The sequence below is a fragment of the Diplotaxodon limnothrissa genome, linkage group LG18 (genome assembly GCF_057381915.1).
Source record: "Diplotaxodon limnothrissa isolate DT_005_m linkage group LG18, D_limnothrissa_male_GT1.1, whole genome shotgun sequence".
NCBI lineage: Eukaryota > Metazoa > Chordata > Actinopteri > Cichliformes > Cichlidae > Diplotaxodon > Diplotaxodon limnothrissa.
Window position 1 is genome coordinate 28,461,585 of NC_140613.1, and position 139,167 is coordinate 28,600,751.

The 139,167-nt window shown below is 41.1% G+C and overlaps 13 protein-coding genes across 14 annotated transcripts; 6 read left to right on the top strand and 7 right to left on the bottom strand.

Moving 5' to 3' along the window:
• Positions 1–5,141: 5,141 nt before the first annotated feature.
• Positions 5,142–26,393, bottom strand: acin1a (apoptotic chromatin condensation inducer 1a). Its single transcript, XM_085377003.1, has 18 exons — positions 26,237–26,393; positions 24,766–24,831; positions 24,473–24,584; positions 24,327–24,382; positions 21,521–24,217; positions 17,182–17,328; positions 16,946–17,031; positions 11,762–11,819; positions 9,199–9,238; positions 8,759–8,901; positions 8,495–8,638; positions 8,165–8,360; positions 7,669–7,814; positions 7,173–7,280; positions 6,957–7,064; positions 6,572–6,866; positions 6,386–6,486; positions 5,142–6,300 (listed from the first exon to the last, which is right to left on the bottom strand). Exons 1-18 carry the CDS (start codon positions 26,372–26,374, stop codon positions 5,983–5,985), a joined length of 4,959 nt encoding a protein of 1,652 aa, XP_085233129.1. The 5' UTR covers positions 26,375–26,393; the 3' UTR covers positions 5,142–5,982.
• A 282-nt stretch (positions 26,394–26,675) lies between these two features.
• On the top strand, positions 26,676–27,590 carry lg18h14orf119 (linkage group 18 C14orf119 homolog). Its single transcript, XM_085378865.1, has 2 exons — positions 26,676–27,282; positions 27,367–27,590. The coding sequence occupies exons 1-2, from the start codon at positions 26,893–26,895 to the stop codon at positions 27,538–27,540; spliced, it is 564 nt and encodes a 187-aa protein (XP_085234991.1). The 5' UTR covers positions 26,676–26,892; the 3' UTR covers positions 27,541–27,590.
• A 141-nt stretch (positions 27,591–27,731) lies between these two features.
• Positions 27,732–55,517, bottom strand: LOC146613931 (uncharacterized). The gene is made up of 75 exons (XM_085378866.1): positions 55,372–55,517; positions 55,198–55,259; positions 55,061–55,099; positions 54,685–54,709; positions 52,607–52,675; positions 52,439–52,528; positions 52,287–52,355; positions 52,066–52,161; positions 51,835–51,921; positions 51,607–51,708; positions 50,159–50,224; positions 49,964–50,053; positions 49,789–49,875; positions 49,617–49,706; positions 49,394–49,483; positions 49,222–49,284; positions 49,033–49,086; positions 48,865–48,927; positions 48,716–48,784; positions 48,520–48,603; positions 48,238–48,324; positions 47,444–47,527; positions 47,305–47,373; positions 47,148–47,222; positions 46,949–47,065; positions 46,767–46,856; positions 46,537–46,599; positions 46,380–46,442; positions 46,236–46,304; positions 46,042–46,125; positions 45,856–45,942; positions 45,348–45,431; positions 45,189–45,257; positions 44,959–45,048; positions 44,617–44,706; positions 44,444–44,533; positions 44,298–44,360; positions 43,856–43,915; positions 43,700–43,768; positions 40,396–40,479; positions 40,149–40,235; positions 39,984–40,067; positions 39,812–39,880; positions 39,651–39,740; positions 39,520–39,570; positions 39,337–39,426; positions 39,158–39,247; positions 38,995–39,066; positions 38,799–38,861; positions 37,593–37,655; positions 37,436–37,504; positions 37,242–37,325; positions 37,056–37,142; positions 35,892–35,975; positions 35,733–35,801; positions 35,503–35,592; positions 35,161–35,250; positions 34,988–35,077; positions 34,842–34,904; positions 34,400–34,459; positions 34,244–34,312; positions 33,138–33,221; positions 32,903–32,989; positions 32,738–32,821; positions 32,559–32,627; positions 32,223–32,312; positions 32,042–32,131; positions 31,867–31,956; positions 31,685–31,774; positions 31,525–31,593; positions 31,341–31,403; positions 29,535–29,597; positions 29,296–29,442; positions 29,019–29,066; positions 27,732–28,765 (listed from the first exon to the last, which is right to left on the bottom strand). The coding sequence occupies exons 1-75, from the start codon at positions 55,445–55,447 to the stop codon at positions 28,209–28,211; spliced, it is 6,303 nt and encodes a 2,100-aa protein (XP_085234992.1). The 5' UTR covers positions 55,448–55,517; the 3' UTR covers positions 27,732–28,208.
• An 8,162-nt stretch (positions 55,518–63,679) lies between these two features.
• Positions 63,680–67,878, top strand: dhrs1 (dehydrogenase/reductase (SDR family) member 1). The gene is made up of 9 exons (XM_085378110.1): positions 63,680–63,804; positions 64,373–64,525; positions 64,728–64,871; positions 64,998–65,077; positions 66,051–66,183; positions 66,276–66,407; positions 66,498–66,567; positions 66,778–66,858; positions 67,413–67,878. The coding sequence occupies exons 2-9, from the start codon at positions 64,382–64,384 to the stop codon at positions 67,547–67,549; spliced, it is 921 nt and encodes a 306-aa protein (XP_085234236.1). The 5' UTR covers positions 63,680–63,804; positions 64,373–64,381; the 3' UTR covers positions 67,550–67,878.
• A 1,446-nt stretch (positions 67,879–69,324) lies between these two features.
• Positions 69,325–74,194, top strand: homeza (homeobox and leucine zipper encoding a). The gene is made up of 2 exons (XM_085377911.1): positions 69,325–69,719; positions 70,919–74,194. The coding sequence occupies exon 2, from the start codon at positions 70,946–70,948 to the stop codon at positions 72,896–72,898; it is 1,953 nt and encodes a 650-aa protein (XP_085234037.1). The 5' UTR covers positions 69,325–69,719; positions 70,919–70,945; the 3' UTR covers positions 72,899–74,194.
• Positions 74,195–74,552: 358 nt separating this feature from the next.
• LOC146613934 (uncharacterized) lies at positions 74,553–80,080 on the bottom strand. The gene is made up of 12 exons (XM_085378786.1): positions 79,981–80,080; positions 79,813–79,862; positions 79,645–79,719; positions 78,868–78,974; positions 78,674–78,776; positions 78,567–78,595; positions 78,446–78,486; positions 78,309–78,333; positions 78,165–78,228; positions 74,900–74,951; positions 74,736–74,766; positions 74,553–74,616 (listed from the first exon to the last, which is right to left on the bottom strand). Exons 1-12 carry the CDS (start codon positions 80,078–80,080, stop codon positions 74,553–74,555), a joined length of 741 nt encoding a protein of 246 aa, XP_085234912.1.
• Positions 80,081–82,843: 2,763 nt separating this feature from the next.
• On the bottom strand, positions 82,844–84,506 carry LOC146613935 (zona pellucida sperm-binding protein 3-like). The gene is made up of 9 exons (XM_085377944.1): positions 84,443–84,506; positions 84,180–84,346; positions 84,000–84,103; positions 83,805–83,893; positions 83,547–83,727; positions 83,358–83,463; positions 83,190–83,275; positions 82,968–83,059; positions 82,844–82,899 (listed from the first exon to the last, which is right to left on the bottom strand). Exons 1-9 carry the CDS (start codon positions 84,504–84,506, stop codon positions 82,844–82,846), a joined length of 945 nt encoding a protein of 314 aa, XP_085234070.1.
• Positions 84,507–87,421: 2,915 nt separating this feature from the next.
• On the bottom strand, positions 87,422–89,465 carry zp3f.2 (zona pellucida glycoprotein 3f, tandem duplicate 2). 2 transcript variants are annotated; one of them, XM_085378113.1, is made up of 9 exons: positions 89,330–89,465; positions 89,033–89,217; positions 88,841–88,944; positions 88,665–88,756; positions 88,413–88,593; positions 88,226–88,328; positions 88,066–88,154; positions 87,670–87,761; positions 87,422–87,543 (listed from the first exon to the last, which is right to left on the bottom strand). In XM_085378113.1, the coding sequence occupies exons 1-9, from the start codon at positions 89,463–89,465 to the stop codon at positions 87,422–87,424; spliced, it is 1,104 nt and encodes a 367-aa protein (XP_085234239.1). The 2 variants fall into 2 exon arrangements, with proteins under 2 accessions (XP_085234239.1, XP_085234240.1); XM_085378114.1 differs by having other exon boundaries at positions 87,422–87,585; positions 89,330–89,396.
• Positions 89,466–91,137: 1,672 nt separating this feature from the next.
• On the top strand, positions 91,138–92,774 carry nedd8l (NEDD8 ubiquitin like modifier, like). The gene is made up of 4 exons (XM_085379134.1): positions 91,138–91,272; positions 92,050–92,097; positions 92,180–92,262; positions 92,356–92,774. Exons 1-4 carry the CDS (start codon positions 91,255–91,257, stop codon positions 92,477–92,479), a joined length of 273 nt encoding a protein of 90 aa, XP_085235260.1. The 5' UTR covers positions 91,138–91,254; the 3' UTR covers positions 92,480–92,774.
• Positions 92,775–94,051: 1,277 nt separating this feature from the next.
• ap1g2 (adaptor related protein complex 1 subunit gamma 2) lies at positions 94,052–107,373 on the bottom strand. Its single transcript, XM_085377000.1, has 22 exons — positions 107,263–107,373; positions 106,465–106,667; positions 105,875–105,999; positions 105,579–105,717; positions 105,097–105,193; positions 104,923–104,999; positions 104,730–104,825; positions 104,426–104,506; positions 103,534–103,632; positions 103,379–103,434; positions 102,519–102,632; positions 101,631–101,771; positions 100,160–100,214; positions 99,644–99,766; positions 98,976–99,065; positions 97,652–97,779; positions 97,455–97,559; positions 97,172–97,298; positions 96,417–96,579; positions 96,022–96,173; positions 95,557–95,655; positions 94,052–94,150 (listed from the first exon to the last, which is right to left on the bottom strand). Exons 2-22 carry the CDS (start codon positions 106,663–106,665, stop codon positions 94,052–94,054), a joined length of 2,367 nt encoding a protein of 788 aa, XP_085233126.1. The 5' UTR covers positions 106,666–106,667; positions 107,263–107,373.
• A 7,165-nt stretch (positions 107,374–114,538) lies between these two features.
• prmt5 (protein arginine methyltransferase 5) lies at positions 114,539–121,844 on the bottom strand. The gene is made up of 16 exons (XM_085377734.1): positions 121,735–121,844; positions 121,304–121,422; positions 120,261–120,346; positions 120,009–120,143; positions 119,782–119,894; positions 119,609–119,658; positions 119,338–119,501; positions 119,035–119,196; positions 118,606–118,683; positions 117,883–117,941; positions 117,535–117,657; positions 117,146–117,321; positions 116,780–116,983; positions 116,592–116,702; positions 115,305–115,369; positions 114,539–115,216 (listed from the first exon to the last, which is right to left on the bottom strand). The coding sequence occupies exons 1-16, from the start codon at positions 121,830–121,832 to the stop codon at positions 115,064–115,066; spliced, it is 1,896 nt and encodes a 631-aa protein (XP_085233860.1). The 5' UTR covers positions 121,833–121,844; the 3' UTR covers positions 114,539–115,063.
• Positions 121,845–123,431: 1,587 nt separating this feature from the next.
• Positions 123,432–124,466, top strand: psmb11a (proteasome 20S subunit beta 11a). Its single transcript, XM_085378595.1, has one exon. It carries the CDS (start codon positions 123,432–123,434, stop codon positions 124,464–124,466), a length of 1,035 nt encoding a protein of 344 aa, XP_085234721.1.
• A 789-nt stretch (positions 124,467–125,255) lies between these two features.
• Positions 125,256–132,900, top strand: psmb5 (proteasome 20S subunit beta 5). The gene is made up of 3 exons (XM_085379124.1): positions 125,256–125,510; positions 127,992–128,298; positions 132,234–132,900. The coding sequence occupies exons 1-3, from the start codon at positions 125,256–125,258 to the stop codon at positions 132,515–132,517; spliced, it is 846 nt and encodes a 281-aa protein (XP_085235250.1). The 3' UTR covers positions 132,518–132,900.
• Positions 132,901–139,167: the final 6,267 nt, after the last annotated feature.

A 139,167-nucleotide genomic window follows, 5' to 3' on the forward strand; every position in this document is an offset into this window, starting at 1 on the left:
GAGAGACCCGAAGCGGCCGCTGGTCCGAGAGTGTCAGGTGAACTGAACTTCAGGTAAGAAGTTATGACCTGCAGTCCATCTGGGTCAGATATGAACCAAGTTTAGGCGGAGTTTATTTTCATTATGCTGACTTTTTCGTACTGCGTGCTAGCTCGCATGACGGACTTTCTATACAGCTGGGTGGGTGCTATGAAGTTAATGATGTTGAACTTTATTTTGTTCATACGGTTAATTATTAGAGTTGCCAACCGTCCCGTAAAAAACGGAATCGTCTGGTATTCAGAGAAAATATCATGCGTTTCGTATTTAGGTGAAAAGGAACACAGTTTGTCCCGGACTTCAGCTACAATGAAAAAGACACAAAGCTGGAGTTATTCTGTGTTTACGCTGCACAGCTGCCTCTTCTTCTCTCATCCTCCCCCCTCCCTCTCCCTCTCCCGTTTCTACTTCAATCATGAAACTGATCAGTGATCAGCTGATTGGCTTTTCTCTCTTGTTTGTTTATCGCCCACTTTGCGCCAGAAAGAGGAAACCAGCGGATGTCGCGGTAAACAACAGCAGCACGTTTAAGCTTGATCAGCTGTTGTTAGAATTTATTTAATATTAATTTCTAGTATCAGCTGATGTTTGCTGGAGCCACAGCTGTAAAAGCTGCTGGTCATGATATCAGTTTGGTTATGTGGTGAGAGGGAAACATGAAGATGAAACCAGGAGATGTCCTTACTGGATCATCAGAGCTGAACAGGTGATGGAGAAACAGGTTTACCTTTTAGTTAACATGAATGAGTTGAAGGGAAGTTATGAACTGTTTCTGGGAGACAAATAACCCCAGGATCCTTTTCTAAGTAGCTGACAGCTGGTAACTGTGCAGGGGTGGGTCTAGCAAAGTGTTGCCAGGGGTCCATGTAGGGCATTAAAAGGGAAAGGGGGGCACAAGGAAATACTTTCTTATTCTCATTTAAAATGTCTCACTTTTAAAAAAAATAATTATCTGAGTCTTACAACAAACAATTGATAGATTAATACATATATACCATCAGAACAGTGTACATCACTGTCACAACAGTGTTTATTTTCATTCAAAGGCTTTATGATTTTTCCTATAATGGCGAGCCGGTCTCTAGTCAAAATGCCCGGGACTATTTTTTTGTCCCAGTCCAGCTCTGTATGCAGCTCATCTCGTCTGGTGTTACCTACATCTTCCTATTCAGAAGGCAGAATTTCCGAGTTCTGAGTACAATCGAAAGCACCACAACTGCAGTTTTTGTGTTGGATGTAAAAAGCAGGCTAGGATAGAATCAGGTGTGGGATTTCTCTCGTGGAAATGTGCACATTATTTTTTCCTTTCTATTGGTAGGTGGCACAGTGCACTTGTGGCAAGTAAGCAAGCTAGAAGACTGGCAATCTTGCTGGGTATCCAGTTACGGAAGCAACACATTAACAAGAGAATTCTGAGTAAAACCAAAGTTACTTTCCCTAGTAACTAGTTACTCTGAAAGTAACGAGTAACTTGAAGTAACTGAGTTACTTTTGATAGAAGTAACTAGTAATGTAACTAAGTTACTAATTTAAAGTAACTTACCCAACACTGCGTACCACTGATTCATTAATGCTGAACTCTCTGGCAGCGACTCTATTCCCATGTTGTTGCAGTATATTGATGACTAGCGTTGTATTGTGAATGGATTATCTCAGTTGTTCTCCTGACTGACCTTTAATCCGTTTACAGCATCCTGCCATGCGATTGTATTTGTCCCTGACCATCGGGAACCCTCACATTAACTTTTATCGAGTGGAAAAAAGTTAACATTCATCCTCCAGTTGCACTGTTTATGTTATGCTAACATAGCTGTGTTGCTAGCGATCACGTAGCACATCATTATATACCAGCTAGTCCAACTTCAGTAACCCCAGAAAAGTAACTGCTGTTTAGTTTTCTGTCTTCATTTATGTTGGAAGTGATAGCAGAGCTGTAGGTTTTAATTTTTTCAGAAATCTCTCGGTCAGAACATGGTATATCATGTTTAGGTGTAAACTAGCGAGCTAACTTCCTGCTAACTTCTAACTCCGTTAAATTTAATAGATTCTGTTTTCATAGATGCCTGGATGTTAAACTTAATTGTTACACCTGGTAAAGGAGCAACGCTAATCATTTTATTAAAGATGACAGAATTTAGACAGTTTCTAACGCTCAGTGACACCGCAGTGCTCATTTGACTTTGGGACCTGAATCAGACAGAGTTTTGGACCCAGATCCAGTGTTGCCAACGCCTCAGTAAGGAAAATCGCTATTGGTTGTCCTAAAAGTTGCTAAATGACATCATCGCCTAATTTGCATAATTTGTCACCAGTGGTTCCCAAACTTTTTTTGCTAGGCCCCCCTTTGTTTTACAGGAAAAATGTTCGCACACGCACACATTCTCCAACCACACAAATCCATATTTTGCTCGTTTGCGGTTTATTTCACACCTCAAACATTTAGTAAACAATTAAGCAAATACAAGTAATCTGCAATAAATGACAGGTAGTAATAAAATAAACTACTAACTCTTTTATGCTACGTCTGCACGGGTATTTTTGAAAACCCAGCTGTTTGTCCACACATAAACGGCGTTTCGAATCACCGAAAACTGAGATTTCTTTAAAACTCTTTTTTTGCGTATACGTTTGGACGAGAAATACAGAGTTCGTCATGCAACGTCAAAGGTATGCCTTTTTTAACAGGCAGTGCGCCACGTTATTGCTTACATGAGAGGAATTGCAGAATGACAGATAGAGACGAAATACTGTTACTGTTAATCTGACTATCTTCAGTTTTTACACGCTTACATATACACACGCAGTTACTGTCCCTCTTTAGAAAGGCAGAGGCTATTTACGTGTAGTTGTTTGTTTTTTTTCCTGTGTAATAATATTCAACATTGCTATCAATAAATTTTTCAAAAAAATGCCTCTCTTTGCAAAATGGGTTTAAAAACATAAACAACTATGGGACAATGTTTGCACGTGATTTGAGGGAACAAATCGTGGCAGGATCAGCCTGATATTATTTGTATCCCACTGTAACTTTACTGTATAAAGAGCTAACTTCTCCAAAATGTCAGTAGTTAGTCATTACAACAAGTGTTTGTGAACTAAAAATCAAGAATCTGGGATACTGTTTGCCCGTGATTTGAAAAGTCCAGCACGTGCTCCTGACGAAGGAAAGACCAATTCTGCAGGGGAGACCTACACCATATTTTCTAGTCTTTGGCTTAGAATGAAGTTGGTTTGGAAACATATTCAGTTATGCTTCAGCTCCTGCTTTGCGTTTCTGTGGCCGCCCGTGCTAGCAGTGTCCAAGCGTTTTGTTAGCGTTTAAACCTTGTGATCCACAAAACAGCATAAGAGTAAAAGAAGAACTGACTGCGTTACAGTCAGTGCGGAAGCAGCGGCTTCGCTCATGCGCGATTCATTTGCTGTTTGGACGCATAGGTGTGAACATCTTCTGCCCTGATAGCGCTCTGCCCGTGAGCGCTTTGGAACGGGCGAAGTGCCCATGGCAGCACCCGTTGCTTGTTGAGAGTAAAAGCGATATGCGCTTTCACGTCAAAAAGTCGTCATAAATAAGTCTCCAATAACACCAGAAAAAGTCGCCAGATTTGTTGCTGGTAGCTGAGGGGGTCTGAAAACTCGCTAAATATAGCGACAAAGTCGCTAAGTTGGCAACACTGCCCAGATCACTCCGCGAGGCTCCTGACTACGGTAGCCGTAATGCTCCGACAATCAACTCCAAAGCCCTATCAAACTATAATTGCTTACCAAAGTCGTACTAAAACATTTTTTGACAGATTTTTGAGTGTACCACCACATAAAATTGGTTCGAGGTCAGTAAGCACAACCAGAATTCATACATATGGCCACCGGATTAAAAAAGCACTGTCGATTATTTTTTTTCAGAAAATTAAAGGATTTTAAGTTCACCTTATGGTGCGAAAAATACAGTATATTATTTAATCCAGGGTTCAAAAGGCTGACATGATTTTTTTTATATTTTGGCCAGTACTGCAGACCCACCCCTGAGCTGGTATGGTGATGTGAAGCTCCTAGTTTGAAGCCCAGCTGAGGCCATTCTGTGTGGAGTTTGCATGTTCACCCTGTGTCTGTGTGGGGGTTCTCCCACAATCCAAACACATGCATGTTAGATTAAGTGGAGATTCCAAATTGGACAAGGATGATCTGTAAATGATTTAGAAGTTGCTGTGTGAATGGATGGTTAAATATCCAACCTGCAGTCATAAGTGCTTTGAGTGATCAGTAAGACTATGCAAGTGCCACGTAAATAAAATGTCATTATACTTAAATATAAACTACTATATACTGAACTGTTTGATGTTTATGAGCTGTCTTGTGTGAGAGAGGGGTGGAATTTGAAAAGTGAAATGTCATCATTACAGATGAAACTCTTTGTCAATCCAGCTTTGCTGCCCCAGTTAGAACTTTGCTCTTGGTCTGCCAGAGATGCCAGCTCAAGCGATTTGCTGGTCCTCGCAGAGTCCAGCCACACTGAGTTGTATCAGGGCAAAAAAATGTTATGCTCAGCGACCATAAGGCTGTAATTACATAGGAGCAGTGCTGAGCTCTGCAGGATAAACGTCAAGACCCAGAGAGATGGCACAAAGCAACTGAAGAGGGGAAATGTGGACACATTTACAATAAAGACAAAGAAAGTCAGGGCGACACAAAGACAGCTAGTAAATTGAGTAAACTGTAACAACTAAGAAAGCAGGTAAAAGTTAATAATCTGAGTCACCCAATAGCATTAGATCATTCTCATTCCAAAGTGATACATGAGTTGAGCCACAGCATGGTGTGACTGACACCTTGTGGATTCCAAGGATAACTGCTGAAGTCACATATTCCTAGTATTGCATCTCTACAGTACTTTTAACTGTTATCACAGAGAAACAAAATTGACTTCAAACTCAATCAGCATGGAGAGCGGAAAGAAACGTCACAGTCGTTTCAAACTTCAATTTTTATTATTTGTACATTCACCACTGATAGGCGTACTCAAGAAGAAATTAAAAAAACAAAAACAAAAAACAAATCTTTGTAAATGATAAAGATACAAAAAAAAAAAAAAAAAATTAAAACCATTGGTGAGAAAACTCATAATGCAACCTCCCCTCTCAGGCCTGTACTGACTACAGGGTCAGAGTACTGGAGGAAGAGGAGGAAAGGGAGAAGAGGAGAATCAATAAGGACATAAACATAATCTGTGTCAGCTGTGACAGACAGATTCTCTCCCACAGAGAATAAACTCATCTCTTAACAGAGACAGAGGAACACTGCATTGCCTTAGTAGTTATTCCACGCTTGTTTAAAAATACCCCAGAGCTGCCTCATTTAAAGACTTGATTTGAAGTAATCTTAAGTCTGTACAAAAAGCCAAACACACCTATTTCAGTATTGTCTGATTTATGCAGTCCTCTCTGCAGAGGACCGAGTCTTCTCTTTAGGCAGGACTGGCAGGAGGAGCCTTGTACTACATGCAGCAACAAAAGGATTCCTCATCCAAATTGTTAAACACAGAGGCGACAACAAGTGACTGCAAATCATAATTGGCACCCACACTATGAGGCAAATGGGGCACGTTGGGCTAAATAATCAAAATTACCCAGTGAGTCAAACAGCTATGCTGTCAAGACAAAAACTGAAGAAAAAGAGGCAAATGTAGAAAGAAAAATATCAAACCTTGACAGTAACGCCACGGACAGCGCTCTGAAAAACAACACTGCAAAAAAAAGATCATGGTCCCCTTAAAGCATAAATGTGTGTAGGTGTAAATGTGCTTTAAAATAAAAAAAGAAGATGACAATTTGAGAGATGGTAGCGACATCGGTTGGTCCTCTGTTGGGTCTTAGTTGTAACAAAGTACATGTAGTGAAAGGCAAATGGAGGAGGGCGGTCTCTAGGACAGTTCCATCAGTTGATTGGCCATTAGCGCCGCCTTTCTCGTGGTTCGCTGCGGCTGCGTGAGCGTCGGCCTCCGCCCGCCCCGCTGCCCCCGGGCCTACGGTAGCCATCCCTGCGTTTGTCGTTCTCCCTTTCCCTCTCTCTCTCCCTGTCTCTATCTCGACCTCTGTCTCTCTCTCTGTCCTTGTCTTTCTCACCCTCACTGCGTTCTGTTGTGCCTCCTCCAGTTTTCACCCTCTCCTTGCGCTCCTCTTCCCTTTTTTTCTCCTCCTCTTCTTGCTCCTTTCGCCGTTTCTCACGTTCTTTTGCCCGTTCTGCTCTGGCAGCTTCCCGCTGGGCAAACTACAATGAAAATGTAAAAAAAAAAAATGCTTTTAAAAAAAAAACCCAAAACCCCCAAAAGGTATGAAGTGGTTTGTTTCATCACCTGTTCATCTGTAAGTGGAAGCCAGTATATGCAAGGGGCAGCTTTAGTCTTGCGGAACAAGTCATCAAGCAGCTTTGCAGGGGGATCCTCGGCTATTTTCTCTGACAGAGAATACACACAACATTAGACAAGAGAACAGGCCTCTGGCAGTGGACCCGGTACACTGAGTCTAAATCCACGTCTTACCTTTCTTCTCCTTGCTCTTTCCCCTCTCCTTGCGTCGCCTCTCTCTTGATCGCGACCTTCGAGGACCTCCCTCCTTCTCTTCTCCGTGTTTTCCAAACTCTCTAACCTTGTCGCGATCCCACTCCCGCTCTGCTCGAGCTCGCTCCCTGCGTTCCATTTCGCGTTCCCGTTCAGCCCACTGATCTCGCTCAGGAAGGAGAGAGGGCAAGCCCGATGTTCGACCACGGCCGGAGCCAGGACCATGTTCCTCTGCTCCAGGTTTGTCACCTGCACCCAAACCTTTGTGGAAGTCCAACTACAGGGCAGAGACATGTTCAGATTACAGATAGCCAAACATTTAACACTTATGGAGGGGAAAAAAAACTCAAAACAAAAATATTCTTACTTCATCCTGCTGGCAGAAGTCAACAGTGAGAACTTTTGGGTTGCTCTGTGGCCATTTCACGCCATGAAGAGCTGCTCGTGTGGCGACTGCCTCCTCTACACTTGAATACTAGACACGGAAAGTATAGTGGAGGACCCGTGAGAGAGAGAAAATACTTCCAATGTCTAAAAGCAGTCTGAGCTGCAGATATATAACTCAATGCTTTTAATAACTTACAGTGACATAGCAGTGGGACTTGATTTTGTCAATCCAGAAGCCCTCCTCCATCAGACTGCCAGTTCTGCTGAGCAGTTCCTTAAGCTGTCCCAGAGTGAATGGCCTCACCTGAACAGTGTCACAGACTCCATTACAATATGAATAAAGTGCGACTACTAACAATTTACACACTGCAAACAAGATAAACACAGTGGAACAATTAAATAAAAACACATGCAATAAGAAGTCAGCAAGATTACAAGAGGAAAAACTGAAACCTTTCCATACAATTATTCTTTTAACTTAATTGTTTTGATTTATTATAAATTAACTGGGTCTATGACAGTAGAAGACAATATATTGTGGAAGTTTTATACCTCAACAAAAAAAATGAAATAAAAAAAATAAAAATCTAAAATCAACCCCAAAAGAAAGAAAACAAAAATCCATGTCCTATAGCTCATATTTTAGAAATTTGAGCCCAACATGGGTTTGTTCATGGGTCCTATTCTCTCACCAGGTTGCAGATGTGAACAATAGTGGAGACTTTTCCGCGAGGTGGTGAGGGCTGCTTGGCCGTGCGAACAGGGTCATCAATTGTGATGGAAACACTTGTTTTCTGCTGGCTGATGGAGCGACGGATGAGGGTGTCGCTGGGGGTCACTAGAATGAAAAACAGTGAGCAAAGTGTCTCCATTACATCACTGTCTTTGTAGTTCTTATAATAGAACATATTTTCCTTTACCGAGACAAGAGATCTGTATCAAGTGTCAAATAATTAAACTATTTGAATTGCTACACCCAAGATGGCATGCCAGAAATCAGCACCGACTGAAAATAGTTGTTTGAATCCATATAAAGAATCATTCAAGTCTTTCTGTCAGCCTTTCTGTTATGCACCCATTTGACTTTCTTAAACATAAGGTAATATGAAAATTAGATTTCAGGAATACATTAATTAATTCTGATGAATTTATTTCTGCAGAGAAGCCATCTTACGGTGGATATCTTACCAGTGTTGATTTCTACATCATGGCTGGTATGTGTTGGTGAATGAGTTTCAACAGCTACAGGAATAGAGGTATCCATCTGCTCTTCATGAGCCTTTGTCCTTTCTTGGTCTACCTGTAGATCATCTTCCTCTGCCTCCTCTTGCCTGCTCCTCTTTGCTTCTCTTTGCCCATTCTCCTGGCTTTCTGAATGCACCACCTTAAATACAAGATATCACACCAAGCAATCAACTGAGAGATAACCTCGAACAATCTTAAAGAGCACTTTACACTTAATGAAAGTGAAGATACTAGCGTCAGGTTAATCAGTAGTTAAACACTAACAACAGTAACCTGTGTAACTGTGCGTCTAATCTGAAGGTCCTGATCAGAGCGCTCCCTGTCTTCATCATCAGCCCCAGAGAGGACAGCTTCCTCTGGATGCAAGTCAACTACTGCTTCCTGTCCTAGACATGGCCTGATGTCTGGGATCAGAGACTACAGGCAAAGCGTGAGGAAACAACATGGTTAAGCTTTCTACGAGACAGTGTTTACAATGCATCTGTGAGAATTACTGTTAACTACAATGTAAAACAAATTATGCTTTGCTGCAAATACCTTGAGTGAGTCAGTGGTGATGCTGATGGAAGGTTTCTTGGCAGTGACAGCTGTGCTGGAGCCCCACCTCCTCTTGCGACCAGCCACTGTCCCAGACTCCTGTTCACCCTCTGCACTGCTGGTGCCCGGGGATGATTTACTGCCTGGGAAGTAATGGAATCAATACAATGCTCGACGTTTATGCAACACATCAACTGGAAATATATACAGACAATGGTCTTTTGAATGATTACTGAATTATATATTCTGTTGAATAACCAAATTTAAGAATTTTTTTAACGCTGCTGTGTTCTCAAACCTTAGCGTATCAATGCTGCACCTCCCCTATCAAAAATATTTGTAAACTAGATTAATACAAATATGAGGAGAAAAAGCCACAATATCAACATGAATAATCAAATGTTAGTAAAGAATGGAACAAGGTGAAAGGTTGTACTCACTGCTAAGAGAGATCTTACGAGCTGAGAAGGCCTTTGATTTCTGAAACACAAGAAGATAGAAACAACCCGATATACATGGGAGAGGTGAGACGCCGACACCATGGAATGAGACAAATGGTCAAGTTGAAGAAAATGTGGAATAAAAACAAGAAGTGGGTAAAGAGAACTGAAAACAACACCTCGCCTTAAAACTCGTTGTTTATTGATGGCAAGCTATGTTGCGTTTGTTTATGTTTATGATGTGTTCTCCTAACTTTTGAAGCTCTACACCTGTAGATTTTTGAAAATATTTCTTACTTTTAAAGATTGAACTTCTCAAACTTGAACTTTCTAAAAAAACAAAACAAAAAAACAAACAAACAAAAAAAACAAAACCCAAAACAAGCCCCCCCCCCCCCCCAAAAAAACCCAAAAAACAAAAAACAAGGACCTAGTGGAAACTGTAATGTTTCAATTTAAGCACTAAAATGTTTTGTTTTTTTAAATGTTTGTAGACAAACTCCAACTAGTTCAACAAAACTAATATTTAACTACTTTAGTCAGCTAAAAGTAAACTAATATATAAATATATATACAGTGAATATATATATAAAATATTTTTGTTAAACTGCAGGAGGCACAATTAAAAATCCAAAGCTCATTCTCCATCAGTGATTAAAAAGAATATAAATTAATATTAAACACATTCAAAATAAGCTATGAAATACAGCACTGAGTAAACATCTACTTATTCCCTGACACCTGATCCTTACTGTTTTGGATATGGCCCAATCACGACTGCATGTACTGTATTTAGGGAACAAAAGGTCCAATCAATGGTGGCTGGATGAAAATCTGAAATCTTGCTGGCTGGTAGGTTGGGCTCAATAGTTCATTTGGGTTTGGGCTTTCAAATGTTCTTGGCCAAAGCAGTCGTCTTCAGATGTTAGTCCTTTTAAAGATGTGGCAGACTTTTATACTGGCAGAAGAGAGTGATCAGTCCACTTAAATTGAGACCAGATAATGAATGCTGTCAACAGTCACTGTGGAACAACTCCATAAGTTTGACTTAAAAGTTCTGCTGTATTTAAGAAGCAGTCACATAGTAGCAAAACTCTGGCAACAAATGGCAAGTCCTTTTTCAGGAGAAAACATTCCCAGCCTCTTGCAGTCCAGATATTTGCTTTAAGCTATCTGAAAAAGTGTCCAAGCAGCAGATCTCTCTTCCAACAGATACACAAAAACTCGAAATGTCCTTCATACCATTCTCCAGGTCATAATCCACAATGCCCACTTTCTTTGATCGTTATGAGATTTAAAAAAATGTCTTTGATAATAATAATTTAAAAAAAAAAAACTTCTTTAAACTTGTTCACAGCAGCCTTGAACTTGGCTTAAGTGAGCAAGCTTCTTTCCTCATGCTCTCGATGTAGACTTTAAGGGTGTGGGGCTAGATTGGTAAAAATCAGGCTGCAAGATGTGGGCAACATTGACTAGCCAACCCCCTTTTTAAAACTTCTGGTCCAATTAATAGTTTCTGTCAGCCATATCGGTGAAAATGAGGCAGACTTTGTTGCCAGGGGTGTCCCTCTGTAGTGCAGACTTTGGGGCTTATCTGTGGTCAACTCTGGATTCTTGGGGACAGTGGAACAGGTGCAGCAGTAGCAGTAGTGCCAGAGGTAGTACGCAGGTACCAATAGGGGCAATGGAAGAAGCATGAGCACCTTTATAACAAAGGAATCATTTGGGGTTTAAACATCAGCCACAGTGAGAAAACACCCTTGCTGTTTGTTCCTATGACAGTACCCAAGGTTAACATACTACCAAGTTTGAAAATGGCCCATTAAACCTTCTAATGACCCTTTCTTGTTGTTTAAAAACAAAACAAAAATCTAAATACTTACAGTAAAATGTAACATGTTTAAAAACTAGGAATAATTCAAAAAGTGCACTAAAAAAAATCTAACTATTATGGATGCCTGTGACTAATTGACTAGACGTTTAAACACGGCTGCCAGTTAAATGTATTATTATGTTATTACTATACAACAGCAGTTGCCATTTCAAAGATGCTGCTGGCCACTCATGTTGCCTGCAGCGCTAACACCAGCTATGCCTCCGTCTCTCTACCTATCTCTGTGGAGGAAAGTAACGAGCGAGAGGGGGGAAAGTAAACCGATGACAGCCGAGACAGCGAACCATCGCTGTTCTTCAGCACTGTTTAAAAATAAATAAATATCGTTTGTGTCAGAATAAACTGGAACTAAACCCCCGAGTAATCACACTGCACTGTGGTGCAGGACATTGTTACAGTTCATACTATAGTTCATATAGTTCCACAAACACACATGCAATACTTTTTGGGCCAATGTTGAAATTTGTCGATCAACTTGTGTCCAGTTTTTAATATAGTCAGAGTTTTCTGTCTTTTCAAGTAGATGAATAGCTAAGCTTTCTCTCTTGTTTAAACAACTAGTAAATTAGTCACGAGGAACATCCCTAAAAACTGCATCTCCCCTGCAAAGTACTTAATTAATGAAAGCCTTCAGAACTGAAATTATTTGGGATTCTCCAGGTGCCTTACCTCCTCACTGGTTTCTTGAAATTTCTCTGGATCTGCCATGGTAGTCTCCTTCATCTGCCTGCATATTGTTAAAAATAAATACACATCAAAGAAAAGAGGTAAAAAAGGAAAAAAGATCATCAGTATGAAGAAAGAAAACTCACTCATAAGATGTTAAAATATTAAATTAATAGCTTAACACAAGCAATCAAAACACTATGTAAATGTTTAACAAAAACAAAACATGTCAAATCTAAAGTATTAAAAATATTCCTAGCAATAGGAACAAAAGGATTAAAATCAGAAACTTAATTGATTCCTAAATTAAAACTGATTTAAAATGGATATGCCTTTGTAAATATTGCCAGTAGCTGGGCAGTGCATGCAAAATTAATACTTTGGTCCTTTAAATGTCATTACACTGCAATCATAATTCAAAAATTCACGTTTTCTCAAACACGTGTCAAGGAACCACAACACAGCATAAAAACGCGTTAAAATCTCAGCAAGTGGACCCACTCCAATGTAATGCACAAACAGCAACCAGCAGATGCTAAAATTACTGCGCCTTCACCGCATCACACGTTGGTGACCACATCAAATGCGCTGCTATCGTCCCCCTCAGGGTTAAAGAACTGAGCCGAGGCGAGAAAAATAAAACAGAAATTAAACGCAGTTACCACACTCCTTATTTAGCCAAGCTGCGCCCGTCCAGATCCGACACGCACCACAGCTACACGGTACCTGACGAATGAGCGTACGCCTCACGTCGTCACACCATCCTCGTGAAAGCACACGCGAACAAGTCCACTCATTGCGACTGAAATCAACTTGGGGAACTTCACACCACTGAGACCACGCCGTGCTCGCTCCACACGCAGCACACAGACTGCGACTGCCGTTAAAACGACTGCGTCGCAACGAACCGCTTCTCTTCCCTCCCTGCTGTCTTCCTCTCTCCGAACACTACTCCTCTGTGAATACGTCCATGACCGCAGCGGCTGTCAACCGGAACCTGCAGCGGACAAAGTGTCGCCTGCTGTCTAGCTGAGCCGCGGTGTGGAGAGCCAAAGGCCGGCATAGGCTGCTAAACCTGCCGACTGAGCACAGCCATGTTGCAACGAATAAAGAAAAAAAAGATCTTGTATTAAAAAAAAAGAAAAAGGACCCACATCTTTTCTAGCACGCCGGATTTAAGGTAGTCTCATCAATCGCCTGATGGGAAATTCAATGCCCAGCCTTTTTTCTTACACCGTTTTTATCAGGTCTTCATTATAATGACATCATGGAAGCGTTAAAGTGAACACATCAGTATGTCATTTCATAAAACAATGTCCACGGAACTGGCTTTTTTTCACGTGCTTTTTCCACAATATGTAAATAGCGATGTGCAAAATAATTACTCCACTCTTACCGTTGAGGAGTTGTTGTTTTTTTAAGTAGAAATATTTATGAAATAATGAGATTTAAAAAAAGAAGAAAAAAAAAAAAGAAGCTTTCGGTCATTTCACTAGCTTTGCGCCTAAAGGACAGTTTAAGCACAATAAAGCTACATTATATTTTGTAGGAGAAACAACCTGAAATCTTACTATGATGATCGTAGGCCTCTCTTTTACACTGATCATCCATCTTGATGAAACTTACAATAAAAACTGCCTAGAGTACTAGCATTAACATCTTACTTACTTCTTACTTAATTTAGTAATTACATTATAGTTACAATTATGTCGTTGTTATGTTAAAAAATATTCTTTAGTTATCTGCATGCTGCAATAGAAAGAAAAATGCATATCTGTAAATAAGAGTTAATCAAAGACTGATGCTAATAAGTGATTATGCATAATCTGTAAATGGAAAAAGTTTGGAACCACCAGGTCTCTTCCTAGAGCTGGCCACCCAGCCGATCTGAGCAATTAGGGTAAAAGGGTCTTAGTCAGGAAGGTGACCAAGAACCCGATGGTCACTCTGACAGAGCTCCAGTGTTGCTCTGTTGAGAGAGGAGAACTTTCCAGGAGGACACCCATTTCAGCACCACTCCAGCAATTAGACAGAAGCCACTCCTCAGTAAAAGGCACAAACGGCCCACCTAGAGTTTGTCAAAAGGCACCCGAAGGACTCTCAGACCATGAGAAACAAAATTCTCTGGTCTGATGAAAAAAAAAAGCCAAGCCTCTTGTGTGTGGAGGAAACCAAGCATGACTCATCAACTGGCCACTACCATCCCTACAGTGAAGCATGGTGGTGGCAACATCATGCTGTTGGGATGTTTTTTGACACCTGGGACCTTGTCAGGGTCAAGGAATGATGAACGCAGCAATGCACAAAGACATCCTTCATAACCTGCTCCAGAGCATTCTGTACATCTGATTAATCTTCAGATTCATCACATTCATCTTTCAACTGGACAACAACTCCAAGCACACAGCCAAGATAACCACACAGTGGCTTTGTGACCGCTCTAAATGTCCTTGAATGGCCCACCCAGACCCAGACTTGAACCTGCTTGTACATCTCAGGAAAGATCTGAAAAACGTCTGTGCACTGACACGCCCCACCTAATCTGATGGCGCTTTAGAGGATCTGCAAAGAAGAATGAGAGAAACTGCCCAAAAATAGGTGCGGCAAGCTTACTTTAAAAAACAAAAAACAAAACTTGACGCTATAATTGCTACCAAACGTGCTTAAACAAAATATTGAGCAAAGGCTGTGAATACTTATCTACATGTTAAAAAATGTTATTATTAAATTTGCAAGATTTACAAGCAACCTTTTTTTTTTCCACTTTGTCATAATGGGGTATTGTGTGAAAATGAATTTATTCCATGTTGGAATAAGGCTGCGTTCTGACAACTTGAGGGTGCATGGGAGTTTGCCCAACCAGTCTACATGTGTTTTGTGGACTTGGAGAAGGCATTCGACCGTGTCCCTCGGGGCGTCCTGTGGGAGGTGTTGCGGGAATATGGGGTGTCTGGCCCATTGCTACGGGCCATTCGATCCCTATATAACCGTTGCAAGAGCTTGGTTCGCATTGCCGGCAATAAGTCGGACTCGTTCCCGGTGGGTGATGGGCTCCGCCAGGGCTGCCCTTTGTCTCCGGTTCTGTTCATAATTTTTATGGACAGGATTTCTAGGCGCAGCCAAGTGGCGGAGGGCTTTCGCTTTGGTGGCCTCAGAATCTCATCTCTGATTTTTGCAGACGATGTGGTTCTGTTGGCTTCATCGGGTGAGGGCCTCCAGCTCGCACTGGAACGGTTCGCAGCCGAGTGTGAAGCAGCGGGAATGAGGATCAGCACCTCCAAATCTGAGGCCATGGTTCTCAGCCGGAAAAGGGTGGAGTGCCCACTCCGGGTCGGGGATGAGTTCCTGCCCCAAGTGGAGGAGTTCAAGTATCTCGGGGTCTTGTTCTCGAGTGATGGGAGAAGGGAGCCGGAGATCGACAGACGGATTGGGGCTGCAGCTGCAGTAATGTGGACGCTGCACCGGTCCGTCGTGGTGAAGAGGGAGCTGAGTGTAAAAGCGAAGCTCTCAATTTACCGGTCGATCTACGTCCCTATCCTCACCTATGGCCACGAGCTGTGGGTAGTGACCGAAAGAACGAGATCGCGGATACAAGCGGCAGAAATGAGCTTCCTCCGAAGGGTGGCTGGCCTCTCCCTTAGAGATAGGGTGAGAAGTTCGGCCATCCGGGAGGGGCTCAGAGTAGAGCAGCTGCTGCTCCACATCGAAAGGAGCCAGCTGAGGTGGTTCGGGCATCTGACAAGGATGCCCCCTGGGCACCTCCTGGGTGAGGTGTTCCAGGCATGTCCCACCGGGAGGAGGCCCCGGGGCAGTAATTTTATTAGTAGCTTTGTATGTTTGGAGTGGTGAATGTGTTGACCTATGTGGAGTTAATCCAGTGTTTTATTACAATTTGTTTTGTTTTTTAAATTTTTTAAACTTTTTTTTTATTTTTAAATCTGCCAAAAACATGTTTCTATCATTTTGTTTTTGTATTTTTTTTGTAATAAGAAGAGACATCTTAAAAGGTCCTTAAGAAGAAGGTAAAACAAAAGGGTAAAGCAAGCACTGGAATGTGAAAAAGGTTTCCTACCCAATGTTGCTCATCTATCATATTGTTTTTCTATGATGCTTTTCATTTGTATTTGTGGATTTTGGGACAAACTGTGTTACTTGACACTTTTGACATACAAAATCAGGCAGCAATTTCCTCTACAGACTCAAGTCTGATTTTACTCCAGTGCCACCGGAGGGGCTGAAGATCAAGGCTATTCACAAATTTGGTCTTGTCCCTAGTTTAGATTTAAGAACCTTAACTGACATAATATATCATAGGAGATGAAACTTCTTTGCCATTGTTATCCATTGTTTGTTTTTTCAGAAAGTGGAAAACCTCTACACAGCAATGTAATCAATTCATGTTTCAAGAAATGTTTATTTTGACTGTATTGACAATTAAGGAACTATCAGTCCAAATTTTTCCAGTTCTGAGAGTTATAATGCCATCACTTCAGGTACAGAGAACATCATACATGAAATAAATACAACTCCTATATTTATTTGTAAATAAAATGATAAATGGCTTCAGGACCAAAATACATTTTTTAAATTTTATATTTGTTATTCACCTAATTAGCTGCACTAGTCTCATTTCAGCTTACTGTGGGCATCAGCCTGACGCCTACGGCTGTCATTTACTGTCCCACTAGCTTCTTCTTTCCAGCTCTTTACTCCAAGTGCATCTACTGTCACACGGGCACATGTGGAATGGAGCTGAAGAGACTGGTGAAATGAAAACTATAAATCTAGCTGACAACAACACTTTCTAAAGTAAAAATAAAATATATCTTTCCAACCAGTTTTAAACTGAATATAAAGAGGGGGAGGGGAGGGAGAGAGACCCCCTAAACAACTGAGCCTTTGCTGTAGCTCTTCAATTAGCAGCGAGTGCATTAGTGTTTGGTGTGTTGTGTGGTATACAGAGCAACAAAGCTAATTTGAACAGACTGGCCCACCGTCCACCTAACAGGGCCAAACTGGCAAATCCCCACTCATGATGCAGAAGAGGTCAAATAGTTACTGAGCATTGTTAACAGCCTCTATACTTGCATGTTAATAAGAGCACAAATACACTGATCCCAGTGAGTAAATCTGACACACAAACAAACTATAAGATATGTTTCAGAAAACTGGGACTGAAAACCAGACCTTTGTTTGTCCTTTTCCTCCTCTTCCTCACTGTCTGTTCTCTTCCCATGTTTTTCTTCTCCAGTCGGTGCTTTGGAAAACTGTGCCTGGGAATTTTAAAGGGCAGGGAATAAGATGAAGAGCAGACAGTGTGGTTCATTTATGGCAAATCTGTTTTATTATCAAAGACCTGCCCATTCTGACACAGATATTGTGACAAGGTGAATCTTCTGGGGAACTTATTCTAAGCAACTTACCACGTTGTGACTGTCTCCATCTGCAGTTGTGTTAGCCTTCTCTGCAGACGTCTCTCTTTTGCAGGTAGAGGTTTTTGAGGATTTCCTTACATCCTCATGCTGAGCCGCCATGTGCTGTGTTGAGGAATCTCTTTTAGATGTCTCCTCCTTGAAGGAAAAAAAGAGAGCAGTTCAATATTTTATTTTATTTTTTTTGCATTGGAGCAAAAATATATAAAGTCTACTTTGAATTTATTTTTACAAAATAGGCATGGTAAGTTTTTTTAAAAAAATAAACATTTTCAGTTTAAATAATATGATTTATAATAATATGATTATTCAGAAATGGTAAATGGCAATTAATCTTTTTATTCTATTCATTAAAAATCAATGGAAACAATAAATGACAACCTTTATTGCTAGCTGCTTTTGTCTGCTCCTTTATTCAGCATGGGTCACAGGATATAGCTCTGTATATATTTGATTTAGCAAAATCTCCTTGGAAGCCCCTTTCCAAGGGTTCTGCACCTACTTATGCTAACCACTATGCTAAGGGCTAGTCATGCAAGTACTCACAGTTACATATACAGTTTTAATAATACGTGGCAGTATAAAGAGATGGACACCATTCCACCTGCTTTCCTCAGTGGTTGTTAATCCTTTTCATGTATTAATAATTAATTATCAGGAAAAAAAATATTTCACCATGTGTGCACAACTAAAATCTTTTTGATTTATTGTTTCATTTTTTTTAAAGAAGCAAAAATTTTGGCTTTATCAGAGTTAGCAGAATTGAGGACTATATAGCAAAACAGCAAAGGAAATAGCTTGATTCTAAAACTCTGTCCTTGATAAAGGCTGTTATCCCCCCTAAAAACACAGGAAAAAACTGTCGACTTCATGAAAGAATGTTTATGATATTTTCACAATCTACAGACACAAACTGAAAAAAAAAAAAAGAAAAAAAAAAAAAGAAAAAGAAACGAGGGGCCCCAGTGATGTACAGAACAGGGCATCTGAGTCACTGGTTTGTTAAACAAAATTAGCAGCACCTCTAAAAAGAGCCGCCCGCAGAACCACCCCCACCCACAGTCTCAACATCAATGAAATCCAAGATGCTGATCATTACTAGAGTTGGTAAGTAAAGCTATATCTGAGAGCGGCCAATAAAAGGAAAAGATTAAGATGGCAAGGCAAGCACAGCTATTGAAGAATTACAAAATAAGAAAAGCTTTTGAACATAAAGTTCCAAGTTTGAGGTGACTGGGTAGAAAAAACACAGAAGAACATCTGTAAAAGAACCTGAAGGGGTGTTTGATGCCACCTGTCATGACGGATAAAACGGATGAATTTGGGTGCTCTGGCATTGGTAAAATAAGAGTTTTGCACAGGATGAAATAGTTGTAGAACAAGGACAGCCATCACTCCATTTTTGCAAAACTGCGTGAGCCATTGCCTTTGACTGGAGCCAATTGCCTTACAGGACAATGACCCAAGACACAGCTCCAAACTATAGAAAACTATTAGAGAAGAAGCAGTAAGCTACTATTCACAACGGAGTGGTTAGCATTCTCCAGGTATCTTAACTGTACTGAGCAGGTGAGAGAGTAGTTTAACTGTTAAGACACTGATCCACATTAATGGTGATGTTTCAGGCAACACAGAGTGAAATGTTACCCCAGCAAATAAACAAATAGACTACTAAATGGGTGTGAGGCTGTGACTGATGCAAATGGAAGTTCTCTTTTTTCTTTTTGCAAAAACAAAGTTTGACGAGGAAAAAAAACAATACTATACCAAATAAAAATTGGTTACTAGCCTAGTCAACAGAGTCTTGAGTTACCTTTTATTCTTATTTACCTTGCAACTCACATGATGATTAAACATTGATAAAATTAGTACAGGGATACAAATGTTGTCATCTGACTTGTGCTATTTATGCATCAAGCACAACTTTGGATTTAGCCCCACAAGTATTAAACTACCGTATTTTCACAACCATAAGGCGCACTTAAAAGTCTTAGATTTTCTTCAAAAAGTACGGCACGCCCTATAGCGCAGTGCGCCCTGTGTGTTGTAAGGAGGACGTAGTAGAGAACACCATGAGAGCGCTAAAGGGTGAAGTGTGGGCGTTGATTGTATATACCGGGACAATCGCACATACCTGTTCTTTTATACAGGTATGTGCATTATGCAGGACATCGTTGTTTTAACAACCCTGAAAATGGCAAAGAGACACGCTTACGAAGCACAGTTTAAACTGAAGGCCATCAGCTACGCGGAGGAACATGGAAATCGAGCAGCGGCGAGAGAATTTAAGATTAACGAATCGATGGTTCGCAAATGGAGGAAGCTAGAAAACAAGCTCCGGCAGGTCAAGAAAACGCAGCTGAGTTTCCACGGACATAAGGCGAGGTGGCCTGAGTTGGAGGAAAGACTCGAGCGGTGGATCATCGAGCAAAGAACGAGCGGGAGAAGCGTTTCGACGGTCACCATTCGGCTAAAAGCAGTTTCACTAGCTGAAGAGATGAACATTGAACATTTCCAAGGAGGTCCGTCTGGTGCTTTCGTTTTATGAAACGGTGCCATTTTTCCATCCAGACCAGGACTACGGTAGCGCAGCAACTTCCAGCGGATTATAATGAAAAGCTGGCCATTCTTCCGCTCCTACTGCAGCAAACACATCGCCGACAAACACATCCAGCCCAGCCACATCACAAACATGGATGAGGTCCCACTCACTTTTGACATCCCGGTGAGTCACACTGTGGAGAAGAAGGGGACCAGCACGGTAGCGATACGCACAACGGGGCACGAAAAGTCTTCTTTTACTGTTGTGCTTGGCTGCCATGCTAATGGACAGAAACTGCCGCCTATGGTGATTTTTAAGCGAAAGACTTTGCCTAAAGAGAAGTTTCCAGCAGGAATCATCATTAAGGCAAATGAAAAGGGCTGGATGGATGAGGAAATGATGAAAGACTGGCTGAGGGAGGTGTATGTAAGGAGACCAGGTGGTTTTTTTCCACGCATCACCATCCATCGCTCTTAATCTGTGACTCTATGCGTGCCCATCTCACAGCTGATGTGAAAAAACTAGTGAAACAAATGAACTGTGAGCTTGCTGTCATTCCGGGAGGCCTGACAAAGGAACTCCAACCGCTGGACATCGGTGTGAACCGCCCGTTCAAAGTAAGGCTGCGAGCGGCCTGGGAGCGATGGATGACCGATGGAGACCACAGTTTCACCAAGAGTGGAAGGCAGCGCCGGGCGAGTTACGCCACAATTTGCCAATGGATTGTAGATGCTTGGGCTAACATGTCTGCTGGCACTGTTGTTCGAGCTTTCGCAAACGCCGGCATCATTTCCGAGGAGCCGCACGGCACGGAAAGTGACTCTGACAGTGAAGAAAGTGAACCTGGAATGTTTGATGGAGATTTAGCAGACACAGAGGATGAGGACTTCCATGGGTTTGATTGATGATAAAAATGTGAGTACCAAACTTTGTTTTGCTCCTGCTTTATTTTTAAATACGCACACTTGTATGCTTGTGTGTTGTTGATGATGATGATTACCGGTAATAGAAATGCGAGTAAGGTACCGAACTCAGGTTTGCTCCCGCTTTATTTTTAAATACGCATACGGTACTTGTATGCGCCCTATAATCCAGTGCGCCTTATGTGTGTGTTAAATACAGTAATGGCACACATAACTGAGACTGCGCCTTTTAGTACAGTGCGTCTTATGGTCGTGAAAATACGGTAAGGAACTATAGCCAACAGCGTCTTAAACGCAAACCAGACAGTTTTAACAGATAAAAAAAAATTAAATTGAAAAATTGTACCCACTCGCTTGTATTCAGAGATACTGCCAGAAAACACCTGCTGTGATCAGAGACTAATACCACTCTGCTGAGAGCCCACTACACCCAATGAATACAGATCCCTTTAAAAGTAAAGTAGCCTTCTTTTTAAATGATTAAAAAATAATAATTTTAGCATAAAGAATTCAGCAGACTGTGGAGAAATGCAATCTGAGCAACAATATGATTTAAGATAAATAAATTGGTATATTATACAACTTTATAGTCACAAGTGTGACACAAATAAATAGTCAAGCATCTATACCATTGCCAAATCATGATTAATGACTGCAAATGTGTATGGTGCCATTGTTCAAGCTCTATGTAAATTCAGAATATGTCCAACTGCTGGAAACAACACAGGTGGATTTTATACCTTGATTATTAAGGTGATGGATATTTATCCAAATATGTTCATTTTGGAACTAATTTAGTTTGGTTTATATAGATTTAATACAACTTTGCATTAATGCCAAAGACAGACAGATCATTTATTCTTACCTTTGTAACTCTGGAGGTGGAGTTCTTTTTCTCTTGAGAGGACGAGGATGAACCGGATGATTGAGAAGATGAGGACCCAGAGTCCGATTCTGAGGAAGAGGAATCGGATGATGATCTTTGTCTTGTTCGTATCCTTTCCTTCTTTGAATCTCTTCCTCTCTGCTCCGCTCCACTCACTGAGCTTGACAAACCCTTGCTTTCATCAGCTTCTTTTACTTTTTTGATGGACTCCTTGGCAGCCTGTTCAGTCTTTCCTGAAGCTGCCTGTTCTTTATCCTCCAACACTAGCCTTGTGGCTCTTTCTTCTTTGGGACCCATTTCAGTAATAACAGCAGTGTCCTCCTCAGACTGGATCCTCACAGATCCCGGTGGTGCAGCAGCAACCTGCTGATTTGTCCGTAGCTCTGAATCTTCCTGTTTAACTGAGGGCCTATGTCCTTCAGACTGTCCTTTCCCAACAGTGGTGGGATAAGTGACAGGTGAGGTGCGAGGCTGTGGGCTATCAGAAAATGTACGGGGCCGCTTAATAACCATAGACGTGGATGAGGGTTGTGCTCGGTCCATTACGAACCGGAATTTTTTAAATGACGAGTGTGGTGAAAGAGATGTTGTTGAAATGGTTGCACTACACTCTGCTGCTTGGCCTTCGCTCTGGGGTTCTGGAGCACGGATTTGTTCCCGGTCTCCTGCCTCTGCTGACGAGTTTATAGCGGGTCCTGTGGAGAGGGGGTGAGGAGTTGGCAGGGGTGTGAGACCAGCCTCAAGGCCACATTTGGATGGAGAAAGGTGACTCTCACTCTCCTTTTCAGCCACCCCAGTTTTATCTTTCTCCAGCTCCAGCTTCCTCTCCCGCTCCTCCTTTTCTTTCTGCACTGCTTTCTCATTCTCCAGCCTTTCATGTTCAAGAGCTTTTTCCCTTTCTTGCTCCAGAGCTCTCTCCATCTCTTTTCTTGCCCTTTCTAGTTCTTCTTGCTGTAGGGCTCTCTCTAGCTTTTCCTTTCTCTCTTTCTCAATTCTCTCCTGTTCAAGAGCCGCCCGTCTCTCTGCCCTCTCTTTTTCCACCCTCTCTCGTTCCAAGGCCTTTTCCCTCTCTATCCTCTCTCGCTCTAAAGCTTTCTCTCTTTCAACTCGTTCTCTTTCTCTTCGCTCTAACTCCAAGGCCTTCTCCCTCTCCAGCCTTTCTAGCTCTAAAGCTTTTTCTCTTTCTCTTCTCTCCAACTCCAAGGCCTTCTCCCTCTCCAACCTTTCTAGCTCTAGAGCCTTTTCTCTCTCGATCCTCTCTTGCTCTAAGGCTTTTTCACGTTCTATCCTCTCCTGCTCCAAAGCCTTTTCCTTCTCTAACCTTTCCCGTTCCAGAGCCTCTTCTCTCTCAATCCTCTCAGCCTCCAGAGCTCTTTCTCTTTCTAGCCTTTCTCGCTCACGCTCCAAAGCTGCTCTCTCCATTTCTTCTCTCTCGCGCTTTTCCCTCTCCTCCCTTTCTCTCTGCAGCCGTTCTTGCTCCAGAAGTTTAAGTCTTTGAAGCTCAGCCTGCCTTTCAAGCTCCAAGGCCCTCATTTGCTCTTCCCTCTCTTTAGCCAAAGCTTGCTCCCTCTCCTGTCTCTCTTTTTCTAGAGCAAGTTCCTTCTCCTTCTGCAAAGCCTTCTCTCTCTCTTCCTTTTCTAAGGCCTGCTGTTGCTCAAACCTCTCTCTCTCCAAAGCTTGCTCTCTTTCTCGCTCCAGTGCTAGGGCTCTCTCTCGCTCTTCCGCCGCGGTACGTTCTTGCCGACGTTTTCTCAGCTTCTCTTGTCTTTCTAGGTCAGACTCCATCTCTCTGACCCTCTCGTCAGGCACAGTGGGCTCAAGTGTACTCACAGGTACTTTAATATGGGCTGAATGTGCTCCTGTAACACCCTGATTGGTGCCTGGCATTATTGGAAATGGTACATGCTCTGCAGTGTTAGAGGTGTGAGTGGTGGCAGATACCAGGCTCTCTGGTGGTCCTCTGCCAGGAAATGATGTAGCTGAGGATGAATTGCTTTCTTGCCTATCAGCTTCGCCATCAGTGCCATGCCATCCTCCTCCGGAGAAAGCACCTTCTGACTCCATTTTACGTGCCAGAAGGGTTAGTGGGCCAGGCCTGCGTTCAGCATGTCCACTCCTTTGTGGCTCAGGGCTGCTACTACGGCTACCACCGCTGGAGGAACCAGAGCTGGAAGAACTGGGGGAACGCCTGGCTTGGGGAACATCTGGACTAGGTGGACTCTGTTTAGGGGTGTCAGGCAAAGGGAATGATAATTCTGGTGGAGGGGAAGGAGGCGGTGTTGGCTGGCGGAGTTGAGGTGACAAAAGAGAAGGGATGTGTTGCTGCTGCGGTTGACGGGACGCTGCAGACCTCTCCCTTGTTGTGGGTCCCCTGGCTGGCTCTCTGAAGTTTCTCCTTCGAGCGCTGCTGTCCCAGTCGTCATCGTCACCGTCCTCGTCACCATCCTCGCTGTCGTCATCGTCGCTGTCACCTGGGACTTCACTTGATGCAGAGCCTCTCTCTGGCCTTTGCTCAGCGGCAGGAACACGCATGGGCACAGAGCCAGAAGCAGGTGGACTGGACATGTCAGCCTCCTGGTTTCTGTTTGCTTGGCCCTCATTTACCGCACCCAACAATCCCTCTTCACCAGAGGTGCCAGCTGGCTTGTGCTGCTCAGGTAATGCTGGTGTGACATCCTGACAAGAACAGAAAGGGAGCGCAGATTTATTTATTATCCCCTCCCACAAGTTTAATCAGAAAGTTACTTTTACACCTAACACTTAAGAAGAGAAAGTACAATCTAACCTGGGCTGGAGGAGGACACGGTGTACTATTGTTGACTTCTGCGTGCTCCTCTTGCTCTGTTCACAAAAGAGAAATAAACATAAAAATCACAAGATTTTACAATAACCATCCATAATGTGTACAGTATTTTATTCAACACAACTTGCCATTTGTATCATATGCTTCACGAGCCTCTCTCTCCAGACGCTGCCTCAGTAGCTCCTGTTGCTTAGCCAGATACTGCTTTATAAAGCTGTTCTGGCTCATTTCCTCACCAATCTAAACACACAGAGAAATTTTGAAATACAATGCAAGATCTCAAGGCTAATAACGCATACTTTTTGCAGACATTTATGAGGTTGTGTAAATGCACGGTTTGCCATATATACATAAAAGGCCATCACTTATCAAGACACTTCAGCCTTTTATATGAAACTAAAACTATCTTTGAGATTCACACCTGAGAGTTTGGCTGTAGTCCAATATGAGCTGTGGAGGTCCTCTGCAAGTTCTCCAGCATGAGAGCCTGTTAGTGAGATAAGAGATGTTTTTAGAAAAAAGGAGAACACTCTTTCATGGGCAACCTTGTAGCTGCACTCTATTCAGTAGTATGTTTTATCACATCCGCTGATATTTCCGCCCTTGACAAAATATAATGAGTTTCTATGTACTAAATGTAACAAATATCCTTAAGCATCGCTGCTCCTCTTTTATAATAATGTTAGACTTGGAGAATTTTGTCTTTGATACTTTTTTTAGAAAGCCTGCGGTTGTGAGAAACTACAAAACTTGTTGACAAACGAAGGAGGATGATATGCAACAATGTTCCCATGTAAGATGGTAAAGGACATGGGAGTCTGTCAAACAATAATTGACAAGGTTACTCTAAAGCTGTGGTCAAACACCAACCAGTGATCAACTTATCTTAAATTTCATTGATCACCAATGAAACACCTTGTATAAATCTATGCACTATTACTACTACTTTATTCATGATCTATTACTTTGCACGTAGACATAGTTGATCTTTTACATTGCTATTATGTCCATTATAATGTCACTGTCATTATCAGATGCTGGTAGGACGAAACTGTTAATAACCCAATGGCTTTATATGAGCTTTGCAAGTACGTTAGCTGGTAACTACGACTAAAATAATCAACATATTCTGGGTTTTGTGAGAAAAGAACCACTGTCTGGCGTAATATAGGTTATATAAACGCAACGCAAACAAACAGTAAAGCGTTGATGGCTCAGTGAAATAATGCAATCGGGACTGCCCAGTAACAAAAAGAAAAGAACGCCTTAGCTATCTTAATAAGGTTTGACGATCTGTCGCAATGAAAAACAAACAAGCTCAAGACCAACGGCAGCTCACGGGCCTGCTGCAGATTTTGAGGGAAACTACTCCTAAAACTAGCCAATGCGTTTACCAACAAAAACGGCAAGAACGTTAATTAAAAATTGCGGGTTAGCCGCTAAAAGTTGTCGATTTTCTCATTAACTCTAAGTGGTGAAATGTTAATCTGCTGGACAAACTCACAAGAGCAGTGTACACATCGTTAAAAGCAGCATACACAGCAGCAAGCGAGTCGCTAAGGCCACTGATCAACTCATAGCGTTAGCCAGGAGAGCTAACGAGCTAACGGGACAACATCAACCCGAGACACAGTTTAGGATTAGCCGATAAGTTGAGTGAAGTGCCAGTCTTTCCGTAGCTGGAACATTTCTACAGGGCCACAGCACTGCATAACCACAGCGCTGACAAAATAAAGACATTTACAGCTGGTGAATGAGCTTTAACCTCGATAACTCTACTACGCTCAGCAGTAACGATACTCAGTTGTCGGCCCTCGAGAGAGCATCAGCCCGTCTCTTCGTTAACGTTAGCTTGCAGCGACCGTGGCACCATATATCGCAGTAAAACTCACCCCCTTGAGTCTTTTGATGAGAGTATTCTTCTGGCCGCTCTTCGACAGCCCCCTCTCCTCGAGAGCGGCCTTTAAGTCCGCTACTCGAAGGGACTGGAGCGGTCTCCCGTCCAGCGTAACGTCTTCAAGGTCCGCCATTTTCCGTTCCTCTTGTCAGTTCCCAGCGAGAGCGACGATCAACGCCTTCATCGACGTCACGTCATCGCCGACGACTTCCCCCCGAAATCAAATATCAAATAAAATAAAACGTTTATAAATATTTTAAATCCCAGACTAAACCAAAATTACTTTCATAAGCCAAATGTATTACTTGAAATGGCATCGTTAAAAAATTATGGTATTTATATTTAGATGTTGTATGCGCCACATCTTGCGCAACATCTGCGCAAACCTGACTTCCTACACAGCACAACTAGTTAACTGCACCCCGCTTCCTGTTAGCAGCTCTGGATTTACGTGACTGTCGTTCGGCTTCTCTGCACCTCGACTATGTCGGTAGTGAGTTGATATACGTTTTAAAATAATGGGGAGTCACAACTCCATATCTTAAAGGTAGTTATTAGCTAGCAATAGCGACTTTAAAGTCAGAGCCCGCCCGTTTGTGCTCCTTAAACAAAACGTTAAGCTAAGCTAAATGGATTATTGAGCTGTTTAAGATGTCGTGGTTTAATTATGTCAGTCAAAGCTCAAGTCAACACCAGCCCACTGACAATCAAGGAATTGCAGGCATCCTGTGCAGTTCTCCCAACCCAGTGTTCACGTGCCCTGCAAGTTTCCCTTCTCCCAGCTTGGGTGAATTTCCCCCAGCTCCTCAAGGTGTAGTCAGCCCTCCCAGCCTCGAGAAGCTGTCCTGCGCTTCTCCGAGTGCAGGTCAAGTTAGAGAGCCCGAACCCATCTCCTACGTAACCTTCCAGGAGCAGCGGTGTGTCCTGAGCTGGTTCCAGAGCTGGACTCCCGTTCAGAGGGAGCGGTTTCTCCAGGACCTTCTGGGGAAAGCTGTGCCGGGGAAAGTGTGCACCCTCCTAGACTCACTCAGCACTCTCCAGGTACTTTATGCAAACTTGCAAACACATGGTCTGGAGAGGAGTGCCATTTCTAGTAAATAACTGGCGCTTTCTTCCTCTGTGTAGGTTAAAGACAAACTTCCAAACATCTTTGAATGCCAGCTCCGCCTGTGGACGCAGTGGTTTGAGTCTTGGGGAGAAGAGGAGAGGAATCATTTCCTACACATGCTGGAAGAGCGGGACCCGGATTTTGTTACCCACTTTTACAGGAGTGTAGCGGGTACAGCAGGAAGAGACTGAGCAATGTTTGCATTGTGATAGAAAAGCAAGTAATAAAGGGGTGATGTGTGGTGTGGAAAACACATTATCTGAGTCTCTTTGTAGAAAATTTAGCCTTCTTGTAGATCGTAGTGTTCGTATACGTTTTGTAAATAAAATTCTGCATGCCTGCTCCGCCGGGTTTTTTTTTAAGTTTTTAATTGATTGACACGAATTTGTAAATAAACAGGTTTAACATCTAGCTGTGGGTTAATATCTAAACAGGCTTAGCTCTTCTGTGAGGCAATTAACACATCTGGAATAACATGGACAAGAAACACTTTTTTTTGATAACGAGAATAAACAAAATATTTTAGTAATGAATTTTATTAATAGGCACCTGCTGAGACACTCAGGGACACCTTACATAGAATCAAATATCAAAATCACAGTATTGATAAAAATAACAGCTGGTAAAAACCATAGAGTTAACAGCATGATTCAAATCAAAGAGAGTAGGCAGATTTAAGGTTGGCTTTAAAGACAGGGAGAGAATGTTGCAAGCATGGTATATTTGTTTTACTGTCTGAAGCATTTAATAGCAACAGTAGCAGAAATATGTGCACTTATTCTTCAGTTATTATTTTATTTCCCATACTCGTAAATGTCACACATTTTGACATGGGTGCGGACAGAACTTCTCGTGACCCTTATTTTATCCAGTCAGTTGCTCCAGGAGTAATTAAAACTACTGGATTTGGAGCGCTGCCATCTTCTACACAGAAATTGACAAATGGATAAATTTTTCCTGTGAAGTGCTGACCTACAAAAGAATACATATGAGTTCTGGACCCTGAATCATAAAACGAGATGGTTCCCTTTTTGTAATCTAGCAGGATACCCAGGGTAACTGGTTGTATCTCAGTAGGAATGGGAACCGTTCTCCTCTGCTCTATAGCTCTGTACTGACCCTGTTTGTCCAGGACTATAGTCCAGTAATCATTGTTTGGATTGAAGGGTATTGATCCCTTTCTTCGAGAAGATTCACTGGTCATCCCAAGGTGGTAACAGGTCTTTCCAGCTACTGAAACCTCCCAGTAATGCTTGCCAGATGAGAAGCCAGTGGCACCTAGGGCCCCCAGAATCACATCAAACCGTCTTGGATTGTTGGGGACGTCTTGTATAAAATCTGCAGTGGACATCTCGGTTTCATCATCAGATAAAACTATTCTTGGGTGCGCTGTGTCTGGATTGAAGGTCATCTTTGCTGTTAAAAGAAACACCATCTGAAATCAGCATGCAGTGAAACAACCCTGATAACACAGATGGCATAATTTAACCTTAATGTGAAAAATGTAAGGGTGTGCTTTAAAGTTATATAGACGTTTTCACACAACAGGCTGTTGTATGCAGCGTGAGTAGTCGTGTATTTTTTTTCATGGCATCTGTGCAGCTTTATTAGCTTTAAACAAAAGTGCAAAGAAAAAGAAAAAAGAAACAAACTTTCGTGTGTGACTCACAGGTATGGATGGTATTTTCTTCTATATGACCTAGTTCCCTTTGAAGCCCTGAGGGCAGAGTAAGAAGAGAATGTCTGTCAGAGGATTTTGTGTCATAACAGTTTACTCTTTGTATGTTTCTGGGCTAAACTAGAAGTTCTACAATTTCCTGAGGTTTGTTTTTCTCAGCTTGCAGGTCTAACAAGAAGATTAAATTATCCAATTAAGAATCTCACATTCACTACTACCCACTTTCCCATATTATACTGAATCTGCTCATTCTGTGGCTTGAACATACTGTCAATATTATTCTGCAGTTTGTTAATCTCCCTGTTCTGTCTTTGTAACTCCTGCTCCAACTGGTTGAGCTTGGCATCCTTCTGATGTAGCTCCTGCAGCTGGCGGTCTGCATCATCATGGCACTGCTGCAAATCTCTTCGCAAGTCTGTTTGATGAAATACATACTTCAGAACCTCAAGGAGTGCATCTGTACAATATATCCACACAATAATAATGTGGTCACATTGGGAATCTTACCTTCACACTCCTCTGGCGGTTGAGAGCAGCACATCTTCAGCTCTGTGACTTCCTGCTTTAGGTCTGACAGAGGGAGAGAGATTAAACATGAACCAGCTAAATGAGAGTCACATTTGGATAGTTTTGGATGTTTTGAGAAATGCATTTATTTGTCCTTGTTTAATTTTAGATGAAAAGATGTCAGAAAGTAAAGTCTATTTATTAAGCACTTTTCATAGACAGACAGTCGCAACATGCTCCAAAGAAAGTACACTCTCTGTCAGTTCCAAGGTTTGATGTTTCCAGACATAAAGAAAATCTGGTTCTTATCATACCAGACAGAAATTAAGTAAATACAACCTCAGATGGACAAAAAGTAGTTCAAAAACAAGAAGCAGTGTGTGGAAAATGAACTACACCATTAGTGAACTACACCACTCTTTCAATGATGAGGATGTAACATCCTGGACATGGAGGAACGGTGATTTGAGCGTGGAGTCAAGGAGGCCATTTAAGTGAAAAGGGAAAATCATCTCTGAATCGAGAAGGGGGCCTAAGGGTACATCTTTTGCCATCTTACAATGCTGTGATTGCAGCCATTCCCCAACTCTCTGTGAATGGGACTCATGGCCATTGGTCAGTGGTCTTTGATCAGTGGTGGTTGATCAATGGTCATGAGAATTTGCATAATTAAGATTAAGGAACTGACCTCCCAGCCCATTGTTCCTCAGTGGGCTGGTTTCAGTCATTATGCAAATGTACTGTTTATAAGATTGGGGAAACCTGCAGTCAGCTGAGACTGAAGAAGTCACTTGGATGAGTGACGAAACGTTTCTCCCACTAAAAAAAAAACAAACAAAAAACGCCACATCCAGATGAACAGAATCAACTTTGGGAGAACTACACCCTTATTGCTTCCATAGGAATTAGGAGGGTAAGTGGCAGGGTTGAAAGGCCATTTCCAAAAAAAAAAAAAAGTCCCTAATTCTACAGTGAGAGAATCGCGAAAGTGGAAAATATTCAAGACAGTGGCTAGGATATTGCAGCAAATTTACCATGCTATACTCAGAGAAACTGGGGCAAAAAGTGCTACATCTGAGACTCTATAAGCCTCAGTTCACATGTTAAATGTTAAAGTTCATGACAGTAAAACTAGAAAAAGACCGAAAAAGTTGTTTGGAGAAGACTCAAGTGAGAGAGTTTTATTGTGAAATACGGGACAGCCTGATAATCTGTCTAAGGGCCGAGAACAGAGTATCGTTACTGCCGAGCGTAGTAAGAGTTATCAAGGTTAACGTTCATTCACCAGCTATAAAAGCCCCTATTTGTTTACTGCAGCCACAGGACCCGGGCACCTCACAGTCACTGAGTCACTCATAAATGCATCTGTTTTTCCATACAGTGCTTCTGCCTTTTGGTTTAGGTTTTGTTAGGTAAACAATGACGGTGTAATATATCATGTTTTGCAGTTCATCTGTGCTTGTATTTAAGACCCAATACTTTCTTTTTACACTGACTGATTGTATTGCCACTAGCTAGTTAGCTTAACATAAAGACTGCAAAAAAAGGGAAAACAGCTTGCCCGCCTCTATTTCTGCTCAGCAATTTGTCTAATCCATACATGACAAACATCGAGTTAGAAAATAGTCGAGTACATAACAAGTAGAGAAAGCCAGGTTAGCTGTTGCCCATAATTTTCAGTTCCTGTTAGCTAAATGAATGCATTATACTATAAGAGTTAAACAGATGTTTAAATCCAACCCTGATACATGTTTGCGACAAAATATCAAATTAATTTTGTGACTACCTGCAATATAAAATACAAACCTTTGTTTGCAGCTTCAAGTTTTTTATTCTTTGTTTCTTGTGTTTTTAGTTTCTTCTCCACGTCTGACAAAGAAAGTAAAAAAGTACTTTTAAACAGGATTTAAGATCAAGCAGAAATGTGTTGCAGGTCTTCAAAATATTAATGAGATTGACTCTACATGCACTAAATTGTTAAATGACTGACCTTTGATTTTGTCAGATGTCTGCGTTTCAGCCTCTTTCAGTTTCGCCCTCAGATCAGCAATCTCCATCACTAGTGGAAATACAAAAAACTGGAATATTATATCGTACTAAAAGGACATGAACAGCATGACACCAAAAAGCAAATTCAACAATATTCATACCATATTTAAAATTCTCTGCATCTATATGCTCAAGTTGACTTTCAGTGTCATCCAGCTGCCTCTCTTTCAACTTTAGTTTCCTTTGAAGGTCTGAAAAATGCGTCGAGATTAATAAACACAACCATTAGCTTAAAATACAGGTTACTTCATGCAAAATATAGATTTCAAAGTTTGTTCTGTACCTGCAAGGCTCTTAGTATGAGCCTCTTTGAGGGCTGCTATGTTATTTTCCAGTGGTTTAATTTGCTCGTGAAGCTCCATAATCTGAGCAGCTAAAACAAAACACAAACATTATGGACTCTGATGCTGTTTGATATTTCATCCTTGTTGCTGACTGAACCAGAGCAAAATACTTACACAGATTAGCAATATTTATATCTTTTCTATCCAGCAGGTCTGTCTTTTGTTGTATCTCATTCCTGATGGCCTCCAGTTGATCTTCCAGATCTACAAAAACAGGCAAAAGTGATGTTTTACATCCTTAAAATATCTGTAGTATTACTATGATCACATCTGAGGAAAGCCCACTGCATCCCACCTTTAATTTGTGCTTCTTGTGTCTCATTCTTCCTGTTTTGTTGCTTCTTCAGTCTTGCTATTTCATCTTGCTGATTCAAGATCTGAAATGCTATTAAAAAAGAAAATCATCTTCATGCATGATCAGTGCATCCAGGTAAGGAAATCCCCGAAAAATTAAGTCTGTTCATCCGGACGTAGCGTTTTCAGTGGGAGAAATGTTCCGTCACTTGAAAACACTCACTGAAAGCACTACATTCAGATAAACAGACTTTTTGTGATAAACATACATGTGCATACATATTAAAGACAAAGAAGAAGAGAGCGAGGGAAGTATTTTATTCTGACTGTTACTCACTCAGCTTAATATTTTCATTCTGTTCATCTTTAATTCCCTCTATCAAAGAATTGAGCTCTTCTTGACGTGCTGGAGAAAAAAAGATGAGGAATGACTTTTTTTTTCCCACCGAATGCATGTATTTTATTTTTTAAGAAGTCATTGCTTTACACTATGTGCAGGTAAGATATGTCACTCACCTTTAATCTTCTCGTCATCTCTATCATTTTCAGCCACAGTGACCAGTTTCTCGATTTCTGTTTGTAGTGCAATAATCTGCAGAACTGAAAGAAGGTTGGAACACTGATAAGTATTTGTACCTCAGTTAGTAATCTGGATTCTTTCAGCAGGTTGTTTGTACTCACGTCGTTGTGGTTGAGTACTTCTCTCTTTCAGCTCTTTTGTTAGTTTGTCCAGCTCCTCGTTCTTTTCATCTATGGCTTTTTGGAGCTCTGCAGAACAGACAAAACTTTGTTATGAGTAAATGTAAATATTTATTTAGCTAATATTAAAGCTGTACAACAACCCTTTAATGTACACCATGTGAATACTGGACCCCAGTAGCGCTGCTTACTTGACTTGACAATGAAACACACTCACCATCAACCTTGGATTTGGACACAGAGTTGTTCATTTGTGCTTTCAGTTGCTCCACTTGCTGAGTTAATGTAGAAATTTGTAGAGCTGAAAGAATCAGTCAGAATAAACATCAGCGTTCACTGTTCTCATCTAAGACACATGAAAATGTGCACAACATCTGCGAATAGTAAAACATTGAGAATGTGGAGAAAGAAATCATGGCAATATATTTTTTTTGACATATTAAGATATATTCAGATATTTTAAGTCAAGTCAAGTCAACTTTATTTGTCAATTCTGCCACATGTACAGGACATACACAGAATAGAAATTGCGTTACTCTCAAACCCTAGTGATTAGAAAAATGCAAATAAAATAATTAAAAAGTAAAAATTTAAATAAATACAATACAATTTTACGTATAACAAAAAAAAAAAAAATTTAATATTCAGATAGTATGATGTCATCATATCACATAGCAACCACCCAGTAAAGGGCTAAAAAGTTCCTTTTCTTATCAATTATGCTCCTATAAAAACATAAATGTATTTTTATTGCACAACATTAACATCTAGTTTAAATTCAAAAAGTCTGATTGACACCATCCTATTGCAAAAACCTAGCAAGTGGCTAAAAATGACATTTTTTGCCTTTATGCACCTACATGCACCTCCTTTTATTTGGATATCTTATTATGAGGCAGCTAGTTTTATTTATATTCACAAAGTTGAATTACACATGCCTACCAACCACCTAGGACCTTGTGAGATTACCCCAACCCCCAATGTGATTAAGTATATCAATCAGCCAGCTGCACAAATAGGCCAAACACTACAGTGGCACTACTGTAGCGTGGGCATGCCATGTAGTAGTAATCATAATAAATAATGCAGTACATTTGCAGCTCTTGCTTGACCATGAGTGACTCAGGCGTTCCCCTAATAACTACAAAATTGCATCATCATGAATTAAACCTTTTTTGTTGAAGGTGATAAAAAGTTAAGTAAAATATGATTTACAGCTTCTAAAATCTTCACTTTTAAATCAATATCATAGGAAAAAAAATGAATATATTATGATGAATTTGACAGCTTAGAAAGTTTTTTATTCAGAGATTCAACACTCACCAAGTGAAGTAACAGAGCTCGATTTGGACTGCAGCTCCTTGATTTTGTCATTCAGGTTTTGCTGCAGATCTGCACAGAGACATTTATTATGGGTGCTGATCACAGACAACAGTTTTCTGTATTTAGCAAGAACAGCAAGTCAAAGATTACACTCACCTGTAATTTTCTGCTTATCATCTGAACATCTTTCTGTCTCGTTCAGTTTTTCCTGCAAGTCTAAGAGAAAGGTTACATTACTAAGCAATAGTCTAGGCATTATTTTTTGATACAGGTCAGCATGAAAGCTCATATTGTTATATTTTGTTGGCTTTCAGTGGGTTTTGACTATGAGTTTGTAAAACTATTAATTCCAGGTTTCTCCAATAATTCAGTTCAGTTCACTTTTATTTATACAGTGTCAAATCACAACAACAGTTGCCTCAAGGCGCTGTGCTTTGGTGACAGAGGGAAGGAAAAACTCCCTTTTAACAGGAACAAATCTCTGGCAGAACCAGGGAGGGGCAGCAATCTGCGGAGACCGGCCGAAACTTGCAAGCATCTTAAAATCAACTTAATCCTTCTTGTTGCAGAAACTTAAACATGCCACGGATGAACTTACCGAGGATCACTTCCTGATCACGAGAATGCTCCAACTCTTTAACCTTCAGTTGTTTTCTGAGATCTAACAAAATGTAAAGTTAGCTTCAGGTGAAGAAGGTATCAGAGGTGATACTTGCTTTTAGAGATCAAAAGAAAAATACTTACTAGAAATTGTAGCAGCACTTTCTTTATCCTCAGCTGTCTTAACTTTTTCAAGGTTTTCAAGTTGGCTTTGCAGATCAGTGATGTTCAAAACTGAGGAACAGAGGAAGAAAGAATCAAAGCAGAACTTTTTTCCTTCATCGTTTCTGCAGACACTGCAGTCTTTCTTGACTTACTCAGGTTGGCATTTTCCTGGTTCTTCTGTTTCAGCTCATTGACATGTTTCTCCAGCTCTCCCTTCTTGGCTGCAAGCTCATTTGTGATCTCTGAGGTCATTTTAAAGAAGTTAAAACAGGTTTATTGGTCAGACACGAGAGATCATCGTTCACGTTTTGTACTGTGAATTACAAAAGCTACCAAGTTTCTTTATCTCTCACACTTATTTTGTTTTTTCTACAAGGATGGGGAAAACTAAAACTCTCACTTGCCCCACATCTGACTCCTCTGTGCTTCTGCCTGCTCACTTGTATTTGTCACACTCTTATCACTAGAGGAAAAGCACAATGGGAGATACTTACCAGTTAGCTTACTGGTTTGTAGAGTCTCGCGGTTTGACAGCAGATTCTGCAGGTGCTTCACCTGACTCTGCAGATTCAGGATTTTCAGTGCTAAAGCACAAAGAAACAAAAAGAGTAGTTTGCTATAAGACATGCTGTGAGAGAATTACTTCATGAGAGGGAAAAAGGCAAAAAGAAAGAAAATTCAACTTGTCAGTGAACCTTTGTGCTCACAGTTACTTCATACTCACTCAGTTTGGTGTTATCTCGATCACTGCTGCCTATTTGAGCCATGAGTGTGTCTATTCTGTTTTGTAGCGCTGCAAAAAACAGTGAATTGTATTAATAACATTTAGTCATCTACTATGACTTTGTGTCACCCTCAATCAGCACCTTAAACCTTAAAGTACCTTTTATCCGGTCACCAGCTGTCCCATTCACATCCTTGTTCTGCAGGTCCCATATCTCATTCTGGAGCTCAATGATTTGTAAAACTGAAACAAACAAACATCTGATGAATGACAGGTAAGGTTTGGTTGTGAAATGTTCCTTTTTGACAAAGTTTATAGTTAGGGCTGGATCAAATGACTCTGAGCAGTTACACTGCAACATGCTGAAGCTGCTAGTGTTTCATCTTCACTAACCCGAATCACCTTTTTGCTCTCTGTGCTTATATCCCACTTTGCATTTAATGATTAGTTATTGTTCTGTCTCCCTCTCCTTATCCTCATCCGGTAATGGCAGATGATTTCCCCTCTGCCTGATTCAGCCAGGGGTTTCTTCCTGTTAAAAGGAAGTTTTTCCTTTCCACCATCACCAAGTGCTGTTTTCTGATTGTTCATATACTGTGCTTACACAGTATTTTGAGACAGATGCGACAGGTGAGCAAATTCTTTATGAAACCATTAAAAAGTATCCCAGTTTTTCAACTGTGATGCTTCTTAAGACACAGCAGTTAACATGTCCAAACCAAGGGACTACATGTATTTTCAGTCAGGATGGGTAAATAATGGCATCGTGTGGGAGCTGAAGAACAATAAATTTATTTTTAAAGCAAAGGTAAGTGCTATATAGCTAGCTTAAACAAAGTACCATGCGTAAATCTTATGTTTTGTTGACCTGGACATTTACAGTGTAGAGCCAGAAAAGTTCTAGTAGTATTAATATGTCATATTATTGTCATAATATAACATTAAAGTTAACAAAGTAGTTTTCCAGTGTCAGGTAAATCATTCCTCTTAAATGACTGCCAATGACAGTCCGGATTTCAGTGGAGAAGCAGGGATTTGTGTGATTTGGACTGTGAGGTGTGGTTAGGAGAGGTGTGCTCACGTTTTGCTGCATTTTGGCTAAGTTAAATTTGAAGATAATCAAAGGATGGCTGGAGGGCAAAGGGCCACTGTACTGTTTTGTCCACCAGGTGGGCATGTCCCAGTAGCTCTGACATCACATGGAAACTATGGTTTGGACCAAATGTTGTCAATTGCCCCCAGAGGCTTAGTGTTGCAATAATAGGCAGCGGGTTGTCAGACTGTTTAAACAGTGTTGATCACAGAGTACAGCAGTGCACTCACCCACTCTCGGGTTGGCAAGCAATTCCTCCATTTCTGCAGTCTTAGTAATCAGTTCATCTTGCTTCTTCTCCAGTTGCATCTGCAGCTCTGTGGGGAATCAGAGAGAAACAGATATATGACTTGAGGTCATATTTGTTTCACATTTTTCCTCCAGGAAGTGTGCTGACTATGACAGCTGATACTCACGTGAGATGATTTCTGGATCTTTTGAGTTTGAGATCTGCTCCTTCAAAGCCCTCACTTCAGCCTTCATGTTGATCACATTCAGGACTAACAGAGACAAACGTGAGCAGATATGACGGCACAGATTAGTTCTGAAATATAATGTGAGGATGTGAGCAAAAAAAAAAAAAGAGAGACTTTAACTGCACCGCACTCACGCAGAGCAGTTTTGAAGTCTTTCGTTTTGTTCAGTTCTGCAATCTTATCTTCAACTTCAGTCTTCAGCTCTGATTAAAAAAAGAAAAAAAGAAAAAACAGTCATATCAAAAACTCAGGCTCAGAAACTTTCAGGTTGAAGTCAGATTTACAACTTACGGTTTCGTTGTTGCTCGAGTCCAGAGCATTCTTGAGTCTTTAATTGCAGTTTTTTCTCCAACTCTGAATCAAAAGAAACAAACAACTAAAATTGGATCTCTGCACAAAACTCTTTAATATGATGGATATATTCAGAAAAAACCCCCTGATTTGTGTCTTTGTCTTTTTAAAAAAGAGATCTGGAGGACTTACTCAAAACAAATTAAAAGGACTGAAAGCGCCTTTTCCATTAGTCTCTACTGGGATGGGCTCGCCATGACTGCAGGTAATTAAGCTAATGGAAAACTCTGAAAACCGTGGCAAGTTGATCCGAGTAGATACCGGTACTATAAGGGGCTAAAGATTATGTTGTAAATTTTTATCTCAAGATATAAAATGCTATATAATGTGAATGTTAGCTTACCATAAAGATTGGAAAGAAGGGGAAACAGCTAGCCTCCCTAAAGCTAACTACATGATTCCTAAAGACAAATTAACATGTTTTACTTTATTTGTTTAATCTACAGCAAAAGCCTTGCAAAGGAATTACATGTCACACTTATTCTGCTCATGTTCAACAATTACTGTAATCCATATGTGCCAAACAGAGTTGGAAAATAGAAGTAAGCAGATAAATCCAGGCGAGCTGTTGCTCATTAAGAGGATGTGTATTGTTAGCTTAGCCACTGAAGCTAATTTAAGGAAGTCAGACTTGAATTTTGAAATGAAATTATACCAAACTTTTTTTTAGAGAATTTGGCTATATTCCATTCAACACAGTGCAAATGGCTTGTAACTGAAAAACTAAAATGTACAAAAATGGTCCCAGGGCCTCAGAAGGGTTTTAATTGTAGTCTGTGTGCTAAGCTAAGCTAATGAGCTGTTGCATTATACTATAAGAGTTAAATAATAATAATGGATTGGATTTATATAGCGCTTTTCAAGTCACCCAAAGCGCTTTACAATGCCACTATTCATTCACTCACTGGTAGAGGCAAGCTACAGTTGTAGCCACAGCTGCCCTGGGGCAGACTGACAGAAGCGAGGCTGCCATATCGTGCCATCTGCCCCTCTGGCCAACACTAGTAGGCGGTAGGGTAAAGTGTCTTGCCCAAGGACACAACGACCAGGACAGAGAACCCGGAGATTGAACCGGCGACCTTCCGGTTATAGATACGCTTCCCAACCCCATGAGCCACGGTCGCCCAACAAAAATAAAATACAAACCTTTGTTTGCAGCTTCAAGTTTTTTATTCTCAGCTTCTTGTGTTTTTAGTTTCTTCTCCACGTCTGACAAAGAAAGTAAAAAAGTACTTTTAAACAGGATTTAAGATCAAGCAGAAATGTGTTGCAGGTCTTCAAAATATTTATGAGACTGACTCTACATGCACTAAATTGTTAAATGACTGCAAAAATCTCAAACCTTTGATTTTTTTGTCAGATGTCTGCGTCACCGCCTTTTTCAGTTTCACCCTCAGATCAGCAATCTCCATCACTAGTGGAAATACAAAAAACTGGAATATTATATCGTACTAAAAGGACATGAACAGCATGACACCAAAAAGCAAATTCAACAATATTCATACCATATTTAAAATTCTCTGCATCTATATGCTCAAGTTGACTTTCAGTGTCATCCAGCTGCCTCTCTTTCAACTTTAGTCTCCTTTGAAGGTCTGAAAGTGAGTTGAGATTAATAAACACAACCATTAGCTTAAAATACAGGTTACTTCATGCAATATACATTTCAAAGTTTCTTCTGTACCTGCAAGGCTCTCAGTATGAGCCTCTTTGAGGGCTGCTATGTTATCTTCCAGTTCTTTAATTTGCACTTCAAGCTCCATAATCTGAGCAGCTAAAACAAAACACAAACGTTATGGACTCGGATGCTGTTTGATATTTCACTCCTTGTTGCTGACTGAACCAGAACTCATGACTGAACTCATACCACTTCTTGTGTTTCTCTGATTTCTCATGGCCTCCAGTTGATTCTCCAGATCTACAAAAATAGGCAAAAGTGATGTTTTATGTCCTTAAATATTTGTAGTATTACTATGATCGCATTTGAGGAGAGCCCACCTTTAATTTTTGCTTCTTGTGCCTGATTCTTCTTTTCTTCTTCCTTCTTCAGTCTTGCTATTTCAGCTTGCTGATTCAAGATCTGAAATGCTACAAAAAAGGTTTATGCATATATAACAAGAAGAGAGTGAGGGAAGTATTTTACTCTGACTGTTACTCACTCAGCTTAATGTTTTCACCCTGTTCATCTTTAACTCCATCAATCAAATAAGTGAGCTTTCCTTGAAGTACTGGGAAAAAAAGATGATTTTTTCAAGAAGAAAAAACAAAACAGAAATGATCCTATTTTTGCTTTACACTTGTTACTTTACGCAGGTAAGATATGTCACTCACCTTTAATCTTCTCCTCATCTCTATCATTTTCCGCCACAGTGTCAAGTTTCTCGATTTCTGTTTGCAGTGCAATAATCTGCAGAACTGAAAGAAGGTTGGAACACTTATAAGTATTTGTACTTGAGTAAGTAATCTGGATTCTTTCAGCAGGTTGTTTGTACTCACGTCTACGTGGTTGAGTGCTTCTCTCTTTCAGCTCTTTTGTTAGTTTGTCCAGCTCCTCGTTCTTTTCATCTATGACTTTTTGGAGCTCTGCAGATCAGACAAAACTTTGTTTGGGGGGGATTTATGCGTAAATGTAAATATTTATTTAGCTAATATTAAAGCTGTACAACAACCCTTTAATGTACACCATGTGAATACTGGACCCCAGTAGCGCTGCTTACTTGACTTGACAATGAAACACACTCACCATCAACCTTGGATTTGGACACAGAGTTGTTCATTTGTGCTTTCAGTTGCTCCACTTGCTGAGTTAATGTAGAAATTTGTAGAGCTGAAAGAATCAGTCAGAATAAACATCAGCGTTCACTGTTCTCATCTAAGACACATGAAAATGTGCACAACATCTGTGCATGTGCCCAATGTAAGTTGTGTTTTTAGCAAAGGCTCTGATTTTAACAACTATGATCCATATAAGAAATTTTGTGAATACCAGCTAGGACACTTTCTATTTGGACAGGCTGAGCATGGGGCAAATTAGCTGGATCACCTGCTGAGGCATGTGTGTGTCCAGAGGTGGCCTATCAGCTGTCTAAACACCTATTAAAAGGAAGCTAGCTGGATACTGGAGGAGAGAGGCCCCAGATATAAGGAGGAACGCGCGAAGGCCAGGAGAAAAAGAGGGACCCGCTGGTTGATCGTGGGGGTGCGGTGCCTCATCTGGAGACGGACCAGTCAGCATGACATGGCAACCCAGTCCCGACAGCAGGAACGGCGACAGTAGGAGACAACGTGTGTGATTAGTAGCAGGGGAGAGGTATACCTCTGCCTACATTTGTGAGTAGTGTCTCCACTGTCATTCACTGGGTGCAGCCGTGTTGGCAGAGGGTTGCCATGGCTATAAGCCAGGGCCGCTTCCGGGACGATGGTTCTAGCACCTATTTGTTTATTTACAGGGCGATGACGCAAGTGGAGCCGCGGTGGTATCGAGCGACGGACGCCAGTGTGTGATGGGCCCAGTGAGAGGACGAGAGGGGGATAGACCCATATGGAAAAGATATGTATAAATCTTATAAAGTTTGCATCTGTCTTGTGTGAAACTTGTATGAAAAGCATACAAGAGTAAAAACAGATGTAAGATCCCTTGAAAAATTATATAAATGAAACTTGTATGTTTTGGATACTTACTAAAACAATATATGAAAGTGGCCACTTTCATGAGTAAATCTTATAAGCCTTATATGATTCACTATATGAAGTAGGCCACATCTTATGCAAGTCTTTTATAAGTTTTTACTATTTCTTTTCCATATGGGGAGGCTCCTCCCCGTCAGCCTGGGACGAGGCTGGCGTGGACCCCCCTCCGCAAAGGGAATTTCTGTCCAGCTCATGAACACCTAACAAACATTCATCCTAGACTGTGGACAGTTACATCAGGGAACCGGATGGGATTTTAGTGCATGCAGAGAATTATATTTTTAGCAGTTTTTGAAGTGGGTTTTTTTTTATTCCTGGGGGATTTTAGTATATTAATAACATTTTATTGTATACTTTTTTCTTATTAGTATTTGGGTTGTTTTATTCCTACTGTCCGTCTCGGGAATAAACTGTTTCTGATCAGGCCTGCTTCATCATTGTGCCCGGGGTTTCTGATTCGCTCCCCCCCCCCCGTATTTAAAAGAACCATCCTCTTTAGTATGACATTCTTGCTCACCGGCTTTAGTGTCTACATTACATCTCTCTCAGGTTGGCTTCACCACAAACTCATTAACTGTGAGGAAGTATAATAAAACACTGAGAGTGTGATGAAACAAGTCAGGGAGACAGTTTATATTAGTGACACATTATTAAAACCTTTTTTTTTTAAAATATATTAAAATGCTCTGTCTGTCTGTGTGTTTGTTTCTTTGACTGCAAACTAGACCATCTGGAACTAAGCATTAAAAATTAGCATACAAATACATCTCAAGCTCCTGAAGGTTCTAACTTATCAGATATTTTGGCCTCATCATATTGCCAATCAACCACCTAGCAAAGGACTTATGTGTCCCTTTCTTTGCAATTATGCACCTGTAAGACCACATAAAAGCATTTTTATTACACAACATTAAAATCTGCAAACAACCCTGCAATGGGCTAAAATGACCTGTTTTTAGGTTTTATGCAGCTTTAACACCTTGTGAAAACATCCTTATTTCCATTCCAGAATAATAGCATGTCTCTATAATAATTGCACAAATGCCGTCATATCAATCATTAACATCTATATATGTTTTTAAAGAAAACATTCAAATTATTTGGATTTCCATATGTATTATATTTCTTCCATTTCCCACCCCAATATCACGTTTTCCATTTGCATTTGTTTCACCTGCCTCTTTCTGTGTATGTCACCCGCACGTCACTCAGAGGTCATGAAAATTTGTTCAAGTCACCACTACACGAGGAATGAATAATTAGAAATAAAATCCTTAAAAATCAGCATGAGCAGACAATGGTAATGCTGAAGACATTTGACCATGAGGACTGCAGGAACCATAGCACCATTACTGCTAAATATTATGAAAAACTACATTTTTAGTTTAAAATGTTTTGTGGCTGTTGTTAATCATTCCTGCTGTAGTGTACATTGTATATTACAATTTGGATCTTACATTTTTTTGACCAAAGATATCAATACATTTGCTATACTCCTTAAGTCTCTCTTTTAAAGCTACAGTTTTCACGTGTACGTTTTTGTGATAGTCAGGGGCCATGCCAATATTACAGTAGTCCACGTAAATGTCAAACCCAAGCTTTACAGGTCAGGTTTTGTTTGTTTTTAAAACTGAACGTACTATGTACACCGAATAATCATCCAACTCATCATCTCAAAACAATGTAAGAGCTTACTTTTTTACTTCATAATTTAGGGCAACTTATTCATTGACTATGTTGTCTCCAAAGAATACAAATATCATTTTTAATGGTATATTATGTTTATATTTTTTTTGCTCTTTGTAAGAATTTTTTAGAAACCAAATATGACTATATAGTCACATAACAAAAATGTTAAGAATGATGAGAAACTAACCACACATCTCTGTGCCATACATGAGCAAAGCAAAAAGCACGTTAGCATTATTTAGCCACAGAGCTGAATTAGGCATGCCTGCCAACCACCAAGCATTAAAAGAGAAAACTTTGCTCAATATGATTATATCTGTTGGCCAAGTGCACAAACATGGCAAACATTAATATAGCACTATCATTGTGTACTATTAGGCATGCACCACTAATGATGATACACAATGCAGTAAATATCTTGGTGTTATTCTTATGGTCTTTCAGGGTTTTTAATCAGTAAATATACCTACATGTATCATGATGTATTATTTATTATTGTCCTGTAATGTATCAAGTGTTGCAACACTGTGAGCTTCTTAACGGCTTCTAATATCTTCCCTTTTAAAATAATTTCACCGAGATCAGAAATAAATTGGTTAAATATGATCAACTGGATGGTGGAAGATGGAGCATATTAATACAGTACAGCTAACAGATTCAACACTCACCAAGTGAAGTAACAGAGCTCGATTTGGACTGCAGCTCCTTGATTTTGTCATTCAGGTTTTGCTGCAGATCTGCACAGAGACATTTACTATGGGTGCTGATCACAGACAACAGTTTTCTATATTGAGAAAGAACAGCAAGTCAAAGATTACACTCACCTGTAATTGTCTGCTCATAATCTGAACAGCTTTCTGTCTCGTTCAGTTTTTCCTGCAAGTCTAAGAGAAAGGTTACATTACTAAGCAATAGTCTAGGCATTATTTTTTGATACAGGTCAGCATGAAAGCTCATATTGTTATATTTTGTTGGCTTTCAGTGGGTTTTGACTATGAGTTTGTAAAACTATTAATTCCAGGTTTCTCCAATAATTCAGTTCAGTTCACTTTTATTTATACAGTGCCAAATCACAACAACAGTTGCCTCAAGGCGCTGTGCTTTGGTGACAGAGGGAAGGAAAAACTCCCTTTTAACAGGAACAAATCTCTGGCAGAACCAGGGAGGGGCAGCAATCTGCGGAGACCGGCCGAAACTTGCAAGCATCTTAAAATCAACTTAATCCTTCTTGTTGCAGAAACTTAAACATGCCACGGATGAACTTACCGAGGATCACTTCCTGATCACGAGAATGCTCCAACTCTTTAACCTTCAGTTGTTTTCTGAGATCTAACAAAATGTAAAGTTAGCTTCAGGTGAAGAAGGTATCAGAGGTGATACTTGCTTTTAGAGATCAAAAGAAAAATACTTACTAGAAATTGTAGCAGCACTTTCTTTATCCTCAGCTGTCTTAACTTTTTCAAGGTTTTCAAGTTGGCTTTGCAGATCAGTGATGTTCAAAACTGAGGAACAGAGGAAGAAAGAATCAAAGCAGAACTTTTTTCCTTCATCATTTCTGCAGACACTGCAGTCTTTCTTGACTTACTCAGGTTGGCATTTTCCTGGTTCTTCTGTTTCAGCTCATTGACATGTTTCTCCAGCTCTCCCTTCTTGGCTGCAAGCTCATTTGTGATCTCTGAGGTCATTTTAAAGAAGTTAAAACAGGTTTATTGGTCAGACACGAGAGATCATCGTACACGTTTTGTACTGTGAATTACAAAAGCTACCAAGTTTCTTTATCTCTCACACTTATTTTGTTTTTTCTACAAGGATGGGGAAAACTAAAACTCTCACTTGCCCCACATCTGACTCCTCTGTGCTTCTGCCTGCTCACTTGTATTTGTCACACTCTTATCACTAGAGGAAAAGCACAATGGGAGATACTTACCAGTTAGCTTACTGGTTTGTAGAGTCTCGCGGTTTGACAGCAGATTCTGCAGGTGCTTCACCTGACTCTGCAGATTCAGGATTTTCAGTGCTAAAGCACAAAGAAACAAAAAGAGTAGTTTGCTATAAGACATGCTGTGAGAGAATTACTTCATGAGAGGGAAAAAGGTAAAAAGAAAGAAAATTCAACTTGTCAGTGAACCTTTGTGCTCACAGTTACTTCATACTCACTCAGTTTGGTGTTATCTCGATCACTGCTGCCTATTTGAGCCATGAGTGTGTCTATTCTGTTTTGTAGCGCTGCAAAAAACAGTGAATTGTATTAATAACATTTAGTCATCTACTATGACTTTGTGTCACCCTCAATCAGCACCTTAAACCTTAAAGTACCTTTTATCCGGTCACCAGCTGTCCCATTCACATCCTTGTTCTGCAGGTCCCATATCTCATTCTGGAGCTCAATGATTTGTAAAACTGAAACAAACAAACATCTGATGAATGACAGGTAAGGTTTGGTTGTGTCATTTAGAGGGATATTTTAAATGGAAATGTGTGTCAGTGCAACCAAATTGCAAAAACATGACAGAAACACATTCTTTTCCCAGTATGATGGTGATTTTACAAATCTTAGCTTCTTCTAAAATTATGCAAAGTTACACCCATCAAGATCATTTGTTCTTTAACACCATGCAGACATTAAGCTAACTGATTTATAGGCCTTTTCCAAGTAGAGAAGGTCCCCATGTGAAAAGTATCCACTGCACAGAACGCACAGAGCAGGAAATCCTGGCCCCCAAATGTTGTCAATTGCCCCCAGAGGCTTAGTATTGCAATAATAGGCAGCGGGTTGTCAGACTGTTTAAACAGTGTTGATCACAGAGTACAGCAGTGCACTCACCCACTCTCGGGTTGGCAAGCAATTCCTCCATTTCTGCAGTCTTAGTAATCAGTTCATCTTGCTTCTTCTCCAGTTGCATCTGCAGCTCTGTGGGGAATCAGAGAGAAACAGATATATGACTTGAGGTCATATTTGTTTCACATTTTTCCTCCAGGAAGTGTGCTGACTATGACAGCTGATACTCACGTGAGATGATTTCTGGATCTTTTGAGTTTGAGATCTGCTCCTTCAAAGCCCTCACTTCAGCCTTCATGTTGATCACATTCAGGACTAACAGAGACAAACGTGAGCAGATATGACGGCACAGATTAGTTCTGAAATATAATGTGAGGATGTGAGCAAAAAAAAAAAAGGAGAGACTTTAACTGCACCGCACTCACGCAGAGCAGTTTTGAAGTCTTTCGTTTTGTTCAGTTCTGCAATCTTATCTTCAACTTCAGTCTTCAGCTCTGACAAAAAATAAATCAGTCACATCAAAACTCAGTCTCAGACACTCTGAGGTCAAAGTCAGATTCGCAACTTACGGTTTCGTTGTTGCTCGAGTCCAGAGCACTCATGTGTCTTTAACAGCAGTTGCCTCTCCAACTCTGCTCAGTGAAAAAGGAAATCCAAGTTAACAAAAACTGTCTCTGACACAAACTGTTAGTTATGGATCTATTCAGAAAAACAAAATCAACTCACCTGCGAATTTATCCTTCATAAGAGCATATTCCCTGTTTTTGTTTTGAAGAAACATCTGAAGGACTTTAAAAGAAAAGAAATGGACTGAAACACTATGGTGCAAATTAGCAACATGAACATCCTGCAGCAAACAGCTTTCGATCTCAGGCATGTGGCATGAATGTTGTTCCGTTCGCTCTATGAAAGCCCATTTCGCTTGAAGTGATACAGTGATTGTAGGACATACTTACGAGTTAATGTTAAAGAGGATTCTGCGTTATCGTCACGATTTTCTCTTTCAATTCTTTTGAGATGTTTGTAGAGTTCAGCGATAACCAGAACTACAGAAAATACAAAAGTCAGGGTGTACAGAATTATGTTTTAGGCTACTTCACAACAATCAAGATTGATCCAAGTGTTTTTCTGGACTTACTTAATCTGGCATTAGCCGGATTCTTGTTATTCAGCTCATTGATATATTTCTGTAGCTCGGCTCTCTTCAGTGTAAGCTTATATGTTAGAGTGTTCCTTATGATCACCATGCTTGGAGCTGAAAGTGACACACATGTCAAGTTGCTACAGTAACATTATGACACTCTATGCTAACATGAGGTCTTGGGTGAGATACTTACAGTTTGAATTGTAGGTTTGTGACAGCAGCGTCTCCAGGTGCTCCAGCTGACTTTGCAGACTGATGATTTTCAGAACTGAAAAAAAGGTTAAAAAAAAATGTAGCTGACTGCAAAAGATACGACTGCAGAGAGTTTTAGAGTTTCTCACAAGACTCACTCAGTTTTGTGTTTTCACCGGCTCTGTTGTTGATTTCATCGATGAAGCCGTCAAGTCTGTCCTGTAAGTCTGAGGAAAAGGAAAGTATGTATTTAGATTATATTTTGCATGTTCTATCTTGACTTTAAACAACACTAACCCTCTTCTCGATCGCTTGTGGTTCCATTGGTGGCTTTGTTCCGAAGGGTCCATAACTCATGTTGCAGTTCAAGGATCTTTAAAACTAAAGCAAAGCAACGTGCAGTCTTTAAGTTAGAAAATGAATCTTACTGCAACAATGTCTACCAATTTTTTGCTTTTTGTAAGCAACTCAGAATCTCATTGGTTCCCTTCTTTCCCTGTGCCACTCCAACAAGTCTCTACTTTACACTCTTTTGAACTAATGATTGATAAAACATAAACCCCCAAAACATCCAGCATATCAAGCAAAGCCTCTCACAACATTATTCTTTCACTCTGCTGTTAATTCATTTTCTTTAATCTTGGTTTTTGCAGGTTTACATGTGACCTGAGTTAGATTTAACCATAAAAGCCATGATATGTGACAGTCCAGGTCTCATCTGTATTCAGTTTGTGTTTGACTAGCTTGTGATTTAATAGCACGACAGCTGAAAGCACAAGGACCTAGCAGGGCGACTATTGGTGGATTTGTCTAAAACAAGGATCAGAAAGTCGTCGTGCATTTCAGCCGTTTATTAGCAGCTTCACATTAAATGATTATACTTTACAATCCTTAACTCTGCTGGCCACTAGAAAGGAAGCAGTTTAAGGTTCTTCCACACTAGTTTTCCCTTTAAAACTGGATGTTATGTCCCTTTTTAATATGCACTTTATGTACATAACTGTGAATGTCAGTTTGAGTTTAGCTTAAAAACAATGGTTAGCGTTCAAACAATAATTCTGGTTCACATAAAGTAAAGTCAAGAAACTCACTTGCTCCTGGGCTAGAAGTCAGATGTTCTATGTCTGCAATTCCTGAGCTCAGTTCTTCTTGTTTTCTCTCCAGTTGTTTCCGTAGCTCTGTTGGACAGAAATAGGGGTTATTAAGAGATGTTAAAAATATCAGAGAAATTCCCAGTTTTCCCAAGGAAAATGTAAAGATGTAATTTAATTGTCTCAAGCGCAAAACTGTTTAAAAATTGCTTTAAAAAAATCCACTTAATTAATAGAATAAAAACAAAGGTATGGTATATATCTGTGGCCTCTGTCCCTCACCGGAGGTCAAGTCTTTGTCTTCTGAGAGAGAGATCTGAACCTTCAAAGCCTTGAGTTCATCATGCAGGCTCATCAGCTTTACAACTGGAGCAGAAAGCAACAGAAACATCACTACACAGATTACAAATTCAACACAACGAGATTACAAGCCGAGCGAGAGACACCGCTGGACACTGCGTACGGCAACGTGACTCACTGAGAGCTGGTTGGAAGTCCTCGGTTCTCTTCAGTTCAGCAATCTTGCGGTCAAAGTCGATCTTCACCTCTAACAGAAACGAGACACATGCTTTAAAATCAAGCAGGAATAATCAGAGGTTGTAGCTGAAAGCCATTTTAAAAACTTACGCTCATATCTTTTCACAAATTTGGAATCTAATTCAGTCTTCAGTCGCAGTTTCCTCTGCAGCTCTTTTGTATAAAAGGATAAAATCAGGTACTTGAAGCTCTTATCAGACAGTTTTCAAAATTTCTAAAAAAACAAAACAAAAAACAAACTACACACCGAGCACTCACCTCTTATTTTGGCCTGAGCTTCGATGTATTCTTTTTCTGTAACTCCACGCACAGCTGCAGATTTAAAGTATCATAATGTAAGATCGCAATCTTAATGTCAAGGATTAAGAAAGTATTCTCTGCTCAGAAAACAAATGATGTTAAATGTTTTTCTGAATTTAACACTAAAGTTAGTGCAGGTGGACTTACTGGTGGGCTGGCCTGTCAGGTGCTGCTTTTTCATTTCTTCTATTAGGCTGATGACTTGCACGACTGTTCAAAGACAAAGAAAACACCATTGTCTTGAGTGTTGGGCCTTAGCAGCACATTTATACGTGGTGAGGTTGGTGAGGTGATCATTCCGCCTCTCCTTTATACTTACTCTGCTGTGCCTTAACATACTCCACTGCTTCCAGTTGCCTCTGTAAAACGTCATGCCTTTGCTTCTCTCTGTCCAACAAAACGCGGAACCCTAGGATGAATAAACAGCTATTAATGTTTCTACTGCAATTAGCAGATCATAATTTGGTAGTTCCAAATAAGACAAGTACATATGTGACTTGACTTCGTAGTGTAAAGTTTCAAAGATTTGTGCTGCCATTTACCTTGAATTTGGGAATCAGTGATGTTTTTGGCGTTTCTCATCAGCTGGTCAAAATGTAGCACCTCGGCCTGCACTCTCATAATTTGCAAGGCTGTCGAAAGAATCAAGAGGGTGTCGAGTTGATGGCGCAATAACTACACAAAGGACGTGCTCGACGCTGAATGTTCACTTACTTAGTTCCTTGTTGTTCTCGTCATCTTTCAGCTGTATAATCAGCTTTCTGAGGAGATCAGTCTTTTGCATCCATTGCTTCCTGGCATCTGAATTTAAAAAAAATTAAATAAATAAAGTAAAAAAAAGAATAAACGTGTGCTGCTCCACAAAGGAGAGACGGGATCTACAACTCACCAGCGGCGAAGGTTTTGGATTTCTCAATAGCATCGATGATCATCCTCTTCAACTCTGCAATCTTCGTGCGCACATAAATCAGCTCCAGCACTGGACAGCCAGCAGAGAACGAAGTGTTGGGAAATGTTGAAAGACAAGCCTTTAACGTTATTACTCACACAAGAAATGCAGGCCTGTTTAGAAAGATTCACTTACAATTAGCAGAGTAGCCACCTCCTTTTTCTTGCAGCAGAACGATCTTCCTGTTGAGCTGTTCTTTCACTGAGCAGCAGAAGAAAATGGTCAGGATACAGAAATATAATAACATAATAAAATGAAAGAAGATGACCTTTTCTCCCAGTTTAGCATTATATTAATCTGAAATCTAAATAATTATTAAATATTTCATAACACCTATTGTAAATTCCTTAAGATTCTTTTTTTTTTTACGGAATATGCAGCCATGCATTAGATCAATTTCAGCAACCATCACTTCTTTGCTCCATTTTGTCCTGAGCAACCAAAAAGTTACCAAAAAACTAAATGGATTTCATATAACAGTGTGTTATGCAACCTTCACGCAGAAACCGACTGTGACCAAGAAAGAAGGAAGTGGGAGACCACAGTGCACAGCTATGCATATTTAGGAGTTAAAATGGTACCACAGGAAAAAAGCCACACTTGAGCTGTGGCTTCAAAAATGAACCAACTCCCAGAGATTGCCACATTGATGACACTTCTGCTGCATCTTTTTTTCCAAAGAGGTAGCCATCAGCTCCAGATCAATATGTTTGAATTACTACAGATACCAGACACAACCCTTTATCTCAACTTGGAGCTAGTACTAGAAATACTCTACGTTGTAACCCCATAATGCGAGGTTTATATCCTCTCCTGGATCTTTTGCGTGGGGGTAAATGTATTAGCCACTAACCACAGTGCCACTCGCTACAGTAGCTACATTACAGCATTAAAAAGCATAGTTTCAGGTGCTGCTTTAGTTTAGTGTAGTTGACTGGGTGACCACTTGCTACAAGGCCAAATAAAGTTGCTCACCTTCAACTCTGTACCCAAGGCCTCTTGTTGTCTAACAAATGTTAGCCTGAACCTTCCTGCTGTTATACTGCAATGGGCCTAGCTTCACTCATGTTTTTTTTTAAATTCTTTGTGTTTATACACTACTTTGCATTTAATGACGAGTTATTATTAATCTATGGACCCATCTCCAACCAGTCACGGCAGACGGCTGCCCCTTCCTGAGCCTGGTTCTATTAAAAGGGAGTTTTTTCTTCCCACTATCGCCAAGTGCTTGCTCATAAGGGGTTATTTGATTGTTGGGGTTTTCTCGCTATTATTGTACTGGAATATGCTCTTTGTTATTTACAACATGTCTGATGTTATATGAAGACAAACACTTTTTCATGAATAACTGACATTTAAAGGGTAAGAACTTTTACGTTTTAATTGCAATTTATTTAGACAAAATACTAAGCTGTTGTTAGCAGCACTAATAGAGAATGTGAAATGAAGTTTAAAAAATTAGCCACCAAGGAATGGTATAGTTACTGAACAATGTGCCAATTTTTCTGCCTGAACTGTGGACAAGCAATTTTCACATAATAAGCAAAAGTTTTTTTAGTTAAATCAAAGAGCCCGCAGTTTACCCAGAGTCATGCCAATTGAACTCCCAGAGTTTGGTTTTCCCCCTCTTGTTTCTGCCTCTTGTAAATCCCAGAGCTGATTCTGCAGGGAGATTATCTGAAGTACTAAAAGAAGAGAAAAAAAGAAAGAAAGCAATGAGCCATTTCCTTCTGCTTATATATGCATTCGCACAACACCAGCGCCTTCGGTTGACCTTCCGTTCCTCAAATGTGGTTCAAAAATACACTTACTGAGAGTTGCATTTGAAAGGCTTTCTTCAGCTTCCTGTATCTGATCTTTGAGTTCAGCCGTCGTCTTGTCCAGCTCTTTCTGCAGCTCTGCAGGAAACCAGTTTAGAAATGAAACATCTTCATTCAGTTTCTGTGGCTCCAACCAGAAGAATAGCGCTCAAGTGGAGGCAAATTCAAACATTTCTCAGTACTGCAAGATAAGCACATCATGCTAACGATAAAATAGCTCACCTGCGATTTCGTCTGCAGTTCTGTTAGAATTAGTAGCAAGCTTGATCTTCTCCTGCAAAGTGCTCACCTCCCCGGTGAGTGTCATTATTTTAAAAACTGAAAGAAAGAAAACACTTTTACATAAAAGCTGAACTGTGCAGCGTCATATGATTAAAATTTAATTAATTATGATTAAATCGTGACCTGTGCGAGAGATTTTACTGTATTTCCAAAAAACTTACGGAGAAGTGTGTCACCATCAAGCTTCTCCAGCACCTGCTTCATTTTGAGCTGCAGATTGGGTTGGTACGCTGTCAGGAAATCACACATGCATTTTAACTTTTGCTGATATAAATTGTTTCCAACTGTTACATATGTGCAAGGAAAGGCTTACTGCCAGATGTAGACGATGCTGTTGACATGCATGCAGCAAGTTCCACTTTCAGCTGTATGACCTCTGTCCTCAGCCCAAAGGCCTCGTCACCTGTAAGAAAGTGTACAGGTTGCAACAAACCAAAGCAAAAGTAGGCCTACTTAAACTCTTCGCTGGATGTATGCTCACCGAGTTGGTTGTAACGGTGATTCGCCTGCTGAAGTTTCCTTTGTAACACCTCCAAAGTTTCTTTCACACCTGATAAGGAAATGTTAGGGTGACACGAATGAGGACCCACACACACAGCTTTCACCTTAATTGTTCGGTACTTTTCACCAACACTGTCCCAGCTTTGCAGCTGCCACCCACACACAACACCCCACCATCTTTTATAGGGGAGACATGATCAGATGATGGAGCTCAGGTGTGTGTCAGCCTCCCCTGACACCGTAACCTGAACCCACTGCTCCACCCCTCCCCTGCAGCTGAGCCACAAACCCCACCCTGCCACTGTTAGCAATGCCACATATTAAAGCAGCAAGATAAACAGTCTCACTGCTCACCCACTGTTTGAAACTAAGTATTTCAGCTCCTCCCCTCCTGTCTCTTTAAGACTAATTTCTTCTGACTGGCTGCGCTTTGCAAACAGAAGATTTGAACAGAAGGTAAGTAGCGCATGTCTGCTCATAGCCAGAGCTCCACCTGAGAAGGCCAAATGTGGGCAACTGGCTAAAACAGAGGGCTTAGAGCAGTCTGAAGTTTTTGGCTCATTTGAAATAACTTCTCTATAAGCTGACCTCTTTTTTTTTTCTTACTTTGACCATGTTTAATGTATTAAATGTGTATGTATTGATTGATTGAATCAAACACAAATTTTTTATGTAAATTTAAGAAGTTCATCCAATATCCTTAAAAGTTGCAGAGGTAATATAACAACAACAACAATAATAATAATAATAATAATAATAATAATAATAATAATGATAATAATAATAATAATAATAATAAGCAGACATCTGCCAAGGCAGCTCACTTTCTGTGCAGTATTTACTCTTAAGGGAAATTGTATTGTATTTTATATATATTTAATTTCTTTGTACTTTTTAAATGTACTTTAAGAAGTTAGTAGCGCAGTAAAAACAAGAGCAACGTGCAGCCTTTTGTTATTCGCCCTGCTGAAACCCATTTTAATATACTCGACATGATTCTGTTTATAATTAGTTTTACACAATTATATATTATATATAGTTACTTATAATTATTTTTTTATGTGGCTATAGCATGTGTGCAACATTAATTTCAGTAAAATTTGTTTAAATATTTAGTAAATAAATATCAAGTGGAAAAGAGCTTTTGCACACGAGTTGATTTTGTTTTCAAAAAAGTATTCGGGAACATTGTACTTGTATTCAAATGGTTATAACCTGTTAAAAATCCCCATACTGGGGTGGCTGTAGCTCAGGTGGCAGAGCAGGTCAGCCACTAACCAGAAGGTCGGTGGTTCGATCCCAGGCTGCCTCCTGGCTGCATGCCAAATATCCTTGGGCAAGATACTAACCCCGTGTTTGCCTACTGGTGGTGGTCAGAGGGCCCGGTGGCGCCAGTGTCCGGCAGCCTCGCCTCTGTCAGTGCGCCCCAGGGCAGCTGTGGCTACAATGTAGCTTGCCGTCACCAGTGTGTGAATGTGTGTGTGAATGACTGAATGTAGTGTAAAGCGCTTTGGGGTCCTTAGGGACTGAGTAAAGCGCTATACAAATGCAGGCCATTTACCATACTGTATATCATTTCCTACACGCCTATAGAAAGTAGTAAGAAACCTAGTTTTAAAGAGCTCTATATAGGAATATTATCAAGTCAATCTATTGACCTTAAAGTTGGGGTTAGAGGTCAAATGTGACAGGAGGTAAACATTTAAATGTAAGATTTTAGATTTAGTTTTTCAAATCTTTATTTATCTGACTAATAATGTAGAGACAACACTAAGACACTCGCTCAGCTAAATACTGGCATCACATTTTGAATCTGTGCAATGCACGCTCAATAATCCAGTTATTAAATCCCAGAAACTTGGTTCTGTTCATGTGGATGCAGCATATTCAGTGGGAAACATTTTTTACATCACTTATCCGAGTGATTTGGACGTCGCTTGGATGAGTGAATAAAACATTCCAGATTAGCAGAAGCAGCTTACTGGGAACATGTTTTTGGATTGTAGTGTATTGTTAAATAAAATAGATGTAAAAAATAAATAAATAAAAATCACTTACCGGTGCAAGTTTTGATGACAATTGACTGTAATAAAACATTTGATCTTAGATCAGATGAAGATAATATAACAAGTTTCTTATATCTATCGTAAGTAAGTAAGTAAGTAAAACTTTATTTATATAGCACCTTTCTAGATAAAAGATCACAAAGTGCTTCACACAAGGATAACAAAGCATAAAACAAAACAGACGACAGTTAACAAACAGCAATTCTAAAAAGATGTGTTTTTAGTTGTTTTTTGAAAGAAGCTACTGAGCACAGAGATCTTATGCTCAGTGGGAGATACAGATACAGATATACTAAAACTTTTATTGATCACAATATTTATAGAGATAAATCACATGATGTAATAACTATTTAATAATTACTACTTACCGTCACATTTACAGGGCTGTTTTGAAAGTCAGTGGATAGCTAAGGTAAATGCACAAGAAGAAATGTATCATTAGTAGTAGCAGCCAAACTTCTGCTCATCTCTAAACATTTGCTAAGTCACATTTTCTGGGACTTACAAGGATCCTGGAAAGGATTGTGTCCAAGTCGGGATTCCCAGTTCTGACCAACCTGTTGTGGCCTGAAATAAACGAGAAAACATAAATATTTACTTTTTTGTTGTTGTTACAGGTATTTGTTTAATTCAACCCTTATTAACTGACAATAAAAAGGACGATATTATTTCCCCCTACCAGCTCTGGGATCAGAAGTGCAGAGTACACAGGTGAAGAGGAGCGGAATCCAAATGAATTGAGAACCACCAGCCATGGTTTTTCCTTCCAAAACCTTCCTCTGCTGTCAGCAGCAGTCAGCGGGCCTTTTATAAGACTCTGACTGATCAATGTCCAGGGGTAGTGATGACTTCCCAGAAGAGGCGGAATAAATAAATGACTTAATTTGCTGGAAATGGCAAAAGTTAAACACAGCCAACTGTGCACACAAATAATAACAAATAAGCAACCGTGTCTTTAAATTAAATTCCTTGCCAAAAAGGAGAGACCTTATTGTCTGATTTATTTTGACATTTTTATTTGTCTCAAACAAACATTGCGCTAAAGCTCAAATAAAAATCTATCACGTTCAAAGTACCAGTACGAGAACTTTTAATCACATACAATGCCTCAAAGTCTGTGAATTGCTTTGGATTTTTCTCAATTTCCACTCTTAGCTTACAACCCCCCCTCCCGAAGATAAAAGATAAACTTATTAAACCTAAATAGATAAACATACAAACGTCATCATCTTTGTTTGAGGAAATGAGTAATGCATATGTGCAAGTAAAGAAAATAGAGGAACCTTTGCTTTATTTTTGCATTTGCAAACATAATTAAAATGATCTTTTTTTCTTTTTTTCCACCCTGTCTTGTCAGGGAGCTTTTGCAATCAGACACATTTTGCTTTTCCGAGATTAGCGCTGCAAACGCTCTATAGGCTCCTCTCATTCATGTGTTTCTGCAATTACACATTTAAGTGTAACTCTGGGCTCGGTTTCCTCATATGAACTGGTCGCTTTCAGATCCTTCCCCAACATTTGAATTGGAAGTTCAGGACGTTGACTTGGCCTTTCAAAAAAAAAAAAAAAAACAAGATTCTGTGTAATGGATTTTACGCATTTGTTTCTAAAGCAGAAACGCCTGTAGGTTCAGTTGGAGCTACTTTTATGACCACCAACACGGTGAAGGTGCAGGGTGAAGCATTGAGGTGTGTCTCTGGTCTATGCTGAAATGACAGATGATGTGATTTTTTAAAATTACATTTGTGGTGGAATGCAGGATTTATTGTTCCATCAATAACAGTAAGACATCCGGCCTAACCTGGCACCGTAATGCTGGAATGAAATGCTTTCCTTTCTCTCAACTCATTTGAAGTTAAAAGTCAGATTTTGCTCTCATCCCTCCACAAGACATTGTTCTAACAGTCTTCTGGCTTGATCTTTATTGAACTGCACAGGCAGATGACCTCTTGGAGAAACTGACTCTGTTCCTGCGTACTTTGGTGGGATTCTTCATATGAACTATGCATCAGGTTCATCACCAACATTTCATGGATTAAGGTGAACCAAATGACTGGGTCAATCCAAAACATTAACCTGACTGTGACTATTTGACCTTTCCTTGGTAGAAAAACAACATGTGTTATGTAAGGTGCAAGACTCGCTTCCTCTTATATTGAGATACAAAATGTGCTGACATTTTTGTTATGAAAATGTTGCTATATTTCCAAATGGCCTGACGTTGGTAATGAATGTTTGTGACCTCCTGAACTGCAACACTCCTTACAGTTTGAGTGAACGTTCTTGGTCAACCACTTACCCCCCCAAAAATCCTGGGTATTAGTTGACTCCCTAGTCTTTCTTGGGAAGTGGTTGACAAGGAAGTTTGAAAAAACTTCCTCTATTATCTATGCAACCTGACTGTATATTGGTGTAGTCCAAATGTGTTAACCTTGTGACCTTTTCCAGCCTGATGAGAATCAAAAATGCTAAAGTGTGAAGTTTTCAGGAGTCTTGTGTTTTTGTGCCATAATGCACTTCTGACCAAAACGTGCTGTGAAGATTAAACCCAGATAAATCTGCTCATCCCAGAGTTTAACATACTTCCCTCCCTCAAAGGTAAAATTCCTAAATTTTAAAAAATGACCACAGAAGAGTCAGCATACTTCACTTTCCTCTGGATTGGGTAAGTCTTAAGTGACCCAAGTCCTACGAGATGCTTCTATAACCCTTTATGGCAGCGGTCCCCAACCTTTTTTGCGCCACGGACCAATTTAATGTCAGACGATATTTTCACAGACCGGCCTTTAAGGTGTCGCGGATAAATACAAAAAAATAAAATGATACGACCAAGACAAAAACTGTGTATTTTGTAAATATAATAATAAACGCAAATTCATTGTGTAATTGTGTAACTTTATTGGCAGCGTACTTCTTAAATGTCCCTTAATGCTCTCTGGTCACTATGGTAACGCATAAATATTTCTTTCAAAATAAGACACACAACTAAAACACAGGAAAAGACCCAGGGAAACCGAGTTAATGATAAGAACCCTTAAAACCGCTAAACTTCACACCCGAGCTTCAACTCTCGCGGCCCGGTACCAAACGACACACGGACCGGCACCGGCCCGTGGCCCGGGGGTTGGGGACCGCTGCTTTATGGTGAAGATCAGCAACTCAGAAATAACCTTTGTTCATGCCATGATTCACTTTCACAAACATGCATCGTGTAGATCAGACACTGAGAAATCTTCTTTAAATAAAAACAAGACACTCACTCTCACATCTGTCATCGCTGAAAGCACTAGACTGGGAGTTCGTCTTCATATTAACATGTTTAATTTAATTTAATACAAAGAAAACAGAAAACCCCAACAATCATATGAGGTGAGGGGTGGAAGACAGAACAAGATGCACTATGGAAAAGAGTCCGGGATTAATAATGACTAATAATTAAATGCAGATTGGTGTGTAAAAACATAGAAAGTAGAAAAAGGTGAGTGAAGAACAAACAGTGCAATGTGGGAATCTCCCAGCAGCCTAGGCCTATCGCAGTGTAACTAAGGGAGAATTCAGGGTCACCTGATCCAGTCCTTTATCAAAAAGGAAAGTTTTATGGCTAAATTTAAAAGTAGAGAGGATGCCTCTCTCCCAAATCCAAAGTGAGAGCTGGATCCACATAAGAGAGGCCTGGAAGCTGAACAACTAATCCCAAAGGTTCACCTTCTAAGGTCAGTAGATCCAACTGACCACTCTGAGGATCCAAAAGCAGAAGCATGAAAACTTACAGCATTGAACTGAAAACAAGCTGTTTATTTAGGCGAGCAACCCAAAAAGGGAAACCTAAAACTTGGAGACTCACTAAAATGATCTAAAGAACAAGGGGAGACAGCAACTATATATACAGACAACGAGACAAGGGAAGCAAACACTAAAAGCAAATCAAAGGGAAGGCTAACTCTTTTAGAAATAAAGCAGAAGGTGCAACAACTAAATAATGGATGAACTTAATACAGGAGACTTGGCACAAGGGAACAGAAAGAACACTGAGGGAAGAATTAAACTCAAACATCATACCAAATGTGGCAGGTTTGCAGTTTATTAGGATTAATTTCTGCAATGTAGACATCTATCAGGATTTTCTCCTAAATGCACACGTAGAATGAGGAATGGAAGACAATAGAAGCTTGCGACATTTGCCCTGAGGCACTATCAAAGCACGGCCCACTGATGAGAATAGTTTGGCTGATTAAATACAACTTCCAGTCTGAGTTTGGTTATCTCTTCTGCTCAGCTTTCGTAATAATGCCAGTAATCAAGAATCACTGGGTTCATGCCCCACTACCAAGTGACAAAAAGAGCAAAGGTAGACGTAACTTGTGACCATGTCGACCTGTGCGAGTGAGTTCAGGATGATTGTAAACGACCACGGCAGACCCAGTGGCATTTTGATGCTTTTATTAATCCCTACACGGTTGCTGTACATTCGCACTCAGAGCTGCAGCTCTCCCGCTTCCAGCTCAACATAACACCAACAACCCAACCACAGGACCCAGTACAATATTTAATTCGGCGGGGCGTGATTGCGGATGCCGTGCAGGTGCGTCCGCCTCCTCTGCACTGCACCGCAGGCCACGCCCCGCCACATACCCCCATCGCCCGACTGAGGCCGGGGAACCATCCGGCCGAACGTACTCCCCCCACCGCGAGCGGGAGAGGGGATCAGCCCGGACCGTCGGCGCCCCCGGGCCCTGGCCAAGCGACAGGGAGTTGTGAGTTCAGGTGGCCGCCTGCGAACCCAGCAGCGTCGGCGAAGCTGGTCCGGAGGTCGGCCGCGTGGCAGGTGGACGCGGCGCTGTTGGTACGGTCGTGCGCCCCAGCTCGCAGGCGGCTGGGCAGATGTCCGGCAGGCACCGGCCTCTGGTGGAGGTGAGGCCGCTCTGCTCACCCCGCTAACCTCGGGCTTCGGTGGCGCGGACTCCCTTAGCACGTGCACCACCGACTTATCCCGCGGCTTCTCCGCCCCTCCCGGTGGGAGCAGCTCACGCTGCGCCTCCACCGCTGCCGGCTGGAGCAGCTCCCCTCGCTGCGCCTCCGGCGCTGCCTCTACCGGCTGGAGCAGCTCCTCGGGCGCCGCCTCCACCGCTGCCGGCTGGAGCAGCTCCCCTCGCTGCGCCTCCGGCGCTGCTTCTACCGGCTGGAGCAGCTCCTCGGGCGCCGCCTCCGGCGCTGCCTCTACCGGCTGGAGCAGCTCCTCGGGCGCCGCCTCCGGCGCTGCCTCTACCGGCTGGAGCAGCTCCTCGGGCGCCGCCTCCGGCGCTGCCGGCTGGAGCAGCTCCCCTCGCTGCGCCTCCGGCGCTGCTTCTACCGGCTGGAGCAGCTCCTCGGGCGCCGCCTCCACCGCTGCCGGCTGGAGCAGCTCCCCTCGCTGCACCTCCGGCGCTGCCTCTACCGGCTGGGGCGGCTCCTCGGGCGCCGCCTCCACCGCCGCCTTCTTCCGAGGCGCAGGAACGGGCACCGGGCCCTGCAGAGCCCCTGCGGCTCCCACGCGAGGTGTGGGGACAGGCGCTGTGGCAGGCTGCGTGCTAGTTGGTCGCAACCTGGGGGCCGGCACGGGCGCCTGCACGGACTGGATCTCCTCCACTCCAGCGCCATTGGGGAGCGCCGGTGGGGGTGGCGGTGGTGTCGGGCAGGACCGGATCAGCGCCGCCAGATTCTCCATCCTCTGCAGGTGGCGTTCGGTCTGGTCCTGCAGCTCTTCCCGCCTGCGGCGCCACACCGCCGCCTGCTCCTGCTGCGTGGCCGCCAGCTCGGCCACCATTCTCGCCAGGTCCTCCCTCTGCTGGCCCACTCCTGGATCTGCCGTGCCTCCCGTCCTGGGTTTCGGCACCACTGTAAACATACACGGCAGACCCAGTGGCATTTTGATGCTTTTATTAATCCCTACACGGTTGCTGTACATTCGCACTCAGAGCTGCAGCTCTCCCGCTTCCAGCTCAACATAACACCAACAACCCAACCACAGGACCCAGTACAATATTTAATTCGGCGGGGCGTGATTGCGGATGCCGTGCAGGTGCGTCCGCCTCCTCTGCACTGCACCGCAGGCCACGCCCCGCCACAATGATATATTGTACAACCATGTTTGCAATGAAAAGAGAAAACTTGTGTTTCTGTAGGAAACACTGTGAGTATTTGGGAAATACAGAGTTCAACAGAATGTTTCCCCCATTCTTGTTAGATGGCAAGTTTTTAATGATGCCCCTGATGATTCCAGTGGGCAGTCTGAAGGTCATGATGAAAAGGTATGCCAGATGGGTTTGAAAAGAAGTAAAGCTCAGAGTTTGTAGGAGGGACCCACACAACCTTCAGGATTTCACGACTGTGAGGAAGAATGGACAAAAATCACACCTGAGCAACGCATGCCACTAGTCTATATGCGGGAGGCGTCTTCAAGCTGTCACCAACAAAGACGACCTTGTACAAAGTTAATTTCAATAAGTGCGTTCAATACTTTTGTTCCTGTGTCATTTCTCACTATTACACAAAACTTAATTCATGAACATCTATTCTTTGATTAATTTGCATGTGTGGATTGGATGGGCTGTTACCAACATCTGGTGAGAATTTCATGTCAAGAGGACTTTTAGAAATATATTTACTTACACAATTGTTGACATGTTCAATAAGTACTTACCTGCTGTGCATATTTCAGAAGCTGCAATGTGAAATAAACAAAGACTCTACAAGTAATTAGAATTTTGGCAACGCTGCAAACAGTTTGATAAAAGTAACCCAGTTCAACATGAGAAAATATTCCATAATACTACAAAGTGTAAAGTGTTATTGATAGTGTTTGTGACGATGTTGCTCTTTTTACTACAAACTATTAACTGAAAATAACTGGTTCTTGGTGAAGATATGCTGGGAACTGACAGGTTCTGACAATGATTTACTAGATCTGTTTTAACCAAGGTCATTTTAAGTGAACTGACAACACTTAGCAAACATTCAGAAACTAAGTGCAAACAGTGTCATCTAGTCCAAAAAACAACTTTGAAATTAAAAACCAATCCAGAGAGATCTTTTTACAGTTTAGCTACTGTAAATGTATTTGGTGATGCAGAAATGAGAACGTATACGAACTCTGAAAGCTTGTGAGTTTATACGTACACTGGAATCAACACCAAGGAAAGTTTAAGTAAAAGACATAAAGAAAGCTGAAAAATGCTGGCTCATGAAAAGAGCAGCAACTACAGAGATGATTACCATGATTTGATAACAAATTAATATCATCTCAATGAGGCTGACAATCAATTGTACACAGACACCAATATTTCTCCTTTTAAAAGGACACAAACAATTTCGATAGCAAAAGTCCTTTAATGACACAGTTTTGATTAATGAGCACTCGTTTCTATTTGAATATATTTGTGCTAACAATACCGCTGTTCAGAATGTCTTTTAGCTTTGTCAACTCAGAAATTGGATGGTGTAAGTTTTAGGAGACGAGGGCGCCATGGTGTGGTGTTGTGCGGTAAGAAGAACATTCACCCTGTCTGATCTATCACCAAGTAAACTGTCACCAACTAAACCAGAAATCTACAAATCTATTATTTGACCACAATGGCGCTAGAGTGAGCTGCAGCGTGGCCTTTTTATGTTTCAGATATGCAGTTTTAAGTGTTACCTTAGTTATTTAATTCATTAATTCATTTTAATTTTCTTTACTTATGCTTTTAGCATGTACAGCACTTTGTGAACTCTGGTTTTATGTTAAAGTGCTTTATAAATAAAGGTGGTATGGTATGGTATGGTATGGTATGGTATGGTATGGTATGGTATGGTATGGTATGGTATGGTATGGTATGGTATGGTATGGTATGGTGTTTACAGCTACCAGCAGCATTTCCTGCAGAAAACTCCTTTCCTTGCAATGTGTCTTGGAGCTAACTTTTGTGAACTTCCATCATAGCATGGAAGGTAAAGGCAAACTTCCATTGTCGATGACTTAACAGCAAACATGCAAATTGAATTATCAAGAGAAAACAAAATGAAACATTAGTATGAATCATTCTAGCTCTTGTGGGTCTAACCACTGAGGGACTTCTCCAGCACACTGATCTAGAGTGGTAAACCAGATAAACCAAAGAAACCACTAGTGAACTGTCTCTGTGTGAGGTTGAAGATAACATAATCTGTGTCTTAGTCAACACGTTCAAAATTAACAAAATAAATCAAAGTATGGATCAAAGTACGGATTACTTACAGGATTATTGTAAGTATCTGAAAATGAATGGAATGGAATCTGCAGCAGTACAGCACGGCAGAGATAAACGGATATGAACATTCACACCAAAGTAAAAGAAATCTGCAAAACTGCATCTGTGAAAGAGACAAACATCGTTTGAGGTTATTGCTTCCATCGATGTGGTTCACTGATACGGGCGCTTCCCAGAGAAGCGACCAGAGGCCAAAATGGGTGACTGTTACATTTACAAGAGCCTAACTTGTAATTTGAACAAAAGAATTTCATGTTTCTATCATGAACAGAATTAAATCGTGAAGGATCTGCATAAAATTCAACAACTTAATTTATTCTTTCTTTATTCCATCTCCTATGTGGGTATGAGTTTCTGTGAGTTTGACTCTATTTATGTGTTTTGTTGTATGTATATCGTCATAAGTGTTTTGTGAGTGTTGTTGCTCATCACAACAATCAGATAGGCTCATGGAGTTTTTAAAAATTGCAGACCTAATATTGCACTCTCCTTGGCATATCAAAACACTAATATGACAAATATTTTACGTACTGTCCCGTCATATGTACTAAATATACTAAAGTAGTGCGCGGTGAGCGTATTCTGGGGAACCTGGACGATGCTATTCGAACGAAGGCGGAAGTTAGTACCAGTGAATCCTCTTGCATTCGTTTTTTCGTCTGTCATCTTCTCGCGATATTACAGTAGACTGACTCTGGTTATTGCAGAGTTGAGTCTCTACGGCAACATAAAAAGCAGTGCCGACGAGCTGCGGTACTATCGCTCATACATTTCCTTGTCCTGTTGTTATTGAGACCTGACAAACCAGATCCTGCGCGTGCTGTGTTGGACGGTATCATTTTGTACAGGTGAGCGGCTTCGGTTTATTTATTATTATTATTATTATTATTTTTAACTATGTGCCCTGCTAAATAACTGCACAGGACTGACACTCATTATGATTTGAGATAGCGTGACAGCGAGCGCGTTACATATAATGTTAATGCACGTCAGTTAGAAGCGCTTTGACATCGTGTTGAACTTTCCTCTGGTAAAATCAACATCAGCTTCGTTGTTAGATTTTTATTGTGCTATCAGGGTAAAGTTCATGTAATCCTTGTGTAAATAGTCTTTTAACTTATTGCAGATATATCAGAGTGATTATCTATTATGATCATCAGTGTTGGTTGTAAACTTCTTATGCAAAATGCTGTGTAACACTGACTGGACCTAAAACACTCATGTAAGGAATGATGTCACTGCTCTTACTTCCAGATAAACTCTGGACAATGGTTCTATTATGCAATCATGTTGCAACGCCTTTTAAAGTTCCAGCTGACTTTTGATCACATGTAACCCTTCATGTTGGGTATTTTGCTCACATGGTGTAATGGATCTCACTGCTGATTGTATATGGTGTTATTACTGCTCCTCCAGACACTGAAGATGTCCCTGTCTGGCTGGGTATGCGTAGTAACTGGTGCCTCCCGGGGCATTGGCAGAGGAATAGCTCTACAGCTGTCTGAAGCAGGAGCCACAGTCTACATCACAGGACGCCAGGAGAAGACTCTGAAGCAAACTGCTGCACAGGTGGGCTTTTAACACTTGGAGTCTTCTAATAATTAGACAGGGAGGCATTTTTAAATGCAGCTTATTGTATCGTGGCTTTCATTTGTGATTAGTGGAGTAAGTTCTGAAGTAAAGCAGATCCTCCCCTCATGTCCCATATCAGTGTTGCAGCTAAAGTGTTGGCTCGTTCTGCTATGTTATTATTTTTTCACTGTTGACACAGGTGACGGAAAGGGGTGGGAACTGTGTACCAGTTATCTGCGATTCCTCAAAGGAGACCGACATTCAAGGACTGTTTGAGCGAATTAGACAGGAACATAACGGCAGACTGGATATACTGGTTAATAATGCCTATTCTGGAGTACAGGTTGGATCACTAATGCTTTATCATTTCCTGGTAGAATTATTTCAGAAGCACCTAATATGGAGTAAATCTGCGTGAATGAAATGACATATGTGCTTTACTTTAACAAAACACGTGGTATTGTTTCAGGATATCTTTGAGAACATGGGTAAGAAGTTCTGGGAAACTGAGCCTTCTATTTGGGATTCCATCAACAACGCAGGCCTCAGGTACTGTGTGCTTGGGTGTTTAATCATGAGATAACTCACTCATTGTGAGCAAACGGCATCCTATCATGTAACAACTGGCCAATACACAGATGCTAGAAAAAAAAGTTATATATTAATATTATTAATAATATTTGCAGGTCATTAAATGAAATAAGTATTTGATCCTCAAACAAAACTTGAGTACTTGGTGGAGATATCCTCGTTGGCATGCACAGCAGTAGGATGTTTCTTGTAGGCAAACACCAGGTATACATGCATCTCAGGAGGGATTGTGGCCCACTTCTCTTTACACAAATGACTTCTGTTTGGCAACTCAGAGCTTCAGCTTAGAGATCTGGCGACTAGCTAAGCCACTACATGACCTTAATGAGCTTCTTATTTAGCCGCTCCTTTGTTGGCTTGGTGGTATTTGGATCATTGTCATGCTGGAAGACCCTTCATGACCCATCTCCAGTGTTCTGTCTGAGGGAAGGAGGTTCTCATTCAGGATTTTAAAGTCCACGGTCGTGTCCATTGGCCCCTCATTGCAGTGAAATTGTGTTGCATGTTTAGCAGAACAACAGCCTCAAAACATAATGTTTCCACCTCTGTGTTTTTGACCATTGGTCACCATCTCTTTGGGTCATATTCCTTATATTTCTTCCTCCAAACACAACGAGACCTTAAGTTTTGGTTTCATCTGACTACAGTACTTCCTCCAAGCTTTATTAGACTCATTAAGGGCCTGTTCATGTGCATTCTTGAGAAGGGCAGATTTCAATTCATTACAGCATAGTGTGTTACCATTGGTGTTCTTGGTGTCTTTTGAGATGATCCACTACATGATCCACTACCATACTGTTCAACTCTTTGGAAGTGAGCAAACTTCAGCAGGAGATCACATGATGCACACAATCCAACCTAGAAATGTTTTGAAATAAAGTAAATGGTAGAAATATTATATGACTTACTTAAGTTTTTCGACATCTGGCAGGGGGCACTATTTTTTCTCAGTTTACGCAGCCCGGTTGATGGTGGCTCAAGGTCGGGGTTTGATAGTGACCATTTCTTCTTTTGGAGGGATGCGGTACCTCTTCAATGTGCCATATGGTGTTGGTAAAGCTGCTGTAAGTTGTCTTCTTGATCAAGTATAACATGTGTTACTGATATTACTTTCTGATTGTTTTAAAGGCCTTTATTTTTTGTGGTTTGTTCCCAGTGCGACAGACTGGCATCAGACATGGCTATCGAGCTACGCTGCAGAGGTGTAGCTTCTGTCAGCCTGTGGCCAGGAGCGGTAAAAACAGAACTGGTGTCTCAGTTGATACTGGCGAAAGAGTCACCGTCTAAGGTAGATTCCCTGTAATGAAAACTCCTTTTTCTGGTTGCTGCTTCAATTGTAAGCTAAACTTGTGTTTTTTGCTTTTTTTCTCCCCAACAGTTTAAAAATGTTTTTGCTGATGGAGAAACCACAGAACTGAGCGGGAAGTGCATTGTTAACATGGCAAAAGGTACAACTTCAGAAATTGGTGCTCACCTCACAGTGAGACTGTTAAATAGACACCAACACCCCCCTGATGGACATTAAAATGTCTTTCTGGGAGTTATTGTTTCTAAGAAACAGATACCTTAAATGCTGAGGAATTCTCAAGAGTATTTTGAAAATGCTTTTTTAAGTGCACGCAAAGAAACCATATTTTGATTTCCTTTTTGGCCGACAGATAAAAATCTGATGTCACTGACTGGGAAAATACTCATGACTTCTGATCTGGCAAGACGCTATGGAATAAAAGATGTCGATGGTAAATTTGTGATTTCTTTTTTAAGATTTGAATATCTTAAACTTCACTACTTGGCGCTTAACAAATCTATTACGCAAGCTTTATGTCCCAGTTGCTCTAACATATCAGTACTGGTAATAAGCAAAATAATTTTGAATGTATGGTCAATCCACCAGTGTGCACAAGCTCTTTAATCGAAATTATATTTGTAATGCTAAAATATAATTATTGTTGTTGTCCATTAACTTTCAAGTGTACTGTTTTACAAAAATCAGAAAAAAATGTAAAGCACATTATTATTTTTTGATTAACAGGCCAAATTACAGTTATTTACTAACATCCTTAAACGGGAAAATTAGTTTTAGTGGTTGAATGTTATGCTTGATTCATTTCTCAGAGAAACCCAGTGTAGCGGCTCAAATTTGGGAATAAACACGTGAATTATTTTGTTATTTTCTTAATAGATACCATAATTTATTTGTTTTAAGCAAGTTTTAGACAGACTTTTAAATATTGGTGGTCTAATAAAGTTTATTAAGAACCGTACTCTGAACTTATTGTCTGCTTACCCACAGGGCGAAGTGTAGCTGATTACACTTCGATTAAATACCTCCTGTCCCAGGTCCCGTACCTGTCCTGGCTGTCGGTTGCCGTGCCCTCATTTGTACGTGTGCCACGCTTCGTGATGACCCTGGCATTCAGCCGGTTCTAAAGATTTCCTACATAAACTCTCTAATGGCAGTGTTGTCTACAGTCGCCATTTTGTTTACTAACAGTTGAAGGGTGACGAAAGACTTAAGATGAGCACTTTTTTTTAAAGGAATGTTTATCATTTTACATATGTGCACACACACAAACACACACCCCTGTGTAAGTACTTAATGACTGTGATTCTGTGGTGGTGGAGGTAAATGAAGTAAACACAAAGGATGTCCCTGTATAATTTTCCTCAGATGAAGACACAATGTGAAAACCTGAATGTCTTATTATAACTACATATTATGGTTTTCTTATATATTACGAAGCTACGAATGATATTTCAGAAACACAAGTGTATTTTGCACTTATTTTTGCATTTTATAAAAACTGTATTACGTATTCTGGACACACAGTACTGCTAATACTGCACCTGGCTGGCTAAATAACAACCAGTTAAATAAATGAGTGCTAACCTGTTGCTGTTTATTTGTTTTGTTTTGTTTTTTCAAAATATCAAAATTGAAAAAAATCTAAATTGAAGATTTTTTATTTGCAGACATTTAAAAGAATGAAGGCTTAAGTTATCTTGGCTTTACTTGTCCGATCTAGCAGTTATGCCCATCTTTTATAATATTCATGCTTCCAGGTCTGACAAGTGAAGCCAATGTGGAAATGCCTTTCTTTCTAATAACCAAGAGGGGGCAACTGTTACATGTAGAAAAACAAGACCTCCTGTGATATTCTATGGTAATACAGCCATTATTTCCCTTGCTCTGTGCCTATGTCAACACTCTCATGGTCCCCAGTAGAATCACAGAGCAGGACAAGCTAGTTTTTAAAATGTGATTGACTCGTCATTAGCCAAAGAACAAACAATCTCCCTAAATTTCACAGTCAGATCCATCCTGTGCTCATGATGCCTAGAAATGCACAGCTTGAGATTTCACAGCAGGACTTCCCTAAGCAAGGACTGATACCACAGAGCTGTGTACTTCCAACTTGTCTGCAGTTGCAAGTATCACAAAGATGGTTTTGAGAATGTTGAACAGTGTTTCTGTGAATTTCATCTGTGGACAGACTTTATTAACACAACAGTGTTACAAGGTGAAGTCACAAAACATGAGAGGTGTGAAACGTGACAGCTGTTCAGAGATAAGTGTAGACCATGAACTCAAGAACTTCAAACACGTGTACACCAGTAAGATAAACCCTTACTTCTGTTGTTAGTTTGCGAGTTCACACAGAGCCACTTTAAAAATATATATACCGAAATCAAGTCTGTGCAATGCGAATTGTTGTGTTTACTAAATATTAAATATTCAGTGAACTGTTCTACTTCATTTCTCTGTGTTTCGTTAACTTGTAAACCCACAGATGGCCAAAGGTAAGGATCCTAAATAGTTTGTAAAACCAGGATCAAAGAGCCGGTTCCTAACGGGAGTTCCTGGAAGAGAAAACAAACAAAAAAAGATGCTGACGAGAAGTACTCCAAGTCAGGCGGGGAGAGTTGATGGATGACCAAATGATCAAATTTACCAACATGACTGTAGTCGGAAATCACATCAAATTTTTGTCGGCCGCTTAGGACAGCGGGAGGGCGGAGGGGAGCTCTGATGGGTGGTTGACGTGAAACTGTTTAGCCTACTGTTAGTGATATATTATACAGGCGCTTCCTCCCTCCAATCCAAGGCCTGCTTTTCATGGACTGGCACACCCACACCCCGCCGTCACTGTTGGAGAGTCAGTTGGGCCTTCTGGTCTTCCTGGTCCTCAGCTCCGCCTCGCCTCGATCTGGCCGGACAGGGGAACCACTTCACAGTTAAAGAACAAAAGCAACAACGGGAGGACCGAGTGGCACGAAATAACGGCGGCTCGGATTGAGAGTCTCACGGATTGGAGCTTTGTGCCGTCTTCGGCAGGAATTAGCCGACGACTGAACTCCTAGAAAACGCGACAAACTTGGTCGCCTCGGATCTTTGTATCCTGACCGTAATCCGTCGAGGTGCTTGATAAATAAGACAAGGGTCAAACAAACGGACGGACGGTATCGTTTCCCAGCTCTGCCTTTAAACTTCGGCCATATAAAGCGAGGTGCCAGGGGGGAAACCTGATTTTCTTCGCTTTTCCTTTCGCTCAAACGGACCTCGGGAATAAAAAAAAAAGGGCTTGTTTGGCATTTTTTGGTAAGTTTATTTTTATGTTTCACTGAAGCGTGTCTGACGACGAAGTGCGCCTGTGCAGTGTGAAGCGTTTTAGTTAGTACGCCATAAAGAGGGGGGGAGACGCTGGACTGCTATTGTAGCTGACACGGTCAACATTTTTGAACTTTTGGAGCTTTTTCTTCCGCGAAAACAAAAACATGGTGTCTAAACTCCCAACGGTTTAGCGGGTAGGGGGATGAGTAAGACATGAAATATATATTTAAAAAAAAAAAAAAAAGATTGTGGGGGTCGCCACATGATCTCATCCCCGTGGGTTTAGTCTACCACCAATGAGTAATTCAGTGATTTCATAATTGTTAGCTAATGTTTGTGTTACACTTCAGCATTTCTTTTGTGGTTCAGGCGACCTAATCGCCGGCAGTGGCTTAACCTCGCAACTAAATGCGCAACTATTGCTCTTCCAAATAAAGATTAGAGCCTTCCAAATTAAGAGTAGCCTTCATATTATGAAACTGTACGTTGTGAGGTGTCTCCACCCCTGATTGATATAATTGAATAAAGACTGCAGTGGGACAAAATGTCAAACAGTGGTCTAGCACTTATACTGAATCACTGTTTCATGTATGTAATAGAAGCTTTTGTGAATAGTTGGAAGCAACACCTGTTGCTTAAAAGCAATTTGATAATAATGGTATTAATCACCTTAGAACTACTTTAACTAGGAATATTTGATTGTTAATAGTGTGTCTGGACTTAGACTCGAGTACGACGATGCAAATGTTTTGGTGGCTGCCTTTGTGAAGAGGCTACACTTATCTCTTCGAACTGAGAACTTGGAAGTGGAACAAAGCCTGAGTGGGAAGGGGCGAGAAAGCAGACTGTGATGGATTGCTCATTCTGCCCCCACCCTTTGCAGCCAGTCCCCCCACTCATACAAAACAAAAGTCAGCCATCACACTCTGGGGGAGGGGAGACCCAGTCTGGATAGAGTGTACCACTAGTTTCATTGAGAGTTCAGAATAAGGAGAGCAGGGTGGGGGTGGCAGCTGTCCCATAATTGACTTTGAGAATGAATGAGAACATGGCGATCTTAAAACATCTGAGTCTGTACTCTTGAGAGGACGTAGGCCTTCCTTTTGCGATAATCTTGTCTTTAGTTTAAACAGTTTGGCAGCTGGGAAAAGCACAATACTAAATTATGGTTTCTGATTCTTTTCTAGGTGAAAGCACACATTTTGATAGCCCAGATGGCTACATACACTGAACATAACGGCAGACATGGACTACCTTTGGACATGAAGGAGATGCTAGAAGAAAAAGTAAAGACAGAATGTGAAGAAAACCTTGAATCCAAATGCTCATCCAAGGATTTGCGTGACTCTCCCTGCTCAGCTGAAAGCAACACAAGTGGGGTGGCTAGTTTCACCACCAACCACAACTCTGTTGTGTGCCTGCCTCTAGTGTCAGAGGGACTGAAACTGGTATGGACACAGTCTGATCAGACCCGTGAACTCGACACCATCCCAGAGCTGGTCAAAGCCTTCAACTTATTTCCCTACCCGTCGTCTCGGGAGGTTAGCGCTCTAGCCCGGGTCTGTGCCTTGCCACTGGACAAAGTTAAAGTGTGGTTTATGGTGCAGAGAATTAAATATGGAATTAGCTGGTCCTCGGAAGAAATTGAGGAGACACGGCGAAAGCTGGCAGTGCCGGAGCTTTGTGATGACTCAATTGAAACAAATGAGGAAGACAAAATGAAAAACAACACAAGTTATGAGGAATTGATAATTGAAGACAAGGATAGTGAAGAAGAGGAGAGTGCTCTTTCTAACTACCCACCTCAGACAAACGGCCCAAAGTGTGAGTCACTAGATTCATACAAGCCAGCCAAATCCAGCACACCGTGTTTCAGCTCAACCCTCCCACCGCCTCAGGATTCGTACTTCTACCACCCACCAGCAGACACGCCAGCAGCCGATGTTTCCTTTGACCTTTCAGATTCTTCTCCACGACAGCACCGCCATGGACGCTACAAAAAGTCTAAAGCTCAGCTTGCTGCCCTTCGCAAAAGTTTTCTAAGAGAGAACTGGCCTGCAGAGGCAGAGCTTAGACGCTTGCAGGAAGAAACGGGGCTGAGCCGTAACGACATTCGTAAATGGTTCAGTGACAGTCGTTACCAGCTGCGCGTCGGTCGAGGAAGCCTGGCAGCAGCCCAGAACTTTTCTCAGCAAGCTGCTGTGGGAAGTAAACATGATCAACAGTCTCAGCCTCTTCCACTTATTACTCAAAAGTCTCGTCAGCTGAATGGGGCGAAAGGCCATGAGCCAGCACGTAGCAATGGGATTAGAAATTCACACTTCTTCCAGACCTTTTTGTCAAATAGCCTGGAGGCATTTGGGGAAAGGGTTCTTGAGGCACAAGGGCACGATGTTATTGAGGATCTTTCAGGGGAAGGAGACACTTTCAAAGATGAGGAACAGTGTGATGAACGACCCTTACAGTTGACAAAGACTTGCAAGATTGAGCCAGATGTTCCCCTGGAACCATTAAGTATATCCAAATACTCTCCTTATTCTTCCCCCTCAGACAGCCCACCATTGTCTGTCTCACCTAACAAACCATTTTCAAATAAAATCACCACATCAAAGAAGCTAGGCCAGTCAGCCAAAACCAGTCCCTCCACATCTACATCCCCTGCCCTCACTCCTGCTGGGCGACCAAGAAAGACCAAGGAGCAGTTGGATGTGTTAAAGCAGCATTTCTTGCGTTGCCAATGGCCTAAGAGTGAAGACTACACTGAACTTGTTAAGCTTACTGGTTTGCCACGGGCAGATGTTATTCAGTGGTTTGGGGACACACGCTATGCTGTCAAAAATGGCCAGCTGCGCTGGGTAAAGGGGGTCCGTGATCAGTTCTTGGCAGAGCTGGCTTCCCAGCAAAGCAGCTGCGGTTTAACAAACGGAAGTGGAACATCCTCTCGGCCCGGGGGTAGCCGTAAACGAAAATCTCAAGCAAATGGAAGGAGTGCAGATTCCCCAGATATCCAGCCGTTGGTTAACTATTACCTTTCAAATGGCACACTACATGAAAAAGACCTTGATTCTCTATGCAAGAAATCGAGAATGAGCTACCAGCAGGTGCGGGATTGGTTTGCAGCTCAGGACGTTGGGGAAACTGAGCAGGAATCTATTGTTGTTACTTAATAACATTTCTACAAGTTGAGGTGCTCTTCAAATAATTTGCACCATGAAGCATAAATATTACTTTGGTTAATATTGCTTTAACTGAGCAGGTTTGTAACATTCAGTCTTCCCACTACAAGCCCAAAGTGAGGTTTGTGTTTTATATGTGCTGCATTCCCTGCTTTCCCTAATATATTTGGACTTGAAATACCATTGTGCTGCCTACATTACTGTAAATAGCGCAGCAACTTGTACACTGGTTTGCTTTATTTTTTTGAGCTTATTATTTTTGTTTAGATATCACTACAGAATTTCTAGTATATTATGTAGTTTTATAATTTAAATTGGTTGTACATTTGGTACCTGACTGTAGCAAACAACCTACTGCTCCATAAAATGTCTACATTGACAAATTTGTTGACTGATCACTGTGTGTAACCATTCCTTTATAGCCAACAAGTCCTCATCATGAAAAGCACACTGGACATGTACACTTTAAATTGATGTCTTGCACTTTGGTTTATGATCCTGCTGCCGTTATGTTAATTAAATCCAATTATTTCACAGAACATAAATTCCTAATTGTACAGTGTTGTTCTTGATATTTTTAAACTCCTCACTTTTCTTTTTAAGTTACAGAAAATACAGCTAAATTTAATAGCTACAGCATATTTTTGAAACACATTCCTCAATATCCATTTAGTCTCTCTGCTGTAATTCTTAGTAAATAAATAGCTTGCATACAAGTGCACCTTTGTGACAGTAACAGTCAACAGTACTAAGAAGCAGCAGACACATCAATGGCATACAAACACCAACCCACTCATTGATTCAGTTTTGGGTTTTTTTTGTTTTTTTCTTTGGTTCCACCCCCCACCCCTATTCTGTCTTAGTAGTTAACTTTCAGGTTTATAATATAGACAAAAACAGTACTGTGTAATCCAAAGAAGTTTTGTTTTTCAGATAACATTATGATTCATAACCCAAGCATTATCAAATTGTCTTATCAGTTTATGTATTTATTAGTTATTTCCTTCATGGCTGTGTTTGAGAGATGAAAAATGTTTTAGTTGACATACCAAGAATGAAGTGGGCTTTAAACAGAGTCCGTTTAGTTTCTTAGAAATGCCTGGACAAAGGCTGGAAATGTTACGAAGCAGTGTGCATCACTTTGTTTTGTCATCCTGTTAGTCAGGAAAAAGCTAATGTGTCATACTTTGGGGAAATGTTCATAACATGTAGTGTCCTCCTTGGTTGATGTTCTCTTTTTTTTCCCCCCCCCTTGTTGGAAAACTTCTTATTTGCACATTTGTGTCACTGGAAACCAGTAAAGCATTGACCTTTATAACTGTGTGCAAAGTTTTTTGTTGTTGTTCAATGTACTCTATGAATATATCTGACTATTTATTTTTAATCCATGTTAAGTTTTGTTGTGAGTGTGAACCACGTGAAATTAATGCATCAGCAGTGTACTTGCAGAAAGATTACGATGACTCCAACTAAGTTGTCAGTTTAATTCCTTAACAGAACAACATAGTAATATCAACTTCCATTAAAAGTAAAACAATTTATACATGCCTTTTTGTTATCAGGGCAAAACCACACAACAATTTCATAGTCCTAATGCACAAATCTCAACTAATGAACGCATCCAGGGGTGTAAATAGACATTTAATCAGTGCCTAGGTGACTGAACTGATAATCCACTTATGAACTGTAAAAGACCAGGAGTCTGGGTTCTGGGGATGAAAATGAACTGACTCAGTAACGTGAAAATATCAAAAGCTTTTATAAATCTGCTACAATGTTTGATAAAAGTTAGAATTTGTAAGTAGCTGCCAGGTAACTTTTCCCTCACCTGGTAGGTGTGCTTAATGATGTAGGTGTTCCTTTTTAAAACAAAGAGAAAGATTTTGATTGGGGATTGGAGGCGCACAGTATCCAATTTGATACAGCACATTTTCCAGTTTGATCACAGCATCCATGGCAGAGCTAAAAGAGTGTGTTTGCAGCCACACTTACTGTATTCATGAAGAGAACTATGGCTGGAAACTGAAGCAGCTGATCCAGGAGTCTGACAAAACACAAGCACAAGAAAGTTTCCTTTGGTTTTTAATTTTGTAACTTCAACATTCTAAATGGAACCTTCAGTAGTTTTAATAGCAAAATACTTGATGTACTTGTTAAAGCTGATTTTTGGTAATGAGTGAAAAAAACTTTCAGGTTTTATATCTCATGGAAGCTCGTTTTTTATCATGGAGGTACCATGAAGGAAAACACCATTCCCTTATTTTATCAGCAACTCAGCCACTTCAACAATTGCGTACAGGTCCATAGACAGACTTATATGTTTACAGGTTTAGTCAAATCTTTAGTAATTTCAAACACATAATCCCCCCCCCCCAAAAAAAAACAAAAACAAACAAACCCCAAAACAATTCAACAACAAACAAACAAGCAAAAACATTTAGATCATTAAGTGTGACTGCCTGGTTTATAGTCGGCTGTGGGCACAGACAGCTGGAGAAACGACAGCCGATTAGACATTCCTGCTTTACATCTGGGCACATGTGTGCCTGGTGCATAGTAATGTAAATTCTCCACAGATGAGTCTCCACAGACACAGAAACCCCCCTCAAAAAACAGACAGGCATGTGGACCCTCGTGCTTACTGTATGTCACAGACACCTAAGCGTCCTTGGACTCAGGGACACAGAAAGTAGAAAACCCGCTTTTAAGCTGTGCCTTTTAGCTTCATAGTTCAACTAACCCTTCCAGGCAGCTCTTATTTGTGTGGTGACAGTAGATGAGACGACACATTAGGTTTATTAACAGTTGTAGCTCAAATCCGTGATGTTTAAACCAAGGAAGGGGGTTAATTTAAGCCCAGCTGGGCTTGAAATACACTTGTGTAAACCCTAAAGATGACGTTGATGATGAAGATGGTAAGTTTATGCCTTGAGAACAGAAACTGCTGCTTGGCAGTTAAAGCTGGAGCCTGAAAATGCTCACAAAGCTGACTGCATTCAACATTATTTACGAAACAGATGAGAACAAATTATTAGCTCTCCTATGAAATTTAACCTACTAGGACCTGGCATCCACATATATAGACATCACATTTTGGGGTGTCTAGACCAGTGGTTCTCAAACTTTTCACAGTGAGTACCACTTCATAAAATATATGGCTCTTGAAGTACCACCCTTACGGCCGAAATTGAAGTACAGTAGTATAGGCCTATTTAACACCACATACAGTTTACACAAGACAATTTTATTTCTTATATGAATGTTATTTATTTTAACTGTCATAAACAGGATGTGACGAGTGATAATAATAACAACTGTACTGTATTAAAACATTCACAGCAGGTGGGATGTCCAATCTTTAAGTGAAGACCTGATGAAACCTGCTTCCGGGTCCAAACTACTCTTCATTTATTATGTCTGCTGTGTTTTTAACATGTTTTAATGCTTTGTATCTTGTTCTATTTAATCTGAACAAGCCCATAAAAAAAGTTATCACTGTTGGCCTCTCTCAGTTTTTATCATCACTATTCATTTTAAAGCTCAGTTTTAAAAAACCTTACGATGTAACAACAGCCCAGCCCATGCAGCAGTATATTAATGACTAGCCTTATATTGCAGTTGTTCTCCTGTCTGAAGTTTGGTCCATTTACTGGAGTTCATCCTCCAGTATTACTGTGTTTATATTATGCTAACCATAGCGGTGTAGCCCACACATCATTATATACCAGCTAGCCCAACTTCAGTAACCTTACAAACACCACTGCTGTTTAGTTTTCTGTCTTCATTTATGTCGGAAGTGATAGCAGAGCTGTATGTCTTAATTTTTGCTGTGGCGGTTAAGCTGCTGAACCTCCTTTGTGGTTCGTGCACGTCAAAGCTCACTTTGCTCTTCGTGGCGTTTCAGCCGACGACACGAAATAGCATCATGTGGTGGCCTCGCTGTCTACCCGCTGTGTGATGACCCTCCTCCAGGATCCGCCCACCCAAGCGAAATACACCGCTCTCAAGGCTCTTCTGGCTCCGGCTCCCAGAAGAGCCTCGGGAACTTTCGTGTCGTCTTTGCATACCTCTACAATGGTATATTATTTAATCTTTAAAAAACTGGGAGATTTCCCACATACCACCAGAGAGAGCCCAAGTACCACTACTGGTACGCGTACCACAGTTTGAGAACCACTGGTCTAGACCACAATACTAAATTTTGCTCTACAAGGGCCTGATATCCACTTACAAGGACATTATACTGCCACTGTTCTATTGAAATTTAAAACGAATGTCCTCTTATCATTTTTATCAGAAACGACATCAGGTAAAAAGACAATTCTTTATTTTTACATTCATCAGGTGCCAATCAGCCCAAATCGGAAAGAGATATTAAAAATGCATGCCATGAAAGAGTTTGGGTCTTAGGAGCTTAAAGTAACTTTTTCTGAGAATCCTTTTTAAAGGCTTGAAACTTTCCTTTTTGATAGTTTATAGTAAGGGCTGGATTAGGTGACCCAGAATCCTCCCTTCGTTATGCTGCACTGGTGGGCTTCCCATGATGGGCTGAGTGTTTCTTCGTCACTCACCTTTCCCCCTCACTATGTGTTTGCACACCACTCTGCATTTAATTATTAGTCATTATTCCTCTCTGGCTCTCTTCCACAGCGCAATTTTTGCCCCGTCCTTCTCCCCTTATTTCCAATCAGTCGCGGCATATAAAGTGCCTCAAGGTGACTTTTGTGATTTGGTACCATATAAATAAAATACAATTTATCTGAGTAACTGACTATTAGCTATTATAAGGAGAGGTAATAATGCTGATCTGGTAGTTTTTGGTGTCTGTGATGTAATTGTGTTTCTGTGTGCAAAGTAAAATAATGTAGGGATCCTAAATAAAATTAGAAAGTTTGAATAAGCTGTGATAGAAATGCATTTCTTTGTTTAACAGCACTTGGGAAATTATTTTTAAAAAATTGTCAATTTTCATAGGAGAGCAAATAATTATAAAATAATAAATATAATATAATAATAGTTGTATTATATAGGTTTATTATTATTATAATATAATCATAGTTGTCAAACTCAATCTAATACTTTTTACCTTACAGTTATTTTTTAAGACAAACATGTCTTGATATATTTTCACTTTTGATCTGTATTTCCTTCACAAGTGCACTGCGAGCACACATTTATATGAAATTTTAGTCTGATATATTTGGTCATTAAATTTAGGTTCAATAAAATAATACACTGGGTAAAACTGGAGACTTACATTGAGGGAGAGACTAGGACCTCTGTGCATGTTCCACCTCTGGGACTCTGCTGAGCCTATATGACTGACACACATATATCATATTTGAACAGTCACATGATACAAAGAAAGAAATCAACTACAACATGACAATAAGATGCTTACCTCGTGGTTCTTGAACGAGGCGTAACTAGAAAAAAAAGAAAAACACAAGCTCAACATGAACATGAACCAGAAACGATTAAACTAAGCATCAGCGGTTAAACTGTAACACTTCAATCAACACAAATCACTGGGGTTACCTGGGGAGGTGACAGCCACAGGGAGGGACATCCTCTGAGTTCTGTAAATGAATGGGTTATTACTGCTTCATTTAAAAACTACAAATGAAGTGAACATGTTAAAATGAAAAAGAACTTTTACCCTTCAGTTTGAAATTGTCCTGGAGAGAGCTGCAGAGCAGAAGAAGATTCATTCAGATGAATCTTTTTGGTACTCTTGTTTTAAAAATTAGGCTTTTGAAGACTTACCCTCCATTGTGAAAGTGGCTTTTTAAATTCCATAGTTTCTTTCTTCACCTCTAAAAGCTGCTTTTTTAAGTCAGCATTCTCTCTTTGCAGGTCTGAGAGTTGCCTTGAAATAACAGAAGAAGAAGAAAATCACTGCAGTTGGATGGTTTTATTTACACTGCCACAGAGGAAATAATAGCAGACATTAAAATCACCTGTAACTCTGCTCGGTGACTTCTTTAAGGCGTCTTTCCAATTCAGCAGACTTGTGCTTGAATTGTGCCATGACTCTCTCCATCTGCATCTGCTGAAAGATGACAATCTGGGAACATGAAGACATTGTTACTAAATGATAATTCTGTGAAAAATGAACAAATCAAGTTTGACTAGTGGGTAATAGCTCCGAGTTTCCCAAATAATCATAGCAGAGAGATGCATTTCATTTTTCAATCTGTAGCTAATGACATACCAAGTTAATAGTAATTGACTGCATACACAGGTATTTAACAACCCGCTATAACAATTAAAAGGCACAGAGGCAATGGGGCTTGAAGTGGCACGATCTGATATCGTCGTGTTGGTGTTGTTCCCACATCATCATAATAAATGTTGTTCCAGGTTCAACATTGCAAGTGACCAATCACATTGTTGTGACGTAATACTTTTGCGGGTTTGGAAAAAACACTGTAAATAAAAATCTACATAACTTGCGAGAAACCGCCTCTGTCCGCCGATCCAGCAATTTGAATTCTTTGCATTTCAGGATGCTGTTCTTTAATAAACGGTAAGCATTATACATATTGTCCTTGCAACATTGGAATTTCATAAATGAATGAATGGCTTGGCTTGCAAAAGTATTACGTCACAACAATGTGATTGGTCACTTGCAATGTTGAACCTGAAACAACATTTATTATGATGATGTGGGAACAACACCAACACGACAATATCAGATCATCCCTTGAAGTGCATGCTGCCTGGCAGGGACAGACCTGACACATGTGCTCTAGCCGTGATTGGATGAGCTTCACTGGGTCGTTGAAAAACATTTTTTCCTGCGGCTTCATCTGAAGCAGAAATACATCCACATGACAAAGAATGTTGGATGTCTGAATTAAAGTCAAACAGTAAGCTGCTCTGATTACGTCAGACTCACCAACCTCATTGATAGCCAGATAGCTGCAGCTGGCCCCACATACAGTGCACGGATCTAAAGCAGATGGGGGGGGGGGTTTAGCAGCCTCAAACTTTGAGTTGCACTGCATCACAGTGGAGACATACTCATGAGGAAGTCTAGTTACAGCTCAGAAGCAAATGAACTCTCTCACTTGATTTAACGCATGCTTCACAGAAAATGTGGCCACAGCTGGACGTGGCAAACGTGGATCCTCTTCTTTTGAAGCACTGGTTACAGTGGAACCAGACCATTTTTGTGTGTTTCCTAAACACACACATACACACAAAACAATCAAACAGACACAAGGTTATTGCCCAGTTTACTGCAGAAGAACTGGCCCTTATTTACCTCCCCTTCTTTTTGAGCCAGAATAAACTGTTGCACACGCACCTGTCTTTAATAGTTTCATGGGACTCTTAAAAAAACAGCTGCGATCTTATTATCTGCAAGACCCCCATCAGTGCAAAATTTTATACCACACTCTTTTTGTACAGCTTTTTTTTTTTCCGTCCTCATATTACACACTGGTAGCTGCAGGTAGTCCAACTTAGAAACAGAACTTATGTGTTGTCTTGCACACAACTCAAAATTACTCACATGAAATAATTACATAAAAGCCAAACCAGAGTTCAAAGGTAGGAAGGATAAAAGGTGATGGAAAAGGAGTAGCATGAGAAGAGGAAGCCCAAGAATAGTAATTTCAGATGAAACATGTCCAACTGTGGTAGAGCATGTTTTTCTTCTGGGAGTGGTTGGTTAACAAAACATTTTGAGGGGATTTTTTATTTCCTTCTGTGTATGCTTTAACGTCATTCCTGCGTGTACAGTGGAATCTTTTTTTTTTTAAACTTTATTAATCAAAATACTCAGTCTGCAGAGGCTTTCACGAGAGACGTCAGGATTTTATTCGAGCTTAACAATGCATATTTCAGTCTTTATATTAACTTATCAATTTGTATCCCTTCATTTAAAAAAAAATACTGAACAGAAGTAATTTAAAAATATATTCTCAATGAATCCCTCTCAGTTTCCTCAATTACTCACTACAAAGGTGACTCTGACATTAAGCTAAAAAAAATGGCTTTACTCACTGAAAACTAAGTTAAACTCAAACTGTCACAAAGTATTAGCTTGCTAGCTAATTAGCTTAAGTTGTAGAAAACGGCGCTCAATCAGCCAAACAACTGGAAACACTGGACACTGGCAAAACACTAAAAAGAAAGGACCCTCATATTGGCTTCCTTTTTTTTTTTTTTTTTTAGGTGTCTTTCTAACCTTACCTGCTACACGGAGCCGCTGCTTTGACACAGGAGCAGTTAGCTCAGCAGTCCCCGCCTCGGGAACCCGGTCTGTGTTGTGATTGGCTAATGAATGGTGACGTACGTGAAGTCTGTATTACGTACACTTCCTCTTAAAACCAAGATCCGAAGTGGAAACGTTTAGAATAAGACCGTGCTAGGATTTACTATACACAAGTTCTGCTTCTCAAACAGCAGTCAAGGATATCATGCCTACCATCTCCAGTTTAATCACTGTTTGGCTATAAATATTCGGAAGAATTTCCTGTCCGATTAACATAAGACGTGAGGAACACGAGGACGCTGTGAAGCTTGTAAGTGCCCTCTGTTCCCAGGAATCTCTCTAGAAATACACTGCTCAAAAAATAACGGGAACACAAAAATAAGACATCCTAGATCTGAATAAATGAAATATTCTTATTAAATACTTTGTTCTTTACACCGTTGAATATGCTGACAACAAAATCACAAAAATTTTCAATGGAAATCATATTTAGCAACCCATGGAGGTTTGGATTTGGAGTCACACTCAGTATGAAAGTGGAAAAACACACTACAGGCTGATGCAACTTTAATGTAATGTCCTTAAAACAAGTCAAAATGAGGCTCAGTGTGTGTGGCCTCCACTTGCCTGTATGACCTCCCTACATCGCTTGGGCATGCTCCTGATGAGCTGGCAGATGATCTCCTGAGGAATTCCCCAGACCTGGGCTAAAGTTCCTGCCAACTCATGGACAGTCTGTGGTGCAACGTCGCGTTGGTGGATGGAGCAAGACGTGTCCAAGAGTGCTCAATTGGATTCAGGTCTGGGAACGGGCAGGCCAGTCCATAGCACCAATGCCTTTTTCTTGCAGGAACTGCTGACACTCCAGCCACATGAGGTCTAGCATTGTCTCACATTAGGAGGAACCCAGGGCCAACTGCACCAGCATATGGTCTCCAAAGTGTTCTGATGATCTCCTCTCTGTACCCAATGGCAGTCAGGCTACCTCTGGCGAGCACATGGAGTCCGTTTCTGATTGTTTGAGCAGACACACACACACACACACACTACCTGAGCCACTTGTGTGGGTTGTAGACGCCATCTCATGCTACCACTAGAGTGAAATCACCTCCAGCATTCAAAAGTGACCAAAGCATAGGTACTGAGAAGTGGTCTGCTGTCACCACCTGCAGAACCTAGGTCTTGCTAATTGCCTATTTCCCACCTTTCGCCTATTCCATTTGCACAACAGCATGTGAAATTGACTGTCAGTGTTGCTTCTTGCGTGGACAGCAGTTCAAGTATGCTGGTGGTATTGCCTAGAATTCATATAGCATATTTAAAAATAAAATTTTACAAGCCTCGTTTATAGTCACTTTTATTCCATGTACTGGAGTCTTTAGTCAACTCCCCTACAGCTTTCTTAGAATTAGTTGTCCCATTAGTTGCAAAATGCATGCCTTTGGATTTTGCTAGTTTGTATTTGAACATTGATCGCTCAGTACATTTTTGAATAACTGAATTAAAAGACACCCATGAATACTTAAAGTCATTTATTTACGCAGCTTTGATACAATTGCACAGATCTGAAATGCAAAGAAGCACCGACAGCCTGGAAGTTAAAAACCTCAGTTGAGCCTGAAGTCACATGGATGGAGCAATTCTTGAGAGCCGTCCGAGAAGAGGATGTCTGTACCACTATTTCAAGGAGAAGCTTGCCTTAGTGACTCATTCTAATCTGTGATAGTGAGTGGACCAAGGACTACGTTTTGTACTGCACCATGCTTCCCTGTGGAAAAAAACAGTGTTGAGTCCTGTACAGCAAGAGCACAGTTATAAAAGTGTAGAAATGTATACCTGTCACTAGATCCCTCGTCTTTCTGGCCTTGCAGCTGGACTCACAGCAGTCACATAGACTTCTGTGTGAAGGGTCGTCAAGCAACTCCCAACTGAAGTAGGCAGGAAGAAATAATCACTGAGCTTCTGCCGATTCCAGGACAATTTAGTCATAGCTCAGCATTCAAGCTGAACTACAACATATCCAGTACTACAAACTACAGAGTCAAGTATGCGTTTTACCCATAATCTTTGATGTAGTGGCAGGCCTTCTTAGTATTGCCAAGTCCGTTGGGATCCCAAGCCACAAGGCTGCAATGAATAAACACCTGCAGGATGTATAGTATTCCACGATTAACCAACAATCTGCTTCGTTTCCTACATTCAGTTCTTGCAGTTAAAGACATTTACCTCTCCTCCCACAGCAAACTTGAAGGCTTGAAGGGATAGCCGGATCTCTGAAGTCTTTTGCCTGGGTTCAAATTTTGAGCGCGATTTCTTACTGTCGACAAGACATCTGAGGTTCAAGAGAAACAGATTATTTCAAGGTCTAGTCAACAAGAATACCCAAGTCAGTGCTTCTTGATAGCACAAGTTTACCCCTTGTTGGTGATTAATGGGTATAGAGAACTTTCAGGCTGCAACTCAGGTGTGGTGGCAGCGACACATTCATCAATGAGTAGCAGCAATGGCTGATGGGTCTGCTGCTCCACGCTAGCCATGATGGCGATGATTGAGCCCAGAGGGAATCTTGTAGATTCAGCAGGGCCTGAAAAGTTAGCTAGATTTACACAGAACAAGGTGAGTCGCAGGAATGTTTAGGACTGCTTCTATTTTCAGGCACTTTCAGATACCCACCATTCATGAGTCCAATATGAAATACTAGTTCTTCTAAACCATAGGTACTAAACACTGGCTCATAAACCAGGGGGTACCAATCTCTGGGCCTGCATGAAACAGGTTAAAAGGTTGCATTTTTTTTTTTTTTTTTTTTTTATTAAACATACATTTGCTTTTTTGTTCAGCATTCCATGTTACAACATGTCCACTTGCCTCTCAAATTCACAGACAATCAAGTCAATGTACGAAGGGATGACAGAATTAGGTGGGGTAATGTACGTCAGGTCATTGGCGTAGATTAGTCGTTTGCCAGTAACCTGTGGGGAGGAAAGATGAGTCACCAACCTGTAGGGATAGACGGTTCTTTCATGCACATAGTTCTGGGCTACTCACAAGCCTCCTGAAGTTACAGTCATTGAAGTCCACAGTGAAAACAGCTTCCCTGTCTGTGAGGCTTGTGGGAAAGCAGCTGCCCAGACGGAGCAGTGAAGTGTCCATCTGAGATCTACCGTCTGTCCACACCAGTGTCACAAAACCACCTTTACAATCCAGTTTCATGTCTAAGTAGAGAGGGAGGCAGCAAAGGGGATAATTAAAAACATAAAATTCTTACCCTTAAATTCTAAAAAAGAAGCTATTTCTCATTTAGACATTACCTGCATTTACTGAACCTCTTGCCACCAGGCCCAAAACAGCTACACAATACCAAAGGGAGGCCATGATGACTGAACACTTGGTGCTGGTGCCACTGGTGTTTTTATTCTCTTACTACAGGCTAATCAACAAAACCAGGTTCACCTGCTGTGTGTTCGCAGCTACAGGTGCAGCAGCAACAAGGTGTTTGCAATAAAGAGTTCAGTTGATTTTGATGTGATGTGAGTCACATGATGCAAATCTTAATATTTGTCCAGTTTAGTCAGTTTCACATCACATTACGATCATGAAAGCAGTAGTACTGTAGTCTGAGAAGGTAACGAGATGTTATATCAGTATGTGGCAATTTCAGATCTAGACAGTCAAATTCAGAAAACAAAACCGGAACATTTACAGCCGGCTTGTTTCACGTCATCTCACAGAGAGCTTTAGTATTAAACTCAGACAGAGTCAAATGCCAGGGAATAAAAATAAGTTTTAAATCTAGTTTTAATGTTGGAATGCTGTTCCACAGTGTGGGGGCAAAAAATGTCTGAGTTTAACTCTAGATTGAGGGACAGTCTGAAACATCTGACGGTCTGATTGGAGGGACCTGGAGCATCACAGGGCTCTAAGAGGTCAGAGATGTAGGAAGGAGTTAAACCATGAATGACTAAACAAACAGGAGGATTTTGAAATCAATTCTGAATCTCAGAGAGAAGCTAAAACAGGTGGCTGTGAGGACCCAAGGAAAAGCTGCACAAGCAAGAGACAGTAAAGTCAATTGCAGTGTAGTCCAAATGAGAGGGATGCCTCTCAGATGGAAAAGCCTTAATTTTCTAATATGGAGCAGAGGGGTGGGGGTGTGTGCGCATATACAGTCAAATATTATACCAAGACTGATCACCAAGCTCAGAAAAACATCCATCCAGTTTAATTCATGGTTGTAGAGGGGCTGAGCCAGTCAGAGCTAATAGAGAAAGACAACTATTCACACCTGTTAACGCTCACACATTTGAAGTGTGGGAAGAAGCAAGAATATCCACAAGGAAACTCAACACATGCAAGTCAACTTCAGGGGTCCGTTCTTCGTACCTCGCTAAGTAAGTTAGCTGGATTTGATTGTTGACGATTTCGCGTGATCTCCGAAGCTCATCCGGGACTTGCTGTCATAGCAACAGATCCGTAAGCGTAAACCTGCTCGGGAGCAGGCTCACTTTATGTAAACAGGATTAGATCGCGGCCACTCAGGTATGTCCGCTTCATGTATAAGAAAGCAACAGCGATATTTAACCACTGTTTTTCCATAAATAAATATTATCAATGTAACTAAAGATAATGGATTTGATTCTTTTATTGACTCCATACAGATACATACAGGTCATTTCCTAAAAAAAGGGAAATGTACTATTAATCATTCTATTTCATGTATTTGATTATTTCAGATGTAATTCATATTTTAGAGTTGTAATTGTAAATTACTTCGTGTAATCAAGATGAGAGACCACGGCTATAAAAGCGAAGGTGGATTTGGGAAGTCTGTCGCAGCCATGTCCTGTCCGTATACGCGAGCAGCCCATTGCGGAAGGTGCAAGACTGATAAGGAGAGTCCTCAGAATTCAGCGTATATTGCGGGATAGACAGGATCCTTTAGCTCAGCGCGACAGTGTGCTCATTGAGAGATATCGATTTTCCCGTGAGGGTATTATTTACTTAACCAACTTGTTGACGAGGGGGTGCAGGACCACCACCTGTCTTTTTTTGCTCTGCCCTTTTCTTGGTTGCTGTTATAAACAAACAGATTATTTCAGGGACTCTTTTCAAGAGACTAAAAACAATACAAGTGATAAATATTACCATTCTGTAGAATATTATATTTCACTTTTACTTGTTCCCATGTTCTAGTGGGTCCTGTCGTGGCTCTAATGTGAAAGAGGATATAATGTAATATAATATAATATAGTGTAATATAATAAATTTACCCTACCGCCTACTGGTGTTGGCCAGAGGGGCCGATGGCGCGATATGGCAGCCTCGCTTCTGTCAGTCTGCCCCAGGGCAGCTGTGGCTACAACCGTAGCTGCTTCCACCAGTGTGTGAATGTGAGAGTGAATGAATAGTGGCATTGTAAAGCGCTTTGGGTGCCTTGAAAAGCGCTATATAAATCCAATCCATTATTATTTTTATTATTATTAAATGACTTACTAGTTTAATTTGTCAGCAACTTTCTGCCAGCCCTCTCTCCTACTTTTGCAGCCTTTGCAGTGTTCCCTTGAGTTTTAATTAAACTCTGAAACTCCTGAAATCCCTCAAGAGTTCTTGCTCTGCTGCCGAAAAATACTGAGCGCGCTCCTTCGACATTTTCGCCGACCAATCAAAGGGTTGCCGATCAATGTTTCTACTATCGATGCGTAGCCCCTGTTAAGCCACCCAGTGATCTCACATTACTTCATCCAGCTGTACTAATCGTCAACAACAGGTGTGTTCGCTCAAAGTTAGCGCGATGATTTGATCTTGGATGTAGTAAGCGAGGTACGAAGAACGGACCCCAGTAAAGCCCCAGCTTATTGTTTTGACCCAAGGACCTTCTTGCTCCGAGGCAATAGTGATACACCAAATGAGGTTTTGAAAATACAAGTATCTGAAGAGCACACACTGTCAGTTTATACAGAATAGTCATTTATTGGATTCAAATGCAATTCCAGAAATGTGACTTTTACATTTAGAAGGCATTTGACAGTAGGGCCCACCTTCCTACTGATGCACAGCATCTCTGAAAAGCAGCAGTATCACATAAAAATGGCTGGTGTTTGACAGAACAAGTAAGAGTTTACAATGTTTTAGTTATATCAAGAACAAGTATCATTTTACAGCAAAAACCCCAGAATAATGAATACGCAAAACAAATCACACAATCGTGACGTCCTCGGAGGTTATCCGCCATCAGATCCTTCAGTCATACTGCAGTCGATATCCGTTTTGACCAAGCTTCGTCGCACAGCTTATTTGAGCTGTGGGTCAGCTGTAGTGGCAGACTCCATCATTGTGTCACTGTCCCTCAAGTCAGATTGGTCCACAATGATTAGGGGTCCCAACACAGAATTGTGACTCGGACCGTCTGATGCTGCAAGGAGAGTTGAATTCATGAGTGGTGAAGCACAGCCCGCTTCTTTAAATCAGATGTCATTTGAATCCCTTTGAAAGTACAGGTCTGATAGCATGCAGTCACATTAAAGACACATGAGGTTACCCCATTCAACACCCCTCCTGGACCGAGACTTGCAGCTCAAGTCACAGCAGTTACAGAGGGAGCTTCGGGATGGGTCATCAAGCAGCTCCCATCTGGAGATGGGGACAAAAAGAAAAGCAGTCATGTGGAGCATAACTTCCATATTCAGCAAGCAGTGTTCAGCCTGTTAAATGAATTAAAACACAAAACCCTGTAGTTCAGCAGTATGAAATACAGTTAAGTACAATTTTGCTCAAGAACACTTGAACACTTTAAGTAAATCTCTTTTTTAAGAGTTCCGATGCTAAAAAGCTTATTAAATGAGTGTAACAGTAATGTCATTTCCATTTATCCAGAGACTGAGGAAAAAAAAGGTAAAAGACTTGTGAAGTACAAGTTGTTGAACTCAATAATCACCTGTTAGTTCCCTTTATATAATGACAGGCCTTCTTGCTTTCGGCAAAATTTTGAGGATCCCACACAGCCAGTTTACAGTGGATGTACACCTGAGGAACACAGGGCTCGAATTAAAGTTCCTTTAAATATTTATTCTTGAAATAATTTAACCTGTTCTCACCTCTCTAAAACCAAAGTTGAAGGACTGGAGGTAGAGGATGATTGAAGACGAGTGGTACCGAGGCAGAAACATCGAATTTTCTTTTTTGCTTTCTAAAAGACACCTGGAGAAATTGGTAAGTCAGATTACCAATACGCATCGTTTCCACTACACTGAGTACAAAGTCTGAACAGTACTGGAACCCTACCCCTTGTTTCCAATGATTGGGTAAACCTGGCTGCCGGGCCGCAGCTCAGCTGTGGGGGCTGCGACACATTCCTCCATGAGCAACAGCAGTGGCTGATGAGACTTCTGCTCCACTGCTGCCCATATTGGCATGGGGGAGCCCAGAGGAATGATGTTCGTCTTTGCTATGCTTGATAGCTCCTCTGTGGAAAAGTAAATGCTAAGTAGTGTGCGTTTTAACACGTGCTTGTAATTTGGCATGGTGAGAAGTTACCATTGAGAAGTGCCATGTGGAAGACCAGCCTGCCGTGACCCTCGGAAACCATATATCCAGGGTTCACGAATCGGGGAATCCAATCCTTGGGTCTGAAATAAAAAAAATATTAAGAATGGCAAGATTCTACATTTCATACAATTTCAGTTTGAGAAAAAAATACAAGTGTCACAAACCTTCTGTAAACACATTCAATGGGATGCACAAAATCTGGAGGGTTTGGCTTTGTCTGTGGCCTGTAGCTCATTTCATTCTGATAGAATATGCGTTTTCCCTTTACCTGCAAGACGGGAAAGCAAACAAGTGATTAAATTAGAGCTCACAAGTGAGTGGAAGCTACTGAAGTTGCATCTCTCAGAGTACAGTACCATTTTAGTAAACTTGCACTCGGAAAACGTATAGTTAAACTGTGCTTCCCCCTCTCCAGAGGGCAGAACCTTCCACTGAGATGCCATGCAGTTTCCAAGAAACAGTCGAGCTGCATACGGCACCAGCTCCGCATTCACCCTCCATGTCACCCTCACGGAGTTGTTTGCACAGACCACGTTGATGTCTGGAAAAATAAAACAAAATCACGGTCATCTTTTATGTGGACAGAAACACTTAAAAATATGCATTTGTGTCTATACGTCTGAAATCCTCCCCCAAAAAGAATATATATATACCTGCATTGGCAACAGTCATTGCAAAAACAGCCAGGACAAGCAAATCTAGGTAGAGATGAGTCCCCATGACTAAACAATCCTGTACACATTGGGACCAACATGCTTTATGAACTTCTTGCTTAATGACCTCAACCATCAACACCTGTGTGAAAGCAGAGCCCACGAATCACAGACTCAGAGTGCTCTATGAGCTCATCACTGTGTGATCGGGTGGACCTTGAATGAGTGGTATCTTTACTTTTACATTTCTTTTTCTTACTACATTTGCTTGACAGAATTTAAGTTTAACGCATTTCCTTCCTCTTAATCAGCATCTTTCTTCATCATGAGAAAAGATTAATGTTAGACTTGTTTTTTCTAGTTATCTTTGGAAATGCCCAGTCTTACAGAAGAAAGTGACACGTGTCATATCATAGGCCACTGAAACTTAGAGTATTACTTTCCATAAAGCTTACAAACTCTATGTGGATCAGTAACTTGACAAGCTTATTTGAGTTTACTTTTGTTGACATGCATGCAAGACTTGGAAGAAATATCCTAGAAAGCATAAATCAGGTAAACTTACATGTGCACGTTTAGTTGGCAGTTGTCTAAAATTTTATTTTTGCACCAACAACATAATTCCCAAAGAAAGCTGAAAAGTTTTAGCACAGTGGGCAGTGTCCTTAATGAACAGCTAGAGCACAAGAGAAGAAGAGGGAGGACTAAAAGATTATCTACAGCTGGTATTCAGTACCTGAAAGTCATTTCCTTAGGAAGGGTGGCCGTCAACAAGCCATTCTTAAGGAAGGAAGAAAGGGGTGAGGTATACCAAATTGCTCAACAACTGGACTGAAAATCAATGAAACAGGTCTTGGAGTGATGAGTCATTGTGACTGGAATTATGGTCTGTATGTATGGAGGAGGTTAGGAGAGAGGTGAAATAGTGAGTGTCTATATGGTGGAGGCTCTGTCATTGTTTGGGTCAGTATTTCAGCCACTGCTGTTGGGGATCCTGACAAAACCATTAATGCAGAAAAGTGCCATCAGACTTTAATCCACCATGGGAAAACATCTGAATGGCAACAGTTTTATTTTTCAACACACACGCTGACAATGCAGTAAGAGCATATGTGAAGCAGTGTGGGATCACCATGACAGAGAATGGGACAAAAGGCAGGCGACATCCAGAGAAGAGCTTTGACTGTTCTTCAACTTAAAGGCTACCTGAAGAAATGACAAAAAAGCCGCCTAAGAGAGTTCAGACTGTGATAAAGAATAAAGATGGTCATACCAAATATTAACTTTCAAGCTCATTAGAATTGTACAAACTGTTTTTGCCTTATATTCTGCATTTATGTGTATTTTGTGTGCTTCAATAAATCACATTTTCCTGGGAAATTATGCGGAAATGACGAGTGATTCAAGACTTTTGCACATAAGGACTACTGTTTATATTTGTTCTTTTTGCAGTTCAAAATAAAGTATAGATGAGTACAATTCAGCTGTCGGAGGCAATATTTTTATATGATGTTGCATCACTACTGAAAATCGATTACATAAATCTATAATGGTATAGCTTTTTGGAAGTTTGCTTTTATTTAGCTGCCATGATTTTACTTACCAAAACTTTTGTACATATGGGGTATAATTCAAGCCGTACAAAAGTACATTCTTTTGTTCACGTGAAATCTGCCTGCGACTTTAGAAATAGATGTATTGAAATAACAGATATATTGAAATAACTGATCTTGTATTTAGAAGTTAATACGTCAGAGAGGAACAAAAATGCTGGTGTGTTGTGACGGCGTCATGTCCGGAATGTTAGCCCGTGACACAGGAAGTAAAGTCCGGTTAGCAGAAGAAGTAGATTGTTATTCGGCAATTTGCTGTTTAGTTCACCAAGCTGTTCATAAAATTTGTTAGTATTATTTTCTTCATTCAGCATGTTGATCAAAGTCAAGGTAAGAACATTACTTTCTTTGATTCTAGCCCGGGCTCCATGGGTGGTGTTCAGTCCCGTCTCTGTTTCTCGATATCCCGCTAATATCACAGAGCCGGTTCGCTCATTTATTTCAGGGCCTGGGGCAACAGAAAACCCAACTTACACCCGACATGCTGTGAAACAGATCAGTGTTAAGCACCCGATCATTCAAGCGAAACTGCTCTTTCTTCACTAAGTTGCTATTGTTTGACGTTTGCTAACACTCATCGTTGCTAACATCTAGTTTTGGTGACTGAAAACAGGTTAGCCCGTGCTGTACTACAACCAGTGAATACTTTATAGTTGTGACAAAGCAAAAAGGGCAAAAAATGTTTAGGGTTTACGCTACCGATGACACGAGACTTCATTGTGTACTTGCGACCGAAATGTTGACGTGTTTCTAAAGTTTAACAGAGTCTATAAACAGAGATATGGCGACTTGGCTAGTAGTGAAAATAATCCGTTTTTCCATTAACCGACACGGGCATCCTTTTCGAAACCGCTGTATGCAAATCCAGAGTTCAAATCATCTGGCAAAATTACATCAAATTTTGGATCAAAAATTTCCAAAAAAGTCCCAAGACATTTATTTTAACCGTAACTGTGTGACAGTGTTTATGTACAATAGTATAGTAGCTGAAATTCCCTGGCAGCTTGGCTCGAGCCCAGAGAAAATTCTTGGTGAATTCCTCCTTCTTCTTAACCATTTAGGATTGTGAAAGTTCAGTGTTTCTATAATCGTTTTGTTATGTTTCAGACTCTCACTGGAAAAGAAATAGAGATTGACATAGAGCCCACAGATAAGGTAACATCTTGTGATAAATAGTCCTTGTTATATGCAGCTGCTAGATTTTGTTGCTTAATCTCTTGTTTTTGCTCAAATCAAGGTGGAGCGGATTAAAGAAAGAGTGGAAGAGAAGGAAGGGATCCCACCGCAGCAACAGAGACTTATCTACAGTGGAAAACAGATGTGAGGCATTTTGCTCTGCAGCTATCTGCATATGATCTCCAGGTGTTCTCCTGCGAACTCTAATCATCTCCTGTGTTGTCTTGTGAACCTCAGGAATGATGAGAAGACGGCAGCAGACTACAAGATCCAGGGAGGCTCAGTGCTCCATCTTGTGTTGGCGCTAAGAGGAGGATCAACAAACCACAGTTGCTGCTTACCCCTGTCCTCCACGTCATGAGTCGCTGTCATCATGGGAAGCCGGCCGAGTGCCAACGCTTTAGGTGTCTGTCATCGTCTAACCATGTTTCAACGCAGAAATCTGAAATCCTCCGTTTCCAGGCCGACGGAAACGACAAAACAAAACAAAACAAAAATCAACCGGAAACATTAAAAAGAAAAAAGGACGTTCTAATTCCTTTGTACTTGTTTTTGAAATCCCACACTGGCTTTCTGAGTTTGACCAGTTAATGCAGGCACCCATGAAGAGACAGTTTGACAACACTGTGGTCTTTTTGCTTGTGAATAAATGATGAAGTTGATCTAAGTGTTGTCCTCTGATATATATATACACACATATATATATATACACACACACACTGAAATCAAGTCACAGCTGAGGATTCTGGAAACAGTTTTTAATTAGAAAATGACATGAAATTGAAGATTGAAAGACAATCCAAACTGCTGTCAAATGATTCCTTCTGTGTCTATAATTTAGTTAAGGTAGTGATACAAACAGTCTGGTAAAGACTCCAGTGAAATCCATGTAGAGCACCGTTGCTGACATCCAGTACGCGGAGTGGTTTTAAAAGGGGTTAAGATGAGTTATCAAAGTCATATGCTGGCTTTGTTTACAGTCATAAAACTCTTGTGCTTATACTTTGAATATCTAAAATATAGATTTTCCAGACAGCATCATGCGTGTTTTTCCTTTTGCGTCACCATACACTTACATCAGAAAATAACTCATTTTGGTAAACAACAGACAAAGAATAGCATTAAGGAAAATCCTTGTATGGGAGTGATTAAAAAAACAAAACAACTCAAAGTTAAATAATCTTGGCCTCAAAAGCTAAATATTACATTTTAAGAGAGGATGAAAGGCACAGGAATGGTTCAGGACATGGATATTGCTGATCAGGTGAATAAAGGGGGAAAAAAAAGATGAAGGACTCAAGGTTGTGTTTAAAAGCTTCCTTTCATCCAAATTTCATATATTTGCGTCTCCTAATAAAATGATGTGTATCTGATATAATAAATTAGTTGTAGTAGCTCATTAATTAGTGTTTGCCTCCTCTCAATCAGTGTAAAGACAAATTTATTAAAAGCATGCATAAACTGCTGTGTGTGTGTGTGTGTGTGTGTGTGTGTGTGTGTGTGTGTGTGTGTGTGTGTTGATCTGGTGGATGACTGACAGAAGCCCCTCAAAGTTTATATTACTGTGGAGTGAAACACTGAATACAATCAGCTGTAGCAGCTTGTAAACAAAAACCCTGAATGATATCTAATAGACAGTTGTCGATGCAACATTTAAAAAAAGTATTTTATGTTTTTCCATTTTGTACCTGCATATTCCAGTGTCCACTCCAATAATCTCCTTGATCTATTCCTGAGGAATGGACAGATGCAACTCCATACACGAGGCTTCTGAGAGAACCGTGTTTCTTACACATAGAAACAAGAGATCAGGGTAACCGAGGACCGGCAGTGTGTAGGGTGTGTCAGTAGAAAGGCTGCGTCAGAGAGAAACGACGCCCGCTCATTCACCCACAGACTGGTGTCTCAGTCCTGTTGCATTGATTGGCTGAGATCACTGACCGAGTCCAGGGAAGGAGTCGATCTGGACCGTATCCTGAACAGCTGATCCTTGGCTGGTGTAAGAGATGCGGAGCCTCATTTTTAGATTGACCTGAAAGGAGAAGCAGGACTTAGATACACACTACTACACTGAGCACTACGTCTCCTGTGATTAGAATACAATAAGCCTGACGTGGGGCACATATTGCAATGATCATGTCAAATACAAGATATTTGTTCAAGATGAGAAAACACCTCGTATTTTAGCATTGACACAGAAAGATTGCAGATACAGTCATGCAAAAAGTAAGTGCAACCACTGAACCTGTTGGCTTTTTGACAGAATTTAGGAAGCAAAAATTTGGATCTCTTTAAAAAGTGCCTGATATAAAAACACATTTTTGTTGTCGTGCTCATGATTTAAATGAAAAACACCTTCAGTAAATACACCTCTGCATTAATCACACCTAAAATGTGAAAAAAATGAATATGACCCAGTATTTCCAGATGAGTTGCCAGTAATTGGTTTCTCTTTAGGAAGTCACAGGTGAAACCTTTGTTTCGTAAACCTCTGACATGTCGGCTCTGGTTTTCTCTTTGTCCTTGAAAGTGAGCATGAGTATAAGAGCATAGGAGATTCTTTGAAATAAATCACATGACTATAAGGAAACTCATGTACAAATGGCATAGATGCGAGTAAACCCCAATTTGAAGTCCAATGAATATAAGGACAAAAATCAGGCCTTTTGAAACAACTTGCTCTGGAGAGAAAGTTGAAACAGGGTGCTGGAAATGTTATGGTTTGGAGTTTTTGCTTCTGGTTCCTGTCTTCTTGCACACACCATCCATCCATTCTCTTCTGATTATCCAATTCAAGGTCAGAGGGGGTTGGAACTATACCTGCTGTCAAAGACTGGGAAGTAAGGTGCACCCTGGACTGGTTGCCAGTCTGTTTCAGGGTTAATACAAAGGAACAAACAACCAATCACACTAGCATTCACACTCATACCGGCCAATTTACACTCACCAACTGCATGTCTTTGGCCTGTGGGAGGAACCCGGAGAAAATCCACACAAACACAGGGAGAACATGCAAACCCCACACAGCCTAGCTGGCCAGTGGATTCAAACCCAAGATGGCTGTGTTGTCACGTGACATTACAGGTGCTGCCCACTGAGAATCAAAAAGGTTCGCACCAAGCACACTTGATCTAAACTGATTGGAAGCTAAGCAAGGCCGGGCCTGTTTAGTCCTTTGATGTTCAAGGCTGATTAAAGCAAATCTGAGCCTCTGTCCAAAAGCCGTGAACGTTTTTAACATGATGAGCCCAAGCACACTGGCAAGTCACTAAGGACTGCCTCAGGAAGAGGAATTGTAGCAGCTTAGGCAAGATAGAAATTCCACATTTGAATCATGTTGAAATGTTACAGGTGATTTGAAGCAAGCAGTACAAACCCTCAGATATTTTGGGAGCCGAAGGTGAATACCAGCTTTATTTGTGTGTGTGTTTACACCACCTTATTGGGGTTGTTGAGGACCACCATCTGGGTCACTTTAGCTGTGCCTCTTGCAGGAAGAGAGTCCCCGCTGGGGGCCTTCATGTGTAACTGGACACTCTGGAAGGAGGATCAAATGAAGCTTTGAAGTTGAAAGCACCCAAACCCACACACGTTGTTCAAATCCATTTGCTGCACTGGTGTTTACCAATGAGACGTGACAGGGGCTAAAAGTGACACCTATCAGTAGGGCTGTAGGGCAGGACATTAGAAATGCAGAGGTCCTGCTTCTAAAGGTTTTACTAAACAAGCTGCACAAAAAAAATCTCAGAGCCTCAGAAACAGTAATCTCACAGCAGCCACTGCGCTCCTGCTATAATCCGCACATACTGGTTAAATGTGTGGCAGACGGTGGCTCTTGAACAGCAGTTTAATCATCTATCAGTGAATGACTAGCAGGATTTTATTGCTGGTACTGATACAAACCTTGGGCACTGCAGCCTGCAGGGTGAAGCCTCTGATGTCTGACTCAGTGGAGTTGGAGGCGGTGAGTGTGACGGTCAGGCCTGAATCGGACTGTTTCTCACAACTCAGTGTTACAGTCACACCGTCCTTCTCATACACAGTCACTGTGGCAACTATGGAAAATACAGTGTAGAAGGCTGCATTAGCTTAAAATCAGTATTTAGCCACGGAGAGTGCATCAGTCCCTTAAAGAGCAAACTTCAATTCAACCCTATCCACCTGGTTTCTTCTAATTATCGTGACATTCCAGAGATTATCCAGTGACCCGATTCAACCAATTCTCTAGCTGTGTGCCTAAAAATCACGCCCTGTTTCCTGTTTCTGTAGTTCGTTGTGTGTATATGTGAAGGTCAGACCTGGCGTGATGGGAGTGGGCTCTAACCCTCCAAGCAGATCCAGGAGGTCTCCTCCAACAGTGTTGGGTGTGCTGACAGGAATGGGAGGAGCTGCGCTGCCTAATGCCGGGCTGGGCTGCAGAGGCTGCTCAGAGCCACCCAGCAGGTCCAACAGATCACACACCTGAGAGACACCACAGAGGGGAGGAGATAATCCAGCTGACTGCACATTATTATTATATGCAAAAGACAGCTTAACAGAATAAACTTTATCTAAAAACAGCTCTGGAAAAATGTCCAAAATACTACGATAAACATGAAACTGGCTGAATGAATAAGACCCACCCATTTTGTTTCAATCCTTATTCTTAACACCCGACCACAGCTGTTAAACTTAGCTTTACTGGAATTTGATTTGCATAATAAAACAGACAAGAGAAAAGCCCGCAAACATACCAATATAGCAAAGGATCTGAGAACACAACCACTAATGTTCATAAAGCGTTGTGGAGTTAATGTGAAACCAATATTTTTAATCACAGCCCATTACAGAATGACAAGCTAAAATGAAGTAAAGCCTACCCTATCACATGTGCAATTTTATGTTAGCTTATTGCTTTGGTCAAGTATTAACTTAAGTTTGAAATCTAAACTAAAACAATAAATTCTCCAGAGGGGCGATCTCTCTAAAAAGGAGGTCAGACCCAGACACTGGGATTGATCTATTCAACAGGCTAAAGTGTGACCCTAACTGAATTTTTCCCATCACCTTGTACCTGGTTAGCAGGCTGCTGTGGCTCTCCTGGCTTGACTTTGACTGTTTGACTCTCCTTGATGGTCTCCCCGTTGGTGTGACCCTGTGAATTCTTTTCAATCACAGGCATCCTCTCAAGCACTGCTGCCCTGTGAAAAGAAGGACTATTTCAGCTCTTTTGGTCAGAAAAAAACATTTTTATTCAGTAAATTCCTCAGTGGTTATAATGACAATATATAAAAGGCCTAAAACAGCTCCACATCTCATTTTCTAGAAAATGTTGACCTAACCACTCCCTTCAGTACCTCATGTGGTCATATTTTTTGAAAAGAGCGTTGTATTCAACTGCCCTCTGCTGGAGCTCCACGTCTATACAGCTGCCGTAGATGCTGACGATGCTTCTGATTCGACTGTCGGGAGTAGAGTTATGAAGAGAAAGAGGCGCAGTTAGGGGATTCACAGGGTCACAGTCACTGTTTGCTGCTACACAAGAGTTTCTTACTCCACATTCTCAGTGATGCGCGTGCTGAGTTTCATTGTAGCGGTCAGAGCAAAGCCCCTTGTTGACGGGGACGACATGTGGGACTGTAGCACTGTTTCCAAGACGTCCAGGACGTAGTCCTCTGTGACCTGAACAACAGACATGTAAGTGCAAGGTTTGACAGCTGGCAGCACATTTTTTAATCTAAAAAAGAAACGCAGTGCTCGTAATTTCAGCTGAATTTATTTATTTAGCAAACAGAGAAGATTATCAGAAGACACAGTCAGTAACTAAGTAATGTTGTACTAACACTTTTTTCAGTCTTTTTAGATCAGCGATGTTACACTTGCTACTGAAAAAGTTGTGGTCACTTGTTTTATTGCTATACAATAGAGACGTGTTACAAAACAGATCATCAGAGAGACACATGTCGGCATATGTGTCCCCGTACTGGCTGACTGACTCAAGCATTAGCCAGAGTCAAATGTCACCTGATAGGTTGACCTCTGTAACCACTTTACTGATGAGTTTATGAGGGAAATCACTTATTTTGGGACAAAATGAATGAAATATGAAGCCCATTTTGTAAATTTTGTTCATTCAAAGTATCCTTTGAGTAAAAAAATGCTTGTGCTCATTGGCTAATATGGTGCAATTGACAAGTTGTCCAGTGAGCGTGAGACTTTTCAGTCAGATCCATCCTTTACTCGTCACGTCTGGTTTTAAAGCACTGAAAACGCCGATCTTCAGGCTTTTATTTGAAAATTCACAAGCCACTTGATGTCACTGTGGCTACGTCCATGCAACAGTGCACAACAATGCAGTTTTACAGTGAAAAGTGCTTCATTAAAAAAAATCAATGGACTTTATCAGCTTTTTTTCTGCATGTTGGAATGTGTGTAATTATGGGTTTATGAAGCATTTGATCAAGGAGATCTATTTTGAAGACAATCCAATGACATGAACTACTAAAATATTCAGGGGATGAATATTTAATGAGATTTGAACAAAAAAAAAAAAAAAGGCTCCTGTCATTATCACCATTGCTAATTTTCAGAAGAATTTCAAATTTGAATTTCTGCTAATGCTGCTCCTTCCTTCTTCCCTGCTCGTGCCGACTACCTATTTATTCCCAGCTCAGAGCTGTAGCTGTGACTGCAAATTACACTGTTATCTTTGTGCCGGAGAATTTTTACATGGAAAAACCTAAAAGATAACGTGTATTTAAAATGACATCATCTGACAAAAAATTTGGATTGCTAATTTATTGCAGCAGTGAGCAGCAGAGAGCAACAAGCATGAATTAAATAAAAACCTAAACCAGTGTTTGCTGTGCTCTGTGTACCTGCACAGGTTCGGTCTCCTGACATTCTCCTGTCAGCAGCAGGTCTCCATACTCTCCGATACACCAGCACGCCACCTGGACCAGAGGTTGCTGCACATACAAATATTACATAAATATTACAGAGCACATAAAATATGTGATGTTGCCAGACTGGCCTGCATTGCGGTTTGAAATATCATAGCCATTTTCCCCAGATGCTGGAAAAATAGGAAACAGTGCTGGGCTGCAGATACGTAAATACTCATCCAGCTTGGATCTGAAAATAAAGCCGTCTGCATCAGCCAATTTCAAACTGAAAGCAAAGCAGTAAAGCCAAAGCAGCTCTGTCTGACTCAGGACTATTACAGCCCTTTCTCTTAAGAGGGAAATTTATCAAAAAATTCTAATTAACTTTAAACTCTATGAACACACAAAATTATGACCATCTCTCATCAGTGAGGCTGTGGACTGAGACCCACTTTCACTGACTCAAGTCTGATCATTATCCTCATGTTTAACGACACCACATCTGCAGTCAGAGCTGCTTTTTTTTCACGAGTTTATTGTTTGATACGCTCAGACCGTAACGATTTTATATTATATATCAAACAGGAGACCAATTTCCGTGTTTGAATTCTCAGAATTCTGAAATGATCTTCTGAGAACAGAAACCATCCAGACTCACAGACCTGCGAGATGTCACTGAGCAGAGCCCGGTAGAGCTTGTGAACGGTGTAACAGTGGAGCTCTGAAGTGTTGGTAATGAGCTGAATCAGGTTGGGCACCGTTTCGTCTCTCACGTCGCCCCCTGCCTGGCAGAATGGGTATCAAACACAAAACACCATACTAGAAAATAAACAAAACAGCTAATTTGGGGGTAACCTACATTATTCCTTCAGAGACAACAACCTCCCTTATGGGGAGATTTTCATAGCAATAAATACACATTATGAACCTTTAATTCTTCCTAGTTATGCTCTTCCAAGCACTTTTTCTATCCTGCATCATTTTGTCTGCACAGGACTAGTTTACACTTAACTATTCTCTTAGATCGGTGTAACATTTAAAGCTTTGTTATCTAAAAGCTTGAGAGATGAGGTACACACAATCTAGAAGTCTAATGTATTAAAAACATATTTTAACACAATCATAATGCATTCACAAAGAGTTATGAAAGAGGACCCTGTAAAAGAGGCAGCATTTACCGTGGTGAGGACATGCAGGATGGTGTCAATGTGCCAGCGCTGGGAGGGAGCATACCTGACAGAGACAGAGACACACACAGCTAACTCAGTGGTACACACACGCACACACACACACACACACACACACACACACACACACACACACACGCGCGCGCACACACGCGCACACACACGCGCACACACACACGCGCACACACACGCGCACACACACGCGCACACACACACACACACACACACACGCGCACACACACACACACACACTACTGCATCTAGCACACATCGAAAAAGAGAAGTGCCTCAAGTTGTTGAATGATACACAGTAGAAACGCTGCAGGCTATTCACAGTCGCGGTGCCACTTAGACAGGAATATCAGTGTGTGTGGAGACGGACACTGAGAGAGAGATGGGTGCATACAGCGTAGACACAGGCACTTTTCTTGTTACAGCTTCAAGGCTTACACAGCTGCATCACCGCATTTTGTCATACGCATGAATATACAGTGTATGTGCTCGCATGCATGCAGTGGTGATGAAAAGCCTGTGAATCCATCAGATTTTTTTTTATAACTCTGGCTAAATGTGACATAAAAAATCATCAGGTTTTTAAAAGAAAGATGAAGAAAACGCATGACACAGGTAAGAAATGATCATATCTGGTTATGAACTTATTGAGATGAAATGAAGGTGAATAAGAAGCTTTCATTTAGTGGGAGTACAGTGACTTGTGAGTGGGCGTTCTGTTTATATTTAAAGATTGGAGATCCCTCACACTCTGATGTTCACACTCAAAGCACAAACAAAGGACTCTGGGATGACTTCTAACTCCACCAATCAACAGACAGACAAAAAGAGGAAATTAAAAATCAGTGCTCGCTCAAAATGAGGCCTGTAATAGTCAGGACGCAAGGCAGCAAGGACAAAAAGTCCCTGCTGCACATCTGCAGTGTACTACAGATCACCAAGACAAATGAGAAGGCTGCAGGTATGCTATGGTGGTGGTAGCATCATGGTTTGGGCTGGTCTTGGTAGGACTAGCCTTTAATTGTGGGTGGTTTGCAAAGAAAAACTGTCAGAACTTTTGTTTGTAAAATGCTATTAGGTCATGCAGCAGCACAATAACCCTCAGCACACAAGTAGTTCAACCATAGAATGGTTAAATAATATTGTTAATGTTTTTTTAAACAGCCAAGTCAAAGTCCTGAACACAATCTAAAAGAAAAGCTGGAGCTGAAGTGACCAGTTCATAAGTAAACCATCAACAATCCAGAGTTGAAGCTGTTTTGTATAAAGGAAGCAGCTAAAACGGACATTTAATAACAATTTTTCTGACCCCAGAGTGACCAGATATTATATTGTTGTCTCATTTGAAATATACAAACTTCTAAAGGGTTCACAAACCTTGAAGCAGCGCTGCAGATACACTTTGTGTATGAAGTATATTACACTGTCTTCTCTGCAGCATTTCACCTACCTTTCAGCAGCATTGAATATACCGCTGGCAGTTTGAGACCTGAGCTCGGGGGGGCAGGAGGAGAGGAAGCTGAGCAGTTCCTTCATCATAGAGCGGATGTTGGAGGCTGACACCAGAGCCAAAGAAAGCTCCAAAGCACGGCTGGATGGATCGGAAAAGAGAAACAACGCTGATAATGCTGGATATACAAGCTGATCCTTCTGTGCTGTTACAGCTCAGGTCAAAACGTTCTGAGCTGATAAGATGTTTGCTTGCTCAAACTCTCCGTGTCCATCAACATTTACAAGTTTGCTGAAAATCCCTTTAGCAACACTCTGATCTGTCTGTAACACAACTCACTGGTTGGATCAAAATACATGGAGGAACTCTTCAACTAGAAAACATATCACCAAGGAGAAATAGTCCCAGAGCAGCATTACAGTTTTGAGTATACAGACTGGATGTGCAAACTTTTCTGATATTAGTCAGCAAAATATGCTTTTTTTAACTACTATATACTAGTTTGCAATATATTAATATTAATTGTATATGAACATATATATTAATTATTTTGTTTTTCTTACAGCACAATAAAATCTGTTTGGCTACATGATGAAACTAGAGATGGTAGTTAGCATCAAGCTTTAGTGTGAGGTTCAGACTGTTAGTGAGTAGCACAGTGGGAAGCTACACCTGCCAAAAATACAGAATGTTAATGTTGCCAGGTCAGTGGCACTGTTACGTCGTTTTATTGTTATTTCATCTATAAAAATCAATCACTACTTAATGTGAGCCAATTAAAAAGTATCAAAAACATAACAGGAAATCAAATACTTCTAGAATCATTTTAACAGAACATCTACAGATGTTGAACAGCTGTGCTAGGCAAAAAGAAAAAAAGAAAATCACCGCTTAACAGAAGCATCCTGGTCTTTCAGGCAGTCTACTATAGTCCCTCGGTGGCGCTGCACTGCATTGTGGTCTGTCCCAACAATCTTCTGAAGAGAGGTCATGGCGATATAGCTAAACAGACATACACGAAAGCCAAAAATAATGAATGTTTTGAAAGTTTTAAGTATCATTCTCTATTATAATGAAGCCGAATTCGCTACACCAGGGTCATCTAAAGTGACTGTGTGTGGAAACGCATCCAGTGGATAAATTATTAAAATGTGATTTCAAAAAATGTTCAACCTGACAATAAAGATCAACAACAAAAGAAAATCTTAATTTTCTCAGCTTGCAAGCATGAATAATTCATCACTTCACTTCAAATAACTCATGGACTGATCAAGTATTTATGTGGACGCAGGAGAGACGCTACCTAGTCAGGCAGGTCTTGCAGGAATAAACCTGTCACTCTGCAACAGAGAGATTCAGAGGACCTGAGGGTAGAAACTAGACAGACCTGTCTGCCCACAGGGCCCTTATGGGGACGAACCCAGAAAAAGATTGTAACACAATTAAAACCCTCAGGAAACCGCAGCAGCGCCTGCTGGAAAATAACATGGTCTGAAATTGAGAGCTCAGCATGAGCAGTGAGCAGCGTGACCTTCTGGTGTGGCTGTAGAGTAATGGCTCTAGAGAAAGTAATTAGTCAGCTCAGACGATAAGAGCCTGTTGGGAGATTTCGCTCTTTGGCTGTAGTGAGTTTTCCGTTAGCCTGAAAAGGTGAAATCACCCTGAGAGATAAGAAAGGGAGAAGGAATGCATACAGGGGAGGATTAGACAGGGAAGAGGAACAAAGATCTGAGGAAAATAGAACTAACCGAATGTTTCTGTCATTGTTCAGAAGAAATCTTCCCAGAATGTTCACGGCCAGAACCTGCAGCATGAGTAAAGGGAAGTGTATGTCTATGAATTAATAATTTGATCAGTCAGCAATATGTTCAATGTATTCACATCACTAAACACAGTCTCTTACTCTGAGGCCACTCTCTGACTTGATGTCCAGCACAGTGAGAACAGTCTCATACAACACAGCATTGCCCACAGTCTTTGTACTGTCTGTGTTGGTCGCCACCTGTATGGTAAACACAAACAGGCAGACACACAGCTAGTACAGTGCCAATTAGATAAGAGTATAGTTAAAAACTAGGGTATTTTTAACTACAATTATCAGATAAACAAAGACGACAGCTACATATCTGAAAACGTGTCTGCACTGGTAGCTCTTTAACTCTTCACCCTGTGAAGCTGAACTGAGCAGTTTCTGTCAAGTTTCCGACCGACTTATAGAACAAAATGACTGAGTTTGCATCAGACGTTAGTGAGGGTGGTCTCTGCCTACGCAGCTACCTTTGAAAAAACACTAGAAACTACTCTAATGCTTATCAAACCACGTCTTTACTGATATATACGGGGGTACCAAATTCATTAATAAAGGTAGAGGAGGCGTCAACAGGCGCTGTCTTTATGGAGGAAAGAGTTTCAAACAAATTGCTCTGCAGAAAGGCCAGATTTTGGGTTGCAGCTTTTCTCAAGAATTAGTCACACATGCAACATGAGTGAGTGACTAATGCCATTTGCCACAGGAAACCATAGATATTAATAAATAAGATAGTTACACATGCTTCAACTCTATCTCTATGAGAAACAGTTTCAGTTTTGAGAAGAACTTTCTGGCTGGCTCTCATGTATCATAAAAATGCATTTCAGGTAAACTTTCAGGGTCATGTAAACAACAGGAGACAGGTGACTGGTCAAATGAAATGTTTGCTCATTCTGAAATGGCTGACATGTGGAAACTTTTTCAGATCTGACTGATGTGAACTGAGCCAAACAAAAACTTTTTTTGGTGAACGTGAACACTATACCTGAGCTAGGAGGTCGTTCATGGCATCGCTCGCTGCTTCATTGTTGCGACCAAGGATTCTCAGCAACCTTAAGATGCGTACCTGTGTTTGGAGACGCGACAGAAGGAACACGTGGATGGGAGGTGATTTTGGGAGGTGACAATAATCTAGTGTTTGTATTAGTAACACAGAATTAAACTACATTAATTGAAGATTTCGAGCCATGAAGCAGCACATAGTAGTAAAAATAAGTCCTGCTAGCCGACTCTGACTTTACACAAAGTGTAGCTGGGATGTGCAAGGGGTTAGTGGAATGAAATCCGACCTGTAGGAAGGGATCGCTGATTCCTGCCACATCGTGGTCTGGAGAATAACCCGAAATGACGAGACCTTTCATGATCTGAACCAGATCTGGTACCGTCTGGAATACACACAGCACAACCACATTGCGACACACATGTAGGAATACAGACAACATCTGATCAAGAGTAATCTGTGTGTGTGTGTGTCCCTCATACCTTCCTGAAGCGCTCAAGTGTTTCTGAGTTCCGCTCACACAGCTCAGTAATGAGCACCACAGCGCCGTGTACGACGCCTGAAGACAAATGAAAACCAAAAACAATAAGAAATAAACTGAAAATAGTATTCACAGCATGACGAGTTCACTGTGTACATCATAAAAGTATATTAACCGTGGTTCTTCTCAGTGAGCAGCGAGCGAGCGGCTTTGGTAAAGAGCTCTCCCAGATCGTGGACTTTTCTCACGATGTGAACAGCGCACAAAGCAGCCTGAAAGAACAGCGGAACAAGTCATCAGCAGCGTTACATCACACGTCCACTAAGCACATGACGGTGGGATGTTACAAGTTTTACAGCTCATGAAGGATTTGAAGTCCTATAGGGAACAGTACGCATCCTAAAAAGTTGTACTACGTCACACTAGATGATTATGATGAATATTTAACAATCAACCTGCACAAATGGATCCTACATACATAATACATTATCCCTGACATTAACATGCTTAGGTCAGTGTTTTGAGTATAACATACAGCTTGCCAAATCACACACAACACAATACAGATTTGCTTTTAAACTGCCACCTCACTGGTAGTAATATTAATATTGGTAAAAGCTGCTGGATGAATAATTGATTCCTCGCAGAAGTCCTCACCTTCTTTTTAATGTAGTTGGAAGCTCGGAGCAGCCTGTCAATCTCTGGCGCCAGATCCCTGCACATCTCAGCTGACCCCATGCAGGCTAGTGTGCAGAGAGCTAGAGACTGTATGTACTGGTTACTGTTTGACAGATCACTGAAAAACACAAAAAGATAAAAATATTCAGTGTTTTATTTAAATCATCATTATTTCAGTAAACCTTCCAAGATGTACAATTACACATTAAGGAATCTGTCATTAACTGCACCACCTTATATGAATGACAACAGCATCGAGTTTGGGTTATTCTTACTTCTTAATAGAGTTGGTGATGAGCAGGCTGGCGTCCTGCTTCTCATCCAGCAGCATCATGGCTCCCAGGTATCCTACGCGTTTTTCACTGTAGCGCGGGCTAGCAATCATCCGAACGCACTCCATCTAGTATGAACAGCAAAAGCTCTTTTAAAAGTGAAAGTGAAGTAATGCCCCCGGGAAAGTTCCCTACCATTTAACCACTCAACTGGAGGTCAGTCTCAGCTCCAGAGCAGCAGGGAGGGCCTCAGTGGCCCAGTTCCAGTGTCCACCCTCGTAGACACGAGGGCTTTCGCAGACTTTGCTTGAGGGCATTAACAACAATTCACAGTGCTCTAGTAATGGTAAAAGTACAAGCTTAACAAAGCACATACCAGCAACATTGCTAGCAATACAAGGGAGCATTTCCGTGCCTAACTTCACTGTGTGCTCATTCCTTGTAAGATGCACGTGCTGGACATTACGACTTCACGGCTGATATGGTGTGACGAAGTGAGCCCAGACCCTCCAGCTACTGTGACGGCTTCTCACCTCCCCTGGCTCATTTAACCCGAAGAAACCCCATGACAGGCATTAGCCAAATCCCCTCACCTGACCAAAGTGAGCTGGGTAGCCCAGCATGTGCACGTAGAGCAGCTTGGCCAGGTTGTGCGATCGCCCTCCGTTGTCGGCTTGTCTGAACTGTGCCCGGATGGCCGCGCACTCCCTCTGAATGACCCCCCGCTCCTCACACTGCGTCCTGGCTGACCTGATGGCCCGGATCATCTCCTGCAGGGGCACTGATGGAGACATGGCTGTGTGTGTGTGTGTGTGTGTGTGTGTGTGTGTGTGTGGGAGGGTAGGTGGGTGGGGGTGAATGGTGAGATGTGTTAGTATGCGTTGTTTTGTGAAGGAAAGAGCATGATATGTTATTAACAGAAAACAAGAGTGTCACAACACTACATATGATTTCATTTCCTGTAACAACATCTCCAGGCGTTTATTAAAGCCGTCACTACACCGCAGGACGTAGTAAAAAACACTCAGATGGGCTAATTCAAAAACAACTTAAACAACAGCTAGTGTTTTCCTTTCTTTTTTTCTTTGGTGACAGGCTGATGGAGCACAAATAAACAGAAAGTTACTGTCATCTACCAATACTTTTATGAATTAGACTTGGGGAAATATACTTAAATGAACAGGCTAACTAACAAAATTAGCATGACTCTTCCGTGGTCGGTAATGCATGTCAGAGAAACGAGCCAGAGGCTAGCGCACTGACCGATCCGAGCTAACCTTGCAGATGCTGTCAAGCCTGGCATGGAGGAAAGAGTCGAGCTACTGAGCTAGCCACGTTAGCATAACAGTCTGCTTGTGTATGTGTTTTAAAGCGCCAAAATAACAACATACCTCTACAGTTCACAGAGTTGCCAGGTTTTGAAAAGTAAAGCCGTTCAACCGACGCCCCTCCAATACACGTCGGCAGTCAGTTGGTTGGAAACCCAATTACTGTATCCATACAGTTAGCGTTAAAATAGCAGGAGTTAACATTGTATTTCCTGTCACAACTTTCAAATTAAAGGTCAATTTGATAGTTATAACAAAAACAGTGAAACAAAATTAAATAGCACTTGAAACACAGTTAAATAAATACATATTTAATAATCCTATCAGTAATGAAGTGAGAAGAATTTCTTAAAGCTATTGTATATTTGAACTTTTAATCAATTAAAAAAAATATAAAACTATTTTCTAGCACAAACTCACACGCACACGTGACATACAATAGAGATTTTACCTCTATATATCTCTGTTTATCACTATATAAATCTCCATAAAAGTATAAATCGCCTCGAGAACATATGCAGTCTCATCATCAACCATCAATTCTATTTAAAAGGGTTTTGTTTTTCACCGTTTTGTTTTTTGGGTTTTTTTTTTTTTTTTGTATTTTTAAAGAAAGTCCCAAAATTCGCAATGTTACAAACGACACACAGGATCCGGTTACAACATGCAAACTTTAGCAAACAGCCAGTTTATAACACAAATGTCAGACTGCCAAATACACCAAGTACGCCACTGACTTACATGCAGGCACAGGTCACCAAAAAGCTGTAGACTGGATCTAGGTCTGGATAAAAGACAGTCAAGCTGAAAATTAAACGCGAATAATAACATATGTCAGCTTCTGGCTCATCAAAAAAAATCAAACAAAAACAAACAAACAAACAAACAAACAAACAAAAGGCATGCAGTATTTGAATGGGGCATGGGATCAAGCTTTTATTGTGAAGGCAGAAGTACTTTTCCTCTTTAGCTTCGATGATGTGACATTTGACCCACCTCAGCTTACCGTACCTGTCCACTACTTCCGCAATTTGATCAGTCATTGTGGGTGGACTCCACCTAGTCTACGTCAGGCGTTTCAACAGGTGGATGAAACATTGATGAGAATGTGCAGCAGGCAGAGCAATACAAATGGCGTGCAGCGTGTGCTATAAAGACTTAACAGAGACTTTATGAAGACATCAGCACATCCCATTTTCAAGCACCATCAAAATGTGATAATTATTCAAGTTTTATTAACATACATCAAATTTACAAGATGAAAAAAAAGGAAAATCGTCTATAATGTGGCAGAAAATATATACATGTAATAAAATAATTATAAAGTGCAAAGACTTGTTTTTGTTACTATAGTGGGGTGATAGTGCCAGCACATAATGCTATAAACAATACATTGTTTCACACACCCTCACAGGGACACAAGGGAGAAGTTTAAAAATGTTAAGGTAAAAAAAAAAAAATGGCACTGAATATGCATAAAGATGATATTGCGCCATTCAGTGTAGCAAAAGAGCTCTGGACTAAGCCTTTTGACGCCAGCAGTGCAGAACACTATGAGGTGTTTCCTCTTTCTAGGAATTATCTTCCAGGAATGATTTCTTCACACCAATGTGTTTACAGTCGTGTCAAAAAGTTAGGACACAATTTGTGTTTGTGACTCTTTTTATGTGTTTCTACATAAAAATAGTTTCTAGTGATGAATAACCACAAGGATTTCATTGGCAAATAAAGAAAAACTTAGGGGAACAAAGTTGATTAAAAACACATTTCATCAGGTGTTAATTCTTTTGTAGCCCCAGGTTCTCCTTCATTAGCGGGTATGCCACCACGTTTTTACAACAGATTAGTCATTTTCCTGGAACAAATTGTGAGGAAAAACCAGACCAGTATTAATATAATAACATTTGTTGTCACCTCTTGACCCCTGTATTTAATACTCTACCACACAAGCCTTACATGTTGTTTGTGCTTTCAGGCATCTCAGAGGTGAAATGCCAAAAATGAAAAGATTCACTGTAAGAATCAGTTTATTCAGTCAGTTTATCAGTTTATCGGTTCATTTTAGAGGAAATGCAACCATCTGAGTGTGTGGTGATGGGAAAAGGTTGTGGTGAGCACACAGGCCAAAAGCAATAAATAAAGGCAGCAGGCGTGGTAGACGGGCTTCTGTTGCACTGGCAAAACACAGCCTGAAAGCAGAACCAAAGACATAACATCCTGGGAACAGGAGCAGATGGTGTTTGCTTAACATGTGGACTTACCACTGGAGGAACAGTTCAGAAAATGGAGTACAACAACAAGACCAAGTAAAGAAAGTAATCACAGAGCACCACAGGCCATTATACCAGAGTAAGACGTTCTTGTAAACAAATATAATCATAGATTTCAGGTCTTCTCCATTTGACTCAAAAAATAAAGCTTAGCTTCTTATTTGCACCCTGGTTTTTTGTGCAGAATCCACAGATATTGATCCAAAATCATCATGGAAAAATATGAATTAAAGCACAGCAATTCCAGCTATAATGAAACAGGCAGGAAACGGAGGGGGGCAAACTGACTGCGACACTGTGAAAGCAGAGACGTAGGTGGAGAAATCCACAGAGATTGGCAATACTCACAGTAATTTTCTTCCAAGTGTCTCAAAGAAAGATTAGAAGCATTGTGATTATATACTCAGATATCACCAAACTACTAATTACATCATGCTTTTTGAACCACACACGAAACCAGAACACCACTGCCATGACATCCCAGGCCAGTAGAGGGCAGCAGACAAACACAACCTTGCTGCTACTATTTGAGTATCGATTTTGTTTACAACTCATTTTTTGTAATAGACATCTGTTCATCAGTTTGACATTTAGTTTTTCATTTACATTTTTTAAAATAAAAAACTATATATGAATATATGCCACAATAGCCTATGAAAGTTTCTTATTTTACAGACTCCCACATAAACACTTCACTGATGTCAGATATAATTAATACGTTCCTGTTAACCATCAAAGCCTTAACATTCTCATAAATAGTCAGTATTAATCAAAGCCAGTTCACAATAACTCTGGACAAAAAGAGACAAATTAGTCTTTCATCCCACACAAAGCATTAAGGGGCATTAACATGAATGAGTTGGTTTGTTGGATTGGCCAGTGCGTGGATGTGGATTAGAAGTGGGATGAAGAGCTATGAGGGACTGTAATCCCTCTTTCATGCTTGCTAGGATAATAAATCTTGTGAGAAACAAGGGGACTAAATAACGGCGGTGCCTTCAAAAACAGCATTTCTCTATTTTAGCATCAGGCGTTTACAAAAATAATTTACAAACTGACGGTCTGAGAATGGCTTATAAAATGTTTTATTACCAGTAAAACAGTCAGTTGGTAACTCCACTGGTAATGCCACTGGCACCGATCCTACCTCAGCTTTAAAAGGCTGTAAGACAAAAATATAAAAAACAAAAAGCAGCCACAGCCTTGTGAGGAACACGAACATAAATGAACTAAACAAACTGTCGGCAGAGATGCTGCAACTAGACAATGAAAGCACAGCAAATACTACCAAAGCACATTTGGATAACACCCATGATCATGATGAGGCCAAAAGCTGCAGTGAAGACATCTTGGCTACACTGTGAAGCGATTCACGCATGTAAGCATCAAGGACAGGGACACACTGCGCCAAGTTAGAGGCCATTTGTTTGGTCTTCGGGCAGCACAGAGAAAGAGACACTTTATTATCGCATCTTAAGACAAATGGAAGCAGACTTTTTGTAAAAAGGAAAAAAAAAATTTTTTAAATTGAGCTGTAAATGAATGTGAGTGCGTTCTTAATTATAATCGTGCACGATGGCTGTGCAGGATATCGTTTTGTGTTTAATATTAAATATGTTCTGCCTTGAGCCTTTTTCACGTTAATTATGATTTCATGATTTGATTCAATAATTCAACTTATCGGCACAGCACCTGTGTGCTGCTCTGGGATTCTCACTAACGCTCAGCGCTGTGGCCTTTATAGCCTCACGGTGGAAGTTTGGGGGACGTGCCCACCGTGTTACACGGCAGGATGTCAAACCGATGAGGATGTCATTGAAACGGCTGGGGACAAGAAGGCTGTTTGAATTCTGTTATTTGTTTGGTAACTCACACTTCCAATTATTAATTAACAACTCTTTTTTATTGTCCTAACTATAACTCTACAGGCCACTGAGTGCGACACAAAAGCGATGCACTCATTTGTTTGTTTCTCGATTTAAACAAATGGCAATAATAATTTAAAAAAAGATGGACACAGAAAATGTCTGCATTTATTACACATTCAAATCATTTCTTGGGTGAACTTCTCTCTTTCTCCTTTCATAGAGGAAAAGAATAAGGAAGCACTGAGGCACATTTCCTGAGTATTCAGAGAAATCAGCCAGCTCTTATTGTAGCTGCCAAGCAGATACTTCTAAGTCACTTTTCTCAGTTTACAATCATCCTGATTCTTGTCCCTGCTCTCAAAGAGCCAATCAGCAGTCAAATCGGAAACATGCACCATGTGTTGGAAGTGTATAAAGTGTGGGAGGAAAACAATTCTTAAAACTTATTTTGGGGGAAAAGTCGCCGAAACTTTTTAACCCATTGTTGACTGGATTTAACTTTCTCTCTATGTTCTTTTATATGGTGGACTCATAATAACATAATAACTCATAATAATAACGTGGAAATGACTTGATCTTAAAGCCAAGTCTAGTATGGATGCATGCGAACTGTTTGGGTCTTGTGAGTAAATTATGGGTATTTTTGCACATGCAGCTTGCTTTTTTCCCCCTCCATAGACGACAATAAACAAAGGGGGGATAAAGCAGGTGGTTTAACTTAAATGATAGTTGCAAAAAAGTTGCAAACAGCATTTTTAGAATCTGCTTATCTGACGTTCAATGTGCCTTCGCTGAGAGTCATCCACTGACCCTGACACCCCCCCGGTGAAAGGCAGCTCTTTCGTTCACTGATGGTTTAGAACAATGAGCAGAAGACAGCTCTTGAGAAAATAAGCTTATAATCACCAAGCCTGAAATTACCCATTGTGGATGGTATTACCATGCTGCCCCCATTATCTGCATCTGTTAATTCACTGATGCAGCGCAATAATCTTCAATTGTGTTTAAGGACTCACACAGGGAGACGGCAGCCAGCAGGCGGAGGCCAGTGCCAGGGGGAAGGCAGCAGTGGAAGAGAAGCTCCAGGATGTAATTGGAGAGAGTGGGAGCCATCATAATATGAGTGGTAGGGCAGCTAACCAACACTGAAATCCACAGACGCAAGGTGTGCAGTAAATAAAACGGGGGGAAATTTTCTTCTTTTTTTTTAACAATAGCCTATTAGCTAAAAGCACAGCAGTAATGTTATGCACTACAGTGCACCTAAGATTGCTTTTGATTGATTATTCCTTCTATATCTATTATTATTTAATGGAGCATTTTGTTTTAATCTTTCTGTTACTGTGCAAAATAAACTGTTTAGGTCATTACGGATGAAAACATCCATCCACTTTGAGGGTATATTATAACACGCTAATTAAATTAGACTGGGACATCAACTTCAGACAAAATATGATTGGTGTGCCATCTAGTTATTTCTATTTGACGGTATAACTGTTCTGGGTCCACTTCCATGCAAACACGTGGAAGGCTCCACATGGACAGAGGAGCCCAAAGAACAAGACCATGATCTGACCAGAGGTGGGGTCCAGGTGGGTTGTAAAGTGACTTGCAGAGGCCACAGCAACTTTATGTAGGCTGAAGTGACTTAAATAGCTCACACCTTACCAGATTTACCAAACGGATAGGCGAAACAGATCGGCTGATTTGCCAGGATTGCAGCTGATCTCGCCTCCTTCGCCTGCCAAACTAATTTGTTCAAGCCAATTTCTGCAGAGTATTTTGGGGATTTGGGGTCCTTTAAAAGATTGTAACATTTGCACATCGTGTTATTTAATCTTAATCTTCCAAATTGGTTTTAATCTTAGCCTGATATCAATCCAAAGTACCCCGGTTGGTGAAAACAATACACTTGTTCTCACCCAACTCATTACACCATTAATGACCCAGTGAGCCTGCATTCTACAGTACCTCCTTTAGGACTCACAAAATCTGACAATGTTTCCTAAGTGAGCAAAAGACAAACAGAACATTTAAGAATTGATACTTTGAAGATAAAAATGACAAGTTTACCATTTCAATTAACATAAAAATGTGATTCTAAAATAAAAAAAAAACAAAACAGATTCAGCATCTTCTATGAAATAGCATCACTCTGTTGACATACTGCATTTATGCTTGTATTCTTTCTTGACTTCACGTTGAAGACTTCATTTAGAAAACTGGAGCCAAAAAATGAAAAGAGGACATAAAATGAGGAGGCAACAGTGCTTTCGCTAATTTGTGCTCCTTGGAATTGATCTAAAAGCTGGCACAGGGTCTCTGCAGGTGCACCAACTGTGTTATTTGTTTTTTCAAGTCTAAGCAGATTTTCTGGGGGAACAAAAGCAGTTAATTTTCTTTACTGGCTTGAGTTTACAATAGTCAGGCCATGTGTGCTCACTGTGTGTCCCCATGCTCTTACTATTCAGCACTGGGACATAATATGGATTTCTCATGGACGCTGAGCCTGCACTTGATCTTGTTAAGCACATCTCCCTGACGAAAAGCCCACACCAGGGGAAACTGTAGGTTTATTTGAAATAAAGTTTACCTTGTCACGGCGACACTGAAAACTCCAGCTGAGTTATGTTTTACATTTCACTTATAATAACTACTATAGTTGTGCAGGACTGCTGGAGCCCATGGAAATGTTATGAGTAACTATACTTTTCAGACACATAAGGTGTAACACCAGTCTTTAAAATGTTTTTTTTTTTAAGTCTGTGCAGCCTGACTTAGCTGTTTTCCCTTCATCAGTAAAAGTGTTGGAGGTGAAGTGATTAACTGTTGCAAGTGTATCTCTCCAAACATCTAACAACAACTAGCCTGACCCCAGCACTACAACCGTGAGGACTTGAGAGAATTTCTTGTTAGGGCAAAATGAATTGAAACAGTGCACTTGTACCTTCATTTGTAAAAAGAATCATGATTGCTTAGGGTCAAGGTCAAGAAAGGGTGACATCTACAGGAAAAATCATCTCCTTGCAGATCAGATCATCATTTAATTTCAACAGATTAAAATACAGGAACGGTGCTTAAACTGCCTTTAAAAAAAAACAACTAAAATCTATCATTTTAACAATTTAACATGTGACTCAAAAACATTCAAGCTTCAAACAAAAAGGGCACGGTATGTAGAGAACACTACAGTGTGGTCTTTATTGACACGGTTCGAACAAAACAAAGGTATGAACAAACAGCCCCAAATGTCATGGTATGCAACCTGAAAAGCAGTTCCTTCTTCTTATCTTCTCATGTTGAGCAGAAGGGTTTAAATATGCAAATATTGTGTATGGAATGTGTGTTTGATAAGGCATAAGTCCAGGATTGAGTGTAAATCGCTGTGTTGAACTGTAGTTCAGAACAATAAGGACAAGTAAAAAAGGATAGCATGACGACGCGGTGTTAACGTTTGACCTAATCTGAATGAGCCAGTCTCACAGCAACAGTACACTTTGGGTTCAGGTGAGAGTGGTGAATGTGGCACGAGATTTAAAAACAAGAAAAGGTTCAAATTTGGTTTATCCGATCTATTCTTCCTAAACTGCAAAGTGCCCACCACTGCGGACTTTCAAGGGCTTGCACAAGTCCAGGTTTTTAACTGTGTCACGACACCCGTTCTTCCACTGCCACAGAGTCTGACAGAAACACAGGAGTCTGCCAACTTGTGCCGACGCGTCTTCTTCACAGGCCGATGGTGTAGGAACGGCCTGCGGGGTTGTGAATGGCAGAGCAGGAGGGCTCCGTCACAGCCCATTCATACCAAACCTTCTTCCCGTTGTTGCAGCGCCAGAATCGCACTGTGACATCATCGTCCTGGGATATGGAGATGGGTTGCTGTTGGCAAGAAGGAGCACGGTGACTTATCTATTCACTCTCATTTTTCAACTTTAGCATTTAACTCGGTACCGACTAAGGAACTTACTTTAAGAGGGAAGAGGATGGGGAACCAGGAGAACATTCCGGGTGAGTGTGTTTCTGGTTTTATACCTGCCAACAAAGAAGACTTTAAATGACAGTTCAACCAAAAGGAAAAAGAAAATACTTCTAGTATTCTGGACTGTAGATTGTAGAGATATTACACCTGCCTTTTTTTCCTTCTTTTTTTTTTTTTAAAAACACGATGGAAGTAGCTAGCGATGCTCAAAGCACCTGATTTTTCAGAAATCATGATCGAAACGCTCCAAAACAAAAATGTGAACATTTTCATGGACAAACTATTTGCTTTCTGCACAACTACACCCACCAACGCATCATTCTGAAACATTAATGAAGCCCTGCTGGGCTGTAATGGTAACAAGCTGCACTCTTGATTCTGTTGCTGGATGTAGACTGACAGAAAACAGGTCCTAACTTCTGCATTCATTTGAAGCAACTAGGTCATGATTTTTTTTATATGAACGTGCAAAGACTGAGTGCTAAAAGTAGGGCTGTGCGACATGTGGGGAAAGAAAAATAAATCTTATAATAATTTTTTTTACCAGTTTTCAGTTGATCGATATATTTCACAATATAAAATGAAGCATTAGTTATTAGCTTAAATGTTTCTTTCCATTCCTAACTGAAGATATGAGGTCAATTTTGATTTAAATATAATTTTCTAATTTCAAGCTCATGTAAAATAAATAACATAGGTATACAGAACAAACAAACATTTTAATTCTCTAATTTAACTCTGCTTGATGACATCGTGTCTTTTATATGAAGCTGTCTGTTGCATTCATTGACCTCTCTTTCCAACAATGTCCTCGCCTTTTGAGCCTTGGGCTGTGTGTGTTTGGGGGGCATGTTTGGTAATGCTGGCACGTTATCAGTTTTTATTTTCTCTTTCATCTTTCTCACACTGCTACCATACTGGCGTTTATGTCTGCGGTAGCCCAAACATTAACATTTCCAACTGTGTACATCAACCTAACCTGACGCAGCTCTAACTCTCTTCGAGCCACATGATTGGTTTGGCGTAGCACCATTCTGTTTGGTTTTTCATGCCATTTTCAGGCATTTATCAACACATGGCTGGAATGAATCTACTAACTTTACATTACTCTGTTGAGGAAAAGTTATTTTGCTGTGATAATCTTCATGGTTTTACCATCCAGCCCAAATTGCAAGGACGATGACAGATTCTAAAACTGGGGAACTCGTAAAAAAACCTGATGAATAAAAAACAAAATAGGCCAAAGGACAAATGGATCTGGATCTGCTGACTTACTGAGTGTGACATCTTTGTAGAGAGTGGTCTCAAAGTAGCCAGCAAAGCCATGGAGCACAGAGTTACAACCCACTGTGAATCTGAGGCACTGATACCGGTTATTGTTCATATCTGAAACAGACGGAGGGAGAGGTGGTGAGCACATGCTCTACAAGCTTATTAGAGGGATTTTAAGCGATTCCATCTACCTGTTGAGGGGTGTGTGAAGGTGAAGCAGGGTTTGGGATCAGCCAACTGGTGGAAGTTATGAAGGCGCACAACATAGGGCGTCTCAAAATGGGACTCTGGATCCTTGTCTCGTTCGCGGCATCCTCGTACTTCGTTGTAAAGCTTAGAGGATGACAGAGGAGCCAAGTAGGACGTGTACGAGCAGGGAATGCTCACGCCATCATCTGAAGGTGAGATGATATAAACAAAGGGGAAAATGAAAGTAATTAGAGTCAGGAAGCATTAAAAGGTGACGCTTTCAATATGGCTTGGTGTGGAAAAATGACCTCTGATGACTCTGCAGTGTCTACATGTGTAATTAAGTCTTCATTAAAATCCTGAAATACCTTTGAGAAAATGCTGTGCTCCATCTAAGCACTCTGGGGAGAGTTCATTGTCGCCAAATGATCCGAGCAGCTCGCTGACAATGATGTCAGCTTTCTCTGGTGCGGCCCACTCCCGCATGTCACATGACACCACCGTCACCTGATCCCCCCACTCCTCAAAGCGCCAATTCTCTAGCCTAGAGAACACACATCAATAAAATAAGCGTTGAAAGTTTCAGGCTTCACTTCAATCCCCTCCTCACTCACTATAAATTCAGACAAAATCAAAGGCCAAGCTTTTATCCAATCTATAGACTCATTCAGGTAGCGCAATTGATCTGTTGCATGCGATAATATTTTTGCTTGTACGCTGTGAAACATGGAACATTTGAAAGCATTATTTTACTCACGTCACTACAGCATTGGGATTTTTCTCCACAGCATACACCCTCAGTCTCCTGTCTGCCTGCCTGGCAGCACGCAGGGATGCATTGACCAGAGGACCCCTACCTGCTCCCAACACCATCAACACCCTGTGGAAAAAACACATCATTTTAGACAAGGCTGCTACCCTGGTGGTTACCACTGAAGTTTAAACAGTCAGTGTGTGTTATCCTGCTCTACTTCCAGTGAGACTTATAGGAGTATATTATAGACTGCCATGATATTGAGGTATTAATCAATATCTGGATACAGTTCCTACTCCACAATCCTCACTTGTGACTCTTTATACAATAATTTTAGATATAGATACTTACTGAACATTAGTGTCCTTCTGCTCCTCTGGAACTCTGTCTAGCAAACATTTATATACAGCCTGCACACACAAAGAAAAGACCAAAAACAAAATGGTGTTAAATACATTTTGCCTCAAACTCTTACAGACCATTTAAACCCCTTTATTAACACCAAACACCTAAATGTCAGTGTTTTTCAAATGCTACATGAGTGACAGTCTGATTTATGTGGATAAGCTCTACATACACAGACAAATATCTAGGCGTATCTTCACATTCAGGCTGAACAGAGGCCAAAGCAAATGATAATGATTATGGGCAACAGTGTGGTGCGGTGGTGAACACAGTTGCTTCACAGTAAGAATGTTCTGGGTCCAAGTCCACTGGCTGGATCAGGGCTTTCCAAGAAAATGGACAGATGGATAATAATTACAAGCTCATAGGTAAAAAGCAACTGACCAATATTGAAAACTGATACCATCCACTAAGGAAACATGAGCCAGGAACTGAATTTTCAAAATAAGCGCAAAGGGACTGTCCACTAATAAAATTAATCACAGCTAGCCGTGTTCTCTGTGATGCATAAAAACAAATGCACTTGCATATCTGAACAGTCTGCCCAAGTAAAGTCTGTGTAGGGGAAACAATTTTACTGCATTTGTATGTCTACTGGACAAGCAAAGACCTCTCTGTAACATCTGTGCCATGCCTCCTCATACCCCAAAAAATGTCTGACTGTCTTACTTGTTGGTACTGTGAATACTTAATAGGATCCTTCTCGAACACTTCGTATGTCTGAGACTCCAAGTTGTCCATCAGAGGCTAAACAAAGAAAGCAAAACATGACGTTAAAAGGTCCTGATTAGGAGGAAAAAGCAAAACAGCCTCACAGTTTTACAATTCTACCAAACAGTGAAACTGCAGTTTCCATTCATATCTTTCGACTATGTCATCACTTCATTACTTTATATTATTAGACATGTGTACAATATGTCACAATTAACAGATTAATTCTTGACTTAAAATGTATAGTTTGCAAGGTCATTGCATTTGACCATCAAAATCTAATCTGATGTTCCTTCAGTGATCCAACCAGACATAACTATACATCTAGCTATGGCTTCAGGTTGCACAGAGGCATACAAACGTGAGCATGAAAGGGTACTTCCTCACCTGTAGAGGTGACTGCAGGTAGTCTTCATAACCCTTAGCAAAGAGCTCGTAGGCATTGGGTGCAGGCCTGTTCTGGTTGAGGTACTCCAGGTACTGCAGGTAGGATCGGAAGTCCTTGTCAGTGTGCCGACTGGTGCCTGTGAAGATGAACTGGGCCTCCAACTAAAAAAGGAGATCATTTTAATTTAAAGATTTATTTTTTCAAAAGTAGACAAAAAACAAAAACAAAAAAACAACCTTTTTGTATTTGATTGCAGATTGTTTGATTTTAACAGAACTCAATCTATGAATGTTATTTTATACCTTGAAGAGTCGAAAGATTATTCTCTGATGGGCTTTCGACAAAACAGGGAAGCCCTTCTTATTGGTTAGGAAGATGCTGGTGGGGAGAATGGCTGCTTTGATAGGTTCTCCGAGCCATTTATCAATCACAGTGTCTGATGGCATATCTGGTCCAATGTCAACCGCTTTAGGAATACAAACGAAGCACAATCTCAGTAACAGACAGGAGCATAATTATTTCTCAATGCCCGAAGTTTGCCCCAGGTTGCTGCTTCACAGTGTGTTCTCTCACCAAGACAGATTCTCTTGTTGTAGTCACAAAGGGTTCTGAATGAGTTCCACCTATGAAAAAAAAATGAGGTAAGTAAACAAAGAGAGACAGTGTTTTAAAGGAAATCAATAGTAACCGTTTCAGCATGCAGACGGCACTCAGTTGCTCAGGAAGTGCCGTGGCATGAAACTAACCAGCTCCAAGTCTTCTCATCAACGCTTGTGTCATCAGTACAAGAGATCGGTTCATTCTCAGTCAGATCTTCCCGCATGTCCTCTGACGCCATCAGTGGGACGCGTATCCAGAACTAATCAACAAAGAGGACAGCAGCAGTTAAATGAGCACTTCCACTGTCTTGACTTTTCTGACATCTTAATACAGTCTTTGTGTGCTTGTTGATTCCTGATGTGCTGCGTCTTACATTTGAGGTGTGATGTCCAGTGTGGATGTGATTTAGCAGCACTCGGGCTAGATTGGCATTACTGAGGCCCTTCAGAGGGATCATGAAGACAGGCAGGCCCAGGTAGGCGGAGAAGTTTAGCTCCTGGGCAAGAGCCTGGAGAGGAACATGGGAAAACAGATAAGATAAGCATTAAAAAGATGACACGATAACCTCACTCATATCTCAAGATCAAAGAACCCTCACAAGCACCATCAAACTCAAAGAACTTACAGCCTCTGAGTTTCTGCGTTCTGTCTCGATTTCTGAATCTGCATCGATCCATGGAGAGAGCTTCCCAACGATTAGAGTATTCCAATCTAGACAGAACAAAAGGACGGTTTAGAGAAAGCATCAAACACCTAACCATTTTACCTTTATGCTAAAATCACATTCTTCTGATGATGAGTATTTAATACAAAATATGAAAATGATTAGAATTAGTGTCTTAACATCTACTTTCCTTCTTAGGCTGGGCTTTAGCAGAACAAATGGTATTTTTAGGATTGGTCTTTCAGCACAACCTACCTACTTTCTGATGAGATTTAGTTTGCAGACAGATGTCCTGACATAAAGACTTCATTGCTCCATTAATTTTTGGCAAACTCCCCTGCTTCAGATGCAGCAAAACAGGCCCTGACCATGATAATACCACCACGCTTTTATGCTTTAATGCGGTGTTTTCCTTACTCCAAACAGTCTTTTAAACGTAAACTAGCAAGTTCTATTTTGGTCTCAGAAGCCCACATAAGATTGTTCAAATGCTCAGTATTCTTTTTGCAGAGTAGCTGCTCTCTTTTTGGTGCCCTGCTATGAACAACACGTTGTTCAGATTCTGTAACCCTTTCCATCCCGTTGAACATCAGCAGTTCCTTCCTGAATCTTTCTAAAATCTCATTTATGCCATGACACACTTACACAAACGTATGTCGTCAAACTTTGATAAATTTATGTTCTATGAATAAAAAGTAATTTACTGAGAATTGTAAAGGTTGCAGTGTTTTTGGTTTAACAGACCTAATAAGAAGTTAATTTCCACTTTTAGGACTGTAAAAACTGACTATGCTTAAATTTATTTAATATTACATTTAAATAGAATTTAAAGTGACCTTGACCCCCCCTCCCAATAAATAAAGGGCACCAGTAGACCCCACCATGCCCAAAAATACCCTGCACAGAATAACACACTCAGTGTTTCCTCTCACTTTAGGGGGACTGATGATTTAATAGCTAGTAATGCCTCAGGCTGCAAAAGACAAAGGGGCAGGGAAACTGACCTCTGCCACATAACAGCAGGTCCGACCGGGTCTGGGCTCCAGGTCGGGATTTAGCGGGCTCCAGCTCATATTCCCTCCTGAACCTCGGGTGGAAGAGAGGCATGCACAGGAAGTCGAACCTGGATACCAGAGGAGGGAAGCACTTCAGTTAACATTCAAAATATTTATAATATCAGCACGAAGTAAAACACAAACTTGTTTTCTAAGTAATCCTCCACACAGCTCAAATACTATGGGAGTAGGCAGAGCCTGTGTACTGCACACTTCACTACAGTGTCAAGCATCATTGTGATTCGGGCACGTGCTGGTAATTCACCGGCTAGCTTAGCAACCATCATGCACTGAGAACGTGCTAGCAAAGCAGCGCGTTCTGCTCATAAGCTCATTTCAGCTAAACAAAAATTACATGTAGAATCGAAAAACCATCTTACCCAAGTTTGGCGACCGCGGATAACGTGTCGGCTATCTCTGGCACACAATTCAAATCTCTCCCGCAGGACACCCTGCTCCCTGTGCTGGCAGACGCCATGACTTTAGCCGACTGAATGAATTGATTTCTCGGACTTTCACATTGCTCTGCCTTTAGAAGAAACTGGCGCCATCTTGGCTCCTAAGGATTGCAATGCTTGCTGGCTAACAAACGTGAGACAGAACCAAGATGGTTAATGAGTGCACAAGTTGCATATCGCGTACATTGTCGCGATAATTGTGCACCGAGCGTTGTTTAAACGTTGCCATTTGATGTTTCACGGCGACTTCTTTTTCCAAGACGAACAGCTTGCTGTACTTTGATAGAGAAAATAAAAACCAGAAACCAGATTTGAAAAATAAAAACCCGGCAAGCCCTTCCTCCACTGTACAAATACAAAAAATTATTTACTACTAGCTGATAATGGGGACAATTTTTTATTTTTTATTATATTTAATTTTATGCTATGTTATTTTATTTTTTTAATATACAGATGAAAACGTATTGTTTTGTGCTGCCTGTCTGTTACTCTTTTAAATGTGCTGACAGCCTCCCGCAGCTCGCTGCACTCTACAGTACATGGACGTCTTGCTTCTGCACACATTGTTAACTATTGTATAGTTAAACAAACATTGACCAGAAATTATTTGGATAGAGACTTTTTTAGACGCACTCATTAAGAAGCAATAAAACACCACAAAAACACTTCCCTACTCATAAAATTGGTTTATTTGGCAATTTGTTCATAAATAACTAAAGTTAAAAAATATTTTTTCAGCAGAAAATTCAGTGTTATGTGAAATAACATTACGGCTGAAGATGTTTTATCCTCAGATCATTTTAAAAATGGCATGCTTTATTTAATCATCAGTAATTTGTGATATTCTTTAAAAGTATGTCTGTAGTTGCTGCTGGCCAAGGTGGTCAGTCAGATAAAAACTTGTCTGTTATGATGATATATCACAGAAGCTCCTCTATTTGCCAATTCTGGTTGTGTTTTCACATGCGAACACAACGAGAAAACGGTGCAGGTCTCTGACACTGACATATGTGAAACGGAAACACCTACAGTTTCCATTGGGATCCAGGCAGGCGTGCTTTGTGGAAAGTACAATAGCCAGTTGCAGCCTACCGATGACAGTGTTGTAAAAGATGGATGAAAACAAGCAACAAAGTTTTATGACAGAATGCTGTTTGAGATGAAAGGCAAAAGATCACTTTCACTTTGGTACGTTTTGATTGATTTCTATTTATAGATTCAACTAGGCAGCACCGCTTGCTTTGCTTGTCCTTACTGAACTCCACTTGTAGGACTTGCAGAAAGTGGCTTCTGCGGATATCAGGTTCACAGCATGTAGGCTAAAATATCACTTACATAAACCATAAATGGTTTTGGATATGGAACATGGCGTGTGTATATGTGTGTGTTTTTCTACCAGCTGTCACACCTGCATGAGCTATAAAAGCGCAAGAACTCAGAAGCAGATGAGAAAGAGTAGCAGCATCCGCCCTCTACAAACCAGATCTGTTTCTTTGACACTTAAGATTGTGTTTGATCAGCTTTTCAGTGGATAGACTGTGTTTGAGAACAACTTTTGTTTACTTTTCAACAGAAAAGATGTTCTGATTTTGTGATCAAGTATCTGTGTCTACACCATCATGGCTTTGGAAGATGTTTGCAGCTTCAAAGAAAGGCCGGTGCAACATAAATGGTTTTCTTTTTCATCTCTGGGGGACGCAGCAATTCCATTTCCTACGAGTGACTGTTACAACCTAAGATACTCAAGACTGGAAACATCTGAAAACAACTGTGGAGTTCCACTGCATTTTTTTATACCACCTCTTCCACATTCCTCCTCTTTCATCAACAGACCGTTGTCATCCTTCTGCCCACCCAAAAATTCAATGACAGTCCAGAAGCCTTTCCGTTTGGCTCATGGAACAACAACCCTGGGTTTCATCTTCCAAGGTGGGGTAATAGCAGCAGCAGACACACGTGCCAGTGCCGGGGGGCTTGTTGCCTGTCCGGCTGTTCATAAGATCACCCCTATTCACTCTCATCTAGTGGTCACATCTTCTGGTAGTGGTGCAGATTGCATGCTGTGGGAGAGAATTCTGATTAGAGAGATCAGACTGTACCAGTTACGGCATGGACATCGCCTTTCAATACGTGCCACAGCTAAGCTCCTTTCATCTATGCTCCATCCTTTTAAAGGTACTGAAATGTGTGTTGCTCTTACACTGTGTGGTTGGGATAAGCAAGAGGGTGCCGTTGACTGTGCAACAAGTTTGGAAGACTCACCCTGGATGACTGATGATAGCTCCTTGGCTGTTTTTAGTAACCAAAACATTACTGCAACAACTTCTCCAAACAGCGGTCCAAAGCTTATATATGTGTGCAGTGACGGAGCCCGACTGCAGGGAGATGTCTTCTCTGTGGGCTCAGGCTCACCTTATGCTTATGGAGTCTTGGACAGAGAGCTGAGGTGGAGCCTGAGTAAAGGAGAAGCCATCTCATTGGCAAGAGAAGCAGTGTTCAGGGCCACTCACAGGGATGCCTACTCGGGGAACAATGTGGATCTTTTCCACATCACAGCACAAGGATGGAGCCAGAGAAAGAGAGAGGACTTGAAAGAAGAATATTACAGAGATAAAGAAAAGAAGGGAAAGAAAAAGAATGACAAACTCAAATAATACTCAATAATCAAAAGCATTTATGTGTGGGAGGAAATTATGATGTTATATTTATCATTGAAAAGTAAATTTAATAATAATCACACACATTTACACTCTGATGGATGGATCGGAGAGTAACTTGGGGTTAGTATCTTGCCCAAGGATTCTTGACATGCAGACTGGAGGAGCCTGGGAACAAACCACCAACCTTCTGATCAGTGGGTGACCTGCTCTACCTCCTAAGCTACTAATGGGCAAGCACAGTGGCTTGAGGTTAGCGCTGTTGCCGTACAGCAAGAAGGTCTTGAGTTCGATTCCACCATCTTTCTGGGGTCTTCCGGGGTCTTTCTGTGTGGAGTTTGCATGTTCTCCCTGTGTTTGCGTGGGTTCCCTCCAGGCACTCCGGCTTCCTCCCACTGTCCAAAGACATGCAGTTTGTGGGGATAGGTTAATTGATTAATCTAAATTGCCCATAGGTGTGAATGTGGGAGTGAATGTGAGCGCAAATGGTTGTCTGTCTCTGTGTGTTAGCCCTGCGACAGACTGGCGGCCTGTCCAGGGTGTACCCCGCCTCTTGCCCTATGACAGCTGGGATAGGCTCCAGCGCCCCCCGCGACCCTGAAAAGGATAAGCGGAAGTGAATGGATGGATGGATAATAATAATAATAATAATGATAATAATAATAGCTGTGGAATAAAAGGTATTTCCTTTACCTCACACTTTTTTTAACCAATACACCGCCACAGACACAGGGGGCGCTGTTTGATTTTGTTACCGTGACAGAATAAAAAAAACTACCGCGGCGGATGTTGCTTGTTCATCATACATTTTCAAAGATGGCCCTTGCTAGTGTGTTGAGCGGTGATTCTGCGGATTTTTCGTTTGATAGTAGCCAGTCCTTTGCTTTTGGTGGCGGACCCGGACCAAGAGGTCTGGGGTTAGAAGGCACGCCCGAGGACAGCCTCAGTTTTTCCGTTAAAAACCCGCTGTGTGTCGGAGACGATGATGGCGTCGAAAGGAAAATAGAGTTTCTGCATGGAACCACCACCTTAGCATTCAAAGTAAGTTAACGGTCCAGTTATTGTAGCTATATGGTATAAGAAACCCCAGTAGCAGTTGTATACCTGTCTAAACTAGATGTTTGATAAATTTTGACTTTACATATCATACGCTAGGGTTTCCGGTATAAATTGTCTCTGATGTTAGCATGCTAGCGTGGCTACGAATCGCTTTCTCATGACAGATGTGCATGGTACACGAGATAGGTGATGTGCACTTAAGTAAACGTAAACAAGTAATCTCTCTAATATGTTTACTATGTATAGTATTAAGACAAATCGTGAATTACGTAGGCTTACGTTGACGTTTCTCAGTCAATTTAAAAGCAAAAATGTGGGTGTTTTAATAACATAGTCACGTGAATTTATATAGTAGGAAATCTGACGTGTTCTTCCGTAAAAAGTGCAGCAAGTACACACTTTTTGATGGTTACAACTTAAAAGAGCTACCTAAACGTGTGTTATTTCCAAAGTGATTTGTGCTGAGTATGTAAATGTATTTCATCCATAGGAGAGCCTAACCGACACAGGATATTTTGGCTGATAGTATACATTTTTAAGGGTTTTAAAATAAACTCGTGCCTTTTATATACTTGAAATATGTTCAGTTATATACTGAAAAGGCAAAATGGATGAAAATAGTGCGTTCCTCACAAACTAATCGCCTACCACCTCTTCAACTTGAACCCCAACTTTTAGACACTGTGTAGCGTGTTGTAAACAACAGAAGCAGTCCCAGGTGTTGGGGAAAGTACACGGAGAGACCATTTCTCACTTATCTCGAGTATCGTTTTATATATTTTGCTCCGAGGAACGTACACATATCGAGAAATATAGTAAAATAAAAATGTAGTTGACCTGTCTTAAAAAAAAAAAAAAAAAAAAAATTGTAATTGATACTGGCCAACTATGTATTAATCAAAAACAATTTACTATCAAAAGAATATTACATCATTGCTACCTTTTTGTTAAGACAATTTGCAACACATTTCTGTCAATATTAATTAAATGCATACATGAATGAAATTTGCAAGTCCATATCTTTACATCACATCATGTTAGGGGTTAAAATGTGATGATCTTTCATTATTATGTCATTACTATGTTCAGTGACGTTGCAGTAGGAAGGAGAAAAGCACAAAGGCCCTTTAATAAGATTCCTGTTAATTGTATTCAGATATATACATGTATAATGTGTTGAATGAATTAAAGTCACACTTTCTGTGAGTCTTCTTTTCAACTGTGAGTTCTCCATACCTGCTTTTCTAAATGTTATTGTTAAAACACACATGAAGTTTTGATTGAAGAAGACGTGTATTCGATTAGTCATGACTGTGATGCGCACAATAAAAACAAACTTGCATGCTCACGAAAAGAAGCCAAGAAATCTCTAGAAAGTGGAAATGTTCTTTTTGATGTTGTACATCAAAGTAGAAAATCTAAAAGGGGGGAAAATAAATCTTGATTTCTAGAAAGTTTAAGGCTTGCTGTTGTTTTTTTGTGCTGTAAAGATTTAAGCAGTGTCTCTGAGGATACATTTATTTGTAATTAACAATCCTTCCCTAAAAAACCACCAAGATTCCATTGACAGGCTTATAAACTGGCATGTACAATTGGCGATGCATAAATACATTCTGCCTGTGTGCCGTAGAAACCCCCGATTGAAAACATTTAAAACAGCATGAAAGAGCCTTGCTGTTGATTTGTCATCACAATTGAAAACAGCCATTGTAGTCTTCTCCCTCAGTTTGTCAAACGCTGTGGAGCAGTGTAAATACAGAACCCTGCTGATGGATTTTGTCTCTTTAGGGGATTTGTTGATACAAGTAAAAGATAAAAATAACGCCATCCTTATCCCTTAATCCCTTAATGAAAACATCCCCCACAGACATCTCCCTCTGACTGGCCAAATCTGTTGTCTACTATACTTGCTTCTGTGACTGTCAGTTCGCTGATAGAGGATTTTGGAAGGAAGAGCAAAAGTCTTTCCTCTTATCCAGCAGCTTTCTGCTAGAGCCGAACCGTATATTGCACCTCTCTGACAGCTGTAGAGCAGCAGCTCTTTTTTTTTTTTTTTTTGGCCTCATTTAGGCAGAACTGCTGCAAGCGATCTCTTACTTAAATTTAGAGCAAGTGACTCTATTCTGTTAAAAGAAGTGGATGTAGGGGAGGGCATTAAAATGTATTATGCACTGGTAAGTAGTGTAGCTGTTTAAGAGAGAGGGGCACTGATTGCAAAGTTCTGGGCCACTGCTAATGTTTAAAATGACAATTTGGCTGCGAGCCAGTTCCAGTTGATTTTAACTGTTTAACCCAACAGATCGATCGATCACTGACATCGGTAAATGCCATCTTTGTGTCTTTTCTTAATCAATGTACTGATATCAGTCTATATATCTAGTACTTTAAACATATGGTTTTGTGAGGAACTTGTGGAAATGTGGGCTACCCGACCCATTTTTTGACTGCTGTTTCCCCTCTCAGTTCCAGCATGGAGTTATCGTTGCAGTGGACTCTCGAGCCACAGCGGGCTCCTACATCGCGTCACAGACGGTCAAGAAGGTGATTGAGATCAACCCCTACCTACTGGGTACTATGGCTGGAGGAGCTGCAGACTGTAGCTTCTGGGAGCGCCTGCTGGCCCGCCAGTGTCGCATCTACGAGCTTCGCAACAAGGAGCGCATCTCAGTGGCAGCCGCCTCCAAGTTGCTTGCTAACATGGTGTACCAGTACAAAGGCATGGGACTTAGTATGGGAACCATGGTCTGTGGCTGGGACAAGAGAGGACCAGGTAACATCAACAGTTATATCTGACATGGACATGTCATTTTGTCTGGTTATAAACTGATCTAGATAGAATTTGTACTACTTTAAACTGTACCAGTATCAAGATATGCAGTGCTTCCTTGAACTGATTGTAGGACAATTTGTATAGTGTCAAATCAAAACAACATTTTCCTTGAGGCACTTTCTAGTGTAAGGTAAAGACCTTACAGTAATACAGAAAACCTATAATTGTACAGTAATAAACATATTTTAGCTAACATTCACCCACATTCTGTCTACAATGAATATATCAGAAGCAGCTTGGGATTCAGTGTCTTGCCCACAGATGCTTTGGCATGGAGACTGGAGCAGTCAGGGATTGAATTACCAACCTTCCAAGTAGTAGATGACCTGTTCTACTTCCTGAGCTCCATTATCTCCCCTAATGGGGAGATAAAACTGGCAATCTGGAATCAAGTTGACCTCATGAAAAACTATGCAGTCTGTGAAAATTGTTCTTGAAAATGGTAAATTTGGAGAAAGAGCAGCAGAACGACATCCAGCAAAGTACAGCTGGCCTGGAAACCAAATGTGGACTTAGTGACTGAGTCCAACACTTGTCTGCCTGCTGCTGGTTCTCCTAAGAGTGGCCTTCCAGCTTGGAGTAGATCTCTGAAGCAGAGCAAGGGGCACAAGTTGAAGTGTGTATGAATGCAGGGAAAGAGGCTTTCTGGAGATGGAGCTGAATGTGTAGCCAAATTAGCCTCCTGTCAAAACAGGAGAGTCCAGGTGGTTAGCAGCTAAACTTTAAAAATATAAAAGAGGGGATTGTGAACTGGTGAATGTATGCTGATTTTGTCTTACTCAAAAAAAAGTCCCTAATATTCTTGTATGGGATATAAATGTTTAATCTCTTTGTTGCCGTTTGTGATTCAGCTTTTAAGTAATGCACTTAAATCTACTCAACACACATCAGCTTTTCTCTCTTGACATATGCTAATGGGTCTGTTTTTATGTGAAAGATTATTTTGGCAGCTTAATCATGCATCGGTTTTGTTTCTCAGTGTTGTCAAAGATCCTTAGTCCCAGGCAAATTTCAAAGCGGCTTCATTATTCATTCATTCTTCATTATTTTTTAAGCATGAGTTTGGACATGAGTGGTTAGCTGTTTATTATTTAAATGAAATATACTACAGCTGGGCTGTGCGGATAATTATCATTTAAGAAAAAAACAAACATATGCATTACTCCGGGTTAGCCACTAGGTGTCACTGCAGCCTTTCTTTTGCTCTGTCTGTTTTAGTACCTTAAGCTGTGGCTTTTGAATACCACACAGTGTGAGGCTGTACATCACAGAAGGTGTGCTTAAAGAGGCCGCCACGGTGACACAGTAATGGGAAATCGATGAGGCTGGGACTGCAGGCCAGTGAGAGCACGGTGGGATGATGGACATTGGGTCTCAGCCCTGGACAACTGGGTCGTATGCATAATGGCCATACACGTGCTGAGATCGATGGTGGCTTTGTATGGAAAGCCAAGAGGTCTCTGTGAACAATGACAGCCCGCTGGTATGCCAACAAACGCAAATGACACGTGTTAAATCCCGGGCAATCAATTGGGGAAATAATGATCCCTGTATAAGTTCAATATGTATGCGGGCTTTGCCATGGTTCCCACAATGCCAGTGATTGAACGGAGAGGTAAATGTCATGTAAATTAAATCAATCACGATTAGGTGGGAAGCTCATTAACCAGCTACAATCATGTCAGGCACTTATTCCCCTGATGAAGTGTCTTAAGCTCCATGCAGACTAAATTGAATAAAAGCGACATTGAGGAGCTTGACAAATATGGCTCAATGTAATAACATTGCATGTTATGACACTCACATAATCAGGGCACGGTTAATGCTTGATAGCTGGATAGCGGCTTTGGCTTTGACAGAGGAAAAAGTGATTGTACCTTGCGTGGCACCCCCCCCAGTGCTCTCTCTAAAGACATCAAGGCTTCGTAATGAGCTGATATGTGATCCACTGAAATGTAGCGTCATGGCGACAAAGCCGAGCAATGTTTGATACGAGTCCTCATCAAAGAAGACCCATGTGGCTGTCGGTTTCGAGCAGGTCCCAAGGGAATGATGTAATCGCTTTTTCTCCTCTGTACAACTGCTGCTGTCTTTTTACTCCTGAGCCAGTCATGAATTCTAGGGGGGGAAGGACAGATGACAGACACTGACCTATTTGAGGCTACCCACCCATGCATCCTTACTTACACTGTAATACTGTCATTCCATCCAGCTGCACTGGCTGCTGTTTTTAAAAAAAAAAAGAAAAGAAAAAAGGCTCTTCGAGCACCTGTCAGCTGATTGATGGAGTAGAAGGAGCCTCTCCTGGCTGCAGAGCTCCACCATCCAAACGACACTTCCGCTCTGATGTGTGCCATGCAAATTTTAACCTCCCTCTTCCACCCCCCCACCCCCCTTCCCCTCGCCCTTGGTTTTCTGAGCACTCCTCATCGGCTGCATGTGTTTCAGACTGTTAAGTGATAAGTGATTGCATTGGGCGCTACAAAGATCCCAGGTGTGAGGGGTTTTTTTGGGGGTTTTTTTTAATGGATGTGGGAAGTGTCTTTTGGGTGCCGCTCTGCTGCTATACTTGGACCTCCTAAAGAGTCCTCATCCACCTCCGTCAACTGTGCTACTCAACACAAGAGGCTGCCTTTACAACTCTCTCTGCCTGCCCATTATGTTTTTAACGAGTCCCTCACAGTTTTCAAGAGGAACAGGCAGGTCTTGGAATGGCAAATTACCCCCGTGCATAGGCAGGCACTGGATGATTATCATGGCAAGCTAACGACAGGCTGAGGAAGCTGCAATTTGCCAGTTGAAAGCAATGGTAAGCTCCCCCCAAAAAGCAAGTGGCTCTCTATCCCTAATAGACTGTCACTAGTTTAGCTGCGAATCTCTGCAAGCGAGGGTGTGCAGTGTGAGGGCATTTTGAAGTGTTTTTTAATGTGGGAGATGAGAGATAGCGGTGGATATTAGGTAATTTTCCATGCATGTGTTCCTGCGTTTGTCTGTGCATCATTTTCACAGGTTTGAATTTGTGAAAGCAGTATGAAAAAACATGCCTTTTCGCAGGCTGTCTTTTTACCATCTGCAGGCTGACTGTGGGCGAGCTCACAGGCTGGTGCTAGTCATCCGTTCCACGTCACTCCGGGATGAGGCCTAGCGAATGTGTCATAGCGCGGAACAAAATGTATCGCATGTGTCCACGAAGCGTGGTGTGGAGCAAACTGTCCCTCACAGGTCCATCAGAGCATTGTGAGTCTGCGGTGCACATAAGATTACATGTTTGGGGTGGAGGCAGAGCTTGTGCCTCCATGTGATGCTCAAGTGTGTAAAGGTTAAAGAAATGTGTGTGTTTGTGTGGAAGAAGTGCGCTGTACTTGTTTGACGTCTACAGGATGTGAGCGCGATGTTGTTCTTTGCCCTCCCTGGCGAGGTGCGAGATGCTGTTACCTGCGAAGCTCAGGTTGTGGGTCGATAGTTAATTTTTGGCCTGTTTGCGGGGATCAATAAGATCCAGAGCAGGGCCCCTGGGCGGACGGCGATGTGGCCCCCGCCTTGTCAGCAGGTTCTGCGGCCGGCTTCGTTTTACTTGAAGAGGGTGCAGCTGTTCATATCTGCCAGCCTTACTTCACTTGGAGAGGTTGCAGCTGTTCATATTCTCTCTCTCTCTCTCTGGAGGACATGCCGTGCGTGAGCGTTTCCAAGATCGCGTGTGTGTGTGTTTGTTTGTGGGAGTACTGCGGTGTTAGATGTACACCATCTCAGTTTTCCTGTCAAAGCGCAACATCTAGAGAAATACAACTCCCTTTACACGGTTTCTCTGTCCTCTTTGCCTTCCTGTCCTATTGACCCACCCGTTGTCCTTTCTGTTCCTTTTTTTTGCTTTTCAGGATTGTACTACGTCGACTCAGAGGGGAACCGGGTGTGCGGCGACTTGTTTGCGGTGGGGTCAGGCTCCATGTATGCCTACGGTGTGATGGACAGCGGCGTGAGACACGACCTAACGGTGGAGGAGGCCTGCGAGCTTGGCCGTCGCGCCATCTACCAGGCCACGTACCGCGACGCCTACAGTGGAGGGCAGGTCAACCTGTACCACGTCCACAGCGAGGGCTGGACCAGGATCTCCCAGGACGACGTGCTCGTGTTGCACCACCAGTACAAAGATCAGGCGTAGTTATAGAAAACAACATAACGTAGAGCCGGGTGAGGGTTGGGAGAGATGAGGGAAGGGGTAGGAACTTATTCTAGTATCCAATGTTTAGCTGTTCTGAAATGCCAGAAAGGGTTGACACATAATAAAAAGGACTCATCTGCAGATTGACTGCGACTCACATTTCTTCTGTGACTTGTTGCTAGCTTCAAGCCTTTATACTGTACATTTTTAACAATGCCAGTGAGTTCCACTCGCCTTCCACACAGTATGATTTGAGGGGTTGCAGAGACAGGCCCGATGACTCAAACATGCTTTAATACAGTGTGGGAGTAGTGTGGTGCTTGCCCTACATACATTTCATTTGGATCGTACTCTTAGAAACTGCATCGCCTTCTTCAATAAAACCTGTGATGTTCTCTCTTTTTTTTTTCCAAGAGTCTTGCTTTTGTTATTTCGTGGGAGGGCCAATTCCATCTTTGGGTCACAAGATAGTGAATTGTATTTCTTAGAATTTCCTATTTATGCAAATGTTTAACGGGATCGCTTCCTTTTCCTTTTGATGTAGTCGTTTTGCCGCTCGTTGTGTTTACATTTCAGTCATCTGTTTCCCTCCACAGATGTGGGGATTTTGGAGGTACATCCAAAATCTGTGTAGTCTCCTCTATACGTTGTGTTTATTAGTGGGGGAGTAGTGCTGTCTAAATAGCACTATTTAATTGCGTACCACCAGCCTCAGTAATTGTGCCTCCTGAGTTGTAACAGTATGTTTTCTTCCCCTCTTTGATAATGTTCCCTTCCTCCGCTCACGTTGCACAAATGCGCCTTTTAATTGGAAGGGGAAATTTATTCTTTAATTCCTCCCTGACACCCTTAGCTTCTCAGCGTGCAGTGTTGTGTGCCACCCTGCCATGGTGTTTTACAATGTAACGACCTGCGCTAGCGGTGTGTCCCCCTCCAGCGGTTTTTATGGCCCGGAATAAACACTAATAAAGGCGATGGGGTAGACAGCCGGAGCCGGCGCACTTTCAAACCGTGGTTAAAAACTAGTTTCACAGGTGACTAGTTAGCAGATGGAATAGAAATGGGATTTCGATAAATGGAAATGAGTGAGTCTCGTCTGCGATGCTGCTTCTGTTAAATGAAGTGATGGGGAATTGCAGCGTCAATAGAAGCAGATACTGAAAGAGTGATGACGCATGCGTCCGTGGAGAGATGCTAAAATGGAGCAGATGTGTTAAACTTTGTATTCAAATTTTGAGAAAACTAACCACACATGTCCTCCCTGGCTGGCTTCAGGAGTTGGAGGATGGATTTTTTTTCCCTCAGAAATGAGTTGAATATGACTCAGAATGGTGGATAAAGACTAGGTCCTCCAGTGCCATTAAGTATCCAGTGCACTGCATTGTCATCTAAGTAGGAAGGCTTTTCTTGATAAAAATAGCCGGCTTTTAGAGGCCGTGGTTTTTGTCCATAATTGCTTGTTGAGATATCATTCAAACAAAAGCACAGTGGAATGTGTGTGTGTGTGTGTGTACATGGAAACATTGACCAATTGTACTCCCAGATAGCAAGACGACATTGAATTGATGTTGATTTTTCATCCGATCCGTCGTTATGATCAGGGTTGAAATGCCACTGTTGTAACAACATTGAAATACTGTGGTAAACCGACGGTCTTACTATAGGGACGTTGAAATAATGTTGATTTACCGTTGTTTTTTTGTCATTGATATTTGATCTATTTGTAGTTGACCAGGTGACGACAACAACGTCGAGAAAACGTCTACTTATAGTTGACCATCATTCGGCGCCGGTCACCATCAAAAAGCCATCGATTTGTAGTTGAGCGTTAAATTGCATTGCAACTGAGCGGGTTCAAGCTTGAACCCAGCATCCAAACAGAATATTACTGAAGTACCCTAATCAGCCAGATGTAGTTAAAAAATATTTACCAGTATTAAATCTTTCTCTGGTGACGTCAAGTTTTTTTTTCTTTACTAAAACAGCAAAAGAGAAAGAATACTCTGTTAAAAAACACTTTGCCATGGTGGATGAAGTATATTTTTTGAGATTTGCCTACAGCTACCTAGTCTTACAATAGCAGTCTTGTCAAGCGGGGATAACAGGAACAGTTTGAGGAGTATGTGGAAAAAAATAAATTGAAAAATCATAGATGTAACCTTAGGGTGTAATCAAAGAATGACACCCAAGTTTCCAACAATGGTTACAGATCGTGACCGTGAATTTGAAAAGAATAATTGCACCACCCCGACCACTGATCGCTATCTCTGTCATACCTTTGTGTAAAAGGAGGGGAAATTGTAAGATGTTCTACATTCGTATTATGATATAAATATAAAGGAATAAAAAGATGTAGGGATATTGGCACTCTTTGGTTCTTTAGGGTTACAGATTTGTGATAAAAGCTGTCGGTGTGTTTTAAATAAAATTCTTTTACATTTACCAAAATTGGAACAATCCGATAAGCACGTAACCTGGGCTCGGAATGAATTCATGGTTCCTGCAGGAAGGATCCTTGGATGATCCCGCTCTTTATCCAATGCCACACAGTGAATATTAGCAGTGAAAAAACAACAGCGGATTGCTCTCTGGGTTAATTATAATCACTTTAATGATTTCAAGGACCATCGTGAGTTGAGAACTGAAATTTGTCCAATAACTGCTTTAGGAGAAAATATCTGCAAAATCAGATTAGCTCTTTTAAAAAGGCTTATCAACATTCTTAACTTATCTCGTGAACTCAGTAAGTATGCCTGATAATAATTAGCATCTTAGATTGCTGACTTTGGTTTTTATAGTGTCACTGGGCCTGAGATTCATCTTTTAGTCAAATAAGTGCAAGTATCTGCGCATTATGATGTTCACAGACGACACCGTGATCTGTAGACTAGTGAGAGTATGGAACATGTGGAGGAGTGGTGGAGGTATGCACTGAAGAAAGAAGGGATGAAAGTCAGTAGAAACAAGGCAGAATACATGTGTCTGAATGAGAGCGAGAGTGGAGGTAGTGAGATTAGATGAGTTTAAAGAACTGGGGTCAGAAATCCTAAGCCATAGACCAGGGGTGCCCAATCCCGGTCCTCGAGAGCTACCGTCCTGCAGCTTTTAGATGCATCCCTACTCCAACACAGCTGAATCAAATGGTTTGATTACCTCTTCAGCATGCCATCGTGTTTGGCAAAGGCCTGATAACAAGCCATTCATTTGATTCAGCTGTGTTGGAGTAGGGATGCATCTAAAAGCTGCAGGATAGTAGCTCTCGAGGACTGGGATTGGGCAGCCCTGCCATAGACAGTGCACAAGAGAGGTGAAGATGAGAGTCCAGGGAGGGTGGAGGCGGAGGCTGGTTTACAAGGTGCTAGTGAGACCTGCTGTGGTGCATGGTTTGGAGACTTTGGCATTGACAAAAAGACAGGAGGCTGTACTGGGTGCGGCAGAGCTGAAGATGTTCTGATTTTTGCTACGAGGGACCGGGACAAGATTAGAAATGAGTTTGTGAGAGGGTTTGGGTACAAAGTCAGAGAAGGAAGGCTGAGATGGTTTGGACGTGTGTAGAGGAGGGAGAGTGGATATACTGGAAAGAATGTTGAGTATGGATGAGGCACGGGTACAGGAGGAAGACCACAGAGAAGATCCATGGATGTGGTGAAGGAGCACATGCAGAGGGTCGGTGTGACAGATGTGGCCAAATGTGCAAATAATGCGGTCAGGGTATATAAAAGTAATCTGTTGTCTTTAGGGCAGTCTGAAGCTCAGACTTGGTTTCCATGTTTGTTTTTTCTACTCATGTCTCAACCTGATGTCAGCTAGGGACACATTTCTTTATATAGTCATGTCAGACACAAGCAACGCCACAGCCTCAAAGGATCACGGAAATAAAATGGCTTCTTTCAGACAGATGATAAACCAAGGTGCTGCAGAGAAGGCGAATATAAAATAAATATATTGTATGTATTTGAATTAGAATTGAAGAAAAAACTGTAAATCAAGCAAAGATACTCTAGTGAAATCCAAAACTTCAAATATGGTTCTTTTAAAGCAGGGTTGTCGAAGTCATTTTACGTCACGGGCCACATACAGCCTACGTTAATCTCAGTGGGCCGGACCAGTGAAACTCTTCTTTCTGTCAGTGTAAAGAAGTTGAATTATACATTTAATTCTCAAGACATCTTAATATAGGATAAAGAAGTACGATTTCAACAGTGTGTCTCGGTTTTTTCTACACGATAAAGAAATACTGCTCAGTATTTCAGTAAATGAAAGAAATCTTTCACCATGACTCTTAAAGTGTAAGATTACATAGAGAGTATATCCATGTGTACAACTGATAGTGTGGAGTGAATACACACTGCATTCAAATGGGACTAGATTGCTTTGCCAGGCCAATTCTGGCCCCCGGGCCTTTTGTTTGGCACCTAAACTTTAAAGCGTGGATGCTGTATTTCAGATTACCTCCTAAGTGACATGACAAAGTATAAAACAGTTGTAACTATCGTACTTTATGAACTGCCGTCACTCATTACCCTTCAAAATGCATGAATGTATTACTCACACAGGACTTTGTGGATCATATTTCATTGTCTCACTGGTACCTTAAACAAAACGTTCCCGTTCACACTTGGATTTTCTTTTTGGTCTAATCCTCACTGACAGAGCAGCTAGTTTGGCCACGCAGACTAATGTGCGTATACGTGACTGCAACATAATGAATGCTCTAAAAAGAGACTGTCCGAAATATATGCTCGTGGTCACTTTATTAGGAACGCCTTGCTTGTATGGGCTGGATTCCTGTTTCCTTTCAGAGCTGTCGTAATTCTTCATGGCACAGATTGAACAAGATGCTGGAAGCATTCCTCAGAGACCTTGGTCCATATTGACGTGATTGCATCACACAGTTGCTGCAGATTTGTCAGCTGCACATGCAAAATGGCAATCTCACCAAATCCCAAAGATGCTCCGTTAGATTGAGATCTGGTGATTGTGAAGGCCACTTCAGTACAGTGAACTCACTGTCAAGTTCAAGAAACCAGTTTGACTGGCTGTGGCATTTAAATGATGCTCAGTAAGTCCTAAGGACCCCAAAATGTGCCAAGAAAATGGACCCCACATTAATACATCACCACCAGCCTGAATCATCGATAAGTTTAGATCCGTCCTTTCATGCTGTTTCACCAAATTCTGACCCTACCATCTGAACGTCCAAAAATGAGACTCATAGGATCAGGCGTTTTGCCAATCTTGTACTGTCAAATTTTAGCAAGTCTGTATGAATTGCAGTCTCAGTTTCTCATTCTTAGCTGCTCCTCTGCATGCCTTGGGTGCAGTGAGTGGTTATTTGAAATATTGTTGACTTCAGCTAGAAGCAGTTTGGCCGTTCTTCGTTCTCCTCTGACCTGTGGCATCAACAAGGTATTTTCTCCCAGAGAACCGCTGCTCACTAGATATTTTCACTTTTTTGGACCATTCTCTGTAAACTCCAGAGATAGTGCAGGAAAATCCCAGCACATCAGCAGTTTTTAAATTACTTAGACTAGCCTGCCTAGCGCCAACAACCATGCTATGTTGAAATTCTGACGCTCGATTTGAGCTTCAGCTGTGTCGATCACGTCTACGTGCCTGAATACTCTGAATTTCTGTAAGGCGATTGGCCGATTAGACATTTATATGAATGAGCAGTTGAACAAGTGTACCTAACAAATTGGCGGGTTATCTATAGATATATTACTGACAACATATGACCTAGGTCACTGGAAACATGCTGAATCCTTTTTGTGTGTGCCATTTTGTTTACAGCTTTAGGTCCATAAACGTGGTTAGCGGGGAGCATGTTTCTATCTGCCCTTTGCCCTGACTTGTCCTGTATGGAGGAAACACCTCTAGCCTCTTGTGGTTTTTTACTATGTTTGTACTGATCCACCCTGTCTGTGTGTGACCTTGGCACTGGACCAGCAGAAGGCAGGCAGCATGCGGTGCCACTGTAGAAAGTCATCTCTGTCTGGCACAAAGATTGCGGGTTGTCAACAGGTATTTTCAGAATAGCTGCTATTATCTGTACCAGCTTTCAGAATATTGTCACAAAGCTTTACGCTCAGGAAAAGATGGTGACACTCTGGGAAGGCATGACAAAATTAAGAAAATAGATTTTTTTCTTCTTATTTTTGCCTAAATTAGACTGAATGCTATGAAAAGGACCAGCTGGCGATATTGAAGGATGCCAGAACTATGATTTTCACACTGTCAGAAAATAACCCCTGTGCCCACATTATGCCATCTGTCAGGTGGCCATATATGATTTCACTTCCAGACACCAGATCGCATCTGAACGCAGTCCTGAGGGGAGATCACCACAGACACCTCCTGTACGAGACGTTATTTCCTATGCTTTGACGCTCGGACTTAGTAATTGGATCTTCAAAAGAAAAAACACCCGCTGTAAGAGTGCACGCCTTTAGTGATTGAGTATCTCGCAGCCATTGTTTATTCCTGTTGATGCTTCACCCTGATGGAAAAAACAAATGAGAAGTCTATTTGGCTTGGGTAATGACTCCCGGCTGGCTTCCTCTTGTCCACCCCGAAGGCTCTCCGGGTGTCATATAATCAGTACACCCAAGTCCTTAAATGCATGCCAATTCTGACAAACAACAAAGCTG

Bases quoted from the DNA above. Each gene is read 5' to 3' on its own strand.
- acin1a (XM_085377003.1), bottom strand. From the start codon at position 26,374: ATGGCGGACCTTGAAGACGTTACGCTGGACGGGAGACCGCTCCAGTCC. The intron at 17,032-17,181 runs GTAAGTTGCTTA...TAAAATTCCCAG, and splicing joins ATGGAGACAGTCACAACGTG to GCACAGTTTTCCAAAGCACC. The intron at 9,239-11,761 runs GTAAGGCACCTG...CTTGTGTTTCAG, and splicing joins TTCAAGAAACCAGTGAGGAG to AAATCAAAGGCCTTCTCAGC.
- homeza (XM_085377911.1), top strand. From the start codon at position 70,946: ATGGCTACATACACTGAACATAACGGCAGACATGGACTACCTTTGGAC.
- zp3f.2 (XM_085378113.1), bottom strand. From the start codon at position 89,465: ATGGTTGAGGTCATTAAGCAAGAAGTTCATAAAGCATGTTGGTCCCAA. The intron at 88,155-88,225 runs GTGAGAACAGGT...TGTGTTCCTCAG, and splicing joins TCAACTTTGGTTTTAGAGAG to GTGTACATCCACTGTAAACT. The intron at 87,544-87,669 runs GTAACCTCATGT...CTCTCCTTGCAG, and splicing joins CAGGAGGGGTGTTGAATGGG to CATCAGACGGTCCGAGTCAC.
- LOC146613931 (XM_085378866.1), bottom strand. From the start codon at position 55,447: ATGGCTGGTGGTTCTCAATTCATTTGGATTCCGCTCCTCTTCACCTGT. The intron at 49,707-49,788 runs GTAAGTGAACAT...TTCTTTCGACAG, and splicing joins CGAGAACAACAAGGAACTAA to CCTTGCAAATTATGAGAGTG. The intron at 46,857-46,948 runs GTAAGTCCAGAA...TATTTTCTGTAG, and splicing joins TCCGGCTAATGCCAGATTAA to TTCTGGTTATCGCTGAACTC.
- lg18h14orf119 (XM_085378865.1), top strand. From the start codon at position 26,893: ATGTCGTGGTTTAATTATGTCAGTCAAAGCTCAAGTCAACACCAGCCC. The intron at 27,283-27,366 runs GTACTTTATGCA...TCCTCTGTGTAG, and splicing joins ACTCACTCAGCACTCTCCAG to GTTAAAGACAAACTTCCAAA.
- ap1g2 (XM_085377000.1), bottom strand. From the start codon at position 106,665: ATGTCTCCATCAGTGCCCCTGCAGGAGATGATCCGGGCCATCAGGTCA. The intron at 102,633-103,378 runs GTTAGTTCTATT...ATGTCTGTTTAG, and splicing joins AACAATGACAGAAACATTCG to CTATATCGCCATGACCTCTC. The intron at 96,174-96,416 runs GTCTGACCTTCA...TATTTTCCATAG, and splicing joins GCCCACTCCCATCACGCCAG to TTGCCACAGTGACTGTGTAT.
- psmb11a (XM_085378595.1), top strand. From the start codon at position 123,432: ATGGCTTTGGAAGATGTTTGCAGCTTCAAAGAAAGGCCGGTGCAACAT.
- prmt5 (XM_085377734.1), bottom strand. From the start codon at position 121,832: ATGGCGTCTGCCAGCACAGGGAGCAGGGTGTCCTGCGGGAGAGATTTG. The intron at 120,347-121,303 runs GTCAGTTTCCCT...TGTTCTGTCTAG, and splicing joins CCTGCTGTTATGTGGCAGAG to ATTGGAATACTCTAATCGTT. The intron at 118,684-119,034 runs GTGAGGAAGTAC...TTCTTTGTTTAG, and splicing joins ACCTGCAGTCACCTCTACAG to CCTCTGATGGACAACTTGGA.
- psmb5 (XM_085379124.1), top strand. From the start codon at position 125,256: ATGTTGCTTGTTCATCATACATTTTCAAAGATGGCCCTTGCTAGTGTG. The intron at 125,511-127,991 runs GTAAGTTAACGG...TTCCCCTCTCAG, and splicing joins CCACCACCTTAGCATTCAAA to TTCCAGCATGGAGTTATCGT. The intron at 128,299-132,233 runs GTAACATCAACA...TTTGCTTTTCAG, and splicing joins CTGGGACAAGAGAGGACCAG to GATTGTACTACGTCGACTCA.
- LOC146613934 (XM_085378786.1), bottom strand. From the start codon at position 80,080: ATGGTCTGGTTCCACTGTAACCAGTGCTTCAAAAGAAGAGGATCCACG. The intron at 79,863-79,980 runs GTGAGAGAGTTC...CATCTGCTTTAG, and splicing joins TGAAGCATGCGTTAAATCAA to ATCCGTGCACTGTATGTGGG. The intron at 78,487-78,566 runs GTAAAAGTTCTT...ATTCATTTACAG, and splicing joins GGACAATTTCAAACTGAAGG to AACTCAGAGGATGTCCCTCC.
- nedd8l (XM_085379134.1), top strand. The intron at 92,098-92,179 runs GTAACATCTTGT...GCTCAAATCAAG, and splicing joins ACATAGAGCCCACAGATAAG to GTGGAGCGGATTAAAGAAAG. The intron at 92,263-92,355 runs GTGAGGCATTTT...TGTGAACCTCAG, and splicing joins ATCTACAGTGGAAAACAGAT to GAATGATGAGAAGACGGCAG.
- LOC146613935 (XM_085377944.1), bottom strand. From the start codon at position 84,506: ATGGCCTCCCTTTGGTATTGTGTAGCTGTTTTGGGCCTGGTGGCAAGA. The intron at 84,347-84,442 runs GTAATGTCTAAA...CTCTCTACTTAG, and splicing joins AAGAGGTTCAGTAAATGCAG to ACATGAAACTGGATTGTAAA. The intron at 83,060-83,189 runs GTAAAACGCATA...TGCCTACTTCAG, and splicing joins CACTACATCAAAGATTATGG to TTGGGAGTTGCTTGACGACC.
- dhrs1 (XM_085378110.1), top strand. From the start codon at position 64,382: ATGTCCCTGTCTGGCTGGGTATGCGTAGTAACTGGTGCCTCCCGGGGC. The intron at 66,568-66,777 runs GTACAACTTCAG...TTTGGCCGACAG, and splicing joins CATTGTTAACATGGCAAAAG to ATAAAAATCTGATGTCACTG. The intron at 66,859-67,412 runs GTAAATTTGTGA...GCTTACCCACAG, and splicing joins TGGAATAAAAGATGTCGATG to GGCGAAGTGTAGCTGATTAC.